The sequence below is a fragment of the Hippopotamus amphibius genome, chromosome 14 (assembly GCF_030028045.1).
Source record: "Hippopotamus amphibius kiboko isolate mHipAmp2 chromosome 14, mHipAmp2.hap2, whole genome shotgun sequence".
Lineage (NCBI taxonomy): Eukaryota > Metazoa > Chordata > Mammalia > Artiodactyla > Hippopotamidae > Hippopotamus > Hippopotamus amphibius.
The window spans coordinates 76,361,071-76,482,966 of record NC_080199.1 but is presented as its reverse complement, the minus strand read 5'-3'; the positions used below and the strand labels follow the sequence as shown (position 1 = coordinate 76,482,966).

At 40.7% G+C, this 121,896-nt stretch overlaps 1 protein-coding gene across 5 annotated transcripts; it reads left to right on the top strand.

The window, feature by feature from the left end:
• Positions 1-6,131: 6,131 nt before the first annotated feature.
• Positions 6,132-98,410, top strand: CDK8 (cyclin dependent kinase 8). Of its 5 annotated transcripts, none has more exons than XM_057707415.1 (13): positions 6,132-6,270; positions 47,793-47,868; positions 57,756-57,866; positions 61,774-61,914; positions 78,290-78,347; positions 80,659-80,790; positions 87,599-87,712; positions 90,100-90,169; positions 90,983-91,055; positions 93,676-93,773; positions 94,464-94,542; positions 94,666-94,824; positions 97,114-98,410. In XM_057707415.1, exons 1-13 carry the CDS (start codon positions 6,143-6,145, stop codon positions 97,237-97,239), a joined length of 1,365 nt encoding a protein of 454 aa, XP_057563398.1. In that variant the 5' UTR covers positions 6,132-6,142; the 3' UTR covers positions 97,240-98,410. The 5 variants fall into 5 exon arrangements, with proteins under 5 accessions (XP_057563398.1, XP_057563397.1, XP_057563396.1 ...); XM_057707414.1 differs by having other exon boundaries at positions 87,569-87,712; positions 94,669-94,824; XM_057707413.1 differs by having other exon boundaries at positions 87,569-87,712.
• Positions 98,411-121,896: the final 23,486 nt, after the last annotated feature.

Here is a 121,896-nt window from a genome sequence, read left to right as displayed (position 1 = left end):
GAGGAATATGTTAAACCTTGGAAAACCGAACACAAACTTAAACGGTGTTCCTATAGATTACTCGCTAGACTGTTGTGTGGCAAAGTATATTTTGAACTGAAAAATTAAAGTCACATGCTTATTCAAGACAAAAGGTGCCCAGTAGAGGGAAAAAAGGACAAGATTATAGTACTGAATACCCATTTAAAGAGGAGGTAAGTTTATTTTAGAAGAAACAGGAGAGCAGAATACATCATCAACAAATGGGAGAGATTTTCAGTTTGGGATGGTATTACCGGCCACTGTAATGAAAATCCCTTAGCTAAGAAAGGGAGAGATCATTTTTAACCTATTATTTGTTCAGGTGTCTGTTTACTTAGTATGTATTTGATGGAAGGGTCCTGGCACCATACACAGACATTCATGAAGCAAGGAATGAGGGTAGGTGTTTATTTTAAAAATTACTTTGCAAAAAATAAATTAAAAACTTCAAACTAGTGTTTTAAGAGGGGAAGCTGTGTCTTCATTTTTCTCCTTACCCAGCTAAAATGTCACGGTCTGTCATTTTAACTACTCCGCTGCCAATAATCCTCTCTTCCCGCCCCTCATCTTCTTTTCATCATATCCAGCTGGCAAGGCCCTAACCCCAGATGAATCCAACATCTGTCTTTTCCCGGTCTCCACCTGGGCTGTTGAGTGCTGGTGATGAAAATCTCACAAGGAGGCAGATGGATATTGATAAAATGCATGGCCGCACCTGCAAACGGGCCCTTGACATTGGCTGGAAGTCCCACGATGACCTGCCAGCAATCTCTCTGATTGCGCCCAAAGACTTTCAATCTGCAGTCTTTTCAGTTATGAAATCATGGCTTTCTCTCCTTCCACCCCTGTGTGCTCATTCATAGCAGATGAACTTTTCTTTTACCTTCTCAAGAAAACCAAAGCCATCTGAAAAGGAACTAGTTTCACCGAATCTACAGATTCACGTGTACCTATGCCTGGGTAGACTGAAAAGCATGGATAATGGTTTGCACTTCCTCCTAACAAGGGGTGGAGTTTATTTGCCTACTCTTTGAATCTGGGCTGGTCTTGATTCTTGCTTTCACCAACAGAATGTGGTAGACGTGATGTCGTGTGAGTTCTCGAGTCCAGGCTTCGACAGACCTTATGCTTTTACCTTTGCCCTTTGAGAGCTCTCCCAGGCGATGTAAGGAAGTGTGAGGCTGACTGCTGAGTGGGGAAGTAGGTTAAAAGGCTCTGTATAACCTTGCCGCTGCCTACCTCTTTGTCCTCATCTCACACAACCCCCCCTCCCCCATTCATGACGCTGCTACCACACAGGCCTTCTGTCTGCTCCCTGGCTCACAGCTCAAGGCCTCTGCACATGCTGTCCCACTGATCCATCCACCTGGACCACTCTGCTCCCTCCCCTTAGCAGCTTGTGCCCCTCATCACCCAGGTCTCTGCTTAAGCATCATCTCAGGGAGTCTTCGGCCATCCACCCAATTTAAATCTCCTCCTGGACCCACCTTCCATCTCATTGCCCTGTTTTACTTCTTCGTAGGACTTAGGGCTTTCTCCCTTCTCCTGTGAGCTCCCTACCCCCATCTTCCTCATCCCTCCAAATGAAGGGGCTCTCATATTCTTATATGACCCTGCCTCCCTGGCCACACTTTCACCGGTCCAGGATGGGCCCAGGACCCATTTGGTCCAGAGCCCTTCCTGGGATTTTTAGAACTGGAATTGAGAAGCAGCGTCAGTTCTTCTCTAATGACGGGTGTCATACATCAAATTCAGCAACTGTTAGAGGTCATGCATCCAGTCATGTGGAGGAAATGACTCTGTAAGAGCACCATGACACTCACATGATGAAGGGGAGAAAGAAAGCTATTTTTGAAAGTGGTTTTTTTTTTTTTTTGGTTCTGGTCGTTTCTAAGGTCTAAGTTTAATTCTGGATGCTTATAGAGTTAGGTGAGAAACTTTTTGATCAGTATTTTCTTTGAAAAATTATAAGACTAGCACATTAATTTCACTTGCTATTTCTTGTCTCTAACACTACACTCAAATATAGATGCTTCATATGTGCTTTTTGATAATGAAGGTGATGAACATTCTACCTGCAGGATGGGAGAGTAGGTATTTTCTGTCTAAATCACACTTTGATACTGAGAAAACTCAAAAGTTGTAGAGATAGCAAGTCTGTTCATATATCACGAAGCACCAAATCCTTTTGCGTGCTACAAAAGGTATGTGTTCAGCACCAGGACTGAGGAAAAATGCCAAACATTTTTAAACGACTGCCCCCCTTTTATTATTATTAAGGTCCATTTCAATCTTTACAGAAACCAAGCCCATGAAACACAATCTAATGCTAAATAATTATGCAAACTAAGTCCTGGGCACTGTGGGGAGACACAAGATAAGTTAGAGACTCGGTCATTAAGGTGTTTATTAAAAGAAAGATTTTTTTTTTAAGTACATAAAATAAAGGACTACAATACAAGGTAGCTGTGATGTTTCTATGTGAGTTACAAAGAAAGCGCAGCGGTGCCAGGGCTGGAGTAGGAGTTCACGGTAGAGAAAGGTCATATTCAGCGGTAAGAACCAAGAAAGGCTGCATGACTAACTAGGCATTTGGGCTGTATCTTGGAGGCCTGCAAAGGTCAGAGATGGTAGGAGGAAGCATCCAGCCTTTGAGAATAGGACAGACGAAGGTACATTTGGCATGGGCACGAAGGATACTGAGCAGCTAATGAAGGCCTGAGCGCGTGGGGTTGGCAGGAAAACAACAGAATGTCTGTCTACCGGCATCGCTGTGCGGGGGAACTGAGAGGTGCAGGACACAGCATGGTATGTTCAGTTTCAGAAATTTTAAGTTTGAGCTGACAGCACATTATCCCCTGAGGCTGAACAGGAGGCAGAGATGTGGGGCTGGTGTCTGAGAGGCATGTTTAGACTGGAGATGTTAAATTTAGAATGTAAAGAACCACATGGTAAGAAAAGAAGGTGAGTGTGATTTGCACATTGTTTGGAACATGGACCAATGAGGGTCACAGACTCTGCACGGTCACTGGAGGTCATCGCAGAGCAGAGAGACATGATATCAGGATGACCTGAAGCTGAAAATCAAACTGAAACAGCAGCTCTTAGGTCCCTGAGACGTTCAATTTGGTCAAACAGCAGTTAAGTCTGAACCTGATTCTCTGATGTATAGGAAAGCCTTTCCGAAACCAGGTTCCCTCCCTCAAGTTTTTGGAATACGAGCACGTACCCCAAGGGCTTCCCAGCGCATTGCTTTGGCCCTGCAGGCTGCTTCTTATCTCCCTTCACTGAGTCTCCAGCTGCTGCCCCTTGCCTTTCCTCCAAGTCTGGACACAGGCTCCACAGGTAAGAACTGGGTGATATCTTGAGGATAACAGAAGGGAATTACCACGCAGAAAAGAAAAACCTCAGGCTGGATATTAGATATCACATTAGCCATGCTCCCCTGCAAGGGGCCCTAGGGGCTCTCTCTTCTTTCGCTCCCCATCCTGATGCTCTGGTAAGGGGCCACCGTGTGCCCCCAACCTGGAGTCCAGACTCCTCTAACTCACACCATAACTGCAGAGAGAAAAGCAAGCCTTTCTCTTCCCTGGTCCAAGGCTGCGTCCTTTCCTCTCCTGGGATTACTCATAGCGAGAACCCTGTTAGTTAGCGTGACCATAGCAATCACTTCATTATGTGTATGTACGTCAGAGCATCATGTTGTACCTCTTAAATCTATACAATTTTTATTAAAAAAAAAACCCACTCAATTTCTTCATGGGGAAGTCTTATCTTCACCCACAGGGTAAAAGTACATTGTAAGAAGCCTAGGACCTTCAGGGTTCAGGAACAGCGAGTGCAGGGGCTATGGGAGATGGGTGTAGGGGTGGGCTAAGGGCAAAGCCCAGTCCCACGCTTCTTTGCCACTTTTCTCTATGGAGGTGGTTTGGTTTCTCCAGATCTATGAGTAAATACTTGGACAAAAAGACACATCCCTCAAGAAACACAAAATATATGCGTTTCAGGAAGAGTTTATTCTAAATCCATATGAAGGAAAAAAACCCACTGAATTCTTTAACTTTGCACAGGTACAGGCCTGCTAGAGAATCACCCAATTCACACCACTGAATAGAAACATATAAGGTCCCATTTGTGAAAGCTTACCTTTCCCATGCACTCACTCTCAGCTGAGGTATTTATATCTCTATTTTGCAAAGGAAGGAACTGAGGGTCCAAGGACACACTGCTAATAAAGGGCACGTCCAGATTCAAACCCAGGCCCACCAAACCAGCCCGTGTACTCAAATACTAAAGTGTTTGATGTACTTGGAAAAACAACTTCTTTTAAACCGGTGATGAAGTCACTATTTTCTCCAAGGAAATCTGTACAAGAGCCCTTCTGAGGACGTTTCGTGGTCATCATTTGCACATTGATATTTTTGACACAGACATCCTCACTTATTAATTCAACAAATGTTGACTGTGCACCAAAATCAAGCCATGATACTCATTGCTAGGGAAGATGCAAATATGACTTCCTACAGAAATTTATAATCTAGCAAGAGAACGCCAATAAAAGACAAAACAGAATTTGATGACTCCCCCTGGAAAGGTGAAAAAAAAAAGTGTGATGAGGGTTAAAAGTGGGAGAGACCCTATATCCTCCGGGGAGTGGGGAGCTTTCGCGGAAACGGTAGCAATGGGGAAAAGTAAAATAAATACCAAATTAACATAAAATCAAAAAATGGAAGATAGACGTCTCAATTAGGGCGATAAATCACAATGAGGGCTCGTTATCAGGACATCGGGACTCCTCCAGCCGACACCTTTCCTCCCCTAACATCACGAACAGTTTTTGTGGATGTGGACCACCGCTGTCATCACGGCTAAAACCTGCTGTCCTTACGGGCGGTGAGCGGCGCGGAGGCTGTGCGGGAAATAACGTCCCCTCTGGAAGGACGGGGCGCGCTGGACGGAGGAGCGGCAGGGCTGGGGGGCCGAGCGGCCGCCCCTCCCCGGCGCGCCTGTGCCGGGGTGTGCGCCGCGCGCCCGCACACGGCTGTCTCTGCGCAGCCCTCGTCAGACTGCGGACGGCAGGCGCACGCCGCGGGGCAGCCTGTGAGCTGGGGACGGACACGCAGACTTTTTTCGGGAACGATCACGCCCTTTAAACTCTGGCGTCTGAAGGGGCGCAAAATGCGACTCGAATACACACGAGCCTCCCTCACACTTCCGTTAAGTTTCTGGCCCAAATCAGACGCCAGCGACATCCCTGTAAAAAAAAAAAAAAATTTCCCAAGCGGTCGCAACGAGCCCCCCGTCCCCGTCCCCTCGGACTACGAATCCCATCATGCAACGCTCCCCCCGCCCCCAGGCGCGGGGGCGGAGCCGCAAAGGGGCGGCCACGGCGGCGGCCCGGGCATGCTGGGCGTTGTAGTCTGGGGCCCCCGGCCCGCGCCCGGCCGGCCCACGTGGTGCTGTGGCGGCCGCTCTGGGCAGCGGCCCCCGCGCTCCCTCCGAGCGGCCCTCGGGGAGCGACCCCCGGCGAGGGCGGGCGGGTGGGCGCGGGCCGCAGGAGGGCCGCGCCTCCCGGGCCTTCGCGACGTTTTTGCGACAGCGCGGCCGTGTTCCGCGAGTCCCCGCCCTCCGCTCTGTGAGGAGGTGCCGGCTGTTGTGCGGCGCTGCCTTTCCGTCTGAGTGGACGGGAGAGCGAGCGAGCGGGCGAGCGAGCGGGCGCGTGTGCGAGCGCGGCGAGGCGCGAGCGCCCGAGGGAGAGCCCCGCCGCGGGGGCCGGCGCCCGGGAGCCCGCGGGGAGGGGGACCGCGCGCGCGCGCTCCCCGCCCCCAGCCCGCGTCCCTCGCCCTCCCGCGCCCGGGGACCTCAGCGTCCCCCGCGGCCGGCCCCCGTCCCGCCGCCGCCCCCCTGGATGTCCCCGGCGCCCGCGCGGGGCCTCATCCTCCTGCTGCTGCTGCTGTTGCTGCTGCCGCCGCCGCCGCCGCCGCCGCGGCCGGGCCGGCGCTGCGGCCGCCGGGCGTAGAGCGGGCGGGTTCCCGGGGGCCGCGGCTGCCGGGGCCTCCCCGGTCCCCACCCCCGCCCCGCGGCGCTGCGACCCCGCTGCCCGGCCTCGCAGGCCGTGACCATGGACTATGACTTCAAAGTGAAGCTGAGCAGCGAGCGGGAGCGGGTCGAGGACCTGTTTGAATACGAGGGCTGCAAAGTTGGCCGGGGCACTTACGGTCACGTCTACAAAGCCAAGAGGAAGGATGGGTGAGTGTCGGCGCCGGGCGGCCGGGCGAGCAGGTGGGCAGCCTCCCGCCGGCCGGGGTCCCGCGGCCGGGCTCGGGGGGCGCGGGGCGGGGGTGGGGGGCCGGGGCAGCGGTGCCCGAGGGGGCCGAGCCCGCACGAGACCCCGCGCGCCGCTGCCCGCGGCTCTGCGGGCGCCGCTCGCCGGGAGGAGGAGCGCCTGCCCCCCGGGCTCTGCGCTGCCCGAGGGTGTCGGCACCAGGTTTCTTTCGCATTTCGGTGCCGAACGTCTGTGTGAGTGCCCTGCAAGGGGGGCCGACGTATCACGGGAACCTCGGGGGCTCTCCTCACGCGCCTCTGGACGGACACCCGTCGGTCTGGAAGGGACGCCGGGATCCCTCTCCCCCCTCCCCCCGCCAGCCTGGGGTTGACTTGGGATCAGATTCGGGTTTTACGTGGGGGAAGAAATCAGCAAGTCCGTGTGGCCGTGAAGAGCTCCTCCTGGGATCGCCCGCCGCACAAACGCAGCCGTTGCTGTTTCGGTGCCCGTAGCTGTGAGTTTCACCTAGAACAATGGGGGTTTGGTGCAGGGTGGGTGGCGAGGAGAAAGGCTAATGACATACAGGGGTGTCTCGCCCAGGCCGTTGCCCCCCCCTCCCCCCCAGTTTAGCAGTTGGCAGCGAACTTTAAACAGTCTCTTTGCTTCAGTTGTTCTTCCCTAGAAATAACTTGGTTAAGTCTATGACGGGTAACGCTCCCAATGTAGTTTCCTAAATCGGCAAGTGAAGTGTTCGTTTCTCCTTTGTCAGTAAATGAATGTCTTGTGATGCTGTCGAAAGAGAAGGCATTTCTTAGTTGAGAAAGTATAATTTATTAACTCCTTGTTTTCCCCTTGTAAAAACGGCTGTTGTCTTTATCGCCTTTGACACTGTAGGAAACTGCTGAGAAGAGAACGTCAATGCTTATTATATAATCTTTAGATTTTATTATAAATAAAGTAGGTTCACTTAAGCATCACTGTTAGTTTGGTTACCTGCTGTTTAACGTTCAAAATAATTGCTCCCCCCCACCAAATTAGTCAGGAAGGTATATTCAGAACTATATTAGCACTAAAAAAATGAAACCATTCAAAAAGCTGAAGTTACCTGGGTTGGGGGAAGCCATATTTATAAATACTTTAGTGTTCTGAATATTGGAAAGGGAAGGATCTATTCAACATTTTTCTCAGGTTTACTGAGATATCTTTCTAAAATAACTTAAAATGGACTCTAAGTGGAAGAAGATAGCAATTCTAATTAATTTGGAATGTGCATTTCAGTGCTTATATGTAGCAGTAAAGCAGTACTGGTATCTGCAAAAGGTGGGGATTTGAAAACTTGATACTGTGGGTGCTGCATGTATTTAAAAGTACTTCTTAGCAGAATGCATAGTCTGGTGACATTTGAGGAATCAGCGTCTGGAGATGTTGTTGACTCTGTGGTTTAATTATATTTCTCATTGAAGTATTGCTCTGTAATAACGTACGTATCTAAAAAAATTATCCTTGTTAGCTTCCCATACAATATTTTTTAAAAACCTTATGCACTTTCCCTATCCCCCAATATTATGTAATTTGGGGCATATTCATAAAATCCCGATCCCATGAGATTAGACATTGTAGTACATTTGACCAGTCTGTCATCTGTTTTATAAAATTCAGGTGAGGAAAATCTTAGAGATTTAATCTCTCTGAGAAAAACGAGTTCTATTTTCATAAATTGCCAATTTAAGCTAATAAAACGTAAATCTTATTAACTTTGATTTTACATTTTATTAAAAAATGATAATATTGTTTACTGACAAGAGGTACTTTTGACTGCATTTTGCATCTCATGGTCAAGTTTTAATTTAGGCGAAGAATAATTTTAGAAGAACTATACAATTTAAAAATGGCAGAATGTATAGTATATGAACATTTCTTATTCATGATAGTCAAAAAGTAGCATTGCATTTTGGAAAAATTAACTTTTTGTTTATAATTGTTTGGGCTTGTTTTTCAGTAGTCTTTAATGATTTTGTTTATAGGAAGAACTGTTTTTAAATAAGTGGATCAAATGTCAAGAGAGTTTTAAAATTTTTTAAAACAGTTTTTGTGTTCCAGAGGGAGTATTTTTCGGTTTGGCTTCTTATAACCTCACTCTGGTGAAATGCAGCATTGTATTTATGAAGCTCTTTTGATCTTATGTCAGTGAAATGTAATTTAATGCATTTTAGTCCTGGTAAAATAAAATTTGTGGCTGTTTAATCTTTTATAAAAAGATGATGATCAAATAATTTGTTTCTAGTATTGATTTACTTTCAGATCAAATTATATGTTCTGTAACTGACATTTCAGAGAACTCTAGGAATCTAGACGGTAACACCTTCAAAGAGAATACTGAGATTTGCAATAAAATGAAATAAATTTTGTTTAGACGTATTTGCTATTAAAATGAATGGATGTAAACGTATCCTTTCAGTTGTCCAGCGAGCATTATAGACCTGAATAATTAGTAAAGGAACTTAGACCAGAGGAGTTAGCTTCTGAAATGATTGTTTTAGGAAATAAAATAGCTGGAAAGTGCATCTCTTTGATTTTAAGAATTAGTAATACTCTCCTGCTAGTATTCTACACTTTTGATAAACTCAGCATTTTAAGGAATGTGGGGAAGGAGGAACACTTTATTTGAGGCATGATTATATACATGGAAAAGGGCCTTTTATAATTGTGTTAATTTCAGATTCTAATAGAGTTAAAACATAAATGCACAATAAATCTTGGGAATAATTTGCTCTCACTGTCACCATAAATGAGATAAAGAGTGTCCTTTGTGTCTGAACACCGAAAGGGTACTCAGTGGGAAGCAGGGGGATTCATTTTCTTTCTGAGTCAGTTGCATTTCCTCTTTGCAGAATTTAGGCAGCCAAACTTACCTTGTTCGAAGGAATGGAAAAGCATGAGAACCAGAGAACAATTTGTGTTTTTAAATTCTAAATGCTCATTATTGGCATTGGACATTGCAGAATTTAAAAATTAATTTGGGGTAAGAGTTGAGAGAGAGAGAGAGAAATCTACAGAAAACTTTTGTTGGGGCACTTCTGTAGACAGCATAGAGATTAGTAGGCAGTGGTAATGATAATATTAGGACCTGGGCAAGGCCCTTTACAGCCATCATGTATTGAATCCTCACAAGGACCATACAAGTCAGTTGTGTTTTTTAGTTTTACAGTTGAGGAAACTGAGGTTTAAAAAGGTTAAGCAAATTTGTCCATGCTTACATGACTAATTAAATGTTAGAGCTGGGATTGGGGGTTTACAAGCAGATCTCTTACTCTAGAGCCCATGCTCTTAACCATTATGCTTCATATTAAGATAAATAGAAACATAAACATGGGGATTTGGTGTTTTAGTGGGTCATTCAGAAAACATGAAGGCCTTATCACACCGCTAGTCTTTTCATTAATTGATACTTCTTTAGCATGTTTCTGAACAGCCCTAGTTTTTTGTAGTGCTGCCAAAGTAAATATGTGGCTATGTGGGTGTTTCTCTGTACATACACCCATACATGGGTATGTGTGTGTGTGTAGGACCACACTCTAATAGGGCATGTTAGGGTGTGAAAATTCTTCATCTAGTGCAAAGAACTCTAAGTTGGGGAGACTGGAGAACTGAGCTGGAGTTCAGACTCTGCCTCTGATCCACCACTATGACCCTTGGCAAGTCATTTGCCCTTGTAGATCTTCCTTTCCTTATTTCAAAGATTACAGTGTTCGAGTTGATAATTTTTAGGGCCTTCCTAGTAGTATAATTTAAGGAAAGTAAAAACTGTGAATGTAAAATACTTTTGCAAGATCAGGAAAACAACCACTAAGACAAATATTTTACTTTAGACAGTATACTTCCATGTTTCTTAGTCTCATGCTTTAATGTGGGTTCTCATCAACTGCCAAGAAGAAGACAGGTAACTTCCAAAGACTTGTCAGCTCCCTCACCTGCATCTCTTCTAAGCATATCACCTTAGCATTCCCTCCTGTTTACCTCTTAAGGGGTGGGGTTTATGTGGCTGTTCCCACTCCTGTGGTGGCTAGCACGAGGGACTCTTCTGATTAGAGCTGCTCGGAACTTTAAGTCGGCTTTAATTCCTTAGCTGTGGTCAGAACTTGGTTGGAACCCTTTATTTCCCCTGAAGGGTTCTAATAGTTTTTCTTCTGATGATTGGTGAACCGTGTATCTAGGTTCAATTTGATTTAAGTATTTCTTTAGATGTCAAATGCCAAATACAGCATGTCAGTCCCCATCCCTGGGGGGTTTGCATGCTCAATAAAGAGTATCCTTATAACATTTAAAACATACGATGAAAGGGGACAAGCAGAATATTCACTGTGCATTTCTTACCTACTTGCGGTTGAATTTATCTGCCTTAGATATCAGGGCATTCAGATCCACTGGGCAGGCCACTCTGAGGTTTCATGCTTAGACCCCATTTTCTTAGTAGCAAGACTGGCACATTAATTCATTTTGGACTTTTTTTTTTTTTTTTAAACTTTATTTTTTGTTTTTTTTTTTTGTTTTTTTTTTTGTTTTTTTGGCACACGGGCTTAGTTGCTCCGAGGCATGTGGGATCTTCCTGGAGCAGGGATCGAACCCTGTCCCCCGCATTGGCAGGTGGATTCTTAACCACTGCACCACCTAGGAAGCCCAGGACTTGTTTATTTGATTATTTTACTGTGTCTTCTAACATTGGAAGAAATCCATTCCCTCACTGATTCAGCAAATATTTCCTGGACCCTTCTATCTGCCAAGTACTGTCCAAGGTATTGAGAACGCACGGATGAATAAAGTAGTCCATTCTTTGAGAAGACACCCACTGAGGAAACAAACACGTAAATAAGCTGCAGCAATTTAATGAGCACTATAATAATTAAGACAAGGTGCTATTGGAACACAGACAGGGAAGCTCCCACCTGCCTGGGACTTTCAGGAAAAAGCTCTCACAGATGGCAGCACTTCATTGCCTCTTGGAGGACAGGGAGGTCTCATCAGAAAGGGCATTTCAAGAGGAACAGGACAAGGGGGTGCTCTTTGTTACGCTCTTACAGACCCCAGCAGGTCTTGTGGGTCTGGATCGTTTCTTCCCACGGCGCCCCTCCCCACACCTTTCCTGTTGCCAGCAGCTTTCAGCTCCTGCTGAATGTGTGGTGCTGCGTGCACGCGCTGCCGGTGTTGCACTGCACCCCATGGACATGGTCAGGTCTCTGTGACCCAGCGTGGGGATACATTTGCCAGCATGTACTGAGCCCCTTCATCGTCTCTGTGGCCGTTTCCCATCCCAGCCACACTGGTGAATTAGGGTACAAGCAGCCTCTGAAATCCCGCAGCCTGGTGTAGGAATCTGTCTCGTGGAAACTGCCGTGGCAGAACAACACTCTGGTGACTGCTCTGGATAGCAGGTGGTTCTCCTTTGGCCTCACCTCCGTGAGGAGTAGAGATCCATAATTTGCTATGCTGGATCAGAGAGGGGGATTCCTCTTGTTGGGACTCAGTTGTGTGAGGAGATGGTGGGGAGGTGGCTTCTAGCAGACCAGATTTCAGCTAGGAAAATAGAAATAATGACAAATTGTTATAAGTTATTGTAGGTCATTTGCAAACTTACCTACTTTTTCAAAAATTAGTTCTCTTGGCAGTTGTGTTCAGAATTGTGATTTACAAACATGTGAAATATATCCATAGGTAAGTTGCTAAGTATGTATTCTTCCTGTGGCTGGTGTCATTTTTCCTGTAGTGCCTTGTATTGTTGAATCCAACCCTCATTGTCTCTGTATTCTTTTTTTATTCTTTTTCTGTTCTTAGCTGTTCCTAGAGAATGAATATCCTACTGTCCTTACCTCCTTCAGAACAATTTGTAAATCTTTTCCTACACAGCAGCTTAAGTAGGCCTTGGCCATCTCTTTGTTATTTAGAAACTACCGTGAAATTTTTTGTCTTTAAGTACCTCTTGTCACCTCAAGGCACTTCTTGAAGTTGTCACTAAAAGGTGACTTTCACCTGTTATTTTGATCTTAATACTTAAAGACCCTTTAGTATAATTTTCTCAAGATTCTTTAGAATGGTGGTTGTCAGTCATGAAAGCAGTCCCTGGTGTGGTAAGCTGCTCTTACTCATAGAGTTATATCATGTCCTTTAGGTATGTTGTGGCAGAAAAAATGCTGAGAATCTCCTTTTTTAAATTGAGATACATCACATACCATAAAATTCACCCTTTTAAAGTGTACAGTCTTCTGGCTTTTAGTGTATTCACAGGGCTGTGCAGTCATCACCACTATCTAATTCCAGAGCATTTTTATCATGTCAAAAAAACCCCATATCAATTAGCAGTCACTCCACATTCCCCCTTTTCCCAGTCCCTGGCAACCACTCATCTACTTTCTGTCTCGGTGGATTTGCCTGTTCTGGACATTTCATGTAAATGGAAATATACAGTGTGTGGTTGTTTGTGTCTTTTATTTAGGGTGCTGTTTTCAGTGTTCATCCATGTTGTGCGTGTATCAGTATTTCATTCCTTTTTACGGTTGAAAAATATTGCCGTATGTGGACAGACCACATTTTGTTTATCCATTTATCGGTTGGTGGACATCTGAGTTGTTTCAGCTCTTTGGCTGTTATGAATAATGCTGCTGTGAACCTTCATGTATGAATTGTTATGTAGATACATGTGTTTGGTTCTCTTAGGCACATACCCAGAGTCATATGGTAACTCTCTGTTAGCTTTTTGAGAAGCTGCCAAATTTTTGAAAGCAGCTGAGAACCAGTTTTGAGTGGCTTTACCTTGACTTTGGTTTAGAACCAAGATTTGTCCTTTGTCCACAAGACCTGGACTCCTGAATTCCCAGAATATCTTATTAATTAGTACCTCACCTTCTTCCCAGGAGAGTGTTCACACACTAGTCTATCGTAGTGGTTCCGAAGCACAGATTAATACAGCTGTCCCTCCGTTGTCACCTCACACCGCCCTTCTGAACTTGTTCTCAGACAGCACCTTGTGCTGGGGATTTTTTTCCCTTGGCTGAAATCGGTTCTCATATTTAGCTTCAGAAATCCTGACTACTTCATTTTAACATACAACTCCAATAATTCCCTCTTCACTCATCACCCTGCAAAACATAGTCAGTTCTTCCTATTTGTATTATGTAACTACTTCAGTGTCTATGTGGCTAATGTTTATGTGTCCTTTGGGTCTTTCTGGTGAATGTTTATGGGTTAAATGTTATAGATTTCCTCTGGGGCAGTAATTGTGTTCCCTTTACTTCCTGCCATATTGGCAGATGTTGACAGGTATTTAATACTTTTTTATTTTTGGTGTACGTAAAATTTGTATTTGGAAATCTTCCCTTTAAACTTGCTAAACTTAAAAACTTGAGCATATTATGAAATAGAAAAGCAGCGCCTTGTTGAACATACCCAGAGGAGCAAAGTTTGATGGGCTGGCTAAATTGATACCAGGAACAGAATAGAACAAAACCAAAGGCCAAAGGCAGATGCAAGCTTTGTTAATTGACTGAACCAAATAGAAGCCCAGGTGTTTGAAAAATTGAGCCACTACAAAGAATAAAGTATTTTCTAAAGGATACATTGTAAATGAATCAGTTTAAATGGGGATCAGACCTATATTTCTAAACTTAAGGAAAGTATAATTAGTCTCTGAACCAGAGTTGGCATTTAATTGTTTAAACTCTGTGTTTTTCATATTTGAAGTTTACTTTTGTTAGTGAATAAAAAATTATGTATTTTAACAAGTACTCAAGGTAACTCACTTATCTCTCTAGACAAGCACTTTAAAATCTATAACTTTATTACAGCCTATGAATTCTAACAAATAGTCATCCTAAGGAGAGTTCTTCCCATCATGATGCCTGCTCTGGGTGTTTCTGAACACCTGAATCTTATAGGTTGTCTAGAGAACTAAGGGATTTAGAAACAAACAAACAAACAAAACTTGTCAAACAGTGGTATTATGGTTTATATTAAACAAGTCATTATTTTGGGGGAAAGAGGAGGTAAGTATTGAAAAATATGAGGCTTCTGTTTAAGGAAAGCCAATAAATCGTGTGAAAATTTAAGCTCGTGTAAAATAAATACATTTGTTTGGAGTGCTTTCACTTTATGAAAGAAGCCCTTTAAGTAAGGGAGCTCTCCTAGCATGCTTATCCTGTGACTCAGTTTGCAAAAAATTCAGTTTATACACAGTTTCCAAGAAAGTGTTAAGCACAGAGTAAGGAGTACTTGTATTTGTTTTTTGGTGCTGACTTAACATTGAAGGTTCTTTTAAATGTAAAATTAAGTCATTTAAATATTTGACGTTCCATTATTGTTTCTCTTCAGCTGTAATTTTTTGGGGTGGGGGCAAATTCATATATTTATAATCTATTTGGTGGCTATTCACTGAATGTCTGTAAAGTGCCAGGTTCTGAGACAGATGTAGGTGACTCAGCATAGAACAGGCCGTAGTTTTAAGTCCTTAGGGAACTTAAAGACTTTGAGGGGCACAGGCAAGTTAACAGGTAATTATAATGTAGTGGGATAGGGCTGTGATGGAGAAAATGGTTAATGAAATCTACTATGACTTTATATTTTTTCATTCAAGAATATTATGCATCTTTCCATGTCAGTAAATATAGCTCTGAATCACCAGTTTTCATTATTGCAGGCATCACATTACACACACACACACACACACACACACACACACACACGTAAATATGTATCCAGTTAACCAGTTCTCTAGTGATAGATGAAATTTAAGTAGTCTCTAAATTTTAGCCATTGCAGTTAGTGAAGAACTTCCTGGAAAATGTGACTACAGTGCTTCAACCTAGTATCATGTTCTTGCAGTGGAATTTTAGGGTCAAAGATTGTATACTTTCAACAGCTCTATTTCTATATAAAATAAGATTGGGTTTTAAAATTAATAAACTCTCAGGATAAGAACTCAGCAGCATGTAAGAGCATTCCAGAAGACTGAGTCTCCCTCCTTAGGGATAATTGTCGTCAGCCCCTCCTTGTGTGTATGCATATGGAAGCAGACATATGTCTGGATCAACTTTAAAATTTATTTTAATACCTAATTCATTTTTGAGCAGGTAATACATGTGTATGCAAAAAATGTAAACATACTGAGGAAGTGAAAACTTAATTCTCACCTCTGTCTCCTGCAGTCACTCATTTCTTCTTTCAGAGCTGTCTACTGGCATGTTTCTTGTCTGGAAGGTGAGAGAGAACTTCCCAGGTCCCCAGAAAGTTTCCCACAGGGGTATTTGCTGTGGGTGATGCCACTGGCGGGGAGCGAAGTCTTCATGAAGCAGGACACGCTCCCTTGCCTCATCCACAGGGAGTTGTATCCCTCCTGGCTTCTCTCAACAGTTCTAGAGACTGATCAGCACACCCAAGCGCTTGTTACTGGTAAGGACCCCAGTACATCACTGCTAGACTGCTGAAATGCAGGTCAGGTTCCCAGGACTGTCTTTTTAATAGGCCTGGGCTTCAGGCTTTTCGGAGGGCCAATCTTACGTCCTTAAAAAAGTTTGCAGCAGTTATACTCTCATCAGAACTCCTCCAACAAAACTTAGTCTGAAAGGAAGAAATGGGAGTAAATACCGTAATGCCGTGCTTGAGTCACAGGGGTAAACGCTTTGTAAAGTTGGGATTGTTCAGGTTATTCTTTCGGAAATTTTGCTTTAGGTTTTCTTTCCCTACATAGTCCTGTGTATTTTAGATTACTGGTTGGCATAAAAAAATTGAGTCTTGTGGATGTTTAAAATTACAGTCATTGTCCGGGAAGATCCCAGATGCCACAAGGCAACTAAGCCCGTGCGCCACAACTACTGAGCCTGTGCTCTAGAGCCTGCAAGCCACAACTACGCAGCCCGCACGCCTAAAGTCTGGGCTCCACAACAAGAGAAGCCACTGCAGTGAGAAGCCCGTGCACCGCAACAAAGAGTAGCCCCTGCTTACCACAACTCGAGAAAGCCTGTGAACAGCAACAAAGACACAACACAGCCAATAAATAAATAAATTTATTTATTTAAAAAAAATTACGGTCATTGTTAAGTTTACGTTATTTCTTGTTGACTTCCATCAGATTTCTCCATTCCAGCTGAACACTGCTGCTGTGCTTGGTTCCTGTCACTTATGGTCGATACTCTTGATGTAGTCTACCTCCAGCTGCTTATTTAGCACTGACAGTTACTACTCTTACACTCTTTCTCTGATGATCTTTCTTTCCGTTTCCTGTTGCTTGGCTTTAATTATCCTTTCATTCCCTGACCAGCACTGACCTTCCTGTAACCAGGTTTTTCCTCTTCTCCCCTTTTCGGCTTGCTTTTTCTGTTGTGTACTGATTTTGGCTTTGGCCTTGTTCCTCATCACCTGTCTGAGTAGCATTCCCCCCTGGGCTTGCCTCCATACACCAGGAAGCCGGAACCTCTTCTGCTGCCAGTGGAATTGCTTGACTTTGTGTATTCAGCAGAGGTAGTTATTTATGTAGGTAAGCAGGCAGCTGGTAGGTAAGACAGTTCTGATATATTTCATTAATTTGGAAGAGACATTTTAAGAAGGTTTTAAGTACTGCTAAACATAATTCTTTCTTCATAGACATAATTTCTGCTCAACAGAAGTTGGAAAGTACTTACTCCTTATTTACAGGGGAGACACTGAAAAAGTACGTAAACATTTAATCTTTTTATCTGAAAATCTATTTGAGTACACGAGTCCAGGCGCTGCTTGAGAGTTTAAACCAGATACCCTGTAGCTGAAAGTTACTAGTGTCCTGTTTTAGCCAAGACTAGCTGACCTCTGCAGAGCCCCTTTAGGCTTGTGACGTGTGCTAGGCTTAGACATGCATATGTGAAAAACGTAAGGAAGTCTGTCAGAGTAGCACATGCTTCTTGTACTTCATCTGTTGCTCTTCTGGATTTTTTTTTTTTTTTTTTTTTTGAGGGGACCATTCAGTTCTGAAAGGTGATTCAGTCTAATGTTCTTTAAGTACTGAAGTTTTCAATGCAAGCAAAAAATGCAAACCAAGTATACCACTTTTTAACCTTTATTTGACTTGGATCACGTAGCTTCTGCTCTGTTTCTGTTGAATTTTGTAGAACTGGACTCAGTGAGTTTAAGCATGCTTGCTGATTTTCAGTTTTTTAGAGTGCAGTGCAATTACATTTTTTCTTAGTGAAATTCTGTGCTGTGATTATCCCTGAAACGTGTCAGAATGTAAGATAACATTTGCCACTAGTTATTCAGTATTTATTTTTGTGTTTAATAAAGCAGCTTTGGTTTAGTTGCAGTGTACTAAGTAGGGAAATTACCAGTTGTCTTCATGGAGAAAATATTAGTAAAACCTTTCCAGAAGTTATACATTTATAGTTCATAAAGTTTTTTATTAGCTTTATTGAGATATAATGCACATACCATGCAGTTTACCTATTTTAAGTATATAGTTCACCATTTTTTAGTATATTCACAGGGTTGTGTGGCTCTTGCCACAATGTAATTTTAGAATATTTTTATCCTCCCTGAAAGAAATCCAGTACCCATTAGCAGTCATTCCCCATTCCCTCCAACCCTCCAGCCTTAGGCAACCACTAATCTGCTTTCTGCCTCTGGATTTGCCTATGCTGAACATTTCATTTAAATGAAATCATATAATATGTGGTCTTTTGTGACTGGCTTCTTTCACTTAATATAATGTTTTCAAGGCTTATCCATGATTTAATATGTATCACATTTGGTTTGGATATTTGGGTCGTTTCCATCATCAGTTGTTGGCTATTTGGGTCATTTCCACTTTTTGGTTATTATGAATAATGTTGCTGTGAACATTCGTGTACAGGTATTGGAGTCCCTGCTTTGAGTTCCTTGGATATATACCTAGGAGTGGAAATGCTGGGTCAGATGGTAACTGAATGCTTAATTTTTGAGTGACCACCAAAGTGTTTCCTCAGTGGCTGCACCATTTTACATTCGCACTAGGAATGCACAAGGGTTCCAGTTTCTCCACATCTTTGACAACACTTATTCTGCCACCCCCCCCCCCCCCCCCCCGCCTTCATATAGCTATTCTTATGGTTGTTAAGTGTTACTGATTTGCATTTCCCTAATGATGAATGGTACTTATTGTATCATTCAGTATCAATAAGTACTTCTCATGTACTTATTGATCATTTGATTATCTTCTTGGAAAAACATAGTCATGCCCTTTGCTCATTTAAAAATTGAATTATCTATCTTTTTTTATTATTGAGTTGTAGGAGTTCTTTCTATACCCTGGATACTAGACCCTTATCAGATAGATGATTTGCAAATGAAATGGCCAATAAGCCCATCATGAAAAGATGCTCAACATCAGTGATCATCAGGGAAATGCACATCAGAACTGAGATACCACTTCACACCCATTAGGATGGCTACTATTAAAATAAAAAAAAAAGAATAAGTGTTGGCCACTTGTTTATCTTCAGTGGAAAACTGCCTATTCAGGTCCTTAACCTACTTTTTAATCTGGTTATTTGTTTTTCTGTTGAGTTTTAGGAGTTCTCTATATATTCTGGATACTAATTCCTTATACGTGATTTACGAATATTTTCTCCCATTCTGTAGATTGCCTTTTACCCTGTGGATATTGTCTTTTGATCCATAAATTTGAAAATTTTTCATGAAGTCCAGTTTGTCTATTTTTTCTTTTGTTTCCTGTGCCTTTGGTGTCATAATCCAGGAAATCATTGCTAAATCAATGTCATAAAGCCTGTAGTTTGTAGTTTTAGGTCTTAGATTTAGGCCATGGCTCCATTTTGAGTTAGTTAGCCAGGTTTTCTCCTAGGAAGTTTGAACTAATTTGTAATCTCATTCATAATGGACAGGAGTAATGTTTGGCACTTCCTTGATCAGTGTTTTTATTACTTAATCTTTAAAATGATTTTCTTTTAATCTTTGTTAATTTGATAGGAAACCTGTGGAATCACGGTTTTATTTACATTTGTTTCACTAATATTTATAGTTTCTTGTTTTTTCATTATTTAATTTCTTTTGTAAATTGCCCAATCATATTTTACACATTTTCCTTAAAAATTTTTTTGTGAAGTACTTTATTTATTGGGATATTATTCTTTTATTCATGTTGCAAACATTTCCAATTTTTTATTTCTCTATGATATTTTAATATATAATCATCTGTCATTCTTTTATTGCTTCTGACTTTTCTCTAGTGTAGACATTTTTTCTTACATTTTCTTCTAACATTTTTAAAGGTTTAAAAGTTTTTTGCAGTTAAATTATTATTTAGTCTTAAATTTATTTAGTATAAAATGTTATTAGGGTTCTAACTAACTTTTCTAGTCTTGTTAATACTGTTGAATAATCCTCAGTTGATTTGAAATGCCACCTTCACCTTTACCCTGAGTTCTCTAGTATATGGACTGTCTCTACTGGCTCGTTGATCTGCCTTTTTCTGTGTTACTCCCCTATTGTTTTAAGTCTTACAGATTTATAATATCTGGTAAGACCATACCCTTTCATTACTCTTCTCAAAAAAAATGATAGTTTTTCTTTTCCGTTTATTTATTCCATAAACTTCCTTTCCATTTAAACTTTAAAATCAACAATTTAAAATCTAAAAAATATTTTTTTTACTTGGGTTTAAATTGTGTTAAATGTGTTGATTAATTACTCTCCATACTCAGCAGTATGGTTATGTTTTTTTCATTTGTTCACATTTTATCTTAGGAATTTTGATAAAGCTTTGTAGTTTTCTTCATATAGATCCTGCATATTGTTTATTACTATGTATTTTATGTTATTTGGTAGTCATGCATAAGTTCACATGTCAGTTGGTCTCATGCAGTATTTTTGACATACTGAAAAATGATTCTTTAGCTATTTGTTATGGAATTTAAAAAATATTACCCAAAAGTGGTGACAGTTCAGTGATTCCCCACTAACCTACCTTTCTGTTCTTTTTGTCTAGTTAAAGTCTTTAATTGCATTTGTGATTCTTTCATCTTGTATTTTTAAAATAGTTATTTTCTCATATGTTTAGCTCTGAACACTTTTGATTTTTCTAGGTAGATATTCATAACGTCTTCACATACTAATAGTTCTATTATTAATTCCTTTCTAGTACTTCAGCTTTAGAAAATTTGATATTATTGCATTGGCTGTAACTTTTTAATAACCAACTTTTTAATAATGGTGGTGTTGGGGGTATTTTTGCCTTGCTTTTGATTTTAAATGGGAATATTTCTCTGTTAGGTAAGAACTCTTATTTTTATTCTCATGACATTGTTAGATATGAGATTGACGTATGCCATAATACCATCTTGAACAAGTCATTTCATCTCTCTGAGCACTTCGGATTTCTTGTCTGTAAAATAAATTCACCCCACAGAGATCCTTTGTATAATAAGATAAAGCATGTAAAGAAAGTTTTCAAGCTCTCATAAGGCCATATAAGTTACACATATTTTAATATATTTATTAAGTTAATCTCACTTGTTCAGCCATTTGTGATTCCCTGTTTCACCAGTGCCCAATTATGCTAATTTATATTTTTCAAGAAGAATTTGTGATGTTTTATTAGTAGGTAATTTTCCTAAGTATGTCTTTTTGCATATAGTAACTTACAGTACTTCTGCCTACAGTGTCATGGTTGTGTTTCTGAGAACTCTTATGAAAAATTCCTTATAAAAACAGCTGTTTCACTGGGGTAAGGAGGCTGCAGGGTTTCTGTTGGATTTGCTGTGATATAAGTATTTTTATAGCTGTAATCTAAAAGGAATACATCTGTTGACTAAAAATGACAAATAAACTGAATGTTTCCTCCTTTACCATTTAGTGTACTCAGAAGGTTCTTAGATTCCCCTATCACCTTTGTCCTTGACCGTGCAGTCTTGCTTGTAGTACTGTTACCATTGCCAGTGGTACAAGAATGAAAGAATGCTTGGGTAAACAAAACAGTTCCATTCCAGAAGGACACCCAGACAGTCAAACAGTGCATCTGTGTGAGCCTGTTCTTTGCTTGCAACTATTATTTTTCCTGTTTACTCTGCGCTGATTCCAGTTTGCATCGTAATAATAATGCCTTTGTGTGGTGATTTTCCCCCCTGATTAATTGGTGATGTTATAACCACATTATGTTGTAAAAACTCATGCTATAAGAGACTTGCCTATATTTGCCAGTACAGGGTAAATAGTACTGTAAATATATGTTGATTGCAAGCGACCAGGTGACCCATTTTATAGATTGGGACACTGTCATTGCTGTAGCTCAGTGCTGGTGTTGACGCTCGGCTCAGCAAACTGTGCTTATTGATAGGAGCTGGTTGTACAGATACGTTTGTTATTGTTAAAAGCATCTGAATGGGTTCCAGAAAGTTGCAGGGGGAGGCGATCTCTAGAAAAACACGTGTGGGGGTTGGAGTTAAGCAGATGAAACAGTATGTCCCCCTTATCCACAGAGGATATGTTCCAAGACATCCAGTGAATGCCTGAAACCATGGATAGTAGCATAACCCTATAGTTACTGTGTTTACTTGTGTACTAACGTACACAGCATGCATACACTGGACAGAGGAGTGATTCTCATCCTTGGCAAGACGTGAGATTTCATAATGCTACTCAGGATGGCCCGCAATTTAAAACTTATGAATTGTTTGTTTCTGGAGTTTTCCATTTAATATTTTCGGACTGCGGTTGACCACGAGTAACTGAAATCACAGAAAGTAAAACCACTGATAAGGGGGGACTACTGTATCCATTGTATCATTTAGATCATGTGTTGAAAACAAAATACAAAATGTAATCCTACCATTGCGCAAAATCATAGTACCTTTTTACTTTTGAGGAGCGTCATCACGTTGTAGGAAGACAAGAACTAGAATAGGTTTGTAGAAAGACAAATAAAATGATTGGGAGAAGGGCACCCTAGTATATAATCTAAAAGGATTTGGGTCTTTAAGCTTGGAAATGAAAGGAATGAATTTGAAGCGTAGTCAGCCCTCAGTACGGGGGGGTGGGGTGGGGTCTGGGGCATTGTTTCTAGGACCCCTCGGATGTCAAAAATCAAGGATACGGGTCTCCTTTTGAGGACGTCCCTGGCGGTTCAGTGGTTAAGACTTTGCGCTTCCACTGCAAGGGGTGCAGGTAGTCAGGGAAGTAAGATCCCACATGCGTGGCACAGCCAAAAATTTAAAATAAACAGACAAATAAATAACTAAATGAATAAATAAGTGTAGTATTTACACATAAACTGTGCATATCCTCCCGTATACTTTAAATTCCCTATGAATTACTCATAGTACTGAATACAGTGTAAATTCTGTGTAAACAGTTGCCAGTGTGAAGCACATTCAAGTTTTGCCTTTTGGAACTTTCTGGAATTTTTTTTCCGGAGTATCTTTCTGCCCACCTTGGTTGAATCCACAGATGCGGGACCTGCGGATATGGAGGGCTGACTGTAGAGACAGCCGTGACTGTATAGGCAGGTTGAGTGTGGGCTTGTGTCCAGATCTCAGCCTTATGAGCTGTTGTTTCCTTCTGTCCCAGTCTTGAAATATGACAGTTGGGATAGAAGCTCTGCAGTACTTTACTTTGCTGCTGAAAGCATAATGAATTTCTAGGAAAGTTTAGATGTATTCATGAATGATAGATCTATAATTAATTACTAAATGGAATTTGGGGTTTTATCCCCAGTCTTCTGAGGTTTAAATCAAGGGGCATAAGCATGCTTTCCCATATGGGTACTGTATCAGATATGTGGAAGAGGAACAAAACTTTGTGACCCAAGATGTAGAACTGTGACCGGTGACTGAAAGCTAAAGAAGACACACTTTGTCACTGTAACATGAGGAGCAGTTTTTTTTTTTTTAATTTATTTATTTTATTGGCTGTGTTGGGTCTTTTTTTGCTGTGTGTGGGCTTTCTTTTTAGTTGTGGTGAGTGGGGGCTACTCTTCGTTGTGGCTCCTCATTGCTGTGGCTTCTCTTGTTGGGGAGCACAGGCTCTAGGTGTGTGGGCTTCAGTAGTTGCAGCACATGGGCTCGATAGTTGTGGCTCACGGGCTCTAAAACGCAGGCGCAGTAGTTGTGGTGCACGGGCTTAGTTGCTCTGTGGCATGTGGGATCTTCCTGGAGCAGGGATTGAACCCGTGTCCCCTGCATTGGCAGGCGGGTTCTCAACCACTGCACCACCAGGGAACCCCCAAGGAGCAGTTTTGTAACAAAGTTGTTCAAACATGGAATGAAAGGTAGAAAGCTCTTTCTCTCTACACATTTCCTGAATGGATGGAGTTGTAGAGGAAACTCGAGTATTGGACCAGATGATCGGTACAGTCCTATCAGCTCTGAGCTTTTATACTAAAATATCAGGAGCCATGATCAGTTAGAGAACATTGGACCGAACAGGCTAAATCTAGGAAATGTACAGTTAGTTATCCTGAAACCTGCAGATGATTGGTTTACCTTTAAAAGTTAATGAGCCAAATTGCTTTATGTTTTTTAAACATTACTTAAAATTTTTAAAAAATAGTGAAATGATCATAGGAAAAGCATAAACAGGATACACAAAGGACACAGAAGGGCATGAAGAGGAAAGTAATAGCTCTGCATTCCTTTGACCACTGTGTTTCCTTCTCCAGCTGGCAGTGAGGGAAAGGGAGGGAGGGTTGAGAGTCATTCCAGGGTTTCTGGCCTGAATAGTTGAGTTGATGATGGTGGTGCATTAATGGAGATGAGGTAAGACTTGGAAGAACAAGAAGCTGTGTGGGGCAGTCTTTTTTTTTTTTTTTTTTTAATTTATTTATTTATTTAATTTTATTGGCTGTGCTGGGTCTTTTTTGCTGTGCGCGGGCTTTCTTTTTAGATGTGGTGAGTGGGGGCTACTCTTTGTTGTGGTGCGTGAGCTCCTCATTGCCGTGGCTTCTCTTGTTGTGGAGCATGAGCTCTAGGCGCATGGGCTTCAGTAGTTGCAGCACATGGGCTCAATAGTTGTGGCTCACGGGCTCTAAAGCACAGGCTCAATAGTTGTGGCACACGGGTTTAGTTGCTCCGTGGCACGGGGGATCTTCCTGGAGCAGGGATCGAACCCATGTCCCCCGCATTGGCAGGTGGATTCTCAATCACTGCGCCACCTAGGAAGCCCCGGGGCAGTCTTATTAAATTGTCTTATATTGTTTGTCTGATTTAATTATTTATGTTTTGAATTATGATTGGACTCTAGTGACATCTTGTCTTCAAAGATGTCAAATTATTTCAAAAGAAATAGGAGCTGACTTGAAGAGGTTTTTACCGGACAAATTTGGGGTGATATGAGCGTCAAAAAGAATAATAAATTATAATATGTTATATAAAGAATCCGTGAATCCCTATTGACAGTAAGAAAGGGAGGGAGAGGGGGTTCTTTACATAAGAATGCCAGTCGATAAATGTAGAAGGAATGATAGAATCAGAAAAAGCACTTTGTAACTCCCAGTGTAATCCTTGATTCAGGCAAGAATCATCTATGGATACTAAAGTCATTTGGTAAAAGTTTACTGGGAAATAGAATATTCCTTTTGTCTCCATGTGTCACCTCGCGAGTAACTTAACTGGTTGCAAAGGAGAAAATGTACCTTTATGTACAGAGAGACCTGACAGTCATCAGCTTAATGAAATTACCAGTCTCAGCACCACAGGTGGTGGGAGAGCCCATATTATGTATCTTCCAAAGTGATGCAGTGAGAAAAAAATCACCCACAGCATATTCTCACCCAGATGTTTAACTTAAATCCATAGGTATTTATTATGCTATTCCTTCAATTTTTCATTAGGTTTAAAATTTTTCAAATAGTAAATTTTTTGGAGGTGCTGACCTTAAAACCGTTATTTTACTGGCAAAAATAGGTTTGTTTTCGAATGGTAGAGAAGTGCAGTTTGGGACAAGCAGGCCATAGCAAAAACTATAGGCAAATCCAGCAAATAAAAGAGAGGGATGTTATAGAGAAAAAGGAGGAAGTTGGCAGGGTTTGCTTTGAATGAAAGTCCATTGGAGAAGAGTAAGAGTTCAGGTGATGACATTTTCTCTTTGGCTGAGATGCTGGGGTAGTTGATTTGATGTAGGAGATGCACTGTATATCTTTCATTTTTTTGACTGCACAGCACAGCATGCAGAACTTCCCTGACCAAGGATTGAACCCGTGCCCCCTGCAGTAGAAGCATGGAGTCTTAACCATTGGACCACCAGGGAAGTCCTGATGAGTATTCTTTTGGGGTCTGTAATTGACAGTTCTCTATTTGAAGTCAAGAGGTGTTGCTTGAAACTTCCCCTTCTGGCTTCTTGACTCCATTTTGGTGAGATTTCCCTTTATTAATTTTCACAAAAGCATGGTTTTTAATGACTGCATCATAATCCTGTTTGGTTGTATCTGACAATTTGTTAAATAAATGTAAACCTTTCAGTGAGATTATTTAGGAATGATTTTAAATGATAGTTTAGGACTTTAAACTTTCAAATATTCCTTTGAAACGTATAACAAAAGTGGCACTAAAAGTAACCTTGAGTGACTATGTAACTTTATGAATATTTCACCTATTTCTCGTTGGAGCTCCTGTTCTTATTAACAGCTGAGTCCTGAGTGTCTCAGAAGGCTGAATTGGTAAAGATGTGGGAATAGCAAGATGGAAGCACTAGCAACTCTACAAGTCCCATGGCTCTATAATGGAGAGTGAGTAGTTCACAGTGACTTTGTAGGAACCTGGTGTTATCTGTCTGTAAGTTAAGCCATTAAGCCACTGGTGGCATGTAGTGGTATCTCAGTGTGAGTTTTGTTTTTTTAACTGATAACTAGTGAATGTGAGCACCTTTTCATATGCTTAGTGGCCACCTGAATATCTTCTTTTGTGAAATCTCATTCAAATCTTTTGCCTGTTTTTCTACTGGTTTGTTTACCTTTTCCTTACTGATTTGTAGGAATTCCTGACCTTTGTTCAGTACATATGTATTGCAAAAAATTTGCCCGGGTTCCATTTGAGGACCTCTGATGCCACAGACTGTCCTGAGAGCCTCAGAGGTTAACTTTGGTAATTTGCACTCAGGCTTCTCCCAGTACCCTCCCTTTTCCAGCTCTGGAGATAACCACTGGCATTCTATACTAGCCTCTTTGAACCTCTTTAAAGATCTGGTCTTTGCCTATCGTGAGGGCTAGGATCTTAGTGCAGGATGCCTGTCTGCCGTGATGACCAGGTGGAGCATTTTCTTTTACCTTTGTGTTCTCTCTCTTTTTTTTAATGGGCTTCTGTGTTTATAATAGTTATCTTTTTAGGAGGCATTAATGTTGAAGTCAAGAATCCTCATTGTTTCCAAGGCAGTCCGAAATTGTGGACTACCCAAAAGCATATCCACTCTCAATTTATATATATTAACCCTTTTATCTCTAGCAAACCAGCTAGCTAACTGGCAAACTGGTGAATGCATTGAGTTCTGTCATCCGGACATATCTTGCCTGTAGCAAGGGGTCACATTCTAGGGGGTGAGGTGAGATCTGTCCCAGCATATTCTGCCTCCTGTTTTCTTGTTTCATTCCTAATATATGACCCTTCAGCAACGAAGATTAAGTCTGAATTTTCTCAAGGAGTTTCTTTTAAGTCTATTTGGGGCACAGTTTGCCAGTGGAGACTACTTTCCCCCTTTTTATGGAATGAAAGAGTAGCAAGAATCAACACACTGTTTCTGCCAGACAGTAAAGGTTTTAGGCTCTGTGGGCCACAGAACAGTCTCTGTTGTGTATTCTTTATTTTTTAAACAATCCTTTAACAATATAAAAACCATTCTTAGCTCATGGGCACCGCGAAAATGTATGAGGGATAAAGTTATAGGATTTTATATGAGCTCAGCCTCTTGCTGAGACAGATTCTGTCTTTCCAGTGAGCAGTAAGGATTGTGCAGCAGGAGGACCTTGGAGTTGAAAGAAGATCCTCAAACCAAGTGGACAGAAGACTTTGACTACTGTGGCTATTCTTAGACAGATTGGTAGTCTTTTGCCGCTTGGTCAAGAGAAATTTGAGTAACCTCTTGATCTCTTTTGACTGCCATGAGGTTAAGTCTGTACACCGAGGGCTTGTTCAGATCTCTCATGGATGAATAGGTAGAAAAGTTTATGATTATTAGGTAATCTCAGAGTAGAAAGTTGCTGAAGTGCTCATTTTAAATTTCAAAAGATCTGGTTGTGTTTAGGTTTCCAGGGAAGAGCTGTGATCATTGAGGACTTGATTACATCATTTAATAATCATACAATTATAGGAAAGTGGGAACCCATTGCCTACAGTAGTCAGTGAGATCTAGGAGTCTTTGTGATTGTCTCTTAGTTACATGCCTTGGAAAGTTTTGAACAGTTTGTAATTTCTCAACAGTAAGAGATCTACCTCCTTAGGATAAATCATGTATTAATATACTTTAATAACGTCATAACTTCTCTTTGGAAATCTTAAGTCCTTTCTGAGTGAAAATAGAAAAACGTAATCAATCTTAGATTTTACCTCATTTTTTGAACACAACAAAAGATCAGTCATACTAGACTAGAGTAGAAGCCCATGCAAATTTAAGATCCTTGAGGTACTGGTTGAGGACTTGATGAAAATTGGAGGCTGCCTCTGTGAACTCTTCGGGCATAACTGTCCAGATGTACTGTTGATGTCCCCAAGGCAAACAAGTGTTGACTGTTTTGATCTAAAGGAACATTATAGAAAGACGCAGATCTACAAGTGTGAAATATGTAGTTTCAGGAGGCAGTGAAGATAATATTTTAGTTTGGTTCTGTAGGAAAGTGAGATGGGAGGGGAAATGAATTATCCTATTTGTGGCCCCGAGATCCTGAATAATTTATTTCCCTTTCCATTGTGTGTTTGTTCTAAATCACGAAGATGGGAGTATGACAAAGATTAGTGTACAGTGTGAGTCCTTTGTAAGGTTTTCAATTGTTGGTTTTAGTCCTTTTAGCTTCTGCTTTTAGAGAGTATTTTCTAAATTTGGGTCGATGTTTGGATGAGACAATCCAAGCCTTGATGGGTTCAGCTCTAATGAAGCTGGCAATATCGGTAGACTTTTTTTTTTCCCAACAAAAAGTCAGACTCCTAACAGTGTTCAGTTTGGGCTTGGTTTAAATAAGGAGACACCGGTACATTAGCTATGACCTGATTATTGGATAGGAAGACCTCGAGGATTTCAAGAAATGGGCCTTTAGGAGAACATTTAATCTGGTAATTCCTTTTTCCAGTAGATTCTTCCCTGTTAAATTCCTTGGAGTGGTGTCATAGAGGAGTAAAAGCTGTTGCAGTTACAGGTGGGCCAGTGAGCTGAGGGTAGTACGTGGGAGAGTCTGAGCTTATTAGAGCTGCCACCACTGAAGTTGTCTGTTAGCTCCAAGGGAGAGGTTCTGTAACAGTGGTAGAGTTTAAGACTGTTACAGCACTAGCAGTAATATGGATTTTGCAAGGTTTTCCTTTAATATTTAGAGAAATTTCTCCTTGTGAGTTTACAGGTAAGATGGGACATTCTCCATCATATCCCCTTTCTTGATCACCTGCTTTTTTTTTTTATCCTTCACTTTCCTAGCAATGGCAGAACTATTGGTTTTCCGTTGTCCTTTCTAATTATAGTATCTACAAGTGTCTTTATCAAGAGACTCATTTATTAACCTGAGAGTTCTACGCTCCTGCTGCCCCTTTAATGGCTATTCTAGATATGAAAACATGTGTTTTTGACTTAACAATGTGTAATATTAATTCATGCATTTACTCTTTTCCCAAACTTGTTTACAGAAGTATTAGAACACTTCAACCCCATTTACTCCCCATCCCTGACTTAGTATGACAATGCTGTCGCGTCTTTTAATTCTGTGTGTTTACACTCTACAGGATGTTGCCAGTGTTGTGTACAGCCAGCTCTCCTTTAGAATTAACAACCATCGTTTCCATGTCTTATCCCTTCCTGCATTATTGTGCTTCTTCTTGGAACATTTTCTCTCTACCTGGAGATCACTCTTTAGTATTTTGTTTAGTGTCGTACTGTTAACAGATTCTTTCTTTTAGTTTGTCTGAAAATGCCACAATTTTACTGGGTGTAGAATTCTATATTAGCAGTTGTTTACTTTCAACATTTTAAGATACTGTTACTCTCTTGTTTTGTGTTGATTCTGTAGGGAGTCAGCTGTTAGTCTGACTAACTGCTTCTTTGCAGGTAGTGTGTCAGCACCATTGTGCTTCCTTTGGAAGCATTTTCTCTCTGCCTGGGGATCACCCTTCTTCCTTAGGCTGCTGTGGCTCATAACGCCTCTTGTGACTCTGTAATCTGCTGTGATTAGTTTGGAAAATTCTTGGTCATTGTCTTTTTAAATGTTGGTTTTGCCCTCTGCCTCTCTTTTGTTTCTCTCTCCTCTCCTGATGGGACCCAGTTGTATGCAGCTAGCCCTTCTCATCTGTATTATTTACATCTCTTATTTTCTCCTTCATGGTTTTCATCATTTTGTCAATCTATTCTTTATTTTGAATATTTTCTTATATCGCTTCCAGTTCATTAATAATCCCTTCTGCTGTACTTCTGTTTTTAAGTCTATCCATTGTATTATTAAATGCAGTTATTTTTTCAGTTTTAGAATTTTTTCTCTCCTCAGAAATCTGTCGTGTCCGTTTTTGGGCTTTTGAGACTGTCAGAATTCTCAGTGTTTTATCATCTTGAACCTCGTATGCGTAGTTAGCCCTTATGAGTCTGTTTCTATCATTCGCAGTTTCTGCTGTTTTGTCTCCTCATGTGCTTGGTTATTTTTAATTGTGTTTTAGACATTGTGTTTGAACATTTTCTGTAGAAATAACTTTATGCCTAGGAGATAGTATCTATTAACAGTGAGCACCTTTATCTGGTGCCTGAAGGAGCTAGTAGTCTGGGTTAATCTCTTTTCAAGCTTTGATATTTGAAACTGGGCTGCAGTCCGCATGAGAGTCAGTATACTTCTTGTTCCTTAGAGTACTGCTCTTTAGGGTGTCAATCAAAAGTGCATGGGCACTCCTTGACACCCTTCCTTCTTTCTCCTAGCTTTCGTGGTCCTTGGCCTGTAAGTGTTATCCCTTAGCCCTGCAGGGTGGTCAGAGGTGTCATTCAGCTCCTCAACAGCCTCTTTGTAGATCTAAACATATCTTTTTGGTTATCATTAAATCCTGAGGTAGCTTGTTAATTATCTAGTTTTTGTACCATATAAATTTGTTTTATTTTAGTTTTTCTTACAGTCTCAGGCCAGTGATATTCTCTTTTCATTTGTTTGAATAATTGGAATCTTTTTTTTTTTTCCTTTTCAAATGAAATGTTTTGTAGAAAAGTAAAAGGCAATAAAAAGAGGATCTGTTTAGGTTGAAGCAGGGCCAAGGCCTTGATTCTTCCGTACTTCCTTCCCTTTACCCCTTACAGCTCCTGAGTGACCTCATTAAAATTTTAAGGCTCTATGAAAGTTTGAAAAACTTGTCTTAAGAAAGCCTCACATCAGAAGCCTATAAACATATTTGAGGCATATAAAGAGACATAATAGAAAACATAATGAACACCTTTGTTTTTCTACTTAAGGAATAAAACATTAGAAAATTAAAGCTACTTGTATACCTTTTGTGGGAGGGAGAATAATACCCCTTCCTCCAAAGATGTCCATGTCCTAACCCCCAAAACCTTTGAATATGTTAAATTACATGGCGGAGGGGAATTAAATTTGCAGATGGAATTAAGGTTTCTTATCAGTTGACCTTAAAATAGGAAGATTATTCTGGATTAACTCAGTGGGCCCAATGTAATCACAAAAGTCCTTAAAAGTGGAGGAGGGAGACAGAAGTGTTAGAGAACAGAGATGTGACAGCAGGAGCCAGGTCAGAATGATGTGATATGAGGAGGTCTCAACCCGTCGTTTCTTGCTTTGAAGATGGAGCAAGGCAGTGTAGTGGTTGTCTCTATAAGTTGGAAAAGGCAGGAAACTGATTTCTCCCCCAGGGCCTCCAGAAAAGAGTGCAACCTGCTGGCACCTTCCTCTTAGCTCACGGAGACCCATGGTGGACTTCCAGCCTACAGCTCTGTAAGATAATACATTTGTGTTATTTTAAGCCAAGTTTGCAATAACTTGTTAGAGCAGCAATAAGAAACCAAAACACCCTCCCTGATCAAGTTTACATCTCTCACCCCACAAGTAACCAAGGTGCTGCTGTTAAAATTGCTATGTGTGCCTTTATCCTTTCATGCCTTATGTATGTTAAGTAATGCTGTACGTGTGTTTAAACTTCATATAAAGGGTATTGAATGGTACTAATCCTATATCTATCCAAAGAATTCTTTTCATCTTGCAAAAACTGAAACTCTGTCCCCATTAAACACTAATGCCCCATTCCCCCTCCCCCAGCCCCTGAAGACCACCGTTCCATTTTTTGTCTCTGGTACCTCATGTAAGTGGACTCACAGTATTTGTGAGCTGTAGGTTTTTAACCTGTTCTCTCCATCATATTTCCCTCATTTTCAGTTTTCTCCACATAACAGCTGGTGTGATCTTCTTAAAATGTCCCTCTGATCATGTCTCTTTGTTGGCTTCTCATTGCCTTTTGCGATGACTCACAATCTTCCACACCCTCCCAGTCCTGGGTGATTGGGCTTCGCCCCCTGTATCACCTCTCCTCATTCTCTTCCCTGTTCCTGATGCTTCAGCTTGAATTGCAGCCCCTCCTGAGCACCAGGCACCTTTTTGCCTCAGGGAACTTGGTGTTCTGTGGACTGCTGATATTTAACATCTGGAATAAGACCTAGCAAATAATAGAAAACAAACTTGCTATATCCATTTTTAATTGGGAAAAAAAGGGGGCCAGACAGCAGAGATTTTCTCATCCTGCCTTCTTTTTGCCTTAGACCTTGTTAAAGACCTACCTCACATTTTCTTTGTTCTTTACCATTGCTTTCTGTTCTTGTTCTCCTATTTGCCCTTTCTTCTAGTACAGTGCATTTGGCCTCAAATAATAGAAAAATTTATTTGAAAATGATTGAAGCTGTAAGGAAGTTTTGATCCCTTACAAAACCATTAAATCAATATTTAAGGCAGCCTCCAGCCACTGTTCTCCAGGCGCAATGCCTCATCATTGTCATCAAGACCCCAGGTTCCTTCCTCTGTACTGTCGTCCTCAGCCTCAGCTTCATCCTGAGGCAGCTCCTCTGGTCCAGGCAAGATCGTTACCACAGGCAGGTGGGGCTCTGCTTCCTGAGGGAGATTCTCTCTACCTGAGGCTCTTTGATGATCAAGTCACCACCGCCCCCCCCCCCCCCCCCCCCCAGGGAGCCACCCAGCAGTCTTCCCGTGACTTGTTAGCCAGAAGTGGTTCATAGCCTGGCTCTGAGCTAATCATCGGCAAGGGAAGTAAAGTTACTCTTGGACCTTTCCAGGTTACCTAGGGGCTGGGGAGTGCTCATCTTCTTTTGAGGCACGTAGTTAACATTAAGGAAAAGTAAGTAAACCTGAACCAAACAGCATTCTGTAAGAAGGAACCAGGAGAAATGGATACTGGGTAAGTAACCAGCGGTGACAACTACATATACACTATGCCAGGCCGTGTGACAGCAAGTATGTGTCACTTTTCCCTGAATGTGTCCTTCCTCCTGTCGCACCTCTGACCTTCTTTCTGTGCTCTGGTGCTTCTGTGCTCATCTCGTTTTGATTCTTCCTACCTTTCATAGATGTTGGCATATTACTGTGTTGGTACTTAACAATCTGTTCATTTAGTAAATTTCCTGTGTTTTAACAGTGTCAGCTGTCACTGCTATATGGTTGATTCCTGAGTGTGCAGTTTGTATTTTGGTTTGTAGCCTTCATGTTGCTACCTCTCCACCAGACATCTCAATATGAATGCTGTCATGTCAAGCTCATTTTCTCCTAAAATTGGTTATTTAGCTATTTTGGACTTACCGTTTTTGCCCTCCATCCAATTAATTCATAGGTCAGATTAGTCATTGTTTCTTAATGGGATTTGGATTTGTACCTTTTTATTTTATTTCATTCTCTTCACCTAGATTGTGACTGTATTGAAGGTAAGGGCTAGATCATGTTTATCTGTGTATCTTCACCACCATTCACAGTACCTAGCTCATTATAAGTGCTTAGTAAAGAGTGGACAAGACACCTGCAACACATGAGAGCCTCACATAGGGTGGTGAAAGAGATATTGAAAAGAGATGGATGTGTAAGGCTCCCAGCAGATTTCTTAGCAGAAATCTTACAGGCCAGAGAAGAGTGAGATGGTATATTCAAAGTGCTGAAAGAAAAAAAACTCCAACCAAGAGTATTCTATCCAGCAAAGTTGTCCTTCAGAAATGAAGGAGAGATGAAGACTTTCCCAGACAAACTGAAGTTGAGGGAGTTAATCATCACTAGACTGACTTACAAGAAATGCTGAAAAGAGTTCTGCAAGCTGAAATGAAAGAATGCTAATTGGTAACTTGAAAACAGGAAAATATACAACACACTGGTAAAGGTCAATATATAGTCAAATTCAGAATGCTCTAATACAGTGATATGGTGGTGTGTTAATCACTTAATAAAAAGATTAAAGGACAAAAGTATTAACAATAAATATAGCTACAGTAATTTGTTAGTGAATACACAGTATAAAAAGAGGTAAATTTTTGACATCAAAACATAAAAGGAGGGGAATAAATGTGTAGAGTTTTTGTATGCAGTTGAAGTTATCAGCATAAAGTAGACAGTTATGTGTGTAAGATGTTTGTTATAATCCTCATGGTAACCACAAAGCAAAAACCTATAGTTGATACTCAAAAGGTTAAGAGAAAGGGGATCAATGCACGCCACTTCAGAAAATCATTGATTCATAAAGGAATTCAGCAGGAAAGGGTGAAAGGAATATGGGAATTACAGATTAGCCAGAAAACAGTTATTAAGGTGACATTAGTGAATCCTTTTCTATGCAGGTAAGTAAATTATTCACACTCTAGCTATAGAATTTATTTTAATCAACTTTTAGAAAAGACAAATACATCACTTTTCAACATAATCTCCTTGCTTTTCTTTTTCTTTTTTTTTTTTTATAAATTTATATATTTATTTATTTAATTGGCTGTGTTGGGTCTTTTTTGCTGTGCATGGGCTTTCTTTTAGTTGCAGTGAGTGGGGGCTACTCTTCGTTGTGGCACGCGGGCTCCTCATTGCTGTGGCTTCTCTTGTTGCGGAGCACGGGTTCTAGGTGCGTGGGCTTCAGTAGTTGCAGCACATAGGCTCAATAGTTGTGGCTCACTGGCTCTAAAGCACAGGCTCAATAGTTGTGGCACATGGGCTTAGTTGCTTCGCGGCATGTGGGATCTTCCTGGAGCAGGGATTGAACTTGTGTCCCCCACATTGGCAGGCGGATTCTTAACCACTGCGCCACCTAGGAAGCCCTCTCCTTGCTTTTCAATACACTTTGTCTATCTGTCAACAACCTTTCTTATCCCCTCATTAAAAAATGTTTCAGGCTCAGCTGTGAGTCACGAATGCACCGCTGTCTTCACTTCTTCATCAGAAGTGAATCTTTGTCCTCATAGGACTGCTTTCAGGGATCAAACAGGTGAAAGGCTGATGGAGCAAGATCAGGACTATAGGGAGGATGCTTTAACACCTCAAAATGACATTTTTGCAGAGTGTCTACAGTGTGAGCAGAAGTATGTGGACATGCATTGTCATGCAAGCTCACAATGCCCTTGGATAGCAGTCCCCTGTGTTTAATCTGAAGTTTAGGCTTCAGTAAGCATCTCTATCCATTCATACACACTCTGGCTATAGAATTTATTTTAATTAACTTTTAGAAAAGACAAATACGCACTTTCTCCATACAGTGTACAAAGTCTTCAATAAATAATGGCACCAGGTACACCCTCAGACCACAAAAAATGAATCACTGCACACTGCTCTTCTTTCGTGCAGATCACAAGTGGGGCATCCATTTTTGCTCGCACTGCAGTTAGAAAAGAACTGATGTAACACGTTCAAACCTGCACAGCAGTGACTGGAGAGACAGTAGCCTTGAACAGAAAGCACTGATAAGACAGTGTGGCCAACAGAAGTTTTAATATAACCAGAGTGTGGACAATTTTTGATTTACCTGTGTATCAACAGTTATTCTAAATGTAAATGGGTTAAATTCTCCAATCAAAAAACATAGAGTAACTGAATAAATTAAAAAATAAGACCTAACTATAGTCCCTTTAGTGTCAAGGGATGCTCATAGGCTCAAAGTGAAAGGATAGAAAAAGATCCTCCATGCAAGTGGAAACCAGAAGAGGCAGGAGTAGCTCTACTTATGTCAGAGAAAATAGACTTTAACTCAAAAGCTATAGCAAGAGATTTTTAAAAAGCCAGTGATAAAGGGATTATTTCACCAAGAGAATAATATAACAGTCATAAATATATACCCAACATTGGAGCACCCAAATATATTAAGTGTAAACTAACAAAGGGGAAAATATGATACAATATGGTAAGGGACTTCAGTAACCCATTTTCAACAATGAATAGGTCATCCAGGCAGAAGTCAGTAATGAAACATTGAATTTGAACCATACTTTAGACCAAATGGACCTGACAGACAGACAGACAGACAGACAGACATGTATACATTCCATCAAACAGTAGCAGAATACACATTCTTCTCAAGCACACATGGAACATTCTCCAGGATACATCATATGTTAAGCTACAAAACAGGTATTAGCAAATTTAGGAAGATTGAAATCATACCACCTGACTTTTCTGACCACAATGGTATGAAACTAGAAATCAGTAACAGGAAGAAACCTGGAAAAGTCACAGATATGTGGAAATTAACACACTCTTGAACAACCAGTGGGTCAAAGGAGAAACTGAAAAGGAGATAAGGAAATACATTGAAACAAACAGAAGTGGAAATACAACATACCAAAACCAGGGGATGTGTTCAAAACAGTTCTGTGAAGGAAATTTATAGTGATATACAGGTACCGTAGGAAACAAGAAAGATCTGAAATAAGCAACTTCACTTTACACCTCAAGGAACTAGAAGAACATACTAAGCCCAAAGTTAGCATAAAGAAGGAAATACCAAAGATCAATGCAGAAATAAATGAAATAGAGACCAGAAAGTTGATAGAAAAGATCAGTGAAACTAAGGTCTGTTTTTGAAAGATAAAACTGACAAAGCTTTAGCTAGACTAAGAAAAAAAGGAGACAGGACTCAAATAATGTCAGAAGTGAAAGAGGAGATATTACAAACGGCACCACGGAAATACAAAGGATCATAGGAGACTACTACGAACAGTTATATACCAGCAGATTGGATAACTTAGAAGAATGGAGAAATTCTTAGAATACAACCTACCAAGACTGAATCATGAAGAAACAGAAGATCTGAAGAGACCAAAACGAGTAAGGAGCTTGAATTGGTAATTGAAAACCTCTCAACAAAGAAAAGCCCAGAACCAGATGGTTTTCTGGTAAATTCTGCTAAACATTTGAAGAAGAATTAACACCAGTTCTTCTCAAACTCTTTCAAAAAATTGAAGAGGAGGATCACTGCTAAATTTATTTTTTGAGGCCAACATTACCCTGATACTAAAGCCAGATAAGGGCACCACAAGAAAGAAAAACTACAGTTCAATATCCCTGATAAATATAGATGCAAAAATTTTCAACAAAATATTAGCAAACCAAATTCAGCATTACATTAAGAAGATTATGCCTCATGATCAAATGGAATATATCCCTGGAATGCAAAGATGCTCCATCACATGTGGATCAGTAAGTGTGACACACCATGTTAATAGAATAAAAGATAAAATTCATGTTATTTTAATATCAATAGATGCAGAAAAAGCATTAGACAAAATACAGCCTCTTTTTCATGATAAAAAACTCAATAAAGTGGGTATAGAGGGAAAGTATCTCAAAATAATAAATGTCATATATAACAAGCCCACAGCTAATTAACATCATGGTAAATGGTGAAACACTCCAAGCTGGTTTTTTTCCAAGTGGGAAGTTAATTTTTCCCACTACCTTTACATTTTGGGATTATTCTAGGTCTGATAATTGTGGGTACTTCCCTCCTTTCCTGTAGTCTTATTGTGCCTTTTCTCTTGGCTTCCAACCACTCAGAATGTTAATTTGTTAAATCATAGTTTTTATGCACAATTAAAATTTTTTCACCTCTTTTTCAGTTTTATATAATTGAAAGATTGTAGATATGTTGTAAATGCTACAAATAAAACTTGAAAGTTCAGGTAGTCTTTTGTTTTACGGTATCAGATCTATTTTTTTGTTGTTCATGAATATAACAGCTTTAAATGAAAAGTTTCTGATAGCTTATATCTGCTCATTGCCAGGTAAGTTGTTAAGTACGCACGGATGGGAGCAGAGTTTGAATCTGTGTGTGTGTGTGTGTGTGTGTGTGTGTGTGTGTTAATGACAAGCAAAATAGTCTTTATTAGCTCATGGAGATAGAGGAGGTGCGTTCATTCACACGTGACCCATTTACACTGTGGTGAAGCTGCCTGAGAGTATTTTAAATGGAAGCAATTTGTAAAGAGTTGGTAGCCACACTTTCAGAACAAACGGATACAGCCTTGTGGGGAGGTGCTTTCTGGAATCTGCCTGCCTGTGTTTGAGGTCCAGGTTGGCTGCCCTCTAGCCTTGTGACTTTGGACTCTGTGTCCTCGCATGTGAGGTAGGATGATGACCATGAGTTGTTGTGGGTCATCACTAAGCAGCATCTGCTGTGTGAAGGATCATCCGTCGCAGCTATGTAAACGCTGGATAACCACGAGATGTTTTTTCTTCATGAGATACCTGTATAACTGTTCTCATGGCTTTTTTTGTTTGTTTTTAATTTTTATTGGAGTGTAGTTGATTTACAATGTTGTCTTAGTTTCTGCTCTACAACAAAGTGAATCAGTTATAGATATATATATATCCAGTATTTTTTATTTTTAAAATTTTTTTAAGAACTTTTATTGAGATACCATTGACATATAATAAACTGCATATATTTACAGTGTACAATTTGATATTTTTTTCTTATTAGTAATGTGTATATGGCAATCCCAGTCTCCCAGTTCACACCCCCCTCCCCCCACTTTCCCCACTTAGTGTCCACATGTTTGTTCACTACATCTGTATCTCTATTTCTCCTTTAACTCTATGTCTTTGAGTTAAAACAGTAGTGTGCCCAGTCAGCAACTTAACTGTACTAAAAAATGGTTTTTTTCCTTCTCCTCCTCTGTGTATACATATACACACATGTATATTTGGATGTATATTTGCATATATCTCTCTCTGTATATGTAAGTATACATGTGTATATGTATATGTGTATATATGCATATATTTACATATATATTTTAAATATATTTATGTATGTGCATATTTATACAGAAAGCATGTATACATCCTCTTTATACATAACTACATGTAAAATACATATTTTATGTAAATAATTCTAGAACATGTGAGGCATGGACTTTAACGTATGTTTAAGTGCTTAGAATAGTACCTGCCATGTGGAAAGTGCTTGTTACATGTTGTCATCCTCTCCTGGAAATCCCATTTCTTGTCTGCCTGTCAGGAAGTCGCATTTGTTGAATATCCACTTGTGGAGAAATGGGCTTTCTGGTATTTGGGAAAGTTGGAGGCAAAGGTATGCTTCCCACTCCTGGGGAATGGCTCTGCTTCCTCCCCTCAGGTGACTTTACTCCCAGAATTAGGAGAACACAGGGCTTATAATTCTACTAGTAGAGTGATTTTTTTTTTGCAGAATGGTATGAAAGTGCTAAATATAAAAGATTATTATTGATATTGCTGCAAGACTTTAGCTTCTCCAATCTGGCCTGACCCTGGCTGGTGGCCAGTGCCCGCCTTCAACCCTGCCCACTTGGAGATATATTGCATCTTTTCTTACTCTGAGTGGCCCTCTTGTTTCTGGTGAGATGTTACATATTTGACTAATTACAGTGAGTCCCTGTCCAATCTTACCACATGTGTGATGGGGGTGGGGCTGTGGCTGGAAGGAAACGGGAGGAGGAGGCAGGTTTCTTCTTGCCAGTTTTTAACCTCTGTGAAGCCCAGCACCTGTGTCTGAGATTGTTCTTAGGCAGCTGACTTGAGTTGACCACTCTTTAATTCCACTTCTGTTTACTTATGTATTGAAAATAGCAAAGTTTATAGTTTGGGTACTTGTTATTTGACTTTTGGATTATTAACAATAGCTTCCTAATTAGTATTCTTGCACCCAATCTTGATCCTACTAATGTGTGCCGATGTTGTGTGATTTTTTTTTTTAACTTTTTATTTTTTTATTTTTTACAATAAACTGCATATATTTAGAGTGTACAATTTGGTATCCCAGTCTCCCAATTCGTTCCCCCCCCAGCCCTCCCCGCTTTCCCCACTTGGTGTGCATATGTTTGTTCTCTACATCTGTGTCTCTATTTCTGCCTTGCAAACTGGTTGATTTGTACCATTTTTCTGTATTCTGCATTTTTAAGTCTAATCAGATATTGTTAATTTTATTGTGTTTAACATTGTCAAATATCTATGTAATTCTGCTGAAATTTTCATAACTTTTACATATCTTTGGCATTTGCCAAATTTAACTCTCCTTCCACGGTAATTTTTCCCCCATAATTTTAGGAAATTTTATTTTTGTACTTGAGTAGTGATAGTTCCATCTAACTGATTGTTTTTGTTGTTGTTTGTACACAGACTTGAGTTGAAAATACTGCTCGATATGTGGCATCCTGGTATTGTCTGTACAAGTCCCAATGTTTTCCTTTATTTTTCATCCTCTCATCTCTGTCCCATTCTCTTCTTCCATTATAATAGGCTCCCATTCTTATGAATTTAAAAGGTAGATTAAGGGAAAAACATGTATAGGGTGCCTTAATAGCACTTCAATCTTGAGTAGTTACAATAACACTTGGAGTACAACACATGAATATTTAAGAAATGTTCAAGTGTGTTCACATGCCCAATGTAATGCTACTTTTAAGAAGAAAATGTTTGGAGCCAAGTAGAAATAAATTAGGCAGATATGTGAAATAGTGGGAAAGACCAGTCATTAGGGAGGAAAATATTACACATTGATTTCTGTTTTCAGTGTTGCTTGTTTCTTCTAGCACAAGTATTAAGGAGAAAAAGAATGATTATAAATGACCATTGTTAAACTATAGTTCTTGAAGTCAACACGCCATACTTATAACTTTACTCTTTGTAGAATTGTGTCCAGAAAAATAAGGCTGGGAAGATGATTTAAGAAGGATTGGTTGGTAGTTTACATTGGTGGAAGCCCCCACATTTAGTGATGGCTGATCATGTTACTGTGATCTTGTAACTAAGCAGACAGAGAGGACTAGGACTTTCTAGTCTCCGAGGTTAGAAATACTTTTTAAGCTCTGCATAGCTTTTTTTCCAAACAAGGTAAAGATATGTTTGAAGTATGAGAACTAGCAAGTTGAGCTTAAATCCCACAAGATAATGCAGAGGAGAGAGATTCATAGCTAGGTTTACAAGAAGCTTTATAACTTCTTGGAGCTTGGCCTCTGGAGCAGCCAAGAAACTTGAAAGTAACTCCCCTTGGGTCTGTCTTGTTCACTGGTGGATCTCAGGAACTGTAACAGTGCCAAGCACAGGAATGCACCCCACCCCCCTCAAATCAAGAATTAGTAGTTCTAATAATCTTTTAAATAAACTTATGTCATTAACCAAAAAGTTAACTTGTGGATTTCATTTGTCAGAATGATCAAAAGAGCACAGCGCATTCATATGACAGGAAATTAAATTAAAGGGACTGTTGTTTCAATTTGCTTAAATGCGCTGTAACTTCATGTAAGATAATTGGTGTCATGAACGATACAGGCCACCAAATGCACCTGTAGGAAAGTTTATTGGCCTGCTGCAGCAAGGGCAAGTGCACGTCTGGGAACCAGAGCATGTGGGGCTTCGTAGGTAGGTTTGGGCTGAATGACTCTGAGGAAAGACTGGAAAGTAGAGCAGCTCTGGATTGGATAGTGTCATAAGGTGGGGTCTGTTTGGTAATTGGGCATCTCAGCATTCTGTTCAGGGGAAGGAGGAATGAAGCAGAGCTGGGGACTTGTTGGTAAGAGAGCAGTAATCGTTCAAAAAAGGGCCATTTTAGTCATTTTGCTATTCTGGTGTGTCCTTGGGCAAAACTTATTTCCTTTTCTACGGGTCTTGCCACTAATCTGGTAGGAGTATCACAGCCTGATTATCACTGGGGTTTATTTTCACTTTCTCAGTCCCTCTTTTTTTGGCCAGATTCAGCCATTGAGGACATTGTTCTGTGAAATCCAGGTCTTCACTCTGCCGGAGTTCTGTTGATCAGGAGACCGTTCAGAGAACCTCATCTGCTGTTGGACTGTAGTCAGTTCTTTATGAATACTTATTGTTGTAAGGTTACTTATTGCATCATCTGAAGCAAAATGACTGCACATATAAGACTCTGGAGATCACATTTGAGCTCTAGAACACTGACAAATGCTGAGACATTATGGACAGTTTATTGTCTACTTCTAAGCCAAGAGCTAAGGGCCCAAGTGTGGTTTTGGCGTAGACAGAAACTTTCCTAGGTTTGACATCAGAGGGGCTATCTGTCTTGTTTACTATTTTTAGTTTACCATTTTAAAGAGTTGCTTAGTAGTTGAGTGTCATTGCCCAAGAACTAGAGTGAGCTGAGTTGCACCCAAAAGAAAGTGGCTACAACCAGTCTCAGCAGCTGGCTTGTTTGCATATTTTAGTGAAATCCTGAGCAAATTGTAGCCAGGTATGAGACTCATAAGGGGATAGACTGGGGATGCAAAGGGCAATATTATGGGTATCATTGTTAGAGACAGCAAGTGTCTGTTAACAGCCCAGAAACTTAAAGCAGCCGAGAGGAAGGGGAAGAGCTTGGGGGCAGGGGGGGTGGGGGAGTGCTAACAGAAGAGCGTGCAGCGTAAAGCCTGACAGTCTTTGGTTCTGGCCATTTAGATTTTGTTCTGTAAGTCCTGGGGGTGGAAGCTGTCTCTCTCATGCTGCTTGATCCAAAGGTTGTGGGTGGAAGCTTTCTCATTCGAAGATCATCTTTTGGACGATTCTTAGGAGTTCTCAATTTGGGGTCTTTGGCTGGACAGGCTTCCAGTAATTTGAGGAAGTATTGTGTCATTGTGATTGAGAGCTATGGATCCAAGGACTTGTACTGCAGAATGTGGCAAGGTCATTTCCATGGAGGTTCAAGTACAGTCTTTCCCTAATGATGCTTTAAAAATAGCCATACACCTAATCTGAGAGCATGTAGAGCTGATTAAGTATCTGGCAAGGGAAGGTAGTTGTTTACATCAGCGATAAGGTTGAACAACTCTGGAAAATTATTGTGTTAACCACAATTATTACGTCACATAATTATCATTTCTTTTCTGTGAGGGAAATAATTAAGATATAGTCTCTTAGCAACTTTGGAGTTTATAATACAGTATTGTTGGATATAATCACTATGCTTTGCCTAGATCTCCGGGGTTTTTTTCTCTACTGGTTGTGAGTTTTACCCTTAAACAACATCTTCCCAGGCCCCCACCCCTAGCCCCGGTGACCACTGTTCTGCTTTCTGTATTTACGAGAGACTGCACATATAAATGATAGGCACTATTTATCCTTGTCTGACTTGTCGCACCCAGCGTAAGGCGCTCAGGGTCCACCCATGATCCATGTTATCACAAATGCAGGATTTCCTGCTTTCTCATGGCTGAATTATATTGATTCTGTTTAAGTGGCCCATTCCCATCTCCACTGGGAAATTGTAAAATCTACTGCTTGTCTCCACTTTTCCAAAATGCGTAAATATTGCGTCTTGCTGGGGGTCTGTTTTCATTCATTGGTGATAGGGAACTCATTGAACCCTTCCAGGTTTACAGATCCTGTCCTTAGGGGCGTTTCCTTGAATTACTTTGTAAGTTTTCTTCCTCTCTTTTCTCTGTTCTTTTTTCCTGAAACTCCTAATTATTTGTGTGTTGGATTTCATGGGCTGATTCTCTGATTGCCCTTTCTCTCGTGTTTCTCTAGCTTTGTTCGTTGCTCTGTTTTCTAGGTGCCCTCTTCAGCTTTCCTCCCGTCCCGAGGGGTCTGCTTGCAGAGGGTTGTGCCCTCAGGCCTCTGCGGGGAGGCTCTGGTGCTGCCAGTCCCAGTGGCCCTCAGCTCCCTTCATGGTCAGCTTCGCGTTTGCTTTTCCTGGGTCCTCGTCCTTAGCTGCTGTTTGTCCACTTACATCTAGTTTCCAGGTTTTATGCTGTCTTCTCTCCTGTTTTTCGTCCTTATGGGCTGATGCCTTTAAAATTTTTCTTTACCATAGTTTTAGTAGGTGTTAGGAGGGGAGTGAAGTTTGATACGTGTGTTCAGTACTCTATTTTATCAAAACACTACTCATTTTTTTTAACCATTCCTTTACAGCCATTTTATATTTTTGACTTACCCTCCCATCTGTTAAAGGCAAGTGTTCATCGTGGCTGCACCCTCTTCTTTTTGGTCATCTCACGTGACACACTTTTTCTCAGCTTTGCTTATTTTTAAATGTGATGCTTTCTTGTCATACTCATTTGTTCTGTACACTCCTTGAAGTGAAGTGCACATATTCTGCTCTCTTTGGAGCCAGCTGGCATGAAAGTCCCCCTCCCACCCTACCTCTGTCTGTTTCTAAGATGGGCAGACATCAGGGCCGTCCACGTGTTTCCCACATCAATAGCTCGTCTTTGCTATTCTTTGAGCATGCCAGACCCTGTCTGTGCTTCCGTGTGTTTGTACATGCTGTTCCCACTTCCTGGGATATCTCATATAACTCCTGATTTCTTTCCCCAACCCCTCCTTCCTTTCCTGACAAACTTCTTACATCTTAAGAATCTCTGCTTAAGTAGACTCTTTCTGAAGCTTTCTTTCATGTCTTCAACCCTTAAAGGTAGAGTCGGTCATTCCCTCTGTTTATAGTACTATTATATAGAGCACTGTACTGCAGTTATTACTGATATAATCTGACTACTTCAACTGGATAGTGACTGAAAGTAGGGAAGAAATCTTTTTCCTCTCCAGTGTTCCTTTTTACTGCGAAGTGACTATGGGGATGGCTAGATAAATTGTGTGCTCTGTAAACCACAAAGCACTATTATGATGGTGACTATATTAAGTGATTTAAGAGGCAGTTATCTTTTTCATAATCACACCTTTTAAACGTTTTTATATTCTCCCATTTTACCTTTCTTTTGGATAACTTACTTTTATAAAATATAAAACATGTAGCTCCTTGGGAGCGGGAAGAGAACTGATTTGCAGATTAGAATTTTATAGTTCATTTAGAAGAAATTTTCACATGGCCATTTTTAAAGAAGTGAAAGTCCAGTTGTTGTTGGGAAGGATGTGAGTGAGTTAGTCTTTGGTTTATTTTATTTCCTTCCCCACTGCTCGTTCTCTCCTTAGAAGGCTCAAGTCTAGGGAGTTATCCTCAACAGTGGATAAAACAGAACCTGTTACACTCCTGGGTTGACCATCTGGTTAAATCAGTACCATGCACATAGACTGTCTGATCTGCAATAGGTTTATTCTCATCCCTATTTCATTTTAATGTCTCCCTTGAGTCTTTCAGAAATCATTCAGGCTTGGTGAAAGCTACATACAGATATTCTTAACGTATTTTTAATATGCTGTGTGCCCATGGTGCTTTACTAGAAAGTACTTGTAAATCTGATTGTCATAAAGTCTTTTTTCAGAAAATTAATGTAATTGGGATTTGTTTTTGCAACTAATGATATGATGTAAATATGTTATGAAAGCAAAGATAAAGTTATGTAAGCTTTATTAATAATTTAAAATAATAAAGTATTAAATAAACTTAATTGATTTTATACAGAGTTACTCATTTGTTCAGTCAAACCCTCCCTCTTTTCAGAACTCTAGCTCTATCACTCTGCCCTTACTTTTAATTTTTGACCTCATTTGCAACATCAGAAAAATATGAAAGCCATCAAAATGAGAACTCCCCTGGCTTTTTGCCTCTGAACCAACTTCTTTGCACCTGTGTCTATCCTTTCCTCCCTCTTTTGTCTTTTTATTACAGTGGAAGACACAGTTCTCCTGGCTCTGAATCTAATCTCTCCCTAGCATTTCAGTCTTTGCTCTTCTCATTCTTTGCTCTCATCTCCTTTTCTCTGGGTTCTTCCTCTCAGTACTTAATGTATTCAAGTCTCTTACATCTTAAAAAAAATTCTTTAACCTTGTGTGTTACTCTAACTGCTGCCTTATTTTCTCACCTTCAAGGGATTACCCAAGTTCATTGTCTCATTTGACTTATTCCCCATTCATTCCTCAGCCTTTTGCAGTACAGAATCTGCCACTGCGTCACTGCAGCTATTTTTGCCTAGTCCAGTATCCCCTGGCGACTTCATCATTGCTAAATTCAGCGGATGCTGTGCAGTCCTCACCTTACTAGACTTTTCTGCAGCTATGGATGCTGTTTACTCTCCTGCCCTTTTTTGAAAATCTTTTTCTTGCCAGTCCTCCTCTCTGGTCTCCCCTCATGTACTTCCCTGGCTTGGATGACGGTGTGTATATGCTGATATCTTCCTGTCTCTTGAGCTTTAGACGTGTTTACTCAGCTTGCTGTCCTCTCTTAGGCGTCTCACAGGTACCAGACTCAGCCTGCACACGGTGGAGCTGTCATCTTTCTGTTCCCTCCTACTTTTTCCTCCTGCTGTGTTTCCTGTTTCAGGGGATGATGTCGTGTGGGCCTGTTTTCTGGGGCAGGAGTCATTATCTCTGACGCCTGCTCCTTCCTCATCCCCAGGGCTCTGTCCTGTATCCTGCGGGCTGCTGGTTCTGCTCCCCTGGCTCCAGTCTGTCTCCTCTGCAGCAGCCAGCATCGTCTCTCACCTGAGTAGTTTGGACACTGCTGACTTAACTGTCCTTATTTACCTCCCTAAGCATTTAAAAGGCAGCCAATGGGGATATGTGTATAAAAACGGATGATTGAACCTGGTGTACCCCCCCAAAAAATAAATAAATAAATAAATAAATAAATAAATAAATAAATAAATAAATAACAACAACAACAACAAAAAAAAAAAAAAAAAAAAAGGCAGCCAAAGGTGGTGTTCCCAAACAAAGTAGGATCAGTATTCTCCTGTTTAAAAATTGTTATGGAGCGTTTCCCCTTGTTGGAGTGAAAAGACTTTTATGATCTGGTTCCTAGTTATATCCGCAGCCTCATCTCCAGTTGTTTCATGGATCTCTTCTTCAGGTGCTTTCTCTCACCTCGTGTGCCTTCACACGCACACACACAAAGAGCACAGTTCTCAAAGTGTGACCTGGGAAGCTCTGGGTGTCCCCCAGATCCTGTCAAGAGGATCTGCAAGGTCAGCACTGTTTTCATAATAGTGCGGTGTTACTTGCTTTTTCCATGCTGGTTCTCATGAGTGTACGGTGCGTTTTTCTCAAAGGCGATGTGACATGTGGTGATGCCCTTGCTCTGGTGGCTAATGGATATGTGCTTTTGTAGGCTGTGTTTTTACGAGTTCCCAGTTTTAAATTCTCAGAATGTTAATGTTGATAGAATAAACAGAACCTCTTCAGGGTCCTTGGTGACATCCAAGAGAGTTAGTAAAAGGGTTATGAGTCCAGGAAGCCTGAGGACTGCCACTCGGACCTCAGTGAGATGGGATTTCCTCTGAGAAGGCTTTGCCTGGGTCTCCAGAGTGACTTTTGGGTGGCCCCTGTGCTTTGTATTTGCCGTCACAGCATTATCATGGTGTCTTGTGGTGGGTGAGTTGATGATCTCTCACCGCCAGTAGACACCAGTAGAAAGTGCCAGCATGGAAGGAACTCTGTTGTATCCCCAGGACTCAGCACAGTTCTGGAGAATACAGTAAGTGCTCAGTAAACATGTGTCAAGTGAATCTCTTTGAAGGTATTTGGGGACATGAGCTATAACATGTTTTAAATCATAACCATTTTGTACTTCATGAATGATGCATTCATTTCTTAATTTTTTTTGACACCCCAATATCTGAATGGGTTTTAAGAAAGCAAGTTTTACACACACACACACACACACACACACACACACACACACACACACACACACACACACACACGAAGCGTATACGTATTAGAGCAGAAAGAACCTGTTATTGGAAGCCAGGAGCTTCATTTCTGAATCTTTCTCTTCTGCAAATAACCATAGAGCCTTGGGCAAGTCTTTTTATTCCTTTGAATCTAACTTCCCTCATCAAGTAATGGGATTGGACTATATTATCTAAAGTTTTTCCCATATGAAATTGTGATTATATGTGAAAGGTGTCAAAGTGTATGTGATTTACATTTATTTATATTTTATTTTATTAAAAATGCACAAACATTTAGATTTATCTGTATATTAAAATAACTTTGTTTTTACAGGAAAGATGATAAAGACTATGCTTTAAAACAAATAGAAGGAACCGGGATCTCTATGTCGGCATGTAGAGAAATAGCAGTAAGTGAAGCTCTTTTTATCATCATTATTATGAACTGACTTATGGGTGTCAACTGTATAGGTATCCGAATTTTATTTGTCACATATAAATGTTAATTGAAAGCTGAGAAATATTTTTCATATCAACTGTGTATATAGAAAAGTGTATTTGTTTTTTAAAGAGAAGTAAAAGTGGCATGGAGTCCTAGCAAAAATTTCTATGTAAATTCATTTATTTGGGATTAAGTGAATCTCAGTTGTTTATATAAATATATATTTTTCCAAAAGAAGTCACTAAATAATTAAGGATCCAGTTATTCTTATTATTTCATTGAGTGCAATAAAAGTGTGTTACATGTTAATTCATATTAATATTAATATTTCTATTTTAATAAGATGAGATTAATGTCATTACTTATGAACTTAAAGTGAGATTATTTGATTTTCATTCTATCTGTTCATTGAATATGTAAAATTGTATACCATCCTTTTTTGGAAGCATACCATTGCCATATGGTGATTAGAATCTCATTTTGATTCTGAAGGAAAATATTCTTCATGTTAATGCATTATTAAATAATTATCTGTACATTTAAAGTGAGTATTCTCTGAGATTTTACATCAGTTTTTACTGTTGTGAAACTCTGGGTCCAAACTTGTCCTTTCTGTCTTTAATCAGAATATTCTAGAATATATATTACTGGGTTGGCCAACAAAGTTTGTTCAGGTTTTTCCATAACATCTTAGGGAAAAACCAGAACGAACTTTTGGGCCAACTCAGTGTAATAATCTTCACTTTTATTGCTTTCAGCCCTCTGTCTACACAGATATAGGCTGTTATGACCTGGGGGAATTCATGTAAATAATTTTACCCATTTAACAGATTCTGTACCACTGGGTTTTCAACTAACAGTCATTCATTGTGTATCTTGTTGACAGAGACTAGACCAAGTAGAAGTAAAGAAACATAGAGCAAGGCAGGGTCCTTGGCCTTGTGTTTACACACTGAGGAGGAAAGGTTTGTAACTCTTACAGTAATAGGAGCAGTGTGCCGAGCACTGTGATAGACGTGAATAGAGAGTGGGACAGGGGGTGCATATATACCATATATATATACACACACACACACACACACACACATCTAAACTAGAGAATCAAGGAAGGTTTCACATTGTGGAGGACATGTAAGAATTACCTCCACGAGGGAAGAATAGGAGTGAGATGGAGGACATTCTTAACCGAAGGTATGCCATATTGGAAATTGTATTTCATTTCATTGATAAAATTCTCATACTCTTGTAAATCTTAAGGTGAGATATCTGTACATTAACTGTCAGTTCTGCAACATCTACTGTTCTCTATATTCTAGTCAGTTTTAAAATATTAAAATGTGTTGAACTGTGTTCAGTGATGTTGGATATCATGATAGAGATGACCTTCAGAGGGGCAGGGAGGGACCAGAAGGGGAGACAAGGGAGCTTTCAGGATGCTAGTAGTGTTGTGTTTCTTGGTTTTGCTCTGGGTCTGGTCATGTGGGTTTCCTGTGTGAAAATTCACTGAGCTGCGTGCTTAACCATTTATGTACTTTCCTCTGTCTTTATTATTCTTCAACAAAAAGTTTTAAAAACAAACAAAACTCCATTTCAGGAGCAGACAATATTAGCTTTGTATCTGTGTTGATAACTGTAAAGGCAGTGAAGCACAGTAAGGAGTATGAAAGCTTATTTTTAATGTACTTGATTGTGGTTCTTCAACCCAAGGTGAGCAGAAATTTTCAATTTTGATGAAGTCTCATTTATTAGTTTTTCCCTTTTATGACTTGTTTTCTGGGTCTGGCTGAGGAAATCTTTACTCACAGATTGTGAAGATATTTCCCTTTGGTTCCTTCTAAAGCCTTACAACTTTAGCTTTACTCTGCAGCCTGTGATCTGTTCACTTCTTTTCTGCTGTAATCAGATGTAATGTTTGAGCATCTCCTTCCCTTACGCCATGTGAATATACAATTGTAGCATTTTTTTGAAAAGATGATGCTATTCTTTCCCATTGAAGTCCTTTGGCATCTTTGTAAAAAATTAAATGACTGCAAATGTTGGACTACTTCTGGGCTCTATTCTGTTCCACTGATCTCTTTGTCTATTCTTTAGCCAATACCAGACCACTCTACTTTACATCCAGCAAGACCTGAAGTGAGGTGGTTGAATGCCACCAACTTTATTTTGTTTCAGGGTTGTTGGCCATTTGAGGTTCCTTGCACTAGCATGTACAATGTTGAATTGGCTAGTAATTTTTATTTCTAAAAAATACCTGCTGGGATTATGGTTTCCATCAATTCAGGGAGAACTGACATCTTAATAATATTGAAACTTCTAAGCTATAAATCTTAGAAAGATATACTTTCCATTTTTTAAGGTTTTTAAAACATGTCTCCCAACAATGTTTTATAGTGTTTTAGTGTAGAGGTTTTTACACACTTGTTAAATTCATTCCTAAGGATTTTGTTTTCTGACATTATTATACGTGGAATTATTTTTAAAATTTTATTTTCCACTTGTTTGCTTTTGTACTTAGAATTGATTTTTTAAAATATTATATATTATATAAATTATATTTCTAATTCATTGGTAGGCTTGGTCTTATCTTGGGATTTTCTACACAAATAATTATGTCATCTATGAATAGGAACAGTTTTACTTCTTTCTGTCTCTATGCTCTTACTGTTTTCTTTCCTGTTGCATTGACTGGAGCCCCTCAGAAGATATTGAATATGGTGAGAGTTGCCATCTCACTTGTTCCCAGTCTTGGGGGAAAGTGTTTTCAGTGTCTCACCATCAAGTTAAATACTAGCTATAGGTTTTTATAGATACCATCAGTCAGGCTTAGTTCCCTTCTGTTTTCTGTCAATGATAAGGAATTTTATCAGAGCTTTTCCACATGTCCTGAAATGACTGTATAGCACTGCTCTTATTCTGCTGTGTTGCTAGACTCCATTGGTTAATTTTCTAGTAGTTATCCAATTTTGCAGTTTTGAAATAATCCCTGCTTGGTTATGTATCACTCAATTTGATTTACTAACGTGTTGTTAATGTCTTTTGAAGAATGTCAGTCTGTGATTATCATTCTTGTTATGTCTTCGTCTTTGGTATCAAAGTTGTGCTGTCCTCACCGAACAAGTCAGGCAGCCTGTCTTCATCCTCTGCGTTCTGACTGAGTTTCTGTATGGCTGGCAGTTATTCCTCCTTAAATGTTTGACAGAATTCACCAACCAATATTATTTCCTTAATAGATGCAAAGCTCCTCACATTTAATATGTGGTCTTGTGTATGATAAGTTTTGTTTTTTATGTAATTTCTTCATTTTGTTTAAGTTATTGAATTTATTGGCATAAAATTGTTAATAATATTCTCATTATCTTTTCACAAATGTAGCATCTGTAGTGGTGTCCCTGTTTCGTTGTGGACTTGGTACCTGTGTTCTCTGCCTGTATCACTGATTTTTGCTCTTATCTTTATTCTTCTACTTACTTTTGGCCTGCATTTCTTTTTTATCTTTTTTTTAAATATTTATTTATTTAGGCTGCACCAGGTCTTGGTTGCAGCATGTTTAGTTGTGGCATGCGGACTTCTTAGTTGTGGCATATGAACTCTCAGTTGTGGCATGCATGTGGGATCTAGTTCCCCGACCAGGGATCAAATCTGGGCCCCTTGCATTGGGAGTGCAGAGTCTTACCTGCTGGACCATCAGGGAAGTCCCTCTTTTTTATCTTCTTAAGGTGGACCGCTAGGTCATTGATTTTTTTTTTTTTTTTTGAACAGTTCTTTTCTAATATAAACGATTAAAACTATAAATTTGCCTGTAAGTAGTGTTTTACTTGCATTCTACAAATTTTATCATGTAATATTATTATTTAGTACCAAATAATTTTCATTTTCTTTGTGATGTTTTTTCTTTTATTCATGGATTATTTAGAACTATATTGTTTCATTTTTAAATATGTGAGGCTTTCTAGATAATTTATTATTGTCGATTACTAATTTTTTTCTACTGTCGTCAGAGAAAAGAGACTATTTTAGCGATACATACTGAAATATTTATAGATGAGACCATATGATGTCTGAGATTTACTTCAAAATAATTCAGGGTGGGGTGGGAGGAGCAGGTGTGAATATAAATAAAATGAGGTAGGCTGTGAGTTGATAGTGATACATGGGGGGTGGGGGGAGGGGGTGTATTTTGCTATTCTATTTACTTTTGAAAACTTTTCTATAATAAAAAATCCCATCTGTCTGGCCAGTCTTATCAGACAGCTCTCCTTCCATTTGTTAGATCTTCCTCTGAAAAGTCCAGTTTCCCCACCACTCACCTCCATTGTTCTCTTATGCTCTGCACCCAGTTTGTTCCTTTCATAGCACTTATTACAAATTATGATTATAAGGAGTTTCTTTTTATTTTTTGTTAACTTATTTTCTGTTTGTTGTCCCTGGATCTGCCTGACTGGAATGCATTTCTTCACCAGTGTGTGCTAGTTCTCACACATAGTCTTTTGCTCAGTAAATAATTGTAAAAGGGAGGGAAGAAGGAAAGAGCTCTGAGAATTTCTACTGAAGTTAAGAGCACTGCATGTCTTCATCCTTGCTGTCTTCTTAGCGGCTTGCTGTGTAGAGTTTCCTGAGAGTTGTGACCCCTTCAGCTTAGCGGTGTTCGACTTCTTCAGTGGACCGTCCGTGTTGCAAGGGGCTGCGTTGTAGTTCAGCTACTTTTAAAGCTCACATCTGCTTTAACCTAGGCACCACAGGTTTTTAAAATTTTTCTTTAATCAATTTGCAAGAATTCAATCGAAGAAAAGTTTGCATAGCTTAAAAAAAAACTGAAATAATTTTGGAATAATTTTACTCATGCTTTTATAGTAATTCCAACTTACCTAAGGGCATAAATTTAGAATTTATTGTTTTTGCTCTATTGTGAAATTTTAATATTAGAAATCAGTGTTGTTTTGAGAATATTAGATATTTTCTTACTTATTTTCTCACTCACCATGTAAGTGGTATTTATTGACAAGATAGGTTTAAACGCTATTTATTTTTTATGTATTTGTAGTTTTAGAGTTCAGATTGTGTGATATTGTATGGCATAGTTGGAATGAATTAAGTTTATGACGAATGACGTTTTAAAACGTTTCTGTTTTTTAGCAGTGATCTTAGTACTCGGGAAATTATAAAATTTTATTCCCAGTAGAATTAGGAAAACATAGGTGGTTTCTGTGATGAAACCATTGTATAAATTTATTTAAACCTTTTTCCATTAAACATTTTTAAACATAAAATCTCCAAAAAGGCAAAAAGTACCTTATACAGTGCTAGGAAATAGGCATTCACATGCCTTGGGCTCTGTGTGGGGTGGTGAAGGCTGCTCGCCACCCCCCAGTGTCAGGGCACCCGCCTCACAGGTTGCATGGAGCACTTAAGACCCTCCCCAGATTACCTACGCTCTCATCCTGGCTTACCACTTAACTGGCTTGTAGGAGGCAGAGCAGGTGACTTAAGTCCCCTGTGTTGTAGTTTCCTCTTTGTAAAATGAGAATAACATCTCTTGTAGGGTTTTTGTGCGTGAGGAACATAGGTCACTCAGTGAACTCTGGGTGCACATTCGCCTCAGTAATTGCTAGTTATCACTGCTGTAGCCACAGCACGCAAACTGCCTGCTCGCTTGAACTTGTCTGCTGCCAGAGGAACTCAGGGAAGGTGACGGCACATTTTATGCCGTGGTACCCAGTGCATCTACCGCAGGGCCTGCCATGTGGCAGACATTAGCCCTGCTAAATGTAGCCCAGCTCCCCGGTTTTTTGGAAGTGCTTCAGTGTAAATATTTACTTAGAGGCATTTCCCCACTGAGACTCTCAGCTCCTTCTCCAGTCCCGCAGTGACCCATCTCCCAGTGGCGTGTTGTACTTACTCAGCAGTAATAGCTATTTACTGTACTAGTTTGCCAAGGCTGCCATGACAAAATACTACAGACTGGGCAGCTTAAACAACAGAAACTTATTTTCTTACTGGTGGAGGCTGTTGATCCAAGATAGGGCATGTGCAGAGTTGGTTTCCTGTAAGGCCTCTCTCCTTGGTTTGCAAGTGGCCACCCTCTTGTGGCCTCTTCACGTGGCCATCTCTCTGTGAGTCCTAATCTCTTTTTCTTGCAAGGTCACCATTCAGATTGGATTAGGACCCATCCTACTAACCTCATTTTAATGTAATTGCCTCTTTAAAGGCCTTATCTCCAAATAGAATCATTCTGAAGTGCTGGGGGTTAGGGCTTCAACACAAGACTTGGGAGGACAGGCCATAACTTACTGTGTATTACTTACTACCATAGTAATAGTACTTACTAGTAAAATCATTGCCCTCAAAGACTTCATATTTAACTAATCAGATGGATTTAAAAAAAATAAAAGTGGATTGATTTTTTTTTTTTTTAATGAAAGCATTGATCTTAGTCCACAGTTTAGAAGCCAAAGGGTGTGTTGTATGGTGCCTGTTAGTTGGTGTATTTTGTTTATTTGTGAATTCAGTTATTCATATCTTCACCAGGTATTTAATGAGTATCGACCAGGTACCAGGCACCAGGCACCAGGCAGCGTGCTAGAAACTAGCAGTGCAGTCATGAGCAAGACACAGTGCCTGCCATTGTCCAGTGCACAACCTAGTGTATATTTAAAATATCCGTGTCTCTGGATGTTAAGGAGAATTCCTCCCCCTAGGTGTTAGTTAGTTCTTGGGAGGTATTGGTATTAGACCATGAAGTACTGGCTTTGTATTTTAGAAATTAATTAACTTTAAAAGCATTTAAATCCTGATTCTAAGCATTACCTAGGAATGTGACCTTGAGCAAATTATTTACTCCCCATACACCACCATTTCCTCTTTGTAAAGTAGGGGCGTTATAAATATTTCGGAGGGTAATTCATGATTGAGTGAGATAGTGCATGTTGTATGCTTAGCCCCATACTTGGTACTTAAGAAGAGCTCAATAAAATGGTTGCTGCTGTTTCCTTTTTCATACAGGAGCTGAACCTCATCTTGGAGATGTGATTGAGGCGACATCTAAGAATAGTTATGTATGTAGGTTTCTAATAGTTGGAGAGAGCTTTTGCCAAAGCTTTGGAGTTTGTTATAATTTCTACCCTGCTAGTTTCCAGAACGGATTTAAAATAGCTGCCCAGCTGAGAAGTGTGTTCCAGTTGGGAGGTGATGGAGACAGCCAGACCCAGAACTGAGATGAGCTCAGCACCGGGCCGCTCCTCCAGCCAGCTGGCTGGTCCCAGGGGACCCCGAAGTCCAGGATTTCCCGTGTCAGAGTCTTTGCCTTGTTTATTAATTAGCAAGTGGTCAGTTTTAGATATTGGCCCTGAGTTTCTGAGAATTTGTATATAATCTCTAGAGTTTCATAAGTTTGAAATTATATTCTAAAAGGAGAAATATATAACTTGAATTTAATCTTGTTCTTGAATAAAATAATCATCACTTTCCAGAGAATAATCGTTAATATAGATGACTTAATATATAGTCTATTTGTAGTCTTTCCTCTGCTGAATTCATTTCAGAGTCCCGAATATATTGTTAACATTACATTTCATTGATAATTGTTTTGGGGACAGTATTCTTATAAAAGGCACCAAAGTCCTAAGTTCTAAAACCTTGACTTTCTCACATGTCTGTCATGTATTTGGAACACATTTGTGAGGCGCTAAGTCAGTTCTAATTGATAGAGACAGACCGTCAGGCTTCATGAGGAGTTGTTTCTTGTCATGGTTGCTGTTGTATGTGGTTTGCTTGGCGGGCGTGGAGCGCTTCGCAACTGGTGGGTCATTAGGGCCACCCGGGTTATTAAATGGAGACAAAATGAGATAAAAGATTTTAAATAGAAGAATGTCCTTCTAGGAGATGAGAAGGGTTAATAAGCCCATGAAAATGTGTTCTACTTGGATGTTTCTTTCTGTATAAGCTCTTTATTATTTTATGAAAAGTTTACAAAATTTTAATCGTTTCCTTTGTAATATAAATACCTGAAAAAATAGGTACTGTATCTCACAGAGTTATAGATCTTATTTCTCATCTGATATTTGGTGGTGAAGGAATGTTGTATTTTCTCTTGTTATTATAGTTGTCCCTTTGCATTCACAGATTCAACCAACCATGAATAGGAAATATTTGGGGGGAAAATATCCAGAAAGTTCCAAAAAGCAAAATGTGAATTTACCATTCTCCAGCAACTATTTACATAACATTTACATTGTATTAGATATTATAAGTAATCTGAAGATGAGTTAAAGTATACGGGAGGATGTGCATAGGTTATGTGCAAATACTAAGCCATTTTATATAAAGGACTTGAACACTGGGGAATTTTGGTACCCGCCTGGGATGGGGTGGGGTGGGGGAGGTGGTCCAGGAATCCGTCCCCTTTGAATATTGAGGGATGACTATAGATATTTTTTTTTTAAACTCTTTATTGGAATATAATTGCTTTACACTCTTGTACCAGCTTATGAGGTACACCACAGTGAATCAGCTGTATTTATAGGTGATTTTTTGAAAGAATTACAAGCTACAGATTTATTTTAAGTTTGTTTTGTGATGTCAAAACATAGACAACTAGTAGAATGGGAGGAAATATTTGTAAATCATATATCTGCTAAGGGATTAATATCTAGACTATATAAAGAATTACAACTCAATAGCAACAACAAAAAACCCAGTTCAAAAATAGGCAGAGGACGTGAACAGACATCAGACAAAAATTCTTTAGAAAAGACGTTTCTCCAAAGAAGATATATCAATAAGCACATGAAAAGATGTTTAGCAACATTAATTATTAGGGACTTGCAGATCAAAACCACAGTGAGATACCACATCATACCTATTAAGATGTGACTATTATAAAAAAAAGAATTTTAAAAGGTAAAGTTTGGTGAGGGTGTAGAGAAATTGGAACTCTCATGCATTGCTGATGGGAATGTAAACATTAGAACTGCTGTGAAAACCAGTTTGGTGGTTCCTGGAAAAGTTAAGCATAGAATTACCATACGATCTAGCAATTCAACTCCTAGGTATTTACCCAAAGAATTGAAAGTAAGGACTCAGGCAGCCGTATCCCAGTGTTCACAGCAGCGTTATTCACAGTAGCCAAGACAGGGGAACACCCAGCATCCATTAGCTGATGAATGAATAAACAGAATGTGGTGTATACACAGGATGGAATGGAATGCATTGATATTCAGCCATAAAAAGCTATGTAACTTTGATACATGCTACGACATGGATAAACCTTAAAACAGCTATGCTAAGTGAAATAAGCCAGACACAAAAGGACAAATACTGTATGATTCTACTTATTATATGAGGTACCTAGAGTAGGCAAATTCATAGAGATAGAAAGTGGAATAGAGGTTACCGAGGGCTAAGGGGGAGAGGAAAGTGGGGAGTTATTATTTAATGGGTACAGAGTTTCTGTTTAGGATGATGAAACATTTCTAAAATGGATAGTGGGGACGGTTGCACAACATTGTGAGTGTACTTATGCTACTGAGTTGTACATTTAAAAATGGTTAAAATGGTAATTTTTATGTTTTATATATATATATATAACCATAATAAAAACATTAAAACAAAACAAAGCAAAAGAAACCAACTAAACAATAACAACCGTACAGACAGATTTACACAGTTAAATCTTTTCAGTATCTTTTCCCCACTGATTTTTACTCATTTGTGTGGGCATCTCAAAATGGTGCGGGTACTTACTAGAATTTTAGGATTGATTACCATTAGGTTTGTATTGCCTTTGAATTACAAATGGTGTGGGGTTTTTAATGTTATTTTTATGGTAAAGATTTTTAATGAATCTCCTTTGTTTTGCAGTTACTTCGAGAGCTTAAGCATCCAAATGTCATCTCTCTTCAAAAGGTGTTTCTGTCTCATGCTGACAGGAAAGTTTGGCTTCTGTTTGACTACGCTGAACACGACCTCTGGGTAAGGTGGATTGTTGGTGGACAGGGAGCCATGGTTTCCGTTGGGGAGTAAGAGGGGCTGACTGAAAACAATTTGGGGAACTCACCTTAGTATGAGATCTACATTTTTAAAATAAAAGTAACCTCACGGAATGTGGTTGAGGAATAACCGAGGCCAGAGTATTGCTTTGTATTTTTACTTTTGGTCTTACCAGTTTGACCTTTGTAACATGTGACAGAAAACAGTAGAATCTGAAGAGTATAAACAACTCTTCAATATTGTTTCCTAGCTTTAGATTTTTGATAAAGTAAAAAAAAAGTAACAGTAATAACTATTTTGTTATAAAATTTAAAAGCATCATATTTTCTTTTATTCTGTAGTGTAAAGGCATGTAATATGAGAAGGTGATACTTGAAGCAGGGAAATGAAAATGTTATAGTTGAAGGAATAGATTGAGATCTAATGGGCCCGTCTGTTATTTGTCTTATGACATTGGACAGATCTCTTGAAGGCTCTGAAGCTATAGTTTCCCCCATCTGTAAAATATAATACTTTTACTGCTCTTTTTTTTACAGGATTTTCCTGGAGAACAATTTTGTATTCAAAAAGCTTCATAAACTAAGTGTTCTATACAAATAAAGTAGAAAACTTATTAATCATTTATTGGGTATCATTCACAATTGATATTAAGTATTCTAATTTATTTCTTATTTTCATTGGCAGAAATTCAGTATTGTACATACTTGAATTTGGCATATTCCTATATAAGAAGAATTCATTGTAGAAGAGAGGTCTACTACAAAATGAGATTGTCATGGAAATGGAATCTATTGTGGCTTTTATTTTGTGTTTGACCTATGATGAGAATATTTTTAGACTACCAGACCCAATTAAATAGTTGACGATTCTCAAAGTCAAGTAATTATGTTTATTTGTTTAGGTAATGTAACGAAAAAATGATTCTGTATTGATAAACATTATTATAAGCTAAGAATTTACATTTATGTTGTCTAAATAGGTAAAATACAAACAGCTGACTCAGTATCTTGCATTTACTCAGCAGATTATTTTTAAAATGGGATTTACGGAAGCCTTAAGTAACTATAAAATTTACTCCTTTATTAAATATAAGTTACCTTTTTTTAAAAAAAACCTGAAAAACTGTCTTGGGGATAAGATTAATAATATATATCATGAAAATCTGCCCAATAATTTTGAAACATACGAAACCTATATTCTGATCAGTCTTGGGTGAAGAACATGTTAACACAGATTTCAGTTTAAAAAACAAAACATGTAAACAAAACCCAGTAAACAACTACTTCACTACTGTGAGATGTTTTTTTCTGATATTTACTGAATAATAAGGTCTTTAAATATTTCACTGTGTTTTGTATCCTGTCTATATTTACTAAATTAGTATGGCTGTGCATTTATTGAGCTAAAGAGAAAACATGTGCAAAGGATTATAGTATCCTGGCTGAATTTCAGAATCTTCATAATAATTTGTTTTTTCATTCAGCTGTGGTCATAAATGAAATACAAAATTTTTAAATAAAACTAGCACAAATCCCAGTAAAACTGTTGAAAAGTAAATTTACCTTCTGAAAAGAGTAAAATAATTTTAAACTCTTTTGCTTATTTTCAGAAGTATCCTCATTTATGTAATTTTAACTTTAACAGACTTCAGAAATTGAAACTTATTTTGGTGTCATTATGCTTTCAGATTTACAAAAAAAAGGTTTCATACTGTTTGTAGATTACTGTGTTCCATGACTAAATGTGATTTGATTCAGATTTTTTTTATAAGTTATCTAGAAAGAACTGTTTTCAAACAGAAAATAGACACATGAAATTTTCTCTGTTTTATAAAACTATTATCCAAGGGTCATGCTAGTTGTAAATATTCTTTTTTTGTTGGCTTCTGTTCTTTTAAAAGAAATCTGATCTAATAAAACTTGGATTCTGTTAATGAAAATTCATTAAATCAGGGTGGCCAGTATTGAATTGAACACATATCATACTCAAATCTAACGTAAAATCAAAGTATATAACCCAAATTTGTGAGAAAATTTCCAGACTGGCTTATAAACATGATTTGTAGTAAAATATAGTTGCACATAGGAGCTAGTATTATATTCAGTGTATTTGCTAGCAAGCTTGTATGTAATGTTTAATTTTATATGTAGGTGTATTAACTATACTTTCACAAATTATACTGCATGTAATGTTGTGCACATAGTCACCATAGGCTTAAACCTACTCTTTATGCATTTTATTTTCTTATTTTAATTGGAATATTGAAATGAATTAGATGGAGTAAGGCAGCAGAGGGTAAGGAAACAGTTGCAGTAAAAACAGTCATTTAAAAAAATCACTTAGGTGTTGGTGAAATCTTATGGTATACATATTGCACATTTGTTATATAGCCCTGGAATAAAAACAAAGGTAAGAGATTGTCCCACTGTAGTTGTTGTAGTTATAAAATATTGGTAAAATGTCATTTATAACACCCTAATGAAAGTATTAACTACAGAAATGTACATGGCATCAGTTGATTGTCTTACCTCCCTTACATATTTGTCCCTTTCATTCTTACTCTGGCAGTTTTAGTTTTTTTTTAAATGTATTTTAATCTTTTTTTTAAGCTCTGAGAGGCACTGGTTCTTCTTAAGGTGAACAGACTTGTCACATCGTTTCTTAGGAGAGGTGACAAAACAGTCTAGATTATTAAGAGTTATTGTAGCTCTGTTTTGTTTGCCTTTTCTTAAATACTTTTGACAACATGAGAAGAATATTAACATAATGTAATGCTGCTACTAAAATATAGATTAATCATACTACGTATGTACTGACTGATATCCTTTACCTTCCCAAATACACCTTTACTCTGTATTTTTTCTTTGAAAAATAAAACTGCTTCACTCATTAGTCATTAGTTATTCCTTACCCATTTTTCACCTCTATATCATAAGAAAGTATAAATGAAAAGATTAACGTATAACATTAAATATCTCACTCCTCTTTTAATTATTTTACTAAGTTCAAGAATACACCTAATACTCATTCACCGTTACTGGTGAAGAGTCTGCGCTTGTGCATATCAGATGCAGGCAAGTGCACAGTGGTGCATGCAGCAGAGTTGGCTGCAGCTGACCTCTAGGTTTTCTTGCAGTTTGAATGCTTTAATTAAAATGAAGAAGCCTGTTGAGAGTTTAAAACATTGGATCTGGTTTCTGTTGAGGTACATTTATTTGTAAAATGATTTTTCTCTTTATAATAGTGGTATTGTGTTTACCAGATGTCCACTAACATGATATTGATACCTAGAAAGCTTTGATGGGCATTACAAGGCTGTTTTTTTCCCCTCATCTCAAGCTTTCATATTTCTAAATATGTCCAGTGTGAATTGGTCATTTACATGTTATTCCTTTGTGCTTGTGTGTACTTAATTGAAATATTTTCCCATTCGCTTTCTTTATAACCCGTGTACTGTAAATAGGTACCACATCTATGCTGTGTCAACCAGCCAGAACACTCTGGTTTTGTTTGTTTGTTTGTTTCATTTAATCACTACAGAATAAAAAATACTCTTTTCTTGAAAATTTTCACCAGATAAACAGGGGCCAAGTAACTCTGAAAGTAATTTTTAATTATACCTTAAAAATAAAATCACATTACTTTTTACTTCTCTATTGTCATCATTTATTTTCTGAGACCCTATCATATGCTTAGGAAATGACATTTTAGCTCTAGTTATTTGGAAAACTTAAGATTATGTATGTTATCCAGCAGAATGTGAAATTGTATTTTCAATATCTTTGGAAATCCCTGAGTGTTTCTTTTTCCATTAGGAAAATATTATATATCAAACTATCTTTCCTTCTTTTCTTTTTTAAGCTTCTGGTGATATTTTTCTTTCTTTCAGCATATAATCAAGTTTCACAGAGCTTCTAAAGCAAACAAGAAGCCAGTTCAGTTACCTCGGGGAATGGTGAAGTCACTGTTATATCAGATCCTAGATGGGATTCACTACCTGCATGCTAACTGGGTGTTGCACAGGGATTTGGTAAGTTGAAATGTAGTTAGGTTTGAGCAAGGAAGATGCATTTGGAGTTGGACGATTTTCTAGTTGTCTCTAGATACCAGTGCTGTACAGGCCTGCAAACCTTGTGGAGGAAGTGGGAATGCTGCAGTCTCAGAATTAGCCTAGTCTTGCCTTTTGTGCATCCTGCTTCTTGACATACATTAGCTGGCGCTTAAGAGGTGAAAGAGGGCACATTTGTTTTTGCTAAGCTTTCGGGGTTTTTTTTTAAGTGTAAATAATGCATTGGCTTGCTTTACATTGATTATTAGATGCCAGACAGTCCAAAAGCTGGTATAGTTATGAGTAACTTGAAAATAAAACCTTTGGAGCCTGCTGCATACTAAGGTGTGTATTAGAAGAGGAGTGTTCATCTGCTTATTTTTTGAAACCCCACTATATTAGTAGTAGTCTCTCAGCTGAAGCCTTTATTAATCATTATTGATTACATTATTAAGAAGCCTTGTCATGTTGAGGTGCACTAAAGTTTTAAGAATTTAGAAACTTCAGAAACTGACTTTCTTATTTTTATTTTACATGGTAGAATAATTTATGCCCCCTTTAAAAAAAAAAAACAAACCCTATAGCATTAAATTGTTGAGTAAATTGGGCATTGTTCATTAAATCTTCATAGATTTAAATTATTTAAATCTCAAATTCCAAATTATTTAAATCTCACATTCCCCTCTTCCCCTTTCGTGTTGCATAATGTAGTAACTCGAGTAAGGTTTGTAGCATTTCACACAATTACAAACACAGTGCTGGAAGTGGTGGCTTGGTCTCTGGTCACAGGTGCACGTAGGGAAACCCCGTGGCCGCCTTGCCAGGGAGCTGCTCTGCTCTCGAGCAGGGGTTCTTCCCAGGCTGCTCTCTATTCACTGCTTCAGGCTCTGGCCTTCAGTCAGGTGCTTTAGTTTCTAGTTCTTTCATCTGTCTTCAGTAAGTCTCCTTGAAATATGTTTATGGTAGTTATTTTATCTCCAGTTCTCAAATCTGGAAAGCATTTAGAATAGGATCAATAACACATTCAGAAGTTTGGTTGAAATAACTTTTTCCCTTATGCAAACTTTATTTTTAATAGAATTAGATTATTTTATTCATAAACAATGAATTTATAGAACATAAATACGAAAAATCTTTTGTCTCTTTATAAAGGGGTAAAGTCAACTTGGGGGAAAAAGTATTCCTACTTTTGAGTTATTGACCTTTTTTATCATTCTGAAAGAATAGAATCTGGTTTTTCTCCATAGAGTTAATTATGCTAAAATAACATTACATTTTCTTTTTAATGTAAATATTTTCTCATCACTAAAATATATATGTTCATTAGATGAATACAAACTGATTTTTAAACCAGTATTTAATTTTTATGTTAAAGTATAACATCCTGGAACCACTTACGTTAATATTGCAGTAGTGGAAATACTTTTGAAGCCTGATTTCTTTTGTGTCTCTTTTGGGAGAGCTCTTTCTGTTAGTACAGCCTGAGCAAGTTGTGTTTGGCATAGTGACAGTGTAGAGCAGGTTGTTTCAGGAGTCTCTGCTGGTGGTGCACCAGGAGGCAGGCGGTGGAGCAGTGCACTCGGTGCAGTGACAAAGGGATGTACTGTCTGTAGCTGATTTAAGCATAATAATGAAACAGACTAAAAGTAGTTACTTTTTATTGTTACCAGATACTGGCAGTTGTGAACAGTATGGGTGATAAAATATTCCTGTTCACTGAGGCAAACCACTCCTATTCTCACACCCTTCTTGATGTGCCACTATCTGTTTAGAAGTGTGTTCATCCAAAATATTTTCTAAACTGTAATCTGTTGTTTGTCGGCTGCTGCTTCCTTTGACTTTCCTATCTGAAGTGTGGTTTCCTGTATTGTCTGTGCATGACTTCTTAGTGCTCTTTCCAGATGCCCGACCCTTCTGTGCATCGCAGGCGCACGGAGGCCACCTGAACCATCGTCTCATTAAGATAATAACCTCTTCCCCTAGGCTGGATCTTACTGGTTTGGGTTCCTGCCTCTTGAATTATTCTTCAGTTCTTGAAGGAAAGATTCATTATCATAGTTTGTTTTTTTTAAAATATGTGCCCACCTTCCTGCCAACTGAAAATTAAATTTTGGAGTTTGATATTATATAGTTTTTCAACTATCACTACATAAGATATTCACATATTTAGTAATAAAGTATTTACTCTGAAGAACATTCTTTAGAAGCTGTATGACGTGACTTTTTTTTAACCCCTTCTCAAGTAGTAGTTATTATTTGAGGATGAAATAGTTACCCTATGAGAATAAATGTAATTACTATTTAATTATATTCTTTGCTTCTTTCAGTCAGGTTTAGATGAAATGAGGTGATACCAACCTTAACAGATCTACGTAGATGTCTTTTTTTGTATTTATTTATTGGCCGTGCCACACGCCTTGCGGGGTCTTAGTTACTCTACCAGGGACTGAACCCATGCCGTGGAAGCGTGGAGTCCTAACTACTGGACCTCCAGGGAATTCCCTACATAGATTTCTAATGTTAAGAATTGGACCAATTGGTTAAGTTGCTGACTTGCCACAAGAAACTTCATATCAAGGTGGATAATTGGCATAGACACCCTGAAGACACCATTTGAAAATAGCGCAGAATGTTACTGAAGCTTTTGCTTAATAAAATCGGCTTTATTAGTAATAGAAATACTGATTTGAGATGATAGAGTTATGAAGTTCTTTGATATGTGTAGTTGTTATTTAATAAATAAAGATTAATTTTGTCACAACTAATCATGTGGTAGCAGATCAGTAACCAGGGTCTGTCATCCCTGGCAGGAAAATAGAGATTTGATAATTCTGGAGCTCTTTTGGGGATGAAGGTAGTAATGCGTACACATATGTAAATGTTCCAAGAAAAATGGGCTAGAAAGGAAAACATGCAGTCTTTATTTTGTGAGATAAGTTATGAAGCCAAAGTAACTTTTCAGTTTTAGAGCATTAAAATACGTATGTATAAGTTGGTTTGCTAATACACTTAATCTGTTTGCTGTAAGTAGAGAAACATAAAAACAGAGGTGTAAGTTAGCTTTTTTATTTCCTTTGACTACACCCTTCCCCTTTCTTCTTTATTCTCCTCTCCTTGGAAATGAAAATCGTTTGTCTAACAGTCCGTGGTCCTGGTTCTGGCATTACCATCTGTATTAAGCAGGGTTTTCCAGAGAGACAGAATGTGTATGGATAGAGAGAGTGAGACTTCTTTTAAGCCATCCCCTCAGGCAGTGTGGAGGCTTGGTAGGTCCAGAATCTGCAGGGTAGGCTGCCAGGTCTGGCAGACCCAAGGGAAGAGCTGCAGTGGAGTCCAAGGTCAGCCTGCTGGTAGAATCCTTGCTCAGGGAGGTCCGTTGATTTTATTAAGGCCTTCACCTGATAGATGCAGCCTACCCACGGTACCCACCTGACTCAGAGCGCACCCCTTTAAAGGTGAATCTCATCCAAAGGCACCGTGACAGAAACCCCTGCTATCTGCTGCTTATGTAAAGTAGAAGTGTTCTGTTGGGTTAAGGAATATGAAGGTTTTTTTGCCAGATACCGTAAAGAGAAACTTAGGTGTGACATATTATGAAAGCTTCAAATAAAGATATGTTTAAGTGACGCAAAATAAGGAAAGGTTTGAAGTCTGTTAGCCTGATTGGATTAAGTTTGGTGGGTTTTTTTGGAGCCCAGTCTAGTAAAAAGCTTGAAGCACCAAAATCATATTCAATAGTTTTTGTGTAGAAGTTGAGTTTGATTTGGCAGTGGTGACTGAACTCTTTCCTCTGAGGGGTGGTCCTCCTGGACTGAGTTAAAGCACATGGGCAGGACGTGAGAAGTTCTCACTACCAGTGACTCCACTGTGAGCTATTTGAGGACACCCAGCCAGTTCACTCTGACCTCTTTCAGATAACTTTTTATAAAACTTTCTAAATTTAGGAATGGTTTTCTTGTGCAGCTGTGAAATTTCAAACTCAGTTTATTTTTCTTTTCCTAGGAGAAATTCATTGATACATTAAGAATTTGAAAAACACTCGTCACACGTCTGTGTGCTGGTGTTAGTGAATTGAAGATGAAAAACACCACTACAGTCTGGCTCCAATCTTCTTTAACTCATTCTTTATACTTATTTCCCAACCAACCCAGAGGTTGCCCTGCCTGAATCCCCTCCTCCCTTCATTTCCAGCATTTGAAATTCTGTTCATCCTTGGAAACGCTGCTCCTGCTACCTCACCCATAAAGTGCACCCCCCACCCACCTCCGCTCCCCCCACTCCACCCCAGTCACACTAGCTGGGAGTGAGAATGTTTACTTCTAAACCCCGAGCAGTTACTTTGAACTACCCCCGGGGGCAGTTACTAGTTTCCTAATTGTATGTCCTCTGTTTGACGGTAAGTTCCTGAGGGCAAAGACTGTGACTGCTTATATGTTTGTAGACTTCCCAGCACCTAGCGAAATACACAGTAACGCATACAGTCTTGCTTATGTTTGTTGAATGAACTAGCCCATTCCTAACAGAAACAAAGTGGCCTCCAAGGTCCTTCTCCATAGCTTCTCTCCGACATTACCTGATGCTTCTCCGTAACTACAGATGCACACAGACTCTGCTGTGTTTCTTCCTTTTACTCCCGCTTATCTCTGCTGTGATACAGTGCAGTGGAAGAGTGCAGAAAAGATTCTTTTCTGTTCGTACTGCGTTTTAAGTCCTTTCAGCAGCCTTCTGCTTTCCGCCTAAAAGAGTTCTGCTCTTATCAGTCAGTTCAGAGGCCATTCGGCTAATGATATTGATCTGTCCATCTCTTCCATCCCACTCGTCCTCTCCCCCATATTTTCGTTCTGCCCAGTGAGACATATTTCCTGGCCCTTTGTCTGTTTGTTCTGATGTTCCCTTTATGTCATTTATTTTTTCCAATTTTTTTTCCTTTAATCTTAAGGGTAGAACATTTCTATCATAGTTCGTTTACATCCCTCACTTTTTTTTCAAGAACATCTTAAAGTCCCTTCTGTGTGAACTGTTCTTTAATTGTAGGTGAGGGGGGCATACCTCCCTTCTCCTGTGCATCCCAGCTGTTCTGAACTCGCAGCTCTCGTGTTTCACTTTAATACTACATTTAACTGACCAGGTCATTACAATGTAAATATTTTAATTTCTAGCTAATAGTTCTTCATTTTGAATTTTCTAGTGAACTCAATGTTGGCTAAATTTTTTCCTTTTTGTTGAAAATGTTCATGCAGCTATATCAGACATATCATAGAATTGATTTACACTCAAATCAGACTTGTATTTAAGTAAGTATTAAAGACTTGGGCTTTTGACATGTTTCCTAAGGGACTTAATAGAAAGCAGAGCAGTAGTTATTATGACTGGCCCATTTGCCATTAATTTTCGTTAAGTATGTATCAGGTTCTCATGTGATCATTAATGTGTTCCACTTTTTAATAAATCTAATATCCAAAATTTCATTTGAATTATTACCTTAATGGTTTTATCATAGTGGTAATTAACTTGCAACAACCAGGCACATAGGATTGTATTTTCTTTGTTGCAGCACTAAGTGGATAATATAATATAGTATAGTATATACTATAATATTAAGTGAGATATACTATAACTTTTCATCATGTTTTTTTCTTTTTTCATTTAAGCTGAATTACAAGGCTGTGCATGAAATTTGGAGGGTTTTGGAATATTACAACTATCTGCTAGTTGGTCACTTCTTCCCTAAACCAATTCAAAATAGTTTTTTTTGGGGGGGGGTTGTGTCTAGCTCAGTGGCAGAGCATTTGACTGCAAAATAGGCTCTCTGTTTTTTGTGTGTTTTTTTTGCCATAGTAAAATTTTCAAGAAAATAAATCCGTGCAGAGATTTCCTATGGGAGTATCCCAGTAGGGATGTGCTATCACGTGTAGTATGTGATGTGAAAAAACCCAGCGGGTCATTGCATAAACATATTTAAAAGATGCTGAATCTATTTCAGATCTGTAATCTGACTTATCAAAAAAAAATCTGATAGTGCTGCTGCCATGCAGTTTAATTATCTTGGGTAACTTGGAATCACTTGGTGGGGTTTTAGCTGTTTGGTGAGAGATGAGTGGTTTCCTAGCAACTGTTGAATACAATGAAAATCCTGGAGTGAGCCATTGACTCAAACTCCATTTCATAGGGCCCACTTTATGAAGGCACCTAGTTATGTGTTGATTGTAACATGGTGAATTATTGGGGCATTTTGGATCTGGCTCTTCTTATTTGAGTGAAAGATGGATGGTTTATTAGTTTTGCTTACTAGTACTAAATTTGCTCATGGTGATATGGCTATTTGGTTTGTTTGGGTTTTTTAGATGTATTTTCTCATTGACTGCTGAGTTCTGTACAATAAATGGAGGACTCTGAAGGAAAGAGATTAAGTAACCTGATTCTGGTTACTTAAGAGAACTGTTTTCCAAGCTGGAACACTGAATTTAGGGATTTTCCCCTCTAGGTTGGTGATTTGTAAGTTGCAGATTGTAAGCCATAAATGAGTTGGGAAATCACACAGCACAACCAGCCTTTTTATTTTTTTAATGGAATAGAGTAGAATAGAGAAAAGATCAGAGCACATCATGTGTCTTGAGGGAAATTATCGTTTCATGAAACTTTTGATTCAGTTACATATGTGTATATGTGAATAGGGTCGTGTAGTATTAAGCGATTTTCTTCCTGTGGGTTGTGTTCAGAAAGGTTTGAAAGCTGCTGCACTAGACTGTTTCCCCAAAGGTACTTGATATGGTTAGGAAAAGAACATCAAGGGAAAAAACATCAAATCTTTAGAAAATACTTTGTCCCAAATTATAAGTACTTGCATGTTTTATGCAAACTTCTTGACATTGATAATAAAATCATTTTGAATAGCAGTATCCCTGTAGGGAATGTTTTTCTAAGTAGGGTTTATTTATAGGTGGAAGAGTTTCAGGCAGGTTTCACCTTCCTCCTTTAATACCTTTCTAAATTGTTTGAATAGTTTGCAGTTAACATATATTATTCTTACATAGAAGGAAACAGAGGAAAAGGTCTATTTAGTCTTTATTAAAGTTCACACATAATATTCAGTGTGGTTTAGTGTATTTATTTTAAGTCGGTAGGGATGATTGCTATCAGGAAAAAAAAAAAACCATGCATACACTTTTTTTTTTTTCCCTCTCCTGAAAAGAGAGGCCAGTACATTCTTCAGGGTTTAAAAAAAAAAAAAAAAAGGGCAGAAAGGACCCTGACACTGTCCAAATGCTGAAAGAGGCAAAGCAGCAAAATCATTGCGCAACTGCGTTCGCAACCTCCGTTCTGACTGCTGTTGCCCCTTCCCTGTGCTTTGCTTCCTTGAAGTGAGTGTTGGGAATATATTAAGCTTGTTTCTTTAAAACAGAGGGTTTTTTGAAGAAAAATGCTTTGTGATTGTCAGGTTTAATCACTGCTTATTACTTGAGATTTGCTTGATTTACTGGGAATAAATGAAAATAAATAAATCTCCAAGGATTTACTCTGATTTTCTTATTTGTCCAATTGTCTGACTAGTAAAACATGTAAAATTGCATCCATAAAATTTAGGCTTGAAGATAAAACGTAGGTTTTTATTGATAAGAATGGGTTAAGGCGAGCAAATGAGGTTTGCATTAATTTTAGTTAACATAATGAATATTGTGTTTATTCTATAGTGTGTTCATTTGAATGACCAGTTAGGCAGTTTTCTGTCATGAAAGTGGTTGATTGTTGGTAAACCATCCATTTGCTCTCTTGGTATGTGCCTCATTTGTGCAGTTTTTATATTCATGTTGAGCATACAGAGTGAACTGAGTTCTATTTTTTGTGAATAATGAAAAAGTAGCCCACTTAATTTTACTAAAAAGCACAGGTGCGAATATCATACCTGCTCATATGGGCAGATTACAAGTTGATTATAAAAATATTGTGTTATTTAGTTTGCATATTGCTTCTAACTTACTTTTCCTTAGATTCTCAGTGAGTCTTTTCAGATACTTTATCAGCACAATGCTATAATCTTTTAAGTCAGATTTCTTACCAATCAAGAACAGATACTCTAAATAATTTAACTGAGCCTTTTTAAAAAAAGTAGAATGTAAGATAATATTTTTTAGTAATCCTGAAAGTTGGCTAGAAGCAGAGGATTATCTGAGTTTTAAGTCACATATATTGGTATCTTCTCTCTTTTTTAATATAAAATGGAGCCAGACCCATATTCTTATCTCTTTGATAGCAAGGCATCTGAAGTGTTAGGACTGTCTGGCACATAGTAGATGTTCAGTAAGTGCATTTTACTTCCAGTCCCTCATCAGGTAGCCCTAGGACTATGCATAGGTGCCTTAGGGGGCGGGAACTGTATCCATTTCACTTACTGCTGTGTCATTAGTACCCAGAGTAGCACAGATTAGCTGCATAATAAACATTTATTGACTGAATAACTGGATTCTCATCAATGCTATCTTCAAAACATATCTCAGACTGAACTACAATAAGACCCTCCTGTAACTCGGATTTGAATGTAGCACAGTTGGCCATTGGTCCCAGTCATCTGACCAGTGTCTTTTCTCAAAGAAGAGTAAACTGTAGTGCTTGTTTTTAGGGAGAAGCAGCTGTGGGAAGAGTCAGCCACGAAGGGAAGGGCACATTAGCAGGGTTTCTGCAGTCCTCCTAGTTCAGTGTTCCTGGATCAGTCCAGTGAACTAGCAGGGAGAGTCCAAAACCCCTCGCTGCCAGGAACTTGGATTTTCCAGGTGGACTTCCAGGTCTGCTGTTCATTAATTGCTGTTCATTGACCCTGCAGTAATCTGACCTCCCAGTTCACATGGTTGAGTTTTTTGCACTCCACTTATACTGCCTTGTGACTTTGCTTCTTCTCATTTCTGTCACTGCTGTTCTAATCCAAGGTACCTGGATTGCTGAAAAACCGTCCAAGTGATCTTCCCTGCTCGCAGTCTTCTGTTTCTGTGGTCCAGTATCTACATAGAAATCAGAATGATAGCTCAAAAAAGCAAATCACACCATATCATTCCCCTACCTGGAGTTCCTCAGTAGCCTCCTACTTGTGAGACAGGTACACGCAGAATCTGTCCTAAAAACGTACAACTTTACTGCAAGGACTGGAAAGCTGAAAGCTGCAGCATTGTTGTGTGTATCCGTAAGATAGAAGACTGCTGCCAATTTGACTGTCACACCATAGAAGTTATAAGACATCACCCGATTACAGAAATATTAAAAATTTTAAAAGAAAGTAAAAATTATAATCTATAAAGTGCATTTTCCCCTTGACATTTGGTAATGGTGAGTAGCTAGGACTTAATTACTATTGCAGTGGCAAATGATTGAGGTAACTTTTTCTGTCTTGAATAAGAATTGTTAAGTTTCATCATTGTGTGAGATGTTTGTTCTAGAGTTTTGGTGGGTGCCTTTTACCAGGCTAAAGATGTTCCCTTCTATATCCAATTAAGTTGTTTGTTTCTGAATCAAGAATTGATTTTACTAAATGTTTTTTCTGCATCATTTGAGATGGTTATATGGCCTTTTCCTTTATCTGTTAATATGTTAGCTTACATTGATAAGGGTTTATTTGATTTTTAATGTTGAACCACCCTAGCCTTAGTGGGAGCCCTACTTGGTTTTGATTTTTTTTTTTCCAGTTGCTGTTGGATTCCTTTTGCCAATGTTTTATTCTGTCTATATTCTCAAGTGAAGTTGGTCAATAATCTTCTGTTTTTACACTTTTTGTTGTCATCATGGTTATACTAGCTTCAGAAAATGATTTTAGTCTCTGGAATAGCTTATATAATATAGGAATTACTTATTCTTGAAAGGTTGGTAAAAGTCACCTGTAAAACTGATTCTAGTGCATTGAAGTGAGGATAGGTGTTTTTTGACTACCATTTAGATTTCTTTAATAGTTGAGTGATTCTGATGTTCTACAAAAGCCTGGATAAAATAAGCACTTTAAAATAAATACAAATTATCATAATTGACCCTGGAAAAGATAGAAAAACTAAATAGACTAGTAACTATGGAAGACTAAAAGACATTTGTCACAGGGCTACCTCTAAAATATGTAATAAAGGCACATTTTTTTCACAGTTGTTTCAACCATGAAGCAGCAGTTAATCCTGCGTTGTATGAACTGTTCCAGAGTAGTGGGAAAGAAAGAAAGCATAACATGGATGCAGACCTAATAGAGATAGCAGATCAGTGTCACATATAAATATTTATGCATATATCTTAAATAAAATATTAGCAAATAGGATCCAGAGGAGCGTTAAAAGAATACTGTGCTCCAAGTAAATGAAGTTCATCTCAAGAATGTGAAGGTGATTCAGCATTTGGAAACCTGTTAACAGAAGTCATATTAGTAATGCTAAGAGAATAACGCTATGGTTAGTTGTACATGTAAAACTTGCAAAATTCAGTGTTTGACAAAGTTCAGTATTCATTTCTGATTGAAATTCTTTATAAAAATAAGGAAAGAAGGGAACTTCAAACCATGAAAAGTGTACACAGCAGATCAACAGCTATTATCCTTCTAACCTTTCTGTTACCACTGTTATTTAACAATGTCCTGGAATTTTCTGGTCTGAAAATAACCTAAGTAGCTATGATAGGAGAGGCTTAATAAAACAGGATCAATACAGTAGTTCTATGCATTTTTTATTAATTGTTCACTGTCGAGTGAGCAAATACAGGAATCAAAAGAGCCTTTCTAAGGTATTTATATAAATGTAAATAATACAGAGAAATCTGGAATTATGTCCACCAAAATGTTTATAATGACCTAACTCTGCGAGGTGAGGTTTCAGGTAAATTTTATTTTCTTTGTACTTTTTCTGTATTTTAATTTTCTACAAGAATGTGTATTTTTATTGCTTTAATTCTTAAAAAGCTGTTGCTAATAATAAACAGTTTTTTAATCAATAAAAGGCATACGTGACTAAAAGCTAGAAAGATGATCAAAAACAATTAGGGACATCTCAAGAGGTGATGTAGAAAAATCATCTTGGGGGTATTATCCAATCATACATGGGTACCTCGCCCCCCCCCCCCAGAAGTTTTTACTTAAGAATCATTTCAAGTTGTGAGTCACTATTAACAGATTGTATTGTTAGCTGTCATTGTAATGTATTTTGGACTTTTAATATATCAAGCATCATATTAGGTCTTTTATGTACATTAGTAACATTTATCTTTGCAACACTAGTCATTATTTTTATCCATACTTTATAAATGAGAAAATGGAGGTGAAGGTCACAGAGTAATAGCTGATGGCATCCTTGATTTTCTTTTAGCCTGTTCTTAACCATTTAACCATACTTCCTCATCTTCTGAAGAACTCTCTTATATTCCTCAAATGTTTAGAGGAAGAAAAAAGTTGAGAACCATTGGTCTAAAGTCTATCTTCAAATATAGGAAAAAATTATGGTATCAGGTAAAGTATATTTTATTTCAGAAGATTGAAACATATTTTATATCAGCAGAATGATTAAAATAATGAATTTACACCAAAGAACTTAGAGTTTGTTCAATTTGGCAGTTTTACGAAAGGAAAGAGAAATATATAATTATGTACCTGACATTCTTTAAATCAGATTTTGACAAAATTTTTTAGATAAAGAATAAGCCAAAAGTAGAGAATGAAGCAATGGGATGTAATAGAATTGCATTTAGGGCTATATAAAAGAATATATTTTAAAATAAAGATTCACTGGGAATTCCCTGGCGGTGCAGTGGTTAGGACTCCGAGCTTTCACTGCCTGCGCCCAGGTTCAGTCTCTGGTCGGGGAACTAAGATCCTGCAAGCTGCATGGCGTGGCCAAAAAATAAAAAGAAAAGAAAAATAAAATAAACGTTCACTAAAAATGTCTGTCTAGAAAAGTTCAGTGTGTACTAGAAGTTAAAGATATACATGGTAAGTCTTCACAGGGACACAAACTCCACATTAATCTCTCAACACAATAAAATAAAACTAGATGTAAAAGCAGAATTATGTTTTCTTAGCTATTAGACATCAGTTGAAAGTGTGCCATTTGAGATACAGATCAGTGTGTATTGTAGCATAAAATGATTAACAACCAAACTGAGACAGTCATTGGGTGTCCAGAAAGTGTGCCGCCGTGTTGTGTGGTGTGCAGTGTGTAAGTTTAGTTCTGAACAAATCTTGGAGAACAGCACTTAACAGTGGTTTCTTGTGGGTCCCTGTCTTATTTTCATAGACAGATCCATTAAAATCAGCTTTTCTTGTTGACTTGGAGTCTCCGTTTTGCCTCGAAGACGTTAGGGAACATATGAAGACCCCGGTTTTACACCAGAATAAAAAGTTGTTGTAGTTAACTTTGACAGAGGGGCCAGCGTTCTGCACTTCTGTACCTGTATGAGATACCTCTGACTGATAATGGCAGTTTCCTGACCAGCGCAATGCCTGTCTTTCTCAAGGTGCAGCTCCCTGCAGTCCTTAGTTTTGTACCAGAGTTGGTGCCTTAAGTAAAACTACTTTGCCATCTCTGCTGTGTGCCAGAGCCATCAGTTTGCTGTTTGCCAGCCTGACAGAGTCTGGAGAGCAGAAAGCCTCTGCAGGAGTGGTTATCTCTGTAACACAGACGTCGTGCTTTAGGAAACGTCAGTGGGTTGTATTTTTTTTTTGGAGCACAACAACATAAAAGAAGTAGGAAAGCGATGAGACTGTAAAACAAGGGCATGTTCTTTTAATTACAAACATAGTTTTTTTTGGCGGGGGGTGGGTGGAGAAATAAAAAACATGAGAAGGCTATTGTAGTTTCAGACACTCAAATAAGTATACTTCAGACAAGTATCTCATTGATCTGTTTCATTGTTCAGCAGGCAATAAAGGGTGTTCTATAATCATTTCTGTGCATAAGATAACTGTTCTTGGGGATGTTGTTGTGATGTTCTAATACTTTTAAGTCCCGTTGGACCTCTGCTCTCTATAGCAACAGATAGTTTAATGGAGTGTGTGTCTCATCAAAACGTCACCAGCAAAGTTCTCTCTGTTGTTGAAGGTGATTATGTTTGATGGCACATTAAAGATCACAGGCTCTTTACCAAAGTCACGGTTATTAGTTTGTTTCACGTATTATCACCAGCAGCTAAAAATTGCTACCAGGTTCTCCCACTGATAGATAAAGAAAAGAGAAAGAAAAGAAGTTAGCTTTTTGGGGAATATAGTATTGTTTCAGTGTGGCATTACAAAAATTGTCCATCAAGTCTCTTGAAGCCTTCCTTAATACTGATTAAGCAACAAAACAAGTACTGACAAGAGTGTCCATGATCTCTATGACTTTTCTGCCATTTTCTCTTGAGCTCTCCATCAGGTTACATTCACAAAAGAAATTTAGTGGGGGATTTGTCTTCTAAATCCGAATATCACGCCCTGGGACATGTGGATGCCAGCATGGGAGACACCAAGAGGAGGGGCTCATTGTTTATAAATAGTGTTATTAAAGCAGCACTTTAAAACCATTCTCTTTTGTTTATGACAGCACGCCCAGACTGAACTGCAGTTCACTAATTTAAGTGTGCGTAGTGCCTCTTGGCCACAAGAGCTCCTTCAGGTCATGCACTGGCAGTGAGCTGTCTAGCAAAGCAAGTTTTATTTACTAGCTGGAGCTTTGGCCCCAAACCCTAGTACTAGGCAAGACTTTGACAGAGAAATTACTCCCCACCAGTGCTCAAACCCAAGCTTGGGACTTGGCCGGTCCAGTGGGTCTATGATAAAATGAAGACTTAAGAGAGGGAATTTTCCCCCCTTTGCCTAGTAGCAGGCTGACTAGTACCAGCCATCCCAGGGCTTCTCAGATCTGGGCCCGGCTGCTGAATGAGTACGAAAGCAAAAGAAAGAGAGTGAGCTTTTCCACTCCATCTAAAATAGAAGGAGGAAAGAGATGCCCATGTGTGCTTGTGCTTTTGCCAGATATGGAGGTAATCTTTTAGGAGCACTTCAGTGCTGGAAAAATCCATCACAGCAAGGCAATTAATCAGCTTGTACCTCTGGAGGAGAGAGTGGGATTTGGGATGTGGTGGAGGAGTGATGGGTGGTGAAAGAGTCTTTAACCCTTAAGGGTATATGGCCTTATGGTTTGAATTGTTTGTAATCAGACTGTATTCTTGTATTACTTATATCATTAAAGGGGAGGTGGAGAATCAGATTTTGCCAAGTAACACAGGAGAGTTCTTGTGGCAGAAATAATGGGCTAGCACTGACACAGTTGTGAAAGGTCTAGTCACAGAACACTGTAAACGTACGACACACGTGGCAGGAGTGCGGTGGAAGATGGGGCTGGAGAGATCAGTGGGGAAGAGCTTGCAGGTGCCTGGCCTCCTATCATAGACTTCTGCCTCATTCACAGGCGGCCATGGGCCAAGTAACAGTGAAATATTTTAGTAATAATAAAGCACAACAAAAGCATTCGAAGAACCTTGTAAAGGTTCATCCCTGCCTCTGTCACTCTAACATTTTTTGTTCTTCTAGTCCTTACTCATAGCACTTTTTTTTTAACCCAGTTGTAATCACAGTCTGTATATCATTTTCTGTTCCACTGTTTTCCTGATAATTTCCTCTGTTACTGTGGAAGATTTTAACCAAGGGAGTGATGTAATCAGCTTTGTCTGTTAGAAGAACCCTGGCAATGGTACCGAGGACCGAATTGACGGGAAGAGAATCAAAATGGGATTGAAGAGATGTCTAGGGAGTTCTGCCCTGATGAAGCACGAGAGGAGAGCTCTAGCACAGACGCCAGGTCCCCTCCTGAGCCGCAGGGTGCCCGAGAGCAGGCCTTTCCCTCCGCCAGGTGGACAGGCTGCTTGTTCTCTGGGAGCGCCCTCCCCTGCCAGCAGCATTTCACACGGGTCTCTGAGCCCTGGGTTCCTCTGAAGTCTCTGCAGAGCCTCACCCAGTGTCTCACCAGTGTCCCTGACAGCATTCTTGTGTGTGGGGGCAGCTGCTCGTGGCTCCCGGGGAGGCTCTTAGTGCTGCGCCAGCTGTCTCGGTGGGTGGGAGTGTGTGTGTGGTGACAGAGGTTCTGAAAACATCTTCTTGAATAAAACATTGTAATTATTATTATGGCAATACACGTCCATTTGAAACTTGCTGCTACGTAAATCACCTTCGGGAGGGATACTGCACTGCCCAGAGAGGGGGCAGATCCTGCTGCCGCCCCCTCTCCTTGATCATACTTGGGGCAGGTCCTTCACTCCCTCTGGTGCCTGGATTCCTCACCTTAAAAATGGCAGGAATTTTCAACCTTTGAAATGTATATGCTACCATTTCAGCAGTCATTTCACTGAGGATAAAAAAATAATTTTGATCTTTGGTAGCTGGTAGAATAATATGCTGTCAGTTACATTTTGTCAGTAATAGCATAGGGGCTGTCATTAAATACAGTCAGGGAAGCCTGTGAACTGGTCCTCACTGTAAAGTCTTCATTAAGATCTTTAATTTGATTCCGAGGTTGCTCTGATGGGTGTTTGAAAGGCGTCGTGATCTGGCTTCACGTTTATGCGGCAGACTGGCTGGTAGGACCGCAGTCAGACCAGGTGGGCGGCAGGATGGCAGCCAGAGAGGAGTGTGGGGCTGCCTCTTCCTCCCCACCTTCTCTTCCTCCTTTGCCTCTGCCCCTTCCCCTCATACGTTAGTGTAGTAGATACCACTGTGGTGGATTTCAGATGACAGTTAATCTTGCGACTTGTAGAGATTTAAAAACTGTTCGAAATATTACTTTTGTAAAATCTCACTTTAAATGTTAGCTTCCTTTTTTATTTAAAAGTGAAAACCTCAAAACTGTTCAGGTCATGGAAAATTCCTATTACTCTGCTAACTCATTCAGAAAAGACTATTAAATTGATTTCTCTATAATTTATTTGAAACATAGGTACATCCTGTGCACTTTCCAAAAAAGGATATCAGGTGGCCCCTTCCCTGTAATTAACTTGCTACTTAATGTTAAATTATATTTGAAGATACATTTTCCCTTAAAGTTGCAGCACATTTTATATAATTGAAAGCGTTAGAAGGAAGCACAGCATTATAACTTTCTGCCAGCTGTTCCGCAGTAGTGAAAGCAGGCTGATAACAGCGCCAAGAAAAGCCTTGGCTCTGCCTGGAGAAAAGCACTGCCGTATTTGGCCTTCGTGAAGTTTGCATATTGCTTTGCATATATACACATAAAGCTTCTTTGATGACTTCCTGTGTTTGATTTTAATTTTTGAGTAAATGTGGTTTTTTAAAAGGTGGATTTATGTTATATTGGCATATTGTCTATTTAAAAGAAACCACTACTGTCTACTGAAAAAAAACACTATTTTGTTTCCACAGAAACCTGCTAATATTTTAGTTATGGGTGAAGGTCCTGAGCGAGGAAGAGTAAAAATTGGTATGTTATATCTTTGATAAGTCACAGTGTAGCTCTCTTTTACAACTTTTGCAGGCAGCTGTATCACTTATAATTTTTGCTGTAATAATATGCATTTATTCATGTAGTTCCATATGATCGAAGCCATTTCTAAAGAGTATACATTAAAAGTGAAAAATGTCTCACGCTCTTGAAAGGTGTCAGACAATCTTTAGAGACTGAAGTGTTCTAATTATAAGATAAGCTGTGCAAGTTTCTTAGAAATTTTTGCCTTCATTAAAAATAGCCTATAGAGGTGAGTGGCTTCTATCCATGTTAGAAGCCAGCCTCACCTTTAGTCACAAGGGCGTACAGCCTGTTGGTTCTGTTTACCTGAGCCACATTAGATCAGAACATCTATCTCTGTTAGTCTCACCTAGATGAGGAATTACAAACTAAGAGTACCACTGAGGCCGGGTAGGTTCTAACGAGCCTTTGCCTGAAGGGAAAAAAATTAACGAGCATTCTGTACCTCGGCATGCTTTTTAATAGCTCTGTTTTCTTATATATCAATGCAAAATTTTACCCATTTCTGGTCCGATAACCTATAAGGGTAGGACTAGACTTACTTATCCTAACTGGTTATTTTTTCATTGTCATTTCTGAGTTGTGTCTGTCACATTTATTTAGTTTGTTTTCTGTGTGGAGAGAAGAATTGTAGTCACTAAATTATATTCATTTTAAAGCAACAGGATTGTGGGAGTATATAACAAAGGAAATAGGAATTTCCGATTGCAAGATTTAACATGGATTAGAATTGTCAGCTGATTTGTACCACTTCACCAACAAAGAACAACCCAGGTGTTCCTAACCCTGCTTCCCTTCCCCCCCCCCCATAAATTTCCCAAATCTCATTTTCTACTTCTAATTAGACTCTTGAAATACTCTTGATATAAACCTTGCACATTTTTAGCGGTGCAGACATTTGACGCACCTCACACTGCTCCTAGTCATTGACTTGCTCTGAGAACCAGGCCCTGGCAGTACTTCCCATAGCGTCAAACACCTGTTAAGTCCTTAGGTGCTTTTAAAGGATTTCATCACATCCTGCTTGGTGGCATCAAAGTCAAATGTAAGTTCAAAGCATGCAAAATCTGAAAGACCCAGCCAAACAGTATTTACAGATGTGTTCTTTACTGTAAGATTTGGGGAAATTTTACATATTAAAAATAATCTAGTTTCGAATTATACTTCTTTGTAACATATATGATGTTGGCAGGTTTGGGGGACACTAGTGGCTTAAAGAACTCATATTGAAGAAGAAACATTAGTTCTTCTGTAAACCAGTATTTAGTAATCCAACTCATGGTTTTAATTCTTTGCCAAATTTCTGTGTTGTTTTTTTTAACCTCTATAATTAAGTAGATTAGATTGGGGCCTACTCCATTTAAGATGTATATTTGGAGAGCAGATTAAACAAATGGTGGGTGGAGCTTGACATTTTTGAATAGGTGTATGAATAGTGGCTGTTCATTCAGCAAGCATGTGGCAGAAGCTGTGTGCAGTGACACAGAACTGGATGCTCAAAGCGCTGGAGAGATGAGAAGCACCCAGTTTTTGCCTGTCAGAAGATGACGTTTATTAGAGTAAGCAGCTGTGGCTGAGCAACTACACCGTATGTTACACTGTGCGAGGTGCCGGGAACTGTATCTCACCACAGCTCCAGCTCTGAGATACGAGTTTTACGACATTTGTCAAATCAGTTAATTTCTTTTGACCTCAGTTTCCTCATTTGAAAAAGGAGGTGACTAAATTATATGATCTTTGAAGTCTTTTCCAGCTTAAAAAAAGAAAAAGATCCTTTAAAATTAAAGAAAAAAACTCAACCCAAATAAATGGGGGGAAATAGTGGTATTATCATACGGTACAGTCAGCTTCTGATTATACCAGTGAACATGCTTATTGATGCAAGTAATGGAAAGCCTTACCCTAACTGATCTAGTTTCTTGGTGCTTGTGACCAATAAAAAGAATGGAAATGCAGCTTCACAGCCCTGTCCCAATGCTGGTAAGACAGATGGAAAAGAATCTGCCTGGAGGAGTAGGGTCACCCTTGACCTCTGGTGGCAGAGCGTGTCTGTAACCCAGTGGAAGAGTGAGTGACAGTCGTTTGCAAAGAATGAAAATCTCCAACTTGTTTTATATTTAGACTACTGTAAGGGGTGAGATGTTTTGTCGATTTTCTCCCCCCAGAATTCACATTTTTCATATCTTAGTAATAGTAGTAAAACTAGAGTAATCAGTTTAATTTGTAAAAATCTATTTGCTTAACATTGTTATTAATTTTTTTACAGCTGATATGGGCTTTGCCCGATTATTTAATTCACCTTTGAAGCCTTTAGCAGATTTGGATCCAGTAGTTGTAACATTCTGGTACCGAGCCCCAGAATTACTTCTTGGAGCAAGACATTATACCAAAGCTATTGGTGAGTAGAACAGATTAAAATTCCATGACATTTTGAAAGTGGCTTTGTTGTTGTAAAGTATACATATTTCTGTATATTTTTAAATCCAGTAATATAGAAAATTATAAAAGTAAGAGCAAAAACTAACATAAAATTCTACTGTCTAGAAATACCATCATTAGCATTAGGGGTGTACCATTCCAAACATCCCTTTCTGATAGATAGATGCTAAAAAAAGTTTTTAAATATATGGGACTGTACTATGAATTCTAAGTAAAAAGTATTTTAAGTTTAATTTTACTTGAAAAGAGAGATAAACACAAAATTTCTTAATCATTGAACTTACAAATGTTTCTTTCACCAAAAGAAATACTAGATCTCCTTAAAATTAAGGAAAAAAGATTATGAAAATAAGTAGGCGTTTAGAACATCTTAATTCACTTTTCAGTTTTTGATGGTATTGATTACCTCCCTGTTATAAAGAATTAAGGAATTAGTGCTCTTCTGCTTCTCCCACCAGCAGCCTCTCAGTTTGTAAGCTCTGTTAGTAATAGCATCATTGTCACTGTTCGGATTACCACTTTGTTGATGTTACAGCATTTATTTTGTTTGCAAACCATAATGCCCACTATTGTTTATACTTAGACTACATGTTGTAATGGGTTTGATGTTCGACTACCATAGTCCTGTTATCACAGCTTTTCTATTAATGACATCTTCATTCTGCTTATTTTGTTTGGTAGGATTTTATCATCATGCAGTTTTTTTTTGTATGTGGTTTTGCCTTTCTTTTTTCCTTTTTTGTGTACCTTTATTGTTTACTTAACTTCTTGTGTGTTCTCCAGGGTGGTATTAAACCCATTTTTATTTTATTGGATAACTCCATCCCCAAGTCTTCCATACTTGGCTCTATTCTGGATTGGTTTTCATCCTTTTTTTCCCTTTTTTTATTCCTCTGGGTTGAATCTATTTCTTTCTGAATATTTCATTTCTTACTTTGCTACAGCATAGTCTCAAGTAACCTACCTTAGAGGTAAATTTTCTAGTTCTTATACTTCTGAAAAAATGCCTTTATCATGCTTCATGGTTTGGTGGGGATTAAAATTATAGGTGCAAGATGATTTTCCCTGAGAATCTGGTGATGCTCCTCCACTGTCTTCCTTTTTTTTTTTAGTTTATTTATTTATTCATTTATTTATTTATTGGCTGCGTTGGGTCTTCATTGCTGCACGTACGCGGGCTTTCTCTAGTTGTGGTGAGTGGGCACTACTATTCGTTGTGGTGCACAGGCTTTTCATTACGGTGGCCTCTCGTTGCGGAGCACGGGCTCTAGGCGCATGGGCTTCAGTCGTTGTTTCACACAGGCTCAATAGCTGTGGCTCGGGGGCTCTAGAGCATAGGCTCAGTAGTTGTGGCGCACGGGCTTAGTTGCTCCACGGCATGTGGGATCTTCCCGGAGCAGGGCTCAAACCCGTGTCCCCTACATTGGCAGGCGGATTCTTAACCACTGTGCCACCAGGGAAGCCCCTCCACTGTCTTCTAAGATCAGTGTTACTAACAGAGAGTCTCACTCAGTGGTGAATTACCTGGGGTTTTGTCCTTTCTGAGAGCAGGTACAATTTCTCATCCTGGTATTTCGCAGTGGTGTGCTGGCCACTAGGTAGGCACATTCAGTTCAAAGTTTATATCCCGAGTCTGTGGAAGATTCTCTTGAACTAGTCGTGATTTCCTCCTCTATGTTTCTTTCTTTCTTTCCTAAGCTGAGTGCAGGCAGGGGTTGAGTTTCTTGGATTCATCCTTTATACCGCTTTTCTTCTCATGCTTTTCTGCCTTTGTCTTTTTTATTTCTAAGAACCTTTTATTCTCTGAATATTAATTTTTTTTTACATATTGTTTTATGGGGAAAAAAGCTTCTTAAATACCTGTGAAGGCATTGATAAAGGTGCTCTTTAGTTGTGATTTGCTGTGTTTCTGAAATAATTGTGTTTTCTTTGTAGTCTCTTTTTATTGATATGTCTTGGTCTCTGCCTTTCAGGTGGCTAGTGTTCTTCAACTGTTTGTTGACCCTTGATGTCGCTTTACATTTGAGAATTAAGTTACAAAATGCCACTTGGGGGACTTAGTGTACGTGGATCAGAGGGCTCATAGATTGGCAGGCTTTACTTTAGGGTGATCCAGCAGAGACCTGCTACTAGCTGGGGAACCCCAAATGCCAGTACGCACAAGCCTTTGCACAGAGGATGTTCAGATTCTTTAAGGGAAGACCCCTTCAGCGTTTGGCCCAAGCTTTATCCACCTGGTAGCCCCAGGGCCGTCGAGCGGGGAGAGATCAACAGTTCAAAATACAGAGCTTGTAGCTGATATTTACAGTACAGAACCTTCCCAGAGGTGTGCGGGACAGGCCTGCTTCCCACTCAGCGCTAATACTGTGGACTGGGGCCTTCTCTGAACTGTTTTCACAAATGTTTTTATTTGTATCTCTACTAGATCAAGTCTTCCCCTGTCATCTCTCTTCATCCAGATCTTAGTCAAAGTACTCCCTCTTCAGAGAGAACTTCCTTGGTCACACAGTCTACCTTCCCCCTCACACTTCCATCTTACTGTCCTGATAGCGTTATGCAGCATCTGAAATCCCCTCGATGGGTAGGCCTTGCCCTGCTGTTCACTTGCTGGAGGCCAGTGCCTGCGTGGTCCATAGTGAGAACTGGGTACTCTGCTGAGTGAGTGAATGGATCTTGTCCTTTTGGTCTCCGTCTGTTCTCTGTATTACTATGGATTTGAACCTTTATTACTTTGCTGCCATTTCAGTGTATGCTCAAGAAAAGGGAAGGAGAAATACTTATAATCATTCCCCCATGTTAATCTTGAATCCAGCGGGTCTGTTTTCACAAAATCTGTTATATTCACTAATCTTTATACCTGCTTTGAGATTATCATATAGAAAAATAAAGGTAGATTAAGTTAGTTAGATATGGGACTTTTCTGTACTACCATTGCAACTTTTCTACAAGTCTAAAATTATTCCAAAATAAAATATTTATTTTTTTAAAAGTCAGTTAGGAAAAATAAAAATTATTGAAGCTAGTCCTATTGTTGAAAGTATGTTACTACCTAAGCACAATTTGGTTATCTTTTTTACAAATGTATTCTAAATGCTTAAGCATGTAAACTAATTGGATACATAGCTATTTTTTCCACCTAGAAAAGGAATATTTAAGAGCAGTGTGACTTTTGGTAAGACATTAACAGTCTGTACAAATAAGGAAGTAATTACCTAATCTTAGCTTCTATTAACAGAAAACTTGAGACTGAATTGATTTAAATTGAGTAAAAAAATAAACTATTACATAGGTTTGTGACTCTGGCTCATCAATTATTATTTTTTCTTTTTTTTTGTTTTTTTTTGTTATGAAACCTATATTTTGTTGTGAGCATTGGGACTTGTATAAGCTGTTATTCACCAGGACAGTCTGCAGTCTAGCAGTTTTAGGTCACAAAGCTGAACTCCCAGCTGTTAGATCAATTCCTGTGTTCAAATGACTTTATTTTTTTTTAATTAATTAATTTTATTTATTTATTGGCTGCATTGGGTCTTCCTTGCTGCACACGGGCTTTCTCTAGTTGCTGCGAGCGGGGGCTACTCTTCATTGTGGTGCGCAGGCTCCTCATTGTAGCGGCTTCTCTTGTTGTGGAGCACGGGCCCTAGGTGCGTGGGCTTCAGTAGTTGCGGCACGTGGGCTCAGTACTTGTGGCTCACGGGCTCTAGAGCACAGGCTCAATAGTTGTGGTGTACGGGCTTAGTTGCTCCGCGGCATGTGGAAACTTCCCAGGGCAGGGCTCGAACCCATGTCCCCTGCATGGGCAGGCAGATTCTTTACCACTGCGCCACCTAGGAAGTCCCAAATGACTGTATAATTGGTCAAAGAGAAGGCCTTCCTCCTCCTCATCAACATCAAAATTTATTGGATAACTATCAGACTTTTCAAAACTTGAGAGAAACCAAAGTGAACACAGATTATGTCCTTTACCCTTAAGGGGCCTCCGTCCAGCTGAGAAGCAGTATGACTGTGTGCGTGAAATACGGTGTCATCTTTGAGCGATGGAGGTGACCAAGACCAGTGCTCTGACTTGCAGCCTGCGCTCTGTTCCTCGGGGTGGGGGGTGTTTAGGCATTTTGTCCTCCACGGCCTCATTTTTTGAAGATGAAAATTTAGTCTAAATCGTCTCTTAGATCCCCTTCAACTCTAACCGTTCTGTGACCTTGGATAGAAACCAGTGCCTTTTGAGGTAGGGAGAGCGTGGAGAGAACTGACTTGGGGGCAGATGACTGAGACCAAGGTCAGTGGCAGTCCCTGCGCCTGCGCCTATGCCCGGCCCGGCCCAGGGCAATCCTGGATAATGCTTTCTTCTATCAAAACGGAGGCTCAAAAAAGTGATAATGTAGGTATCTTACAAATTGCTTTTTTGTTTGAGAGAAAGACAGAAATCATACATAAGCCATTTTTACTATAAGTTTTTAAAAACAGAATCCAGGAGTTAAAAATGGAACTTCTTCCTTGCTTCCAGTCTCTCCCACACTGTCCGGTTCCTCAGGTGGGTAGCCTAGGGGTGCAGCAAAGTGCTCGGCGGACTCCCCACACCACCTTCCCTGTCAGGTAGTTGTAGTGGGCGCAGCAGATAGAAGAACCTTTGTGGTTGAATTTACGTATTATTTGCTGAGTATGTTCATACATTCATTTCAGTGGCATCATTTAGTGGCATCACAGATTTTTAGAAGTAGATGGGATTTGTATGTTTTTAATTTGAGAAGCCTTTCTAGAAGGAGTTTGACAGGTAGGTGAGCAGGAAGGGACTCTCCCATGAACTTGGCACAATCTGAAAAAATAGGCACGATAGGAGAGACTTGTCTACAAAGATTTAGAAATTTATCTGAAGTAGTAGGCTGATCAGCTAACTCAAATTCATGATTAATGTCTGGGTCAGGATTTGAAGAAGGGAACAGTGGTGAAATTGATAGAAGGTGAAAGATAATAGAAAAGACAGGAAGAGAGAGGTTATTCAGGGTGAAGTTAAGCAAGGTGCAACAAAATATTTTTCCTACTTTCCTGACTTTTTTTTTTAAAGCAACGTAAGATAGCTAAACTGTCTCATCTTCCTTTACATGTTTCATTTTTTTCCTTAGAGTTTTCATAACCAGGCTGAGTTGTTACAGTGTCTCAGGTGCTATGAGTAGGGTTTTAAAAACGCAGACTGACCACCGGCCCTCTTGGTGACCCCGCTTAGCTTGCCTGTCTTCCTGTGGGTTGAGATGGTGAAAGGTCACTTTCTATGCGGTACCCATGTAAAAAGGGTAATCAGAAAATAGTTTTCCTGTTTACTCACTGCTGGTAAACTGGAAATAGCTTGGCTTTTATTTCTATGTGGTGTTTGTTGCCTGGACTGGGTTCTGAGGAGCAGACAGCAGCACCATTTTTAAAATCGCTTGCTTGTAGCCGTGCTTATCAGCTTTAAAGGGGAGAGAGGTTTAACTTGCTGCTTTGAATTGGAAGTATGATAATTTTATGTTAAATTAAATCTGTGTATTCCAGTTTTAGATTTTAGGAATTCACAGTTATTTATAAATTAACATTTTTTCTCGCACTTTCTAAGTAACCATTATTAACATACCTGAATAATCAGCTTTAATAAAATAGTGGTTTTAATTTGTCCTTCTATAGTTGTTTATGTTTACCCACAGGTACTGGTTAGACCAGCGAGAAACCACGTGCCGAGTGTCTGCTGTGTGCACGGCCGCTGTGCTGAGTACAGGGAGTTAGCACTGCTGGTTTAGGGCCTGGTTAAGAGGAGAAGTGGAGTGCTTTCAGCCTCATATTCTGAGTTGGCATGTGTATCTCTTTACTAATCATTCTATTAGTCAGAATTTGATATGAATGAAAGTTAGCCTCTATCTTAAAGTGAATGAAGGGAATTTTTTGTATCAAGAGGAATCTATTTGCCTGGCTTTTAAATAATTCTTGTGAATTTATAGCCTCTGTGCCTATTTAAAGGTGGTATTTTGCCCCGCATTTTCTTGTCTTTATTAAACACTTAAACTTGCAAAGTCTGACTCTGCTGTAGCATGAAGAAAACTTTGAATGAAGAGCTCTTCCGATAGAAGTGCTGTTTCACTCGAGTACTTGAGGCCAGGCACTGTCCTTTTCCTGTTGGAACAGCACCTTGCTCACTGGGGCTGACATGGGAGGATCATTATTAAGCTTTACAAATTAATAAGTACATAAACTAAATAAAGATAAAAGATATTTTTTACCTCAAAAAATGGTGCTGATTGTTTTTGGCAAGTGTACCTAATTTCAAAGGCTGTTTGGGTTTTCTGTTTGCTTATTTTTTTGTTTAGTTTTGTTTATTTATGGTTCCTGTGCTCCATGTGCAGCCTTGTATGTATTTCACAGTTAAGGTAATGTTTGAAGCACTTAAACTCACCAAAAATTTTAGGTAATAAATTTGATTAAACTTGGAATGAAGCCACTGGGTGGGGTGGAGGTATAACAGGGAGTGAAAAATTGGGGTGGTGGGGTGGGAATATGTATTTACAAACAATATTCCTTGATATTAATAATTGCTTAGGGTTTAATATGACTTATTAGGGGAGAAAAAGAACGAAAAAACACTCCCTGCCAAGATAAAAATGCATTTTCTTTTGGAAAGAACCACTTTATTTTCCTCCTTTCTTTTTCCTTTTTTCCTTTCCTTTTTTTTCTTTTCTTTTCCTTTTTTTTTTTTTTTCCTTTTCGTTTTAAAGATATTTGGGCTATAGGGTGTATATTTGCAGAACTACTAACGTCAGAACCAATATTTCACTGTCGACAAGAGGACATCAAAACTAGTAATCCTTATCACCATGACCAGCTGGACAGAATATTCAATGTAATGGGATTTCCTGCAGGTACACATTATATTTTTGTTTTTGTTTTTAAATCACTGTTGTTTGAACTTAGGTATCTTCATTGGAAAGGTGTATATTTTTAGCTGATGAAAGCTGCTCTTACTCGATTCTTTATATTTATGACTTGCATTAATCAAAGACCCATAGAAATAGCAAAATTTGTAGAGTTCACATATTAGCATAAAAATATTTAGGGGTTTCTTGAATTTGAGGAGTGTATTTTTGTTTCATTTTGGTTTTTGGTTTTGTTTTGTTTAATATTTAAAATGTTAAAATATTTGCAATATCTGTATTTGAAAGGTGCCTTTCGTTCTCACCATGGGAAATTAAATAAAACTCAGTAGTGTGTATTTTTGTCTGGCAGCACATATAATAATGACATTACTTGGTATTTGAATACGAATTTTGAACACTGTTTCTATTTAGGGCACTGTGCAGAAACACATTGTTGTTGAATGATAAGTGTTTTTTCTCCATAGCCCTTGTCAGTAAGTTAGAACAGTCAGGGTGTGAGTGAAGGCCTCGCGTTGCACAGCGACGGTACCTGCACTGACTGCAGCAGGAGGAGGTTGTTGAGTGTCTCATCACAGGCTTTAGATCTCCAGCTGCATCCCAGTCCCCTGTGCCACAGGACTCACTCACCAGAAACTCTGCCCAGAAGTCCAGAAGAGAGAAAATTCGTATAAAACCCCTACATAGTTCTGGATAGTCAAGTACTTATTAAAAGTTGTTTCTTATTAGGAATTTTTCTCAGGTCAGTAACTCAAAACTAATACAGAAATATCTGGGAGTTGTAATTCCACATTCCCTTGTAAAGGTGTTAATTATCAGTAAATGCAGAAGAACTACCTTTCTCCAAAACTGAATGACATTTCTATAAAGATTGCTTTGTTGTGATGGGAATTTCATTTATTCACTAGATATTTGTTGAGCACCTGCCATGTTTCAGGCACTGTGTTAAGTGTAAAATATTGTCGATTTAACAGACGTGATTCTTGCCTTCTTGGAGTTGACATTGAACTGCTCTAAGTAGAATGAATGTTGAAAGAATAGGAGTAGTTTGAGTAGATGGAGAAGAATGGCCATTTCTTCCCACTTCTGAATGCACCCATCATTTCAGGGGCCCCAGGGGAAGGAGCATGGCCTACAGGGTGAGGGGATGGGGTTGGGAGTTGGGGGCGGCCTCCATAGGAGATGGTTCTGAAATGGTTCTTAGTGTGTGGTTCCACAGTTGGGGTAGACTCAGCTCATAAGGAACCTGAAAAGCAGCAGAATTTAGACTTGATGTGCTGAATAATGAGAATCTATGATAAGTTCTTGAGATCTAGTGCCATGGTTTATGTTCTATTTTATACAGATTAGCATGGCAGGGGTATGTAAAAATCACTTCGGGAGCAGTAACTCAAGTCAGGAAACCAGCTGCTTGCCTGTAGCAGTATTCCAGGTGTAAAGTGATTTAGATGGAGAAGAAAGGATAAAGGTATAAATTTTTTTACAGGAAGTGTGTAATTGAAGGAAGAATAAAAGATTATGTCAAGATTTCTAGCTTGAGAATTTGACAAAAATAAAGAAATTGGAACAAGGAAGTAGTTAAGAAGAAAATTCCACTTAGGAGTTTAAAGTATATATTTAGTTTACTTTACAATTTGTGATATCTGTGGAGATTATGTAGCAATTATTTTATAAGTCAGTTGAAAGAAAAGCAAACCTCTGAAGGTCATTTAGAAGCTGAGGTATTGTGAAGCTACCTGGTGGACTGCAGGCACCTGTGAACTGTCAGTGAGGTCCCCTGAGTGTGACAGCAAATTTCTAAAATAGTGTATGGTGTTTGAGTAACTCTAATGCCAGCAAGACTGCCCGAGACAGTTCCCACCTAACGTATCGAGTAGCTGGGGCTGCTTTTGTCAGTATTATTGAAACTAGCCAAGGTACCCGCTGACTCTGACTCATTAATATGCTGGTTACATCCTATTCTGTTCTGTTTCAAATAGCTTACCTTGATTACCATGTAAACCAGTGTCTTTAATAAGGGAAAGTAAGGAGGGCCAGAGAAAAAGAACTGCAGCTTAAAGCTCTTAAGGGGGAAGATACTACATTTTTATTGTTGAAGAGAGTGGTGGCTGATATAATAACTTGTTGCTGTCTTGTTATAGAAATTGAGGTAACTTATAGTGAAACATATAGAAAGTAGGCATTAAAAAAGAGAGCAGTCGAGCTCAGTACGAAGGGGAACGGCATTGACAGGTGTCAGATGTTTACTGCAGCTGTCCATTTATTTCAAGTCTGTGCTCTCACGGTGGGTAATGAGAAGTGAAGTAGCCTTGATTGCAATTCTTGAGAATAGGAACCTAGATAATATCAAATTGTATTTCAAATGTATTTCACAGATAAAGATTGGGAAGATATAAAAAAGATGCCTGAACATTCAACATTAATGAAAGATTTCAGAAGAAATACGTAAGTTGGAAAGAAAATAGACCCTTGGTTGATTTTTACTTTTCTAGAATACTCAGTATAAGATTGAATACTCAACATGATAGAATACTCGACACAAGATTATTCTATTAAATAATTTTACTTGTTTACTCAAATATTTTTGCATTATGATAGTCTTCGTGTCTTAAGATGTTTGCATGGCGATGTAAAGAAAGTGAATATCTAATGTCAGCAGCTGATTTGGGTATGAGGGAAAAAGTCAATTCATTTCTTTGCGTATCACTTTCTGGAAGCTGTGTGTCCATGGGAAGGGTCAGAGCTGAGGCAGTGAGAGACTGAAACAAACAAGCCGTGCTGATAGCCACCTGCCTACCCACCTGGGTCGTGTTGTAAATTTAAGCAAGTTTTCATAGAGAAGAAGGAATATTGCATTTATTTTCAATGCAAGATAAGGGGACTGAGACAGGGAGTTTATAAACCTATACAGATCTATGACAGTTTTTTAAAAATTTGTATTTATTTTAAACTTACCAGTAAGGCTGAGTTAAACTCTTGACCCATATGTTATTTAAGATAATTGCTGAGGTAGCATTTGTGTGAACAAAAGCTAAATCGTGTGTATGTTATTCGTGAAATTATCTTGCATTTAATCAGTGGTATCCATTCAAAGTGACTATTGTGAATACTGAGTGAAATATAAAATTGATTTAATACCATTTTCAGTATATGTTCTGTGTTGATTATGATTAAAACAATTCTGTTTGGAAAAACTTCAGCCAATGTAAAAGTTAACCTCAAATCTAATATAGGTATTTCATAGTGTTTCTCTTTCAGGTATACCAACTGCAGCCTTATCAAGTATATGGAAAAACATAAAGTTAAACCGGATAGTAAAGCATTCCACTTGGTAAGCTTTAGAGAACAGCACTAATGAAATGCATTTTCCCCCTTTTAAGCCCAACCGGAGGCTTTTTTGAGTCCATTTCTGTGGTTACTCAGCATGCTTGGAGTTCTTGAATGGTAATGCTCATGCAGAGGTCTTGTTGGTGTGTACTAGTAAAGAGAGCACAATGCTTGTTTTTTAAACCCATTACATGGTTTGACAGACTGAATGTTTTGCTTACATTAGATTTTCTAAAGACAGTGATTATACCAAGTCTGTCAAGTCATTGTTTAAACTCCATTTATTAGAGTTGGTTTTATTTTCATCAGTTATTTTAAAATTTTTCGGAGAAGAATCAAAATGAAAACAATCCCACTGTTCAGAAATAAGTTTTACAGATTATTTTGTATTTCAGCTCTTTGGAAGGTTCTTTACAAAATTTTAACTCCCAAGGTATCTCTTATAAACTTGGCTATTAGAGGTCCTTCAGGGACAGTATACATTATGTGCTTTTTTTGGAGGAGTATGAGAAATGAGAATATAGATAGTGTATAATGGAAAAATGATTTGACCTAGAATCTAAATGAATCTGTGCACTATCAGGGTAATTTGTGACATTATATTCAACTATTGTCAAGTTAAATTTGTTTGCAATAAAATTTCCATTTTTACATCATAACAAAATGTTTTTCAGTTTTGTAGTTTTCAAAAAAAGTAGATATAAAGGAGTAATTTGGGAAGCAAGTTATATTTTGCTTGGCTTAAAATTCTTTTAATCCTTATTCCCAGTATTTTTTAATGAGTTCATTAGATGGGAATTTTTTTACTTTGAAAGGATTAAACTTTCCTTTATTACAGTACCAGCCACTTGGCAAATTTTTCTTCTGTTTCTGCTTTTTCTTTTCCTTCTACTCTTCTGCTTCTACATCTTCTACGATAATTGTTTATGTCATGTATCATACATTTAATATCTAATCAGCAATTTTAAAAGCAGTGCTTAACTGACCATATTACCATGCAGTGTGTTATTATCCAAATCACGTGTGCTTCTTAGAATGTGCTTAAAGTAGTGCCCAAATTGGAAGGTAAGTTAGATCCTTCAAAGTTATGGCTTTACTTATTCTAACAAAATAATGATATTAGTGGTAGAACAAAAGTCACAATTTAGGGGAATTATCTTCCTTCCCCCTAGTTCACTGCTCCTCAGTCTAGTCTGAGGAGATTGTCACTGCCACCACGACTGAACCTCCAGAGATAGGTTGGCTTCCTGTACAGCTTCCTTGCTGGTTTTTAACCGGGGTGCCCTATCTTGGGTGGTCCCGTCTGAAAGCTCGAACAGAATTCCCTTTGTTGAGTATTTTAGGTAGCAAATGCATGCTTTTCCTTTCAATCTCAAAATAAAATGGTGCTTCCACTGAAATATCATCAGCTTGTTAAAATTAAAGTCTCACCGTCCCAGCATTTCATCTCCCCTTAAAACTGTTTCCTGTCCGTTTGTTCACCAGTTGTGCTGTCCCCTCTGTCGCCACATCTGCCAGTCCCGTGGTTTCCAGGTGTGGCCCTAGTCCACCAGCACCAGCGTCATCTGGGAGCTGTTAGCACGTGCTCCAGGGGTGACTCTGATGTGCTGTGGCGCCTGGAGAACACTGCGCTAGGTCCAAGGTCATAAGCTGAGAAGCCACTATTTACATCATCTCTTCAGTCACATGTTAACATCAGATACTCTGGTTCATAGAACCGTCGGTAAATTATATTTCAACCAAAAGATACTGAATTTTCACATCAGTGTGACATTTCTTTACGTAGTAGTAATAATAATGGCTAACACACCTATCGTGCTTTCTTTGTGCCCAGCACCATTATAATTGCTTCCCACGTATTAACTCATTTAATCCTGAAGATAAACTTATGACAAAAAGTACTGTTTTTCATCTCCATTTGACAGATGGGGTTACAAAATGCTTAAGTAACTTGTTCAAAAGCACTGAACTGCTAAGTGTCAAGTCAGGATTTGAAGCCAGGCAGTCTCCTTCCAGAGTCTGCATTCGTAATGCCTCTGTGCTGTGCCAGTTCTGTGTCCAGACCAGTGCAGGGCTGTCAGGGGAACCTGATGACCCGTGCTCTCCGGTAGGGCGGCCCCAGCCGCGTGTGACTGCCGAGTTTAGAAAGGTACCTGATGTGACTGAGAAATTGATTTTTTAAATTTAATTTGGTTTTAGTTTATTTGGATTTCAGTCTGCATAGCCACATAGAGCTAGTGTATTATTTGTGTTATAATAAGTTTTCCCGTTAATAGCAGACAATAGAAAATACAGGAATTTTAGTCATGTTCTAAGTTGGATATAGCAGTTTAGATGATGCGGGGAAAAGGTCTGAGTTCTCCTGACAGCGCTGCACCTGCCCGTTTACAGTAAGAAGACGTGAGTTTAGTGACTTCCTATAGGAGGACCAGGTGAGATAAGGGACATTCAGATGACTACAGTGTGGATTGCTACATTAAGTGGGATAGCTTGGGGATTTTTTGGTTTGTTTTTAATTTGGGGGAATAATACCCTCTACGTTATGGTGTTATTAATCAGAAAACATAGACCCCCCACAAATGTGAGCAGTCACGCGCTGATGTGTTTATGGTTTGCGGTTTCAGCTTCAGAAGTTGCTCACCATGGACCCAATAAAGCGAATTACCTCAGAGCAGGCTATGCAGGACGCCTATTTCCTGGAAGACCCGCTTCCTACATCAGAGTAAGTGATGAGTTTATCAGCTCACCAGCACTGTCGATTTCTGGTGCATGCTTTCTTTTCGTTGTCAGCTCCAAGTTGCCACTGCTCCTACAATGGGGACCCAAGGAAATCCTTAAGACAGTGAGGAATGAGCTCTGATGGTGTCGTCGGGGGGTTTCATAGCTCTCTGGAGCGTTGCTGGCATTAGCTGCTGCAGCGATCCGGTCCGTGACGGGTGGGATCCGCACGCTGTCACTCCCTCAGGCTCCCTGGGCTGGCTCACTGCTTGCAGTACAGTGTTGTGTTCCACTTGCAAAGTCCATTCCAAATAAATTTGTGTTTCCACACTTTCTTTCATTTTAAATATAGTATGGAGAGTTAAAAAAAATTCCGTTTGAATAATGACATTCCAGCTAAAATCTGTCTTTTGGTGGTGGTGGTAAAATAGGAGCACTGGGATCAAAGAAAAAAGCTGAGTCCTCTTAGATGACTATTGATTATTTTTATACAGTGAAAAGCCCTCCTGCGGCCTGCTGTCACGTCACAGGTTAGAAGGAGAGATTGTGTCACAGTTTGCATGAAAGGTGCTCAGATCACAGATAGGGAGGCAGAGAGTCCGTCTTAAAAGATGAAAATGAAAACCACTTAAATGAAGCATTTGGAACATTGCTTAGAATGCCAGAAATCACTTTTCTTTTTTCTTACAATCAGCGTTTTTGCCGGTTGTCAAATCCCTTACCCCAAACGAGAATTTTTAACAGAAGAGGAACCTGATGACAAAGGAGACAAAGTAAGTATTGAAGCACGGTCAGAGGCCTCTTACTCTCTTCGGTGCCACTGTGACACTTTCTGGCTTGGACGTGTTTTGTTCTCCTTCTGAGTTGAACTTGGTTTCTGTGTTTAACCAATTGAGAAGAACCAGCAGCAGCAGCAGGGCAATAACCACACCAACGGGACCGGCCACCCGGGGAATCAGGACAGCAGTCACACCCAGGGACCCCCGCTGAAGAAAGTGAGAGTTGTCCCTCCCACCACTACCTCAGGCGGACTGATCGTGACCTCAGACTATCAGGTACTTCCCTTCTGTCGTGCATTGAGCCGCCAAGTCAGTGTTGCATGTGGGCTTGTGACTGCTGGAGAATGCGGCACAATTAGGAAAATACCGACCTTTATGTGCCTGCGAAACACGCTGACATGAAGAGTTATTGGTATTGAAAGTGCTTGGTGGTACAGTAGAGGGGGCTTAGCCAGACTGGGAATGATCGGACTTAAATTATGCCGTTCATTAGCTCTGTGACCTTGGACAAGGCTTTAGTTTCTCACCTGTAACTTGAGATGGGCGAAGCCTAACCTGCTGTGGCCGCGGGAGCAGCTGTGGTACACCTTGGCCCCCAGCGTACAGTGGGTGCTCAGGAGGTGGTGCTGTCATTTCCAAAACCACAGCGACAAAGGGCTCAGGCTTCCACATCCCAGCCCAGCCACTGACTCTGGACACCCTTGAGTAGGAGTTCAGATGTTCTCAGTTTCCTCACGTGTCGGACGTGGATGATGGTGATGTGAGGCTGTAGTCAGGGTGAGATGAGTGGACATGAGCAGGGACAGTGGCCAGCTCGCCCGACAGGCCTTCGGCAGGTGACATGGTCCCTTCATTCATTCCTCGTGTCATTCCCGTCATGGCTGTTCTTGGTGGTGCGCGCAGGGCACAGGGCGCACCTCCTAGGCAGTGGTGCTGGTGCTGTGGTGGCTGTGATCGCAGGAGGAGCGTGTTGGGTGCTGAGCATGTGTCGGCTCCTCTGCTAAGTGTGAGACAGACGTCACTTCCTCTAGGCCTGTGGTAGCTCCATGAGAGGTCAGCATTGTTGTCGTTTCAGAAAACTGAGGCTCTGGAGCTTAAATCCCTTTCCCGTGTTCACCTGCGAGCCGGAGGCAGACTCAGGACACAGCCTCAGGTCGGCCAGGGACGGCTCCTCACCGCTTGAGCCTCCTCTCAAGTGACATTGTCGGGTCCTTCACAGACAGACCGTTTTGAAAATTGTATACCACCTCCCTGCGTATTCTAACCCTATTCCCAACTGATCTGGGTTTCAGTGTGCAAGCACACTGAAAACTTGACCAATTAGAGTTATGTACCTACCTAAAGAGAGAAGGAGACCTTAGTAAACGGATAAGGTTCCCAGAGCCTGCGACTACTCCTCAAGAATTAGGTACGAACTCTATGCTGTGGGTAACGGGAGGGCCAGCCCACCAAACCCTGGGAAGCAGTGCCTGCCTGAGCGGTTACTGCCCTCCAGTTTGCTCACACACGTCTGCTGGTTTGATGTTTGCTCCACTGCCTTTTCCTCCCCCACCTGGAGGGAAGAGCGCACCTCTTGGCACAAGGACCATTTGCATGCTAAGGCGGTGCGTCCTGAGCGAGAAGCGGGGCGGAGCTCTGACCTTTGCCACGGAAACCAAGGAAATGGTGCTGTGCTTCTGTTTGTTGAAGTTATTATTGTGGTTGTTTTTGTGGGTGATTGCAAAAATAGCATTTCTGACTACAATTTCATGTGTCCACTCTTTTTAAAATGTTGTTTTTGCTAGGGTCGGCAGAATTTCGAATTATATGATTTATTAAATATGCTCTGAAAGCGAAAAGTATTGTGTTATGGTTAATCTTTCATAGCATTTGTCTTGGGGAACTAACAGTATGAGAGAGAGATGCAGGCGTGGGAATAAGAATATAAGAGATCGAAACTAGAGGACTCTGAACTCTGCCCCTTGTGCTGCTTTTAGAATTAAGAATACCTACATTTCAGTAATTGTAATTTCACTTTCGTGTATCACTTGTACCAGAACATAAGATTCATTAATTTAAAGGGCATAGAAATATCTAACACTGAAGAAATGATTCCGCGGTACCCTCTCTTGTCGTATTCATTGTTATTCTTTAGTCACGTGTCTGTGTTGGGAGTTTTCTGTTGAAACAAGCATGGAGGTTAGCTTTGCATCTCTTGATGGATACATCATTAAGTTCAAGAATGAGCATCCCAGGCAAATCAGTTATTATTTATCAGGTAGATACAAACATCATAAAAGGGAGTTCCTGTTACAGGAAAAGAAATGAATTGCACAGCACAGTGGTAAGACTCACCTTAATGTGACTTTACCAGCAGCACTTCTGACCTTCATAGAGAAAAGCTGATATTAAAAGATCTGGGGGTTTTGTCATTTTAATTCTAAAGCCAGTACATAGCACAAGACTTTTGAAATTCTTACTATCATAAAATAAAAGACATTTCAAACCCATAAACCTTGCCGACTGGGGATACAGCCAGCGCGTAGAAACGCCTGAGTCACGTCTCTCCTCCCTCTCCTCTTCCAGCGTTCCAATCCACATGCTGCCTACCCCAACCCTGGACCAAGCACATCACAGCCACAGAGCAGCATGGGATACTCAACTACCTCCCAGCAGCCTCCACAGTACTCTCATCAGACACACCGGTACTGAGCTGCGTCGGATACTGTCCATGCACTGTCGCTGTGCTGCAGGGCTGCCTGCGGCTCTCGGCGGGAACCTGGAACGGGCCACGAGAGTGTGCTGTGCAGCCGCGCAGTCCAGTGTCCGGGAGCCGCATTCCACCACTTTTCACAGATTGGGGTAGTGGCTTCCAAGGTGTACCTGTTTGGAGTTAGACTTGAGAAGAAAGTGCTAGCACAGTTTGTGTTGTGGGTTTGCTACTTCCATAGTTTACTTGACATGGTTCAGACTGACCAATGCATTTTTTTCAGTGACAGTCTGTAGCAGTTGAAGCTGTGAAACGTGCTAGGGGCGAGCATTTGTCATTGTATGTGGTGAATTCTTCCAGTGTAACAACATTATCTGACCAATAGTACACACGCACATGCACACACACACACACAAGTTTAACTGGTACTTGAAACATACAGTATGCGTTAACTCAACAAAGTAACCAAGACTCAAAAATGAGATTATTCCGGTACACCTTTCATTTTAGTGTCTTATCAGTGGGTTGATTCATTTGCTACATTAATCAGTGTTTTTTGACCAAGAATATTGCTTGGATTTTTTTGAAAGTACAAGAAGCCACATAGTTTTTCCAGGAAGGTTTCAAAACTCCCAAAGATTAATTCCCAACTTATGAGTTTGTTTTTATTTTCAATCTATGACTTGACTGGTATTAAAGCTGCTATTGATAGTAATTAAATATGTTGTCATTGATATAAACCTGTTTGGTTTAGCAAACTAAAAATGATTGTCATAGACAGTGTTTTATTTTTCCTGTTGGTGTTGCTGATTTGTGAGCATGCTTTAAGATGAAAAAAGCATGAATGATAACTTCCTTAAAAAGGTGCGGCATCCAATTCAGATATTTTGTCCTGATTTTAAAGCTGGTTGGTGTAGTGCTACTAAAATTTTGTTCAGTTCATTTTCTTTTTTAAAACTTGTTCGCACGTTGTTTAGGGTGCCCTTACTTCAGCAAAGGAGAAGGAGTAGGAGAGCCTTAGAATTTTTGAGGGAAAAAAAAAACCTATAACATACAATGTACTGTATCAAACTATTTTACATGAATGACACAAGTATTCTGAATTTAAAAAAAAAATTGAACATTGTTAAAAACAAGGTGTTATGTAATAAATTTATTTTTCATAAGTCACAATATGGAGTCAACTGTATTTTTTATATACACAGAGGTGTTTTATTTTAAAATGTGCCTTAACAAATGGCCTCTAAATAAAAATCCCTTCGGGTTTTTCATTAATAAGATCAGTATCTTCCACCTCCGTAGTGAAGTCATCTCTTTGGTTTAGATACGGATTCTTTTCTCTGTTACACTTAGTGCTGTAATACGGGATGTGAAATAGACACCTTCCTAATTGAAAGAAATTATAATGCATCTTCCATTTCTGGAATAATGCCGAAATTCTGTGATATGCTGAGCCCACTTTGACTCTTTTTTCCCAAATAATTATTTTTACTCCCTCCTTCAGCACAAAATACAGAATATTAAGAAACTAACGTATTCCTTTTCTTAAAAATTCAACCCATTCATATAGAAATATCCTAAAACATTTTAAGAACTGAGGAATTTCGATGCTGAGTGGCCTGAACCAGACGGTAAGGGTAATTTTTAGGAGCTGAATCGTGCTTCCATGTTAAGTCTTCCCGCCCGGATTCACGCCCGCGGTGCACAGATCTGACTACAGGGTCCCCCCAGCAGTGTCACCGCCGTCAGTCTTACCCGTAGTTCCCTTCCACACTGTTTTTCTTCTGCTTTTTTAATGCAGTGCTTTTAAACTTAGTGTGTGTGAGAATCACCTGGAGTTTTCTGTCTTCTCAGGTCTAATCCCCGAGGTTGATTCAGTAGGGTTGGAGTGGAATGTAGAATCTTCGACTTTAGCAAGGTCGCCAGTTGGTTCCGAGGCAGTAGAGGAACGCACACGAAGAACACCTCCAGGCTGGTCTAAAGCTTGAGCAAACAGTCGTAGTTAAGTGGCTCGGTGAGAGGGCTGCTCTGTTGACAACCTTTTCCTCCTGCATGAATTTCAGAAAGCAAAACCCACAATAACAAGTTTCACCTGAAGTGCTGGAAACTCCTTGGGCACAGTTCTCAGATTTCTTTACTGCTTTCTTAACCCCCGTTCTCTGTGTGGCCCTGCCCAGTCTTGCTGGTGACCTTCACGTTCCCAAGTCCAGCCTGTTTCCTCCTCGAGCTGCAGACTCATGTATTCAACTCCGGCTGTGACAGACCACACACACACACACACACACACACACACACACACACAACTCAGGCTGTGACAGACCACACACCCACACCCACACACAACTCTGGCTGTGACAGACCACACACACACACACACACACACACACACACACACACACAACTCAGGCTGTGACAGACCACACACCCACACCCACACACAACTCTGGCTGTGACAGACCACACACACACACACACACACACACAACTCAGGCTGTGACAGACCACACACCCACACCCACACACAACTCTGGCTGTGACAGACCACACACACACACACACACACACACACACACACAACTCCAGCTGTGACAGACCATATACACACACACAACTGCAGCTGTGACAGACCACACACACACACACACACACACACACACACACACACCTCTGGCTGTGACAGACCACACACACACACAACTCTGGCTGTGACAGACCCCCCCCCCCCACACACACACACACGACTCCCCAGCCGGCATCTCCTCCCCTGCCCTATGCCCTGTCTTCTCCATCACAGTGACCTGAGTGGTCCTCCTGCCACTCCTCTGCTCAGCGCACCCTCCCACCCCCCATGGCAGCCAGACCCCTTACTGTGCCCAGCAAGGCCCTGCGTGTCCTCCCATGTCTTCCCCACCCCATCCCCTGCTTCCTCCAGCTCCAGTGCTGTCCTTGCCGCTCCTGGAGGCTGCCATGCACGTGTTGTCTCAGGACGTCTACACTTCCTATTCCAGTGTGTCTGTCTCTCCCCAGCTTCTTGGCTTCCTCCCTCACCTCTTTCAGGTCTGCTCAGATCTTGTCTTATTAGAGGCTCCCCCTTGCACTCTATAAAACTGCAGCCTGTCCCCGCCTCCCCACACCAGCCAGCATCCTGTCCGCTTGGCCCAGCTTTATTTTCCTACACAGCACTTACCATCCCTAACGTACACTTACTTCTTGTGTTTCCTCACCCCCCAGAAGGTAAACTCCACAAAGGCAGGTTTTTTTAAAAGTCAAAATATAATCGACATACAACCGTGTGTACGTTGAAAGTGTACGATGTGTTGATCTGATACGTGATTCCACCTGTATGAACTTCCGGAATAGACAAAACCGTGAGGTCAGAAAACAGAACAGTGGTTGACGGAGAGGCAAGAGGGAGCTAGGGATTGCACGCGAAAGAACATGTGGGAATGTCTTTGGGTGATGAAACCATTCTGTATCTTGAGTTTTGCTGCACAGGTGAATGTAAAAACCCACAGACCTGTGGAGGTGAATCTTAGGGGTTTTAAATTCTGCCTTAATACAAAAAAAATCGAAGAAAAAAAAAAAGACCCACAAAATCTAGTGTTGGCAAGGTTGGCCAGGGCAGGGAGCAGCTGGAATGCTCCGCGTGACGTCCCGGAGGACAAGGTAGAACCGCCACTTTGCAGAACAGTTCAGGGGCTCCTCATAAAGGTCAGCGCATCCTCAGCCCACGACCCTGCAGGCACACCCCAGCGTACCTCCCCGGCAGAAACAGAAGCGCGTCGCACGGTGGCCTGTGCGTGCATGCTCGCAGTCCCTTTGATAGCCCACAGACGGATGTCTCCTAACAGAGGGATAGGTGAATTGTGAGACATCTATGCAGTGAAATAAGTGACTCAGCGATAAAAATGGATGTTTGGTAGAATCTTGATTATAGGGGTGGATTATACATGTGCACATATATATGTATTTTAAAACTCACCAAACTGTACACTTTACATTGGTGATTTGTATGTAAATTGCACCTTAAATATAACTTAAAATCTGGTGTTTGTAAAGCTTTTAGCGCATGCCTAGCTTATAAACACATTAAATGGTAGCTATTATTAGTGTTTTTTCCACATGGAAATATTTTTTTCTAAAGACTTATAGTATGACCTCATTCTAGCGGGTAAGTTAAACTTTGAGTCATTTCATGACCAAACGTTTCCCAGCCTCTCCTGAGTCCACTTAGAGCGTTTAAATGAGCGGATGTGGAGAGCTAGTGCATTGATAATCCCAAGGCTGAAATAGTCTTTTTTTTTTTCTGCAAAGGTTAGGGGTTCCTGTTTTTCTAAAATGTTACTAAACAACTAATACAATCTTCATGTTACTTAGGGACAGCTGTGGATTGTCTCATAACCTGAATGTTCTTTGAGGAGCAATGGAGTTGAATTCACCGGATATTTACTGTGCGTTTGGTATGTGTTTGGTAGTCCATTAGGACTTGTAGCCAAACAGAACTGAAGCAAACCGCGATCGCTATCCTCAGATACTCAAGGAACTTCATTTAGTTGAGGAGTCAGGATACACATAGGAAACAACGATGGAAGCCTTTATGGAGTCCAGCACTATGTGAAGGGTTGGAAGCCATAACTGTCCTCGCGTGAGGAGAGGAAGTAGCATGGTGGGAGGGAGTTCTGGGGGGTGGGGTGTGAGGATTGGTGTCGAGCATCAGAAGACCTGGGGCTTGGCCCTGCCACTTACTTAATGTCGGCCTTGGTCAAGTCATTCAATTTTTCCAAGCCCCTGTTGATAATAAGAATTATAATAATAACAGCGACACTTTCACGGTTACAGAAGTGCTGAAAGGCACCGTGTAAAGCAAACTAGACATCACTCCTCAGAGTTGCGTCATTAACTGTATTATCTCATCTGGACCCTAAAGTAACACTGGATGGCTACCATGTGCCAGTGTACTACGTGAAGCATTTTACACATAGGATTACTCCTCATGAAAGCTTTGTGAGTTAACTATCATTTTCCCTCTTTTTGCAGTTGAGAAAAATTAAGTTCAGAGAAATGGTGCCCTGCTCAAACTCAGCTACGTAACCAAGTCCCATTTGCCTTATCTCAGCTTCCAGGCCTCAGAGAAAGGAATAAGCCTAGGATGGTCATACATGGTGAAGTGTCCATCTGTCCAGAGCACAGAACGTGTCCTGGGCAGCAGGAGCCAGAGATGACATTAATAAGCTGGTGGGCTGCCAGTGACAGCTGTTTTGTTTTCAAATAAAGTCATTTCTTGGTGTGCTTCCCCATTTAAATTACAAAGTACAGAAAGAATTTGTATTTTACTTGTTACGGATAATGTCTGTGGAAAGCGTACTCAACAATATAATGGATTTAAAAACCTGATGCTGGTTTAATAGGCCCTAAAATCAGCTTGGTTAATATGCGGTAATTGCTTTTCCTGTTGAGTTTCTGCACTGGCGGAAAATATGCTCTATGTAGGCAAAAACAGACAACTAAAATTGTTCTGTGATTTAGTCAGAGGCTTTCACTGTGCCAAGTTCCACTGGATGACTTGTGCACCTCGGAGTCCTCTGGGCCCCCTTCTTCCTCCAGCCGCTGCTACAGTGCCTGTGTCCACATGGGCTGCAACCACATTTTGGTTAGTGTCAAATCCAAAAAATCATTGCCAAGACCAATGTCAAGGAACTTACCCTCTCTGTTTTCTTCTAGGAGTTTTATGATTTCAGGTCTTACGTTTAAGACTTTAATCCATTTCGAGTTGATTTTTGTGCATGGGGTAAGAAAGGGGTCCAGTCTCATTCTCTTGCTGTGGCTGTCCAGTTTTCCTGACACCATTTACTGAAGAGACTGTCCTTTGCCCATTCATTCTGTATTCTTGGCTCCCACGTGCTAAGTTGGTTGACCATACATGCATGGGTTTATTTCTGGGTTGTCTGTTCTGTTCCATTGATCTCTGTGTCTGTTTTTATGCTGGTATCGTATTGTGATTACTATAGCTTTATGATATATTTTGAAATCAGGAAGTGTGCTACCTTTAGCTTTGCTCTCCTTTCTCAAGATTGCTTTAGCAATTGGGTCTTTTATGGTTCCATACAAATTTTAGGATTATTTTTTCTATTTCTGTGAAAAATGCCTTTGATATTTTGATAGAGGTTGCATTGAATCTGTAGATTGCTTAGGTAGTATGGACATTTTAACAGTATTAATTCTTCCAAAAATAAAAAAACGAGCACAGAGTATCTTTCCATTTATTTGTGTCTTAACTTTCTTTCATCAAATTGTATAGCTTTCAGCGTACAGATCTTTCACTTCCTTGGTTAACTTTGTTCCTAGGTATTTTATTCTCTTTGATGCATTGCAATGGGATTATCTTCTTAATTTCTCAGCCTAGTAGTTTTTTAATTAGATGCTGGATATTTTGAATTTTGCCTTGTTGGTTGCTGGACCTTGTTGTATTTGTTTGAGGTTGAATTTCGCATCCGCACACTGGTCAATCACCTGGACCCTTTTGATACTTGTTTCTAAGCTTATGTATCAAGTCTAGAACTGCCTTTAAGTCTAGGGCTAATTAGGGCCCACTACTAAAGAAATGTCCTTCTGAGAATCCTGCCAGAAGCCCCAGCTGCCACTCTGACCAGTAGGAACACAGACTCTTCCCAGCCCTGTGTGAGCTCCAGGAAGTGGTTCTCAACTTCTGCTAGAGACCTCTCATGCACGCACTCAGGCTCGGGAGGACCCTTGGCAGATCTCCACAGCTCGCTCTCTGTGCAGCTCTCACTCCCCAAAACATTGCCCTTAAATCCCACCCGCCTTAGCCTCTGTGCACTGCAGCTTTCATCTGCTGAGAACACTAAGACCACTGGCCTTTATTTGGATTCTTCTCTCTTGTACTGGGAGCTGCTTTCAAGCAGTAAGCTCATGCTACAGTAAAACTCACTTCGTTTTGCAGGAAAATAGTACTATGCTGTCCACTGTCTAACATCTGGAAACCAGTTTTTTAAATATATTTTGTCCAATTCTTGAACTGTTTAAGGGGGAAGGGAAATCTGGTCCCATCGTTTCATTGTGGCTGGAAACAAGGGTCACACCTGGAGGACAGTTTGTTAGGTGGGTAAAACATTAGGCAGAGTCACAAGATTTATTGACATCATGATATACGTGGGTTTCATCTTGATAAGACAGTCTGTACATTTTCCTAAAGTTTGTGTACTCTGTGTCACACATGAGCAAACATAAGGCAATCTGGTATATAATGTGATCCTCTGGTTTCCCAGTGAGACAATTAAAAAAGGAAACGCGTAGATGGATAGATAGACAATGTACAGATGAATAATAGTGATTTAGACATTGATGTAGGTATCCTTGAAGAGATGGAGATGGAGTGCTTAAGTATCTGCTTACAGTGTTCAGTTCAGGTGTAAATGTATAAAATTGCACGTTAGATAGACTAACATGATTTTAGAATAGTGCATTTTCCTGCTCTCACTTAACATGAAATAATTTTATTCAGTCTCTTACATGCATCTTTGACTTTAGTAACTTTGTCATTGCCATAATCTCTTCTTGAGTTTCCTAAAACATCATTTTATATCATCGAAGCTGTATGAGGCACAGCCCTTTCTGACTTATTTTATATATGTTGCTCTCACTAGAAATTTTACCCAGGCCACAAGTATTCATTCACATTCAGGAGATGGCTTGCCTTTCTGTACTTGTCTTTTTTTTTTTTTTTTTTTTTTGGTTTGTTTTCATTTAGTGATCACCACATGGAAAACACTTACTTTGTGGCTTTTGTAAGTGATTTTTATAAGACTTGTTTACAGTATACCCAACAATTGTAATCGAGTGTGTCACAGCCCCCAAGATAATTACTAAATACGAAACCTGTTCAGTTTTTTGTCTCTGTTTTTAAAAATCCATTCAATCAAATGACCTCTATAATCATCCAAAACTAGCTTTTTAAGGTCATTTTAGACTCACCTTGCAAGGTAAAATATAGGGTGTCCACTTAAACTTGAATTTCAGATAATTAATAAATAAATTTTAGTGTAAAAATGCCCCAAACGTTGTTTGGAACATACTTATACTAATAAAAAAAAAAATGTTGTGTATCTGAAATTCAAATTTAACTGGGCATACAGAATGCCCAGTTAAAATAAAAATACACATTTTCTTTGTTAAATCTGACTGTTTTAGACCACTGCCCACCTCAAAGGATCTTTCTAAGATACTGCTTATCGGATGAGTCCTTCTGTTTTGAGTGATAATATTGAGAGACAGTCTCACTTTATATTTAGGCATTAACAGTAATTTCCTCCATCATTTTCTTCCTACATATGTAAATACTGTAAGCACTCTTAAATATATTTCCAAGCATTTTCCCTGGATGGAAGGTAGAAATTAATTCAGAGAATAAAATGTTAGAAGACTCAGTTCACCAGTTCTCTAACTATGCCACCAGAATCCATATTACTAATTAAAACATGATGTCCTTAACATGGGTTTGGACTGGATGAGTATGTTCATTTTTCTTTTCATATTTTCAGCTTTATTTTCCCTGATCCTTTTGGGACACTGGCATTTTTCAAAGGCAAATGTCATCTTCCTCACCACCATCCTGACTGCACAGAGTACAGGTATTTTCTAAGCCACACATGCTTGTGAGGCAATTTAAATGGCAAATTGTAGGATCTAGGAAGAAATCTAAGATTAAAGAGTCCCTTTAATCAAATTGACTTTTTCTTTTTTTAAACAGAAGTCTTGAGGACTGAATTTCTTCATAAAACTAAACATGTTTTCTTCATTTATTCTTGGGCATGGTAGTAACACTAATGCTTTCATCTTCTCCTGCTATATTATTTAGCAAGAGAAATTCAATTTTCCCCAGTACTGCAGAATTCTGGTGGGGTGTCAGATCTTTAATAACTTAACTCATTCTGTCATTTTATTGAATTAAGAAGAAAAAATAATGTTTGCCACTTTGAATCCCATTTTAGAATCTATGAAAAAGTGCTAAGTTCATCTGTGGCTCCTGAAAATCCTCGGTTAATATCAAATTGTACCCAGCTTGAATCATTTCCTATGATTCAGAAAATCATTTTTGTTCTGTCCCCAAGGATACAGATTGGAAGTAAAGTGATAAAACTTGGAAGTAACACAATAAAACATCCCTCGGAAGCATGAGAATCTTAGATTAACCAGTTGGTGAGTTTAAGATCTTGCCCAGATGTGCTGGAAATAGCCTTTCCACACAGTGAAGGTATTCACTGCCTTCTTTAACTCAGTGATGTTCTCTTGCTTGCTTATTTGTTTGCTTTCTCCTCCTCCTCCCTCCCCCCTCCCCCTCCTCCCTCTTCTTTTTACATAGGAAAGCAATTGCTGCTCTTGCAGGCAGGTGACACCTTTGGTTCTGAGGAAAATTCGAGAGCTCCCCGCCTTGGAGGTTGATGGTGTGGGGGGGGGGGTGGTAAGTGCTTGGTCCATGCCCTGGCTTAAAAGGCATTTCTCCCAACACATTCCTATCCCTAAAGAGCATCCCTGCTTTCCTTTCCAGCACAATTCCTTCCCTACCAGCCAGACAACTGACATTAACCAGAGCTCGACCAGCCTTGTCACCATCTCTCACACCAGTTACTCATTTTTATGTGAAAGAAGATTTCGTGTGTGCTAAGCTGAGCATTCTTAAAGAAGGAATTTTTTAAACATTAGTGTAACAAGTGGCATTTCCTCAGCACTCTGGTTTTTCCATTCTTAAGGGCAAGTGCGCCCAAGGCCTGTGTGTTTACATTATCCTCTCTCACCCAGTAACTACGAAGCCAACTTGAAAAGATGCCCGGCGATCTTTCCTTTATAACTTGATTTCTTTTACAGTATTTTATACTGATTGATGACCTGTGGTCCAGAGTCAGACTGAAAATGGGCCATCAGCGCCTTGCCTGAGGGAATGGCAAGTTCTGGAGGAAGAAATGTGGAAGTGTATTCTGACCTGCGCTGGTCTCTTGGGGCAGCATTGGGGCTAATCAGTGTGCTTGTCTGGGGCTCGGGTTTTCCTGCAAGGAGCAGGGAGCGTGGGGAGTGGCAGGTCCAAACAGGCGGACTCCAGGGCTGCTCGGCGAATTCCAGGCTGTGGCTGGCATCTCTGCAGAGTCCCAGCACTCATCTGCGTGGGCGAGCTGAGCCTTCCAGAGGGTATGGGACAGGACTCCCCTGAGCTTGCAGCACAGCCTGTCTGCATTACCTGCCCACCCCCTGCTAGCTTCACAGGTGTAGGAACCTGGCCGCAGCAGCGCCCAGGGGTGGCACCCAGCACGGCTGCGGCAGAGAGAGCACACTTGATGGTTAAACTAGCTCCTCTGTGAAGATGACGTTTACAGCTACAGTTTCTAGTTGACGTCCCCCCAGTGAGCGGAACTCAGGATGGGGGGTATCAGGCTGCAGGGAGGGGGGAGCAGGAGATGCAACTAAAAATCCCAAGAGGTCAAATGTCTTCACTTCTGTGTTATTTTAAATAGATTTTGATTGCTTTTTCTCTTCCTGGGGGAAGTTGCGTAAACATCAAAAACTTCGATTTTCGTTATCTACTAAAAGCATCGAGCATTTCCAAGCACAGTTAAGTACTTTCCCTAACATTGTCCAAAATAAATAACCAGGGACATAGTTCCCCGACTCCCGTCGCCTCGCATGGCTCTGCACCACCACGCAGGTCCTGAGACTGAGCAGGGTGTGGTCGCTTTGGTCTCTGATCCTAGAAAATGTTGTGTTCCTTCGTGTTGGGAAAAAAAGCTATGCTGCTCCCTTTGAGGGAAGGAAATGCTTTCTTGCTTTTAAAAAAAAAATTTATCTTTTAATTGAAGTGTAGTTGATTTACAATGTTGTGTTAGTTTCAGGGGTACAGCAAAGTGATTCAGTTTTATATATATATTATATAGATATATGTATATTTATATATATATATATATAAATCTATTCTTTTTCAGATTCTTTTCCCTTATAGGTTATTACAGCTATTGAATATAGTTCCCTCTGCTATATAGTAGGTCCTTGTTTATCTATTTTATATGTAGTCATGTGTATATGTTCATCCCAAACTCCTAATATATCCCTCTTCCCTCCTTTCCCCTTTGGTAACCATTAATTTGTTTTCTATGTCTGTCTGTGTCTTTTTTTTTTTTAATTTTTTAACTACTTTATTATTTATTTGAAAATATCTAAACACATTTACTTTATTTAATAACATAAACAAAAGAAGATGCATTTCTCAAACATTTAATAAGATAATTCAGGTTTTAAATCATCTTTTGTAGGCATCAGGATAACATTCTATTTAAGATAAACCTTTCTTTCCCCCATGGAAAGGCATTTTATTTTAAATATAGCAGTGTGTACATGTCAATCCCAAACTTTCAGTCTGTCCCTCCCCCATCCTTCCCCGCCCTCAGTAACCATAAGTTTGTTCTCGAAGTTTGAGTCTGTTTCTGTTTTGTGAGTTTATTTGTATTGTGGTTTTTTTGTTTGTTTGTTTCCACAAATAAGTGATACCATATGATATCTGTCTTTCTCTGTCTGACTTACTTCACTTAGTGTGATAACCTGTAGGTCCATCCATGTTGCTGCAAATGGCATTATTTCATTCTTTTTTGTGGCTGAGTAGTATTCCATTGTACATATGTACCACATCTTCTTTATCCATTCCTCTGTTGATGGACATTCAGGTTGCTTCCGTGTCTCGGCTGTTGTGAATAGTGCTGCAGTGAACATCGGGGTGCATGTGTCTTTTCAGGTTAGAGTTTTTATCTTTTCCGGATATATGCCCAGGAGTAGAATTGCTGGGTCATACGGTAACTCTTTTTTTTGTTTTTTTAAGGAACCTCCATACTGTTCTCCGTAGTGGCTGCACCAGTTTACATTCCCACCAGCAGTGCAGGAGGGCCTTGCTTTCCTTTTCAATCCTATGATGCCACAGTGCAGGTGGACCTCACTTTATTGCACTTTGCTTTACTGTGTTTTGCACATACTATGTTTTTTAGAAAGTGAAGGTTTGTGGCAACCTGTGTTGACCAAGTCTGTCGGAGCCATTTTTCCAAGAGCATTTGCTTACTTCCTGTCTCTGGGTCACATTTTGGCAGTTCTCACAACACTTGAAGCTTTTTCAGGACTATTACACTGGTTGTGGTGATCTGCGACCAGGGGTCTTTGATGTCAGCACTGTGACTTGCTGAAGGCTCAGATGACGGTTAGCATTTTTCAGCAATAAATTATTTTTTAATTAAGGTATTGCCTTGTCTTTTAGGCACAGTGCTATCTTACTGCATGTTTAATAGACGACAGCATGGTGTGAACATACCTCACATACACACCGGGAAACCCCCGCATTCCTGTGACTGGCTCTGTTGTGATCTTTGCTTATACTATGGTCTGGAACCCAGCCCGTGGTGTCTCCGAGGTCTGGCTGTATTTGGTTTGTCTGTGCTGAACATAAAGGAGCCTAAGGCCCTTAAAGCAGCCCTGGAGGCCCGTGTCCCCTTCCTCTCCACCTCCCTCTCCGTCGTTCACCGGGGGAGCTCCTGTCGTGCGGGTGAGGATGGCAGGCGCAGGGCACCGACCGCGCTATATCCTGACAGCTGCTTCCTCGTCTGCGTTCGCCTTGGCTCCTGTCCCCCCAGGCCAGCACGATGCCCTGCACTTTGTGAGCACTGAATCCGTGCCGTAAAGACTCAGAGACGCTGACGCTGATACGTGCTGGCTCCTGCCCGCCACCGTCTCACCATCTCACTCGATGCTCACAGCCGCCGAGGGCACAGGCCCTGTTGTTGTTATTCCCATTTTCCGGAGGAGGAAGCTGGGCCTTAGGAGGGTCACATCTTACCCAGGATACGCAGCTCTGGCAGAGCCAGGGTTCCAGCGAAGCCCTGCTGCCTCCGTGGTGAACCAGTGATCTCATATTGTCCCATTAAGTCGTTGCGGGGGGGGGGGTGGGGGGTGGGAGGGTGGGATGGCAATCTTGGGATGAAGCTGACCTCGAGGACGGCAGAGCAGAGACCACGAGAAGCCGAGACTGGAGGTGGACCTCCCACCCTGGAAGGCTGTCTTCCTCTGGACTTTCAAGTTCCACAACAAGTAAATAGCCTTCCTGGGTTTTTGTTGTTGTTGTTGTTTTAATTGAAGTGTAGTTGATTTACAGTGAGTTAATTTCTGCTGTACAGCAACGTGATTCAGTTATACATGTATATACATTCACTTTTTAAAAATATTCTTTTCCATTACGGTTTTATCACGGGATATTGAATGTAGTTCCCTGTGCTCTACAGGAGGACCTTGTTGTTTGTCCATTCTATATATAATAGCGTACATCTGCTCACCCCCACCTCCCACTCCATCCCTCCCCAAACCCTTTCTCCTTGGCAAACATGAGCCTGTTCTCTATGTCCGTGAGTCTGTTTCTGTTTTGTAGATAAGTTCATTTGTAAACAGTAAAAAGCCTTACTCTTGAAGCCATTTTGAGTTGGTTTTTGGCTGTTTGCAATGGAAAGTACTCTTGACACACCGGGCAAGCTTAGTCTGGGGTCCTTCACCCACTGCTACCTCTTCCGCTTAGTTATTATTTACAGATGTGCTTCTTTTCTGCAGGAACATATTTGCTAATGAAATGTTCATTGATATTTATCATATACGGATTGGAAATCAAACTACATCAAGGTGATTAAAAATGTGTTTGCACGCTTTTATTCTCGTGAATGTATTTTTTTTCCTGTTTTAACTTCTGTGTTTATTTCACGCCCCTAATCGTTTATGAAACTTCCGGCTCTACATGGAGAAAGAGGTAACGTTTATCCCTTGGTGGCGTGTCACAAGCCTGCTCTCTGGTCACAAAGCCCTTTTACACTCCCTTCCAGGCTGATTTATTTCTTTGCGAGCTGCACAATCGCAGCCTTGTGGGAAGAGTCCACCGCGCTCACACAGCAGTGGCTGGTTTAGAAATGGTCTGTCTTTGTCCAAGCCAAAGTCTCTTCTGCATCCTTGATTACGTCTAAATGAGGCTCTTATCCTTACACAGAACCCACTTTCTCAGTCCACCAGGAAGCACTTGATTGGTTTCCCAGCCCTGAGGATGGGAGGAAGCAGCCGTCTGAAGGGTGATCACACAGCCAGGTGAGCTGTGGCTCGGCAGAAAGCGGTTTGAATGCTGAAGGGGTTTGGTATCATGCCAACCTATTCACTAAGGCGTCTGCTCGGCCCTGCCTGGGAAGTTGGATGGGCAGGCAGGAAAGGATTCCAGACGTTTTCAAATGGGGACACTCGAGGTAGCTCTAATTGTCCTGGTGGGTGGGGGAGACAGTCTTGATGGGGCAGTGCCCATGGTGCATGTAATCTGGAGAAGACAGACCTACAGACGTGGGTGAGTGGAAGGTCGTCACAGCAACCCCGGCTCTCTGGCGTGGACGCCTCAGGTCCCAGTGCCCACAGACGACTGATTTCCCTAGTGCTGTGGCTCAGATTTGCTTAGGTGACAAGGACAGCCAGTGAACAGGACAACAGGACCAGGTGTTTCAGGGAGGACAGGCACCCTGATGGAGTCTTGACTGGGGGATGACCCTGCCCCATGTTTCTGGCATGGCTGCACCCCTCTGTGGGTTTAGGAGGGCCTTGTCCCCGCAGAGTCGCAGGGTGAAGACTGAAGACAGTCGGCAGCTGTGATATTAGAGTCTCCTAGGGCTGCTCTTAAAACTCCATTCATTCCCTGAGGCCAACCAGGCATCGAGCTAGGTTCCAAGGAGGAAGGAAAATAAGTGTGTAGCTTTGTTGGGGGGGCGGGGGGCGGGGGGGAGGTGGGCTGTGTTGCGAGTCGAATAATATTTTGAGTTTGCTAAACTAGCTTCTTATTCACAGGAGTGTTGTCCTAATTCCTTTCCTAAAATGAGAAATGTTATAATGCAAAGTCATCCCATTTGTAAACACCAAGGGCTCCAGAAACAGGCCCATGGAGGGGCTCGGAAGCCTTAGAGCAGCTGGCTTCAGCTTCTGAGGCTGTGCTCCAGATGTGGGCCAGAGCCCCCCGGAGAGTGTCTGCCGCACGGCCCCCAGCGCCCCCCCCCCCCCCCCCCGCGGCATTTTCCAAGTGAATCTCTCCCACTCGCTGTGACACGGCCTGCGATGTCCAGCTGAGGCCAGAGTCAGCCCACACCTCTGCAGATGAGAGAGAGTCGGGACTTCCTGGAGGACGTAGACATGGCTTGTGACAGTCACCTGGAAAGAAGGGGTCCCCAAACCAGGACAGCCATGGCCCCTCTGGAGAGGCCGGGCTTCTGGTGTCTGAGCCTCGCTCAGCAGGTGTGTGCCCGGGAGCCTTCAGGACCCTCAGGTTCCCCGGTGCCCGAGAAGCCTTCGGGCAGACCCTTCAGCATTATTTCCCAATGAAGTTACATGTTCAGCCCCAGAGAAACCGGACAAGAGCGGAAGCTGCTCGTCCCACACTGTAGAATTGCATCCCGTCCCCATCATACCCACCGAGCCATTTTTTTAACCAGTGATTATTTTGTGACAGGCACAATTATATGCATTGTATCTGTGCAGGCGTGACTAATTTGTTAATTTGTTAAACTGTGAACTGTTAAAATGTGCCAATATTTTTGTAGCTGCTTTGGCATTCTTCGTTTTTAAAAATGTGTCAGGTGATTATTTTAATGAAAAGCAAAAAAGAAATCAGGCTTGGCCTTTATGAGCCTCAAAGAGGTACTGCCTGGCCTGGGTGGCAAGGTTCACCCAGGTGGAGGGTGGCCTTGCTGCTCAGTGTGGCCCCTGGGCCAGCACATGTGCCTCGCCTGGAACTTGTGCCTTTGCATAAGACCACCCGGTGATTCCTAACCGGCCGCAGGGTAAGATGTGTCCGGTGTTCTGTCCAGCGCTGGGCCCCTCGCTGTTTGGGGTGAAGGGGGGAGCCCCTCTGAGGCAGCACAGAACCCCCCAAGAAAGGTGAAGGTCACGGAGAGCTGGGCTCCCAGATCCAGCCACTCTTCCTCATTCACAAAAAATCACCCTCAGTTATCAACATCACGTTTTAAATTTTGTCAATAAAACCTTTATGGAAATGTGCTTGCTTGCTTGTTGTATAAGTCAGATTCCTGGAGACAGAAAGTAGAATGGTGGTTCCCAGGGCTACAGAGCAGGGGGGATGGGAACTTAGTGCTTAATGGGGACAGAGGTGCAGTTCTGCCAGATGGAAAGAGTTCTGGGGACCGAGGAGGTGATGGTTACACAGCAAGGAAAATGCCCTTAATGCCACTGAACTATACACCTAAACATGGTTAAGATGGTAACTTTTATGTTACACATATTTACCACACTCAAAAGATGCATTAAGGAGGTACAGTGAGTGGGACACAGTGGCTGGTTCCTGGGCGGAAAGGAGGGGGAGGCAGCTGCACTGCTTGGCTCCCTCTGGCCAGTCCTGACTCACGGTTACACCCTCCACTTTCTCTTCCCAAAGCTGAACACTCATGGCCACCAACAAAGCACCTGCAGAGGCTCCGCCCGGGACCCACGACTGCCTGGGACCTGATGGAGAGGACAGTGTGGGATGGGGCTCAGGGGGGCCCGCTGCCTCAGGAAGGATGCGGGGGCGTGCGTGCGGAGGAAGCGGAGGATGGAGGACACAGAGGCAGAGGCACGTGGGTTCCGGGCAGGGATGTGAGGGCTGTGGTTTGGCGCCACCAATTCCAGGCCAGGGCTCCGCGTCCTGTGTCCTCCATGTGGGCTCAGTGTCTCTGTTCCATGGTCTTCAACAAGACCAGCGGGTAAACAAGCTGCCCTGAACTAGGAACTGGAAGAAAGGGGGACCTGTGCTGTTTAGGGAGGTGCGGGGAGGGGGAGGGGAGGCTACTGTGGCCTGGGGGGCAGGGCTGGGAAGGGATCCAGAAGGGGATGGGGAGGAAGGGCCGTGGGGATGAGGAGGGACCCCTGGAGGTGGGCAGCGCAGGGTGGGGGCGGGGGATGAAGGGCCCCTTGGGAGCGGGGGGAGCCCCCGAGAGGCATGGGTCAGAGGACCAAGGTGGGAGTCTGTCCCTTAGAGGCCGGGACGGTTGTTGGACCTTGGCCTCCACAAGGGTCAGACACACCCGCTGCCCTACAGGGCTGAGGGGAGTAAGGAAAGGAGCAGCGTGTGGACAGTGCTCTGTGGACAAGGCTCTGCTCTGGAATCCGAGCGGGTGGACAGGAGGAGGCAGCGCAGCATCAGGCACAGAACCCGAGGGTTTTCCAGCTGCTCGGTATCGAGATGGCCTTCCCGTGGGTTTATTTGGTTCCTGTAACCCTTGGGGTCACAGGGCAAGATCCACGTCCACAAATCAAAGAGCAAATCACAGTCCAAGCTCCTAGGGTGTCGCAGGCCCTCGGCCCTCATTTACCTCTGCATCCCCTGCTGTCCTCACCCAGTGCCCCCGGCCACGCGCTTCCACTAAGCCGTATCTACTTGGTTTTCCGAGGAGATGAGCCAGCGCCGCCCTCCTGGTGCCGCACACTCTCCTGCAGCCCTTGGTGGGTCCAGCGGAGCCTGGCGGGACCCCGCGTCCAGCACCCGCACCTCCTGAACCCCCCACACCCTGTCCTGTGTCACACGTGGCCCCCTTGCCCAGCCTGCCCACCCCTCAACCCTTCGTCTTCGCCTTAGACCTCGTGGTGGAGCTTGAGGACACTTCCTTCTGTTCCTGGCCCCACCCACCCACCCCTCCCTGCCTGTCAGCTCAGCAGCAGGTCGCCGGATTATAATGGATTATACACCCACCTGTCTGTCTCCCCCCCAGACGGGGCAACACGGGGGGTCAGACCCACATCGGTCAAGCCTGGTGCGGGGAGGTGGCATTCGAACCCAGGTCACCCACAGGTACTGGCCGGGAGTCCAGCACTGTGGCCGGTGGGGGTTACTGGTCCCAGAAGCTGTGGGGTTGGGGGCCCCTGGGTGCCGCCCGCCCCCATCTGAGCTGTGCCCGCCCGCCCTGCAGGACAGATGCACAGGCGGTGGGGCAGGTCCTGCGGTTTCCGTGGTTGACCGAAGCTCTGATCATAGCGTCGGCTTTTCTGTGGCCTTAGACTGATTGCTATGTGCCGTCTGTATTTTAGCTCCTGGAAATGAGGAAAAAAATCCTGGTTGCATCAGGCTATAAATCTAGTGTTCCCTCCTAATTGCACATGGGGACAGAGACGTTTCCACAAGTAAAATTCACCAGTAATCACCAAACTCAGAAGTTTCCAAGGACTCCAGTGACACACTCTCCAGACCCTGGAATTCATAAACACTAAACAAAACCAAAGAGGCCCGAAGGGAGCAGAGGAAGAGTAGGGAATGGTGAGAGTCAAACTCCTAGTCTCCACCCCAAAGACCTGGATCCCAGGCTGCCCTCAGGCATCTATATATTCTAACTTCCCTGCTGGTGCGGACACACCGAGGCTTGGGAGGCAGGGGGCTGAATGGCACAGAAGCCCGCACCCCAGCAGGCCTTACCTCCCCATAAAGAAGTGAGCGAGTGTCAGGTCACACAGAGCAGGGGAAAGAGCCTGCGGGGAGTCTAGCCCCAGCTCTGCTCCACCTGGGGTGGGGGTGGAGGGCCCAGTGCTGACGCAGCCATCAGCCTCGGAGGACTTCAGTTTTCCTATCCGAGAGATAAGAAAGTTGGATGAAATAATCTTGAAACCTTTCCTGTTATGAGTGTATCTGATTCTGTGAGACTTGAATTTCTTATTCTTCACTGAGGGTGAGGATATTTTTAAAGGCCTGGGGACCGGTCCCCAGAGGGAGTTGTCATGTGTTTAGTACAATATCTCTTCCGGATTCTGCTAAGGAATTTGGCGAGACCTTCAGCCCAGCTCTGTCATCTTCCTTCCCTTCTGATCAGAGGGGCGGTGATGCCAGTGACCCCTGACCTTCAGGCCTTTCCCCCTTTGCCCAAGTCTCAGAAATCTTTCCTCTGACGTTCCTGCTCTTTCTTTTCCTGGAAACACCAGAATTGCTGTTTTCAAACCAGGCTGTGTGTTAGGCTCACCTGGGACGCTTTCATGAAATATTAACACTTGGGCCCTACCCCCAACAACTGAATCAGAACCTTGGGGGTGAGGCTGAGGCATCTGCAGGTTTAAAGCTCCCCACTGTGTGCGACGCACAAGGTGGTTGGACCAGCTCCCCGGGGCTGGGCTGGAAACAGGGTGACTGGGTCTCCAGCCACCTCTTTAACCCAAGTAAGAGGGAGTGAAAGTGTCGGGTTAAATTTGCTTTGTGGCTGGGTCGTCTCTGCCCAGGTCCACGTGCCAGCATATTAGCTATACCAGATCAGTATTCACAGGACCAAGCATCAAATACACTGTCGACATGAAGTGAAAAAGCCAGACCAACTGGTGCCACCACGCATGCACCAGTTGACCTGAGTCAAGTCAGTTTTCTGATTTGCAGAGTGAAGCCAGCATTTCCTTCTGGTTATTTGGTGGACTGAATGGGATAATGTATGTGAACTGGCTATGGAAACTATCACGTGCTATAAAAATTGAGTGGGTTTAAGCACCTTCTATGTAGCAGGAGTTCACCTATCCAACTAAAACTATGTCAGTTCCTCCCAAATTGACTGACACATGTATCCAATGCAATGGTAATACCAATCAAAATCCCAGCAAGATTTTTTTAAATAGAAATCAAGTGGATTCTAGAATTTGCATGGAACTGCAGAAGACCTTGAATAGTCAAAACAGTTCTGAAAAAGAAGTACAAACTTGGAGGACTCATATGCCCTGGTTACAAGCAACAGTAATCAAAATAGTATCAGCGAAAAGGTAGGCAAGTAGTTTAGTGACATACAGTCGTGAACCCCAAAATAGATCCACAGATACGTGGCCACTGGATTTTTGACAAAATTGCTAAGGCAGTTTAATGGAGAGAGGATAATCTTTCAACAAATGATGCTGGAACAACTGGATAACTATATATATACACCTTTACCTCATGCCATTTACAGAGATTAACTTGGGATGGAACATAGATGTAAATAAAAGATAAAAGAGCTGAAATTATAAAACTACCAGAAGAAAACAGAGGAGAAAAACCTTAGTGACCGAAAGTAGGCAATGATCTATTAAATAGGACACAAAAAGCAAAAAGTAATAAATTAGATTTTATCAACAGTTAAAACTTCTGCTCCTCCAAAGATAGTGCTAAAAAATTAAAAAGCAAGCCACAGGCTGGAAGAAAGTATTTCCAAAACATGTATCTGAATAAGAACTTACATCCACAATAGATAAAGAATGCATACAACCAAATAAAAAGAAAACAAACAACACAATGTTTTAATAAAATGGATAAAAGATTTAAAATATATTTATCAGTGAAGATATGTGTGTGGCAAATGAACACGTGAAAATATCCTATAACCTTATTGATGGATGAGATACCCACTAGAATAGCTACGAGTGAAAAGTCTGTGGCAAGGATCTGCAATGACTGGAATTCCTGTGCATCAGTGGTCGGAATGAAAAATGTTATGGTCATTTGGACAACAGTTTGGCTGTTCCTTATAAAGTTAAACATACACTTAACATAGGATCCAGGACCTCCACTTGTACCATATGTCCTCAGCAAATTGCACTCAGATGTTCTTATCAGCTTTGTTCATGACAGCCCCAAACTGCAAATACCTGCAGTGTTCATCCACCTGTGACTGCATGAACAGACTGTGGTACATCCATTCAATGGAATACTACTCAGAAAGGAAAAAGGAAGAATTAGTGACGTGTGCATTACCATGGATGAATCGCTAAAATACGTGAAAGAAGCCGGACACAGAGGCTATAGACTATTTGATTTCACGTGTATGAAATTCTACAAAAGGCACAACTGTAGTGATAGAAAGCAGATCAGAGGTTGCCAAGGGTCAGGTGGTAGGAGGAGGGGATTGAATACAGAGGGGCTTGAGGGTGCTTTTGGAGACCTGGAAGTATTCTCATGATTGTGTTGCTGGTACACAAGTGTATATATTTGTAAATACTCACTGAATTGTTTCATTAAAAATGGTGAGCTTCATTGTATGTAAATTATATTTCAAGGAAGCTGACCAAAAAAATTATTGAAGTCTTCTGCCTGTGCTGTAGCTAGAGATCTGTACAGAGGATGGAGAAGTTGGTTCTAACCAGAGGAGGGAGAGCAGGCTAGAGGGTATTTGAGCCAAGTCTTGAAAGATGGATAGATAACCATTTGCCAAGCAATAAAGGAGAGAAAGCAATTCTAGGCAGCAAGGGCAGAAGAGCAAAACTGCACAAGCTGGCAAGAGCCAGACAGATTCTAGGAAATGCAAGCAGTTGGTTGAAACCTAAGGTTCCAGGAAGAGCATGTCCAGAAGTGAAAATGTGGGTGGCAGTACAGCTTGAAGGGTCTTATACCACATACTAAGGCACTTAGGTTGTATCCAATAAACAGAGAAATTCCTAAATAGTTTTAAGTTGTAGTAAACATATTTAGCTTTGTGTTTTGTAAATATTACTCTGGAAGCAGGGAGGAAGACAGATTCGAGAGGACAGCAAGATTGAAGATTGAGAAACCAATTAAAAGACTATTAAGACAAAAAAAAAAAAAGAAGCAACTCACAGCTATAGGGAACAGACTCACGGTGACCAATGGGGAGGAGAGGGAGGGGTAGTATAGAGGTGGGGAAGTGGGAGGCATAAAATGTTGGGTGTGAGATAGGCTCAAGTATGTATTGTACAACATGGGGAATGTTTTGTAGTTACAGTATTTTGTAATAGCTGTAAATGGAAAGTAACCTTTAAAAAAATTTTTTTAAAGGACTATTGCCATCATTCAGATAAGGTAAACCAGGAGTTTTGTTCTGGGGTGTAGCATGATGCAGAGGGGAGATTTATGAGAGGCATTAAGGGGGTCTAACTGGACAGGATGTGTCCGAGGGTGCTGTGCAAGAGAAGGATGAAAGGCAGAGATGACTGCTTGGATTCTGGCATGGGTGACAGGTGGCTGGTGGTGACATTTGTCAAGACTGTGAATGCGCGGAAGAGTGAGGGAGGGAAGCATGAGCGGTGTGGGGCCCGTTGAGTTTTATATGGTCCATTCTAGTAGGGTGCCTGACAGGAAACTGAATACCCAAGAGTAAAATTCAAAAGAAAGATCTACCCTCCGTGTGGGGTTCATTCAGCCAAGGGGTGACTGAGGCTGGTCACAGAGGGGCAAGTTATGGAAGGGGTGAGCAGAGAACGGGGAGCCTTAGTGGAAGCTGAGAAATAACGGTCAAAGAAGTAATAGTGCAGCTGAACCAGGAAGAGTGTATGGGGGAGAAGCAGAGGAACGAGGGAGCTTTTAGAGAAGGAGATGGTCAAACACGGACCAATACCAGTTAGAGGTCAAACATGATAAAGACAAGAAAGAGTCCGTTGGAATTGCCAAGCAGGTCATCGGTGTTATGTGCCAAAGTGGTAGCTATGACGTTGTGGTGGCAGAGGCTGATTGCAGAAGGCCAGGCTGTGGTGGGAGGGACAGAAATGGGGACAGTCCGCAGGCTGTTTGGCTGTGACATGAGAAAGAGGGGAAGGTCGTGAGTAGGTAGGAAGAGGTGTAGGATCCAAGTATTTGTTTTAGAAAATATTGGGAGACTTGACAAACTTCATTGGCTGTTGAAGAAAAGCCAGTAGAGTAGAAGCTGAACATATACAGGAGTGGTCTAATGAAGAAAGATCTTAGTCAAGGAGGAGACTGCAGGGATAGAAACAGGGAGAGAACACCTTTTCCTCTGGGAACGCAGGAAGGAAGTAGAATGCAAGCACGGAAGCAGGTCATTTTGGAGGTTGGAGGGTGGAAGCAGAGGGAGTTGATGGCTGAAGACTCATTTCTCAGTGGGTTTGGGAAAAGTGAAAGTTGGAATGGCTGTTGCAAGGTATTTAAAGGGAGAGACTCTGTGAATTGGCAAGGGCTCTGAAGGTTGGGCTCCATACATCTGTAGTGTCTTCTGTTGGTAAAGGTTGTGATTTTTCTGTCTCAGCATTTAACTGCCTACCTGTGACAACTAGGAAAACAGATCACTGGGTTGATCCAATATTTGGATGTAACAAGGAGGATGTAGTAGAAAGGCGAGGTGGTGAGGACACCTAGAGATTTATTAGCAGAGTGCAGGGAGCGATGAACTCCGGAACTAGGCTGGATGGAGGCAAAGTGAGGCCCAGGTGCTGGAACTGATGGGAGAGAAACAGAGAGATTAGAGGTTGGAGGGTCTTGGTGAGCATGGCAAACAGATGCATCGATGGAGCAGGACGAGAGTAGATTATGGTCCAGAGCGGGGTTCTCACGTTAGGCTTCAGAGGGAAGGAAGTTCTGGGCGATGCCAAGGTCCAAACCACGGGAGTGGTAGTCTGAAGTGAAGGAGAGGGAAGGTCATGAGTGCCCAGGGTACCACACTACACGAGTCTTTCCATGAGTGTCAATGTCCCCAGGATGATGTGGGTAGAGAGGAGCCAGCTGTCAGTCCCCAGAGAATGGGGGAAGGGGGAGGGGAAGGGCAGGAGACTGAGCCGTCTGTATGGTGCGTGTGGACTGGACTTCGGAGGAGAGGTCTGTGCACGAGGGTAGCAGACCGATGGTCTGAAAGAAGCAACAGGAGCCAGGGCTGCTGCCACCCGAGGGCTCTGCAGAGAGAGGGTGGGGATGTCCTTGGGGCTCAGCCAGGTTTCCTGTAAGGCTGGGAGGTGGAAGGAGGTGAAGAGGACGGTACAATTGCTTGGGGGTGGGTGGGGGGGTGGGGAAGCAGGGTGTGGTTAGGAGGGAGGGGACCGGCTGCCGGAAAACCAGGGAAAAGAAAGCCCAGCCCAGTCTGGTGGTGCGAGGATATCCTGTGGACCACATCTCAGCTGGTGACTTAGGATGGCAGGGATGAGAGACACAGGCAAGGCTCGTTGCACTACCAGGTTCTGGGCAACTAAATGTGGAGCGCTCAGTGGCCTTAGATCCACATGGAGTGTGACGTGGGGGGAAGAACAGGAAACTCTGCAGGATCACAGCTGGAAAAAATTCCTGCCAGGGAGGTTGCAGAGCTCCTGGGACATCACCACCTGCTGGAAATAGCCATTGCTTATGGGTACACAGCAGACAAAGATTTTACCTGCAGACCTTTTTTTAAAAATTTATTTGTATTTATTGGCTGTGTTGGGTCTTCGCTGCTGCGCACAGGCTTTCTCTAGTTGCAGCGAGTGGGGGCTACTCTTCATTGCCAGGTGCAGACGTCTTATCGGTGGCTTCTTGTTGCAGAGCACGGGCTCTAGGCGCGTGGGCTTCAGCAGTTGGGGCTCACGGACCCTAAGGCACAGGCTCAGTGGTTGTGGCACACGGGCTTAGTTGCTCTGCGGCATGTGGGATCTTCCCGGAGCAGGGCTCAAACCTGTGTCCCCTGCATTGGCAGGCAGATTCTTAACCACTGCGCCACCAGAGAAGTCCCTGAAGACTCTTTAAAGGGCAAAATTATGCCTATGGGTCCCTCAATAGGTGTGTGTTTAGCTGATGGAAATACAGCGTTGGGCTTGTCTGTTCCTTGTAGAATAACGGGACTCAAAGCTGGGAGGACCCACAGGAAGGAGTCCACCCTCAGGTGCACTTTTGTGGTCCAAGCTCCAGACCTCTCTCC

What these genes read in the sequence shown, in the direction of transcription:
- CDK8 (XM_057707413.1), top strand. Translation starts at nt 6,143, where the DNA reads ATGGACTATGACTTCAAAGTGAAGCTGAGCAGCGAGCGGGAGCGGGTC. An exon ending in AAAGATTTCAGAAGAAATAC is followed by an intron (nt 90,170 to 90,982) that starts GTAAGTTGGAAA and finishes TTTCTCTTTCAG; the next exon opens with GTATACCAACTGCAGCCTTA. An exon ending in CTGATGACAAAGGAGACAAA is followed by an intron (nt 94,543 to 94,665) that starts GTAAGTATTGAA and finishes TAACCAATTGAG; the next exon opens with AAGAACCAGCAGCAGCAGCA.